This window comes from Mytilus trossulus, chromosome 2 (assembly GCF_036588685.1).
Source record: "Mytilus trossulus isolate FHL-02 chromosome 2, PNRI_Mtr1.1.1.hap1, whole genome shotgun sequence".
NCBI lineage: Eukaryota > Metazoa > Mollusca > Bivalvia > Mytilida > Mytilidae > Mytilus > Mytilus trossulus.
The window spans coordinates 28,160,555-28,304,733 of record NC_086374.1 but is presented as its reverse complement, the minus strand read 5'-3'; the positions used below and the strand labels follow the sequence as shown (position 1 = coordinate 28,304,733).

The 144,179-nt window shown below is 32.1% G+C and overlaps 7 protein-coding genes across 9 annotated transcripts in view; 2 read left to right on the top strand and 5 right to left on the bottom strand.

Moving 5' to 3' along the window:
* The window catches only part of LOC134706921 (inhibin beta B chain-like), an 18,221-nt gene extending 8,410 nt beyond the window's left edge, over positions 1-9,811 (bottom strand). Inside the window, exon 1 of one of the 2 annotated variants that reach the window (XM_063566288.1) lies at positions 9,670-9,811. The gene's annotated coding sequence lies outside the window, so the exon portion shown is untranslated. Of the gene's footprint in view, positions 1-1,170; positions 1,488-9,669 lie in introns of those variants that run through there. The other variant, XM_063566289.1, reaches the window with a different exon arrangement.
* A 7,105-nt stretch (positions 9,812-16,916) lies between these two features.
* Positions 16,917-17,705, bottom strand: LOC134705694 (uncharacterized). Its single transcript, XM_063564415.1, has one exon. It carries the CDS (start codon positions 17,703-17,705, stop codon positions 16,917-16,919), a length of 789 nt encoding a protein of 262 aa, XP_063420485.1.
* A 55,512-nt stretch (positions 17,706-73,217) lies between these two features.
* On the bottom strand, positions 73,218-79,348 carry LOC134706919 (uncharacterized). Its single transcript, XM_063566286.1, has 5 exons — positions 79,204-79,348; positions 78,227-78,310; positions 76,291-76,948; positions 75,696-75,888; positions 73,218-74,816 (listed from the first exon to the last, which is right to left on the bottom strand). Exons 1-5 carry the CDS (start codon positions 79,294-79,296, stop codon positions 73,931-73,933), a joined length of 1,914 nt encoding a protein of 637 aa, XP_063422356.1. The 5' UTR covers positions 79,297-79,348; the 3' UTR covers positions 73,218-73,930.
* A 37-nt stretch (positions 79,349-79,385) lies between these two features.
* LOC134706920 (cytosolic Fe-S cluster assembly factor Nubp2 homolog) lies at positions 79,386-91,854 on the top strand. Its single transcript, XM_063566287.1, has 9 exons — positions 79,386-79,459; positions 80,643-80,706; positions 86,523-86,606; positions 87,197-87,362; positions 87,690-87,781; positions 88,461-88,520; positions 88,779-88,984; positions 89,352-89,441; positions 90,981-91,854. Exons 1-9 carry the CDS (start codon positions 79,427-79,429, stop codon positions 91,095-91,097), a joined length of 912 nt encoding a protein of 303 aa, XP_063422357.1. The 5' UTR covers positions 79,386-79,426; the 3' UTR covers positions 91,098-91,854.
* A 4,074-nt stretch (positions 91,855-95,928) lies between these two features.
* On the bottom strand, positions 95,929-105,615 carry LOC134706916 (hydroxyacylglutathione hydrolase, mitochondrial-like). Its single transcript, XM_063566284.1, has 9 exons — positions 105,511-105,615; positions 103,519-103,673; positions 102,891-102,955; positions 101,884-102,013; positions 101,405-101,510; positions 100,303-100,406; positions 99,500-99,601; positions 96,628-96,707; positions 95,929-96,103 (listed from the first exon to the last, which is right to left on the bottom strand). The coding sequence occupies exons 1-9, from the start codon at positions 105,563-105,565 to the stop codon at positions 96,013-96,015; spliced, it is 888 nt and encodes a 295-aa protein (XP_063422354.1). The 5' UTR covers positions 105,566-105,615; the 3' UTR covers positions 95,929-96,012.
* Positions 105,532-113,355, top strand: LOC134706917 (leucine-rich repeat-containing protein 46-like). Its single transcript, XM_063566285.1, has 7 exons — positions 105,532-105,690; positions 107,245-107,332; positions 108,592-108,703; positions 109,310-109,472; positions 110,114-110,183; positions 112,035-112,201; positions 113,041-113,355. Exons 1-7 carry the CDS (start codon positions 105,636-105,638, stop codon positions 113,193-113,195), a joined length of 810 nt encoding a protein of 269 aa, XP_063422355.1. The 5' UTR covers positions 105,532-105,635; the 3' UTR covers positions 113,196-113,355.
* Positions 113,356-119,436: 6,081 nt separating this feature from the next.
* Positions 119,437-143,024, bottom strand: LOC134706915 (protein FAM117B-like). 2 transcript variants are annotated; one of them, XM_063566282.1, is made up of 8 exons: positions 142,448-143,024; positions 135,173-135,318; positions 133,981-134,097; positions 129,002-129,217; positions 125,787-125,873; positions 124,913-125,198; positions 124,231-124,357; positions 119,437-123,677 (listed from the first exon to the last, which is right to left on the bottom strand). In XM_063566282.1, exons 1-8 carry the CDS (start codon positions 142,650-142,652, stop codon positions 123,497-123,499), a joined length of 1,365 nt encoding a protein of 454 aa, XP_063422352.1. In that variant the 5' UTR covers positions 142,653-143,024; the 3' UTR covers positions 119,437-123,496. The 2 variants fall into 2 exon arrangements, with proteins under 2 accessions (XP_063422352.1, XP_063422353.1); XM_063566283.1 differs by having other exon boundaries at positions 125,826-125,873; positions 142,448-143,023.
* Between the last annotated feature and the right edge of the window lie 1,155 nt (positions 143,025-144,179).

Genomic DNA, 144,179 nt, shown 5'->3' with positions numbered 1-144,179 from the left:
ACATCCACCACTAAACAAAACACACACAAAAAAGTAAATTAAAGCGCTTTTAACTACTTGACATTTAAAAGACATGTCGCGTCAAACAGCAAGTAGAACACCAAGACACATGAAATTGTGTCATGTAGTGTCACAGCCAGATGAAGATTGGTGCCAAATATCAAGAAGCTATGACATTTTGTTGCTGTGAAATAATTAATGCAGCAGAAATCTGCTTCAGAGTGGCTCAACTATAATACTGAGTCTGTAATGTATGGTACTCAACAATAACATACACAGGCTTTAGATATATATGGTACACAATATGACATGGATTTAAGGTATACGTTTGGGAATAACTAAGCATCAGTAAAATTTTGTCGTACAAAATTTGACTTTGATCTATATCGAAATATTGAGCTGAAAAAAGTGCTGACAGGTGATTTTCTTTGTATGACCTTTAGCAGGTAAACATAAGGCCAACAATTAATTGAATGGCACAAGGTAAATAAAAATAGATATGATGTGGTATGAGTGCCAATGAGACAACTTTCCCTCCAAGTCAAAATTTGTAAAATTAAACCATTATACTAGGTCAAAGTATGGTCTTCAACACGAAACCTTGACTCACCCCGAACAGCAAGCTGTAAATGGCCGAGTTATTTGGTTTCAATGTTTCAGTGACCCATTAATTATCCATGGCCGAATTAATTGGCATTAATATTTAAGCAACCCAATAGTCAGCCTTGACCTTGTCATGGGACACCGTTTTCCAGGTTTTGATAAGAACATTTTGGGGCGTCAGACAAAAATAGTATATATCAGTCGAAATATACTTGCTAGAATTCCCTTTCTATTATTTCTCTTTTACTAATTTATATGTTTACTGATAAGTGCCAACTTACTGATTGCCCTTGGAGAAAGTCCCTTCCTCCTGCAGATGTCAGTATAATTGTAATATCCTAGTTATAGCAGTAGCATTATTAAAAATTTAGGGAAAAAAGAAGAAAAAACATAATTAGAAAGGGATATGTAGCAAGTCTACAGTCGGAACTATCTGAGCTCACTTTGTCTGAGTTTTAAAACGGAATCATTTGCAAGATTACTGACTTTTAAATTGACAATCTAAACCTCCTTGCGTACAAATGTATGGATCATGCTGTTTTAATAATAAAAACTGAAAGAACGTACCTGTTAGCAGATTGCATGTATAGAAGTCCTCAGGTAAATTTAAACTATCTTTTTGTCACAATTGCCTGCTGTTGTATTGTTTAAAGCATCTAATTAAGACAGTCTTGTCGGAACTAATTCTGTTGGTGCTGTTGTATAGTTACGTCAGATTTAAGTTCTGTGTGAACGTGTTATATCTATTTAAAGGCATTAAGTGATGATAAAATTTCAAAACTGCCACTTAAGTATAACATTGGCAATAATCTGCATTTTTGAAATGCCCGTGGTGAAATTAAAGCTTTCTGGCAGTCTCCAGATGCAAAGTTACTAATTATTACACTTGTTTATATTCTTTCTCTCTTAGTAAGTGATTATGACTTGTTAATACTGTGATTCATTATCCACACCGATTGGTTAACAGCGTTTTGTCATAAATGTTCTGTTGGGGATTGTAAAACTTTTTAATATGCTTTTTTGCTGTTTAAGTTAGTATTTTTCACTTATTCATACCGTACTCCTGTAAAACTTAAGCACGAAGTACAAAAAAGTCATGTACTGAATCACATTATAACATTCATATAATTATAAAACAATTACAACATTGTTGATTCAAAGATTTGAACTGCTATGAAGATAAGAAAGTTGGAAGACCTATCTTGTGACTGGCAAGCATATAGGCAATTACACTGGATTTTACCTTTTCATTTTGAATAATGATGGTAAACTCTGAAAGATTTTAATTTTGATACGAATAAAAATCGGAAATAGTTAATCTACCATAAGACGATATAGGTAATTAGATATAGGAAGATGTGGTGTGAGTGCCAATGAGACAACTCTCCAATTGTCTAGTTAAGTTGTAAAAACGTTGCCACGGAAGCGCTTTATTTTAAAACTGAGGACAGGTTCAATGCTTGTTCACCAATATAAAATTTGGAAAACCCTTAACTTGGTCCTAGCTAAGTTAATTGTCACTAAAACATGGAAACCCATTAACTCGGTCATAGCTCAGTAATGGGTCACTGAACCATATTAACCAATTAACACGGGCATAGCTAAGTAATGGGTCACTAAACACATGCACATCCATAAACAGGATAATAGCTGAGTAATGGGTCACTGAAACATGGACATCCATTTATATGGCAATAGATAAGTAAATGGGTTACTGATCATGAACCATGGAAACCAAGTAACTTGGTCGTAATGGGTTGCCAAAACATAAACATATGTTACTCAGGTACTGTTACGCAGTTGTAATTATTAGTACACTTATTCAATAACGCGTTAAAACATAACCCTCCGAAGCAAAGTAAGAGTCTTTGCCGTTTTTTTGAAAACCCACTAAAGAGATACAGGAAGATGTGGTGTCAAAATAGGCCAATGCACGGCTTTCAATACGGAGCCTTGGCTCACCCGAACACCAATTAAAGTCATGTCTTCAGTGCTTGCTAAGTAATAACACGAAAATCTCTTACCAAGATACTAGATAAGTAATGGGCCACTAGCGAATGCAAAATCATTGCATCGATGGTTAAAAAGGTAACGGGTCAATTAAAAATGGAAAAGCCCGAACTTGGTCATATCTTAATAAAGCCGTAAGTTTTCTCGTATGACTTGTTTTACATGGTCATTTCGGTGCATTTAATAGATGACTTTGTGCGGTATGGGATTTGCTCATTGTTGAAGGCCGAACGGTGACCTATAGTTATTAATTTTTGTGTCATTTTGGTCTCTTGTGGAGAGTTGTCTCATTGGCAATCATACCACATCATCTTCTTTTATAAGTAATAGATCAGATCTAACCTCATTATTCACGAGAAGATGGATACTTTTAACTCAATCATAGTCAAGTACCATGAAAACCCCTAACTTAGGTTAAAAAATTAGTAGTGAGTCGGTAAAATACTAAAAACCATTACATCGGCGTAAGAAAAATGTCACCAAAACTTGTGACGTGGTCAAATTCCAAAATCAGCTCTTCGCGAAGAAATACGATGGGTCGGAAACGACTTCTCCGGGCGATAGAACGTGATTATTAGACTCTGAATTAAGGCGATTTCTGGAATACACTTTTGTAATTACTTAGCTGTGACCTTTTGTTACATAGATTGCTGATTGGTTCAAGAATTGAACTTCAACATTTTATATCTTTTACTCTCCTTAGTGAAAGATGAAAGGTTTATTTAAAACAATAAGATTATGCATGCAGATATGAATTCCAAGAATCTTTTTGAAATCTCAGTAAAAGTTTCCAGAAGTGCATTTTTGTACGTAATGCAATGTATTTATGGGAAATAGATATAAACGATGCTGAATAAACAATTCTTTAAAACCTAATCAATGACATGGACAGCGTTCCAACGTTTATTGCACTTGACTATTATATCACATGCAGTTTTAAATTGTTTAAAGAGAGTACTTAAAATTACTCTAACGCATTAGTGAGTGCTTGCTTCAAATTGAGTGTTTGTCCTATTTGGCATATTCTATAGACATGCAGTTTATACATATATTGTAAGTTGGAATTCGTTCCAGACACTTATTACAGCATGTGTATTTGATGAATGCGTAGAGAAGGTGTTAATAGCTGGCAGGCTAATGCTTGTTACTTGTCAAACATCTTTGTCATGACAAACCGATTAAATAACTACCGGAAGTCATGATCGCTACATTATATTTTGATATAGGTACCAGTCTTGTATTACAACTCCAGTTTCCGGTGCAAAACATGGAGGGTAACAAAATAGTTCTTTTTTCAGAATTTTTTTCTGAACTAAATTTTTTCGGTTTGATTATAGGTTTATGCTGAATTGAAATATATATATATAGACTTTTAAAAAATCTTGAAGAAAAAATGTTTTGACTTTCTATTCTCCGTGGCATGACCCACTTTTTTTTTCGATTAAATCACAATTTCGCATTAGTACATACATGATATGAACATGATTTTTTTTCTATGTAGCTTTTTTTATTTATTTTTTTTATTTTCAAAGATCAGCTGTTTTGCATGTAAGCCTATGTCAGTCAATTACAAGACTGCAACCTATAATTCAATTCTATTCGCTTAGAAAAATACATTCTCTCACGATCTACTGCATGTCAAAACCAATTCAAATTAATATAATTATTATTATTTTTATGTGCGTTCTTCGTTTCATAATTGTCTCGCTAGTACAACCTCGATTGTTCCATTTGTATCTTCCGCCTTTTGTTTTACGTGCACACAAAGACACATGCAGTAAGACACAAATATTTGAATGTACAATTTAGTGTTCGTTAATAGTAGTAACATTTTTTATTATTTAGTTCTGTTGGTAGAGTTTTTGTAAACGTTTTCCCCAATGAATTATTAATAAAACACCCAGGTGCGGATCCAGCCATTTTTAGAACAGGGTTCCCAACGCAGGATAAAGGGGGGTTACAACTATTTGTCCCCATTCAAATGCATTGATCGTCCAAAAAGTGAGACCAATCCCCGGCCCCCCTCTGGATCCGCCACTGTGCACCCCAGCTGCAAACGATTTCTAGTGATAGCAATCGTTTAAATGTTAGAGATCCCTGTAGTGAAATCGATTTACTCCATATAAGTTCCAACGGAACATCACCTCCAAAAAATAAACAATGAGCAATAATAAAGTAAAGTCTTCATCGTATTTGTGATCTTCGTAAAATTACTTTTTATAAGTTTATCAACATAATTCCCGCTTTTTAAAGAAAGATTATTTTTTTAGCACCCGTCTGCACCGAGCTTTGCATTTAGAACAAAAAAGGGCATTCATCCCAGTTAACTAAAAGTCTTTTAGTTAGAATGTGTGCGATCCTTTGTTCTATTTGATAGAATATGCTATTTTATGCATAGCCACTTGGGCGATATGAAGCAGTAGCAGTATGCAGAATGTTCGAAAAATAATTCTTGCTATAATAACAGGGGAAATATTTATTTTTTTTAATATAAAAACCCGAGTCTATAATTTAGTTTTAAGATTATTGAACTATCTATAAATAGTTTAGATATAACCTACATCACATGTGAGGAGATAAAGCCTCACATATTATGTCTGATAACAAATAATAATATTATTGTTCTTACGTATTTTATCAGAAAATAGTTTTTCAGATATAGAAAATAAATATAAAGTGAGTTTATTGACGTTCAAATATCTCATTAGTCTGTTATAAACACGAGAGGGAAAATAAACTGAGTGAGGTCTGGTGGTCCACAGAGAATGCATACATATCATGAAAAACGATCTTAATATAAAATATTATAGTATATGACTCAGAAACATTAAAATAAAAACCACAAAATAGTTCATTTTGACACAGGGAATAGATTATTTTCAATTGCTGAACTTGGAACGACGCACACGACTTTTACTTGAAATTAGAAATTGGAATGCTTTTCTAAAGTGCTGTATGGCCTTGCTGGTTGTCTATTGCACTACTATGGATTCATTGAAAATACATCATTTTGTTTAGAGCAGTTTAATTAGAGCATTCTTTATCACTTTTACATAACTTGACCTTTTAACGGCCACTTAAACAGAAGAGCATAATTTATTCTACTCGCGAAACAAAAGTACAACCTTGAATTTCATTATTTCTGTCTTCTAGAAATAGAATGAAGTGAAATGTTCGTTGTAGAGAAACCATTCATTATTTTATTTTAGAAAAAAACTCTTTTGGTTGATGGTTATAGGTGAATTGATGTTGGTTTTGATATGTACAAACACATAAGATGTTTGAATCTAAAAAGAGTTGCTTTTGACAGTTGATTACAACGTTAAACTGTCTGATTAGAAAGCTCAGAAAGATATTCCAAAGATAATAAATCCGTAATTCAAGATTACATACCTAAAATTACAGTTCCAACATTAGTTTCTGAATTTGACATTTATTATTCATTCGTAATTCAATGTATCTAAAAGTATCAGTTAAAAGACACAAGGTCGTTTTTTTTTTTCTTTCTTTCACTGTTTATGACTTTTTAAACACTAAAACCATTGAATGTTGGATGTGCACTGATTGATAATTTAGTCTAAGATACATGATTTTTCATTACTTGTTATTTGTTTTGAGCTAGCTGTCAGTAAATTCGAGAACTCTTAGATCTGTTCTTATTGTCTTATTGTTGTTTGGGATGTAAAAGTACCCAGCCACGTCTACTCTGTGTCTTTATTTGATGTATTTCTTTTTATATCCATCTGATGATCGCAAGTTAAGCCTTTTTCAACTAATTTCTAATGTTGTACTGTTACACCAATATCCTAGGTGATGAGGAGGGTTGGGATACCGCTAACATGTTTAACCCCGCCCCATTCTGTATGTACGTGTCTGTCCCAAGTCAGGAGCCTGTAGTTCGTTGGTTGTCGTTTGTTGTTCTGTTACATACAATTATTTGTTTTTGTTAATTTTTTATGACATAAATTATGCCGTTAGTTTTTCTCGTTTGAATTGTTTTATATTTTGAAGAAAAAAAAATATATTTGTGATTTCAGGCCCTTTTATTGCTGTGTTATTGACTTTGGTCATTGTTGAAGGTCGTACGGTGACCTACAATTATTAATTTCTGTGTCATTTATTCTCTAGTGACGAGTTCTCTGATTGACAATTATTTCACATCTTCTTTATTACGGGATAATTAAGTATATCTTTTGTAAGCAGCAACCCTTTACAGCCGATTGCATTGAGTGTGTAGGCAAAGGTTATATCTGACCGAGGCTAAAGAACTACGGGTACGGTCAAGGAAAAAGTTTGGAGATGCATTTAGTGGGCCTTTCAAGACTGGGATGAAGAGTTGTCTCATTGCCAAATATTCCTATATCTATTCACCTGTAATTACCTGTAATTTACCTGTAAAAAAAATCGGCGCAAATGCAAAACGCCGCTTAAGTTACTGGTACGACATGTTAAAATGACAGATTTTGATTGGTTAATGCAAGTGAGTTATTTTACTCTAACCCATGACTAACATTCTATAAATTACCCATTACGGATACGCTTCATCAAGATTGTACTTATTAAATACTTATATACTTATAGTTGTTATGCACAAGAGACCATAGTTTATTAGGCATGTTACGAAAAGGTATATTCACGACGCTGATGTTGACAAATTACATTTTAAATGTGGGGTTGTGTCAAAACACAAAAGAGATTACCTGTGTATACATTGAAGTATAATTTAAAAACCTGCATTGATCCTTTTGGTGGGACATTCCGTATGGAACGAATATTCAATAACATTTTTACCATAAGACATATGAGAAATAGATAGCAATGCAAAAAATGAGAGAGAGGGAGGGGGGGGGGGGCGTTCATGTAAATGCAGTAGATGTGCGGGGCAACTGAGACACGGGGTACATACGTGTGTGAATTCTTCGGCGAGCCCTTAACAGGTCTTTCAAATAATCTGATATTATAATCTAGTTTATACCTACCCATAAGTTTCTCACGGTAATTTTTATAAAGTTATGAAAATCAAACAAAGGAGTGTATGCATTCCGATCCATTTGTTTACCACCTATTTTTTTTTATTTAACGGGGTCTATTTTAAAACACCTTAAACAGGATTTTGTTTTACAATTTCAACTTGAAATATGTTGCATTATAGTTTTAGGAAATTTACTCGCGATCATATAGCTTCGAATACATGTATTTTTCCCCTCTATTTCCTTACAACCTTGTCTTAATTTGAACAGTCACAGCTCAATTTGTATTTTCTTTATAAGGGGTTTGTGATTTATTGATTTTTGGTTGCTTAACATCCAGTGGCAAATATTTCATGCATGTTCAGAACGGTAAGAGTTTTGTGTAATACAGGCCCCACTACTCACAGGTTGAACATCCCTGCAGCGTTTCAAATGCATAATAGCATAATGAGTTTGCATTTACACCTTAACACCACTTTATGCAGATATTTTGTATTTTATAAATTCCTGAAACGTTTTGTGGAAATTCGCCAACCGTTTCATTAAAAAATGACGATAGTAAAATTAACACCGATGACCGATGTGTCTTTTCTCTACTTAAGATAACAATGCTAGGGGTTCTCTAAAATTTTTTATGGCGTTTTTATATCAAATCTGTTGGATGTGTACCTATTACTACTTTACGGAGGTACCTTTTTCAGGGAGGGGGAGGGGACAAGGATTCAATTTGAAAAAAGGCAGGACAGGAGTTTCGAGATTAAAAAATGGCAGAATGAGCAACTCAAAATAAGCAGGATGACAATTTATGTCAAACTAGGCTGAATAAACTAATAAAAAGTCCGGATAGAATCGGGCGATAAAACAAAAATGTTAAAGCCCGCAATACTTTCATTAGCCTGTCCTAAGTCAGGGGCCTGTAGTTCAAGGGTGGTCGTTAGATACTGTCTGTCATATGTGTTCTTCGAAAATGTTTACCCCTACAGACGCCACCAACTTGGAAGCTTAACCGCTAGTAGAAAGAAGAAAATGTAAAAAAAAAAGAATTTTCTATATCAGAGTGTCAGATATATGTCGAACGCGCTATAAACACTTAAAAACTTTCAGTCATTGGACGCTTATGAAGACACCCGAGAGAGAAAAATCAACCAGACTATAGAGCTCTGTGTATGATTAGTGGAGCGACAGAATGAACTTTTTTCAGGAACTGTTATACAACAATACACTAATATCTATTTAGCTTAATATGTATATATTATCAATCTATAATCGAATGAACTTGTATAACTCTCAGCCCCCCTTTATCTAGCCCACCCACTCCTGCACGAATACACATTTCATGTCTTATGATAGCAAGAAATGATATCACAAAAGCAATTAGCATCATATGATGTTACATTATGATGTTCTAGATAAATGTGATTTGAATTTACCAAGACGCACAAGATTTAAAGTTTACCTGTTTAAATTATAATCAATGTTTTGACACCGTCCCTTAATTTAAAGTCTAATTTGTCAACCTCAGCGTCGAGAATATACCTTTTCGTAACATGTCTATTATATTGTATCTGAATTTAAAAGCCAGTAACGACAGGACAGTAAAGCTAATAGCATGACAATATTTTATGGGGTAAACATAACAATCATATCTCGGTGCGGCATGCGGTTACTAATGCGAGACAAGAATCAAAAAGTTCTAAATCACCCCGCGTCTAAAACAGACACTCGCATGAATATTATACTAAAACACAACTCCAAAATAAAGAAACTAGGTGTCAATGGCAGTCAATAATCTAGCGCTCGACATGTATACCAGTAAACTTTTATTTATTATATACAATCGGAAAGTATCAATGGATTCTTTTAAAAAATCGCGTTTTATCTCCTTCAAGTGAAATAATACCGCAACCTAAAATAATATATATTTTAACATTTGAATACACATTTCTAATGCCAATAATATTACCAATGCAATATTTATAGCATTGCATTGGATAATAATACTAACTGATGTTCCTGTGTTTTCCTTGGTATTGTATTATGAACATCAAACTAAGACAAATATTGTATAAACACAAACAATACTCACTTTCTTGAGACTATAATACTATACTATTCCATAAGTCTGCACCTTCAGCACTTAGGATGGAGTAAAGTGCTTCGTTGCTGATTCCTCTACTAAAAAGAACGCGGCAGTGTAAGTTGAGTGTTTTCTATCTTGACGAGGTATTACGTATTCTAGTAGATAATGTTTTGCAGTAGCAAGTCAATGATTTATAATGATAGCTCCCGAAATTTTTATTGGAACAATAAATTTATTTATATTTTTTTTAAAGTCTAGACTGTTTATTGCTTATACACGATATTTTTTCCAAACATTTCAATTATTTCAATTTATTCCTTCTTCTTTGTGCATTTATGAGTGCAGAAAGATCCAAAGCACTGAATTCTCACTTGTAACGATATACAAATTCGAGATGTAGCAATTTTTAGAGCGAATAAAATGCTTATTAAAAATAAATAAGACTATTTTTTTTATTAATTGAATGGCGACAATTGATCTTCAAATATAAACCATGATCTACATGTCCATTATATGAATGAAATAAATAAATGAACTATTAAAAAAATCTAGTGTATGCCCCACCTACGATAGTACAGGGGCATTATGTTTTCTGGTCTGTGCGTCCGTTCGTCCCGCTTCAGGTTAAAGCTTTTGGTCAAGGTAGTTTTTGATGAAGTTGAAGTCCAATCAACTTGAAACTCAGTACACATGTGCCCAATAATATGATATTTCTAATTTAAATGCCAAATTAGTGTTTTGACCCCAATTTCACGCTCTACTGAAAATAGAAAATGATAGTGCAAATTTCAGGAAAAAGTTTTTGATCAAGGTAGTTTTTGATGAAGTTGAAGTCCAATCAACTTGAAACTTAGTATATATGTTCCCTGTGATATGATCTTTCTGTATATATGTTCCCTGTGATATGATCTTTCTGTATATATGTTCCCTGTGATATGATCTTTCTAATCTAAATGTCAAATAAGAGTTTTTACCCCAAGTTCACGGTCCGCTAAACACAGAAATTGATAGTGCGAGTGGGCAACCGTGTACTATGGACACATTCTTTTTTAAATAAAGCTACGTATTACAGTACAAGGAGAATTAGGTTTGAGTGATGTAATCTCAACAAGACAGGACGGGACAACAGAAACTAATTCCTTCATGTAATATTGATCCGATACAAATAAATAAGAAACGTTATAATTGAAGACTCCAGTTCAGTAATTAAAAAGCAGTGACTCAAAGTTGGTACAGTGTACCTTTAGGTGTGCTTTCTATGTTCTTCCGAAACCTTTTATGAAATCTTCTCTAAAGCTACGGACCTAGCAACGATACAAATAGACAGAGTGATGATGTAAGGGTGGTTTACAAAATTACAAATTGTCTTCTTTTTCATGAAATCAACCTATTGCTACTATTGATTTTTTTCGATTTTTCCCACTGAAACAAAAATGTCAACAAAATGTTATAAATGATGATTGTAAGACCCTTTAAGAAGATTTGTTAGTTCCGGTTGGCAATGCTGCCACATACCATGCTATAAATGTTAATTGTAAGACCATTTGAGAAGATTTGATATTTTCGGGTGGCAATGATGCCACATATTAGTAGGTATTTGAAATCGTATTTGTCTCAGAAATTACATAGTTGGTCTGAAACAAAATACTGTAGCATTTAGAATTTACAATAGTTTTAAATAAAATTATTTCATTTTGTTAAAATCTACACAGGGGTTCTCAAACTATAAGCCGTACCATTTCCCCAAACTTCTTGAAGTGAATGAAAATTGGTTTAAACCACGAAACTTGTAGAACCCTGATAAAGTAAGCATCTCTTTCCAAATCACCAACTGAATACTTTTGTTGCCATCCATTTCGAAGACTTGGTATATTGAAAACATTGATATTCTGGTTAATTAGGTTTTGAACCTTTTTTCCGTTAATGATTTGGAAAGGCTGCGCAAAATGTGGAAAAATAAATGCTTTCAAACAATACCCTTTTTATAATTTTATCTATATTTTGTATATAGGTACAATTATTTTTTAGTTCTAATGCCGGTCGGCGAAGAAAAAAATCCATTTTCTACACATATAGCACCAGGAAGACGGTAAATATCTGTAATATTTCACATTTTATTCATTACAAATAAACAATTATATATATAGATGTTCAAAAGTACTTAACATACCGATAAGACGAAGGTCATCTGATAGTGAAGAATTTCCCATAGGTTACTCTGTATACTTATTTAAATTTTCTAGATTATAAACAGACTACAAAAAGCAAAGGAAAATGAAGATGCATAGGGGAGCAATCAAAAGTCAAAACTTGAAAAAAGACAGACACTGAAAAATAGAAATATGATGTAACGACAAAAAAAATCGTCATTAAACACTACTATTAAAACTGAAGATTGACATATACCATCACAGCTGGGATTGAATGAAAGTGCTCGTGAATGGTTAGCAATGTCTATTTCAGTTGAAGCACGCGTCTTGTAATATATGACAATTTTCGGGTTAAGTCACGTTTGGTTACAATCATGATCGAAGGAAAGATGGCGTGATTGTAGCAATAACAAACGGCATTCAATCATGGTCATCTCTCATCTAGATATTTCAAATAATCAACAAAATCATGATGAAGTCCGTTAAAGTTTCAAAGGAACTCATGCATATCATTTCAAAACTTGTCAAAAAAGTACAGTCATGAAATGCAAGCCCTAGAATACTATTCTAATAATATAGTTTTTTGGGATATATGTATACACTGCATAAGCTGGTACTTAATGGGTGAAATAAGTTCCTATGTTGACGATTCGTTTGTATAAAACAAACTTGGTCTTATTCTTTCAATTCTGTCTATTAGTTTAGAATTAAGAATACTGCTGGTCTTTTGTTTTCTTTGTACGAGAAGAGGGACTTACAAAAATGTATTGCATATATACTCTAATAGATTTTTAGAAATTCCAATATATCATTCCTGTTGCCCCTAGAGTCGACAGTTTCATAGAATTGGTAACTATGAAGCTCGGTTTTAATTGCCAATGGAATAAATGTTAGTATTTAAAATACACATAGGTCGAATGGAACAATTTATATAGAAGAGTAAGCTATAACACTGTTTGTAAGAAGACTTCTGTAATTTGAGTATCAAGTAGAGTGAAAGAAAATCATGCTTCATTTTCGGTTTATAGATTTTATTTGCACACAAAAACAATACTGTTTGAAGATTTGTCTTTAACATCATTTTGAATATGGAATTTTTAATGAACGTTTACACATATTGTTACAGATGTTGAATTTCATACACAAAAGGGATATATTCCATTGTCAATATCAATATTTTGAAGAGTATAAGTACCTATTTCAAGCCTTACGTACATTTTGCCAGTTTCGTGCACCTACATACTTACATAGAAAATACTTATAAGTAATGTTTCACCATAGATATAAGAGGATGTGGTATAAGTGCCAATGAGAAAACTCTCCATACAACTCACAATTTGTAAACTTAAGGAATGAATGAATGAATGATCTTTATTCTCATAAACCAAATACATAGTTACAGAGAAGATATTACAATAATATATATTACATATATAAGATATAGCATGTGTGAAATACAAATTAATAAGATATTTACACAAATAACAAATAAACACATAGTTGTATTAACCAGGAGGATAGACTTTCACAGAAATAGATTTAATAAATCTACAAAGTTTCTCAAGTTCAACAATATTTTGGGTTGAACATACTTGTTTGAATTTGATAACATTTATATTATTATTACAATAATGTGGTAAGTATTTGCATCTTTCATCTTTGAAATAATTACATGACATGATATAATGGTATTCATCACCAATGTCAGCTGAGGCGCAAAGGTGACACAATCTTTCAGATCTTGGTATGTTGCGCCACCTTCCCGTCTCAATGGGCAAACGGTTATTCCCACATCTAAATTTACATAAGGTTATTAATAAATTAAATGGTAGTACTGATAAATAGTGTTCAAATTTAAAAACATTTTTGTACAATCTATAACACAGCCCCTTGGGCGAATTGTTCATTTCTGTTGACCATTCTTGGATGAACTGATCTCTTAATCTTTGCTGAACACTCAATACAACCCAACGTTTCTCAAATAAGTTGTGACTTTGCCATATATTTGACATTCCACAGTCATCAAAAATTTTCTTTATATATAATATCCATTTACTATCATAGCCATAGTTATTGAGATTTACATATAACAGCTTATATAATAAACATGATAGTTTGCTCTCTTTCCCTTCTTGTAAACGACACCAGAAACTAATCATACGTGACTTGACGGTAACTGAAATCGGGTATCTTCCCAATTCCCCATAGACCATAAAATTGGGGGTTGAATTTTTTAACCTCAATATATGTTTGCAAAAACGCAAATGAACTCTCTCAAGAATATCTAAATTTTCAAATCCCCATATCTCACACCCATACGTTAGTATAGGAACAATAGCCTTATCAAACATATCGAGTTGGCACTCGATCGACAAGTTATTTAATCTGGATTTTTTTATTACAGCATACATTGCTTTAATCGCCTGGTCACGTAGATATTTTCTGGTGGAAAGAAATGAGCCACTTCTAGAAAAAATAATACCAAGATATTTATAGCTACTGACTATCTCAATTTCATTTCCATCTATATTAAATAACAAATTTCTAGGTATTCTACCTTTTGAAAATATCATAATTTTCGTTTTATTTATATTTATTTTCAGTTTCCATTGTTTACAATATTCTGAAAATTTGTCCAACATACATTGTAAGTCATGGTTAGATTCAGCAAGTAGTATTGTATCATCAGCATACAATAACAGAAAAAATTTAAAATATACAAAAAGTTCATTTTCAATGTCTTTTGTTACAGACTGAATTCCTTCAATATTAGAATTTTCTAAAAATTCTTGTAAATCATTTAGATACAAGGAGAAAAGTAAAGGGGAAAGGTTTTCCCCTTGTCTAACTCCTGTTTCACAGGCAAAGACATCAGAAACTTCTGAATTATGAACAATTCTAGATTTGACATCATCATACATATTTTTAATAATTCTTAGAAATTTTCCGTTCACATGGTTTAGTATCAGTTTGAAAAATAATGAGTTTCGATGAATAAAATCAAAAGCTTTTTCGAAGTCGACAAATACACAAAATAATTTCTTCTTTTTCACCCGTAATAATTCAAATAAAGTATATAATGAAAAAACATGATCCGTTGTGGAATAACCTTGCCGGAAACCTGCTTGGTTTTCATTTAATATCTATAACTATATATACATATATATAAGGTGTTATAATTTTCAACAAAATCCCCAAGTCTGTCGTTAAGAATTGACGTAAAACTTTCCCTAGACATGACAAAAGTGTAATCGGCCTATAATTTTTTGCGTCTAATTTACTCCCCTTGTTTTTGAAAATAGGTATTACATTTCCAATAAGCCAAGCCTCAGGCAGGATTCCCGTATCAAATACAATATTAAATAAATGTACATAAATATCAACCATACAATCAAGAGAAGAAGCAATATATTCATTAATAACTTGGTCTTCACCCGGAGATTTATTATTTTTAGTTTTTTTTACAGCTTTCAAAATTTCATCCCGGGTTATTTGACAATTCAAATTGTCATTTACTGTATCAGAATTTACATCGTTTTCTATCAAAAACTCATTTTCGAACTTATTTTTGTTTAAGTCCTTGAAAAAATCAAATAAGTTTTGCAGTGAAATATTGCTTTTCTCTCTTTTTCTACCTCTATTAAACAATTTCCAAAATTCTTTTGGATTTTTTGTTTTTATTTCCTTCATCTTTTTACTCATTTCTGTATTATGATTCTTAATATTTACATCCATAACTTTTTTATAATATAATTCACTTTGTCTAAGTCGTTCTTTAAAAATATTCGACCCATAATGTTTGTATAACCTCTTAGATTTTCTAAATTCTCGTTGCGCTTTTTTACAATCTTTATTGTACCAGTCTTTACTAAACTGGTTCTTTGAGCACTTAAACATAGTTTTATTAAATGTAGAAGTTCCGAATGTTGCCTTGGCAGATTCGGTTAAAGTATCACAAATATCAGTAACAATGTTATTCATATCATATTTAGTAACATTATTTACATCATTTACATATGCAGACAATCTATTACATATATCATCAACTTTATTTCTATCTATATTGTTCTTATACTCATTACATTTTTCATTTTTCCATTTATTTACTCTTTCGTCACCACAACAAAATGTTTCTGTTAACAATTTGTCTTTTATTTCATTATTTGTATACAATTGAAGAGACAAAGGAGAGTGTACATCTGAAAATAGTTTACAAAAATTTAACACTTCAAGTTTACAAATGTTGTATAGAAAATGAGTAGAACTCAACGCATAGTCAATAACGCTAGAATTTCTACTAGTTGGACTACCTGTTTTGTTTTCTTCCAATCTACCGTTAAGAATAAACATTCTGTTATTTTTACAAAAATCAATAAATTTTCTTCCATACCCATTTACTACAGTATCTATACTATTTCTCAGCCTTGGTATACCAAGTTCATCTAAAACATCAACATCACTTAATTCATTATAATCTGTGAAATTATTTTCAAAAGAACTATCTTTATCAATGTTATAAAAATCAGACAAATTTCCCGTGCGACTATTAAAATCGCCAAGCATAGTAATATAGTTTGTTTTACTACAAAAATTTTGTAATTCAAATTCAATTTCAGTAAATGCATCTTCTGATGTATATGAAGTATTTATCGGTGGGATATATATAATTTCAAAAATAGCATCATTTGGTAAATCTAAAACTTTTTTGTCTATAATAAACCAAAGAACAAATTGGCAGTCTGACTGAATATATCTAATATACTTGTCTAAATATTTTTTAAAACCTAAAGCAATACCACCAGATTTGTGATTTGCTAGCTTCTTTCTGTTTTTATAATGAAAAATAAAATTATCACAATCTATTTCGTCTACATCATCTAGTTTCGTTTCTGTTAAACATACAATGTCATGGTTATCTAATAATGACTTAAATTCCGGATACAAAAGTTTCGTTTTAATACCACATACATTTAATGAAAGGATTTCAATAGTTTTATTGTGAACATCAATATCTTTATTTACAGGTAATGAACAAGAGTGAAGGTCGCTAGTTTGTTTACACTGGTCATTTCTAACGGTACTGTTTAATCCTCCACGGTATTCCTAGTTCTGTCCTTTTCGGGGTCCTCTACGGGGTTGTGGATTTTTCGGCTGGGTGAATTCTTTGGGTCGAGCACCTTGGTCTTTTGGTGGATGGCGTGAACGCGTCTGTCTTTCGTCTGTATCCATAACGTGTGTGTTGTTTTTCGGTAAAAACTCATTCCCGTCAATGAATAGTCGGTCTCTCTTAAAGAAAGCCTTTTTCTTTTGTCGGCGTGCTTCTTGAAAGTGGGGCCACAGAGCCTTCCTGCGCTCGTTTATTTCCTTTGGGAACTGTTCGTTTATGCCGTATTTCGTATCTTTAAGTTCACGAGCGGCTTTTCGTACTAGTTCTCTCTGTTTGTAATTCACAAATCTACACACTATAGGTTTAGTAATAAACTTAATTGACCCGTCAGGATGTTTTTCGGTGTACTCCTTTCCAAAACGATGAGCCCTATGAAACTCTGGTAAGGTTGACATTTTCAATTCAGTTGTCATAAAATTTTGAATGATTTTTTCAGTGTCATCTGACAGTTCATTTTTGTCGTGCATTGGGATACCTGTAAAGACTAAATTTTCCCGCATCGCCCTAGTTTGTAGATCTAGTTGCTTTTCGTTGAGGTCGTCGAAATCTTTTTGAAGTTTAGCAATAGTTTCGATTGCTTCTTCGTTTTCAGAGCGTATCGCAGTCAGGTTTTTTTTTACTTCTCGGACATCCTTTTTGTTATTTTCAAATTCTGAATTAATAAAGTTCAAACCTTTTTCAACCTCGTCGACTCGCTTATTGATACTCTCGACACTTTTGACCATACTGTTTACCGTTTTATCAAATTTATTTAGTTTTTCGGTTAATTTGTCAATATTTGATATTTTCTCACATATCATGTCTACTTTTTGGGTTAGCATATCAAGTTTCCCTCCGTTATCTACAAAAGTTGGATTCATAGTCGAGTGCATCATTGGCTGCATGTAAGTATTGTGAGGGGTACCAGGAAAAAAGCCTAGGGTTGATGATGTTGGTGAGGCTTGTAAGAAGTTTGGATTCTGTATGTTAGTGAATTGCTGATATTGTCTATTTTGTTCAACCATTGGAGATTCGCAAACAGGAGTACTTGGTATTGACATGTTTGAGACAGATTTAATTTGATTGTCAGTAGATTTAAGACTCTTACTTTTGTTTTTGTTTACACTTTTGGTTACACTATTACTATCAGTGTGAGTACTGTTCGATTTCCGTTTATTTGGTTTCTCACCACTTGTGTTCTGTCCATTTGATTTCTGCCTTTTCCTTTTTGGTTTATCACTTTTCTTTGGATTCATAAAGACTGTCTATTAAATTTCCAACAGAATAAACTTAAAAGTTTTGTCAAAACCACACATAAACACATCATAATCCATTTTGAAATTCAAATTTTGAAGAGCGAAAAAATAGTCGACATTTTATTTCACACATGCGCAATTCTTGGTAAAAAAGGTAAAACATTAAAGGTCAAAGTACGGCCATCAACGCAGAGCCTTGGCTCACACCAAACAGCAAGCTGTAAAAGACCACACAACTGACTTGTTTAAAACCATTCAATGTTTGCAAATACCATTACTTATATAAAACATTGCACAAAAATGTGACTGTTTATGAACACACGAAAGTTTGTAGCAACATTCAACTAAAATGCTAAAACCATTATTTTTCGATTTGACAATAAAGAAAGTTATAGCAGTATTGGGATTATCTTTGTCCGTTTAGTGCAGTTGAGGTTTGAAATGGTTTTCATGTATGATTTAAGAACTTGAAATAAGTACGTTCGGTCTTCAGAAATCACGAAGAAATAAAATATTGATGTGGTAAATGGCAAACTCGTGATTCATGTGGTATTGTCTCTATTGTATTTGTTATTAATACTACGGATACATAATTTATTACATGTATCAACTTACAAATGATATAGAATTATCCAACTTAAAGGGATTTCTAAATGGCAATTATATATAGCACAGGTTCAAAGTAAGACGACTAAAAATGTAAGACAAGCCAATGTATAACTATTTTTGAGCAAAATAACACCAAAAGGACTTAAACACAACACTAAACCCGGCGATCAAACTTAGTTTACATGTTTTTAAATTCTTCATACAGTACAAAATATATTGACCGTGCTGGTCCCTTGTGGGTAGTCACGGTGGTTTAACACCCCGCAGTAGTAGTCTTGTTTCATGTTTTGTTATCAGTGCAGTAGAGTTTCCGAAATGCCAATAAGTCATCAAACTGTTAAAACAATAACAAAAATACCGAACCAAATCCTGGAATATTCAGAACAGAAAGTCCCTAATGAAATAGCAAATTCAAAAGCTTATCAAACACATGAAACGAATTTGTATAATATCGTTTAATGTTGATTTATCTGAATAAATATTGTTTAAACCAAACGAAAAGATAATAACTGTCATATTTCCGACTTAGTACAGAATTTCTTTTGTACAAAATGGAGTATTAAACCTGAATTTATAGACCGTGTTGAAGACCTTATTTTGACCTATATGGTTCTATTACAAATTGGGATTTGGATGCAGAGTTGTCTCATTGGCACTCTGTAAATACCAAATCTTATTAAATCTACTCAGACTGTCTCATAACTGTAGGATAGTCATAAAAAGCCAGTTAAAAGTCGTTCAATTTTGGTCAATATATATCAAAGGCCCATAATAAAGGTAGATAGGTTTAGCCAATTAGTTTGTGCGCTAAATTCAAGTATGAAAATATGAAATATTGAGAAAAACTGACACATTGCCGAGAAAGGGGAAACCTACAAAGGTTAGAAAGTACTTTGTGTATACACAGACATATGACCTTGCCATTCAGACAGGTTATTGTACGAATATAATTAGACTAATGTAAGCACATGCATGAATTTAGCAGTAGACAATATTGACACAACTGCAAACAACATATGAACATGTTATTAATATAATAATTAACTGAATAAATCAACTGGTGTGCATCAAGGACAAATATTTTACTGATAACTCTCTGACCTAGGACAGAGAATCAGCTCTCATTCTAAGCGAAGCATTAGTTTTCATTTCTAAAGTGTGCTTTTATATTGGTCAACTAAACATAAATCTTTCCATATAAAACATAAACGGTTATCATGTCATTGGTCTTGCTAACACTGTTTTCAAAATAGAATACAGTCACTCTTGTGATGTTTTAGTGATTTATTTTTCTGAACTTTGTTTCTTGTACCATATCTAACATATTCTATTTTTGTTATTTAAAAAAAATTGCTCTCAAAGGGGTCTACTTCATTATTAAAATAAATAACTTCATTATGCAACATCCTTGAAATATTTTGACGTGCAAATTTACACGTGATTATTTTAGAGACCAACTGTGTTTCATATTCGCATTAACCTGGATTTTGGGACATTAGTTTAATCTAATTAATTATGTTTAGAAATCTTTAGGAATATGGGGCAAAACAGATAAAAAGATGTTTAGAGTCAACGACTTTTAGTCCGCTGATCTACAAAGGTTACTCTTCGCTTAACTATGATGCATGGAGATAAGATAGGGTTTTTTTATTGAAAAAATATATGTGAAATGTCAGATTTCAAATAAAAGTCTCTAGTATCATTAGCAAGTTAGAATTATTGTCAGATGCATTTGTAGTCATTAGCAGAAAATGCTCGATGTTAAGGAAATTTACTACATACAAAAAGTATTCGGTATAGTTATCTAAATACCGGTCTATACAATGTAACAAAACCTCATGATAGGTAAGTCGTCGTAACGATGTACATGTTTGGTATTGGCTAGTGCGTCATCAATATTTTAAGTTGAAACATGTAATAAATTGACTTGTGCCGTTCAATGGAAAATGTATACCTGTCTAGTATGTCTATAATACAACGTTCAATATATTCTTGGCTATGATCTGTATAAAGGAGGGGTGAAAGAAACCAAAGGGATAGTCAAACTCATAGATCGAAAATAAACTGACAACGCCATGGCTTAAAAAGAAAAAAACAATCAGACAAATAATAGTACACAAGTCACAACATAAAAAACTAAAGACTAAGCAAAACGAACTCCACTAAAAACTTGAGGTGATCTCAGGTGCTCCAGAAGGGTAAGTAGATCCTGCTCCACACGTGGCACCCGTCGTGTTGCTTATGTTATTACAAATCCGGTTAATAGTCTAATTCGGTAGGTCACATTCGTGAAACGGGAATGGGGATTGTAGTTCCGACATAAGGAACATTTTAACATAAAGTATAATTATACAAATGTAAATCTGGCTAATTATTTGTTAATACAATGTGAGAAGAAAAATCATGATACTGCTCAACTCCGTGGTAAATTCAAAACGGAAAGTCCCCAATCAAATGTCAAAATCAAAAGCTCAAACACATTACACAACTCATATTCCTGACCAAGTACATGCATTTTATTATGTAGAAAATAGTTGATTAAAAGATTATAGCTAGCCAAACCTCTCTCTTGTATGACAGTCGCATCAATTTCCACTATCTTAACAACGATGTCTGAACAAAACAAACAGTCATATATAGGAAAAATGTCAACATTGTGTTATAATCTTGATCACTAAAAAAAACAAATATGTAACAAAGAATCACAGAAAGGCATTTTATAGTCAAAGCACATTAGAAAGTATGAAAGACAACAATACAAAAATTTTCAATACATGTAGCACTAAAATGGGTTGTATAAGAACAGAGCAACGTCATTTGTAACAAAGAAACATAATTAGGCACACGGACAATGCACACTAGCAAAAATAAAAGACAAGAGCACAACACTTATCATAGAACCAAAATATATTGACGGGATGTATAAGTACAAAGCCCCGTCATCAAAGAAACACAAAAAGCCATATAGACAAAGCACATTAGCAAAATTGAAAGTTATAAAACAATAACACAATAACGGGATGTATAGGTGCAGAGTCACGTCAAACGGGTATCTCCAAAAACAGACTGAGCAGTAACAGCAATATGCATAAAGACACTTACGAATACTTTAACACGTTATTAACGTCAGTACACAGAATCCATACTTCAAGATGTGAAGTTGATACGGATTATTTATCAATGATGCCTTGGTACCTTCCGATGAACTTTTTTTTAGAAAACGGACGAGACGTTTTTTGACATGATCTGGCCAATCAACTTTTTGGTGACGTTTTATAAAGTCTGACTAGGAGCTGCAAACTCTTGAATACCGAGTTTGGTAATGTAGGGATAGGGAAAATTAATAATTACACATTTAAAATCGTCTCGAATCGTCATAGATTCTGGTTCTGGGATGACTGTGGATGTCAAAGTCGTCGAGGTATAAGTCTATAAATGGAGGAAGCCGTGCCTGTTTCCTTAGTTTCTAGTTATGGGGGTATATTAATGGAACCCAATCAGAACAGTTCGGAATGTTAATGGAAAGAACATACTCAATATATCTGAATGTGAAATTAAAGAACCTAGCTTTAATACAATATGTATTATGCAAATTTGTTTGCAAGTCGCCAAAACAATGAGAAAAATGTAAACTAATATACAACTTTTAGTTACATATTATTAATTTTCCTTTTTGAATGATGATGTTCCTTTGGTACCACATTACGGTGTTTATATTTTTATAACTCGTTCGCTATGTCCGTGTACGTTGTGACGTTTTTGATTTTAACGAACGTAATCCAGATATTTTAAATGGTAAATTATCAAATCAGGGATTTCATTACCACAGATTACCTAAAACCTTATATAATTTCTTCCAAAGATATAAAGATTTAGTTTTGAAGTTGGATTGTAAAAATTGCTTAAAACAGGGTAGAAACTTGTTTCCCAATCCACTATAAATAAATATGTTTAAACTAAATTAAACAGGATAGAACATGTTCATCTCCACATGGTTACGTTTTACCGTGCCTGGAAATTTAGAAACGATCCTGTCGATAGCCGTATCTTGGAACTGCACAATGTCACGTATTTTCTCTGTTTATAACGTCTTTATACTAAACCAATTGGATGTTGGATGTGCACTGATTGATAATTTAATCTTAGATGCATGATTTTTTTTCTAAAGTTGCTATTAGCATTGAACTAATTGCGAGTACTCTCAGATCTGTGCGTAATGTCTTTTTAGTGTTGCTATGTACAAGTACCTAGCCGTAAATGTAGTAGTTCTATTTATCCATCTGACGACATACGCCTCTTTCAACTGATTTTTATTTGTCGTTCTTATGTTGTTCTGTTACACCACTGTCCCATGTTAAGAAAGGGTTTGGATTCCGCTAACATGGTTTACTCCGCCGGAGTCTGTACGTATGTTCCTGTCCCAAGTCAGGAGCATGTAAATAATTAGTTGTCGTTTGGTACATATTTGTTTTTTTTACCTAGATCAAACCGTTAGTTTTCTCGTTTGAATAGTTTGACATTTGTGTTTTCTGTCCTTTCTACAGCTGACTATACGGTATGGGCTTTAGTCGCTAATGCAATGAAAAATAACGTCACCAGTGTCTGAGCAGAAGGTTGATGAACCAGGGGTATGTCAAAGAACATTGATTTTTTTTTAAAGTTTATCGGAAGGTACCAAGACCTTATTGATAAATCTTCCGATCAGTTCACAAATACTATTATACACGACGATTTTGAAGTATAGATTCATGGTACTGACGTTGTTTATCATCTTAGTAAAGTGTTAAACTATTCTTTAGTGTGTCTTTACTTATATTTATTTTACTGTTTAGTCTGTTTTTATTGATATCCTATTGACGTGGCTCGGTACTTGTACTTCCTATCATTGTGTTATTATACTATGGTCAATTTGTGTATACTTGTCTTTAATTTTTGCTAATATTCGTGGTCTATATGCAATTTTGTGCTTCTTCGTTACATATTTGTTTTGTTTTTATAGTGATTAAGATAAAAATATAATGTTGATGGCTGTATCCCCCTTTTTTTTTTACATTTTTACCTATTATGTCTGTTTGTTTTGTTCACACATTGTTGTCAATATACTGGAATTCGATACGACTGTGGCAAAAGTGAGAGATTTAGCGCTTCATGACCAGGTTCAATCCACCATTTTCTACATAAGAAAATTCCTGTTCCAAGTAAGGAAAATGACAATTATTATCCATTCGTTTAATGTGTTAAGGTTTTTATTTAGCCATTTCAGTAGTCTTTCCGTAATGAATTTCCCTCGGAGGTCAGTATCTTTATAATTTGTAATAGCAATGTTTACAAGAGCTCGAATGCCATCGAAACAATAACAAATGTATACCTTATGGCGTACGGAAAGGGTCAAAAGTAAATTATTTCGCATATGCTACAGTTAATATAGCATATGCTATATAAATTACAGCTTAAGCTATAATTTATGTACCCTATGCTGTAATTAATGTCGCTTAGGCTATACTATATAGCATATGCTGTAATTAATACAGCATATGCTATAATTAATATAGCATATGCTATATTAAATGCAGCCTATGCTATATTAAATGCAGCCTATGCTGTAATAAACAGCATATGCAGCTTAAGCGTCCAATTGACGTACCATTAGGTTCAAAAGGAAATACAGATTACGCTATAATTATTGAAACATGTACAATATTTACATTTAAGTAATAACAGTCCCGAAAGGGTCAAAAGTAAATGTAGCATAAGCTGTATTGTGCCATATGGATATAAGGTGGGGTTACTGTCAATCACAAATGATTCTATTATATATTTACTGTCAATCACTCTTCAACTTTGACGACTTTTCACAAATTAGGATAACGCCAACAGAACCACATTTTGTTAAGGGTGTGTGAAAGTTGAAGAGCATTATGATTTAATCAATTGATAGTCGAGTTCAGAGAGTTAATGATAAATTCGGAATATTTACATGAAATTTAAGGTAGCACAATACAAAGGCAACTACATTTTATCATAATTTAATTTTCGTCAGTTTTTGTTACTTCTGTGAACAATTAATATTGCTGAGGTTTATACTAGAACTTCTTTGAGGATACTGTAACAGATATTAATCCTTATTAAAAGAATTAAACATTCATTTTCAAACTGCAAAAATAGAAATAAAAATATACTTGGAGTAAAACCCCATATTGTCATTGTACTATACAATTATAGTTCTAGAAATCCCCCATGAAGGTCATCTAAACTGACCAACTGATCATTTTTAATGTACACATGCATAATTGTTATTTTATGTACTAAAAGGTATAACATCCATATTGAAAATACAATGTGTAATTAAACTTTTGATATTTGAGGTTTGTGAGAGAATGAAATGCAATAGGGAAAATCTGAGACATCGAAGGTCAAACTGTGTTGTACAAGAATCTTTAAAATATTTTGAGATTGATTGAAAATAAGAAACTTATTTCATTCAAGTGTGGACATCACAATACACGACTAATTACCTTTTTTGTCATAATGAAATTCTCATCATTTTAAATACACAGAATTTTGAAATGGTTTTTGGCAATCGATTCCTAAATTTATTTGAAGAAGTAAGACCATAAAAAATAGTTCGACATTAAGATTGATATGGCACTTTAATCTTTCTTCTTTTTTTTTTTTGGTACCCCATAATATTTAAAGCTGGATAAAGGATATTAAATTTCAGGCAAACAACCAAGATGAAGATACGGGTACGAATAACAATGCATTTGAACGTCTTAAAGTTGCTGTGAGACTTTACAAAATTAATAAAATTCACACCATACAGCAAGCACTAGTTATAAATTGTCTATTGTATGATGAAAGATTGATGTACTGTTCATTTTATACTGAATTCAATCATCAGAAATATGTTTACATGTCTGTATTATAGCACAGATCAGCGAAATGTGTGTTCATTATAAGGTTTAGTATAGTAGGCGATTATTCAGTTCGAGTACATGTATATAAGAATTTTCAAGAAACGATGAAATATTAAACTGTTCGAAGTCATTTATTACTAGATATAAATAAAAGTAGTTGAAACAAAAAAAAAACAAGTTTTATGAACACATTCACTTTGTATCCTTACAATATAAACAAATAATAAAAGGAACACGACGCAATTTCCGTAATTTGAGCTACGTGTTTTCTTATTTCGCTAAAATGGGATGTATATTGCCCATTTTTTTCGCAAAATTATGTTACCGATTTGCTAATATGTCCCAAAAAAAGTTTTGCCAGTCTTTATTTCAGACTCGATATACATTATACAGCCCGGCCGGGGAGGAAGTGAATAATCAAATCTAGTTCTAACATTGTTAGGGTGAAATTCAATAGGGACTTTTAATTTTTTTCAAAACTAATCATAAGAAATCCGAAGAAAAGGTATTGTTCTCACTTTATGGGCAGACACCAAGGATGCATAATTTTGAAAGTTCAATATAAATAATTATGCAAATACTCAGCTAGATTCAATGTCAAATTGTATCGAAAAAATATGGCATTACAAAAGAACAATACGTTTTATAAAAATATGTACAAATTTGGTATTTTTAATAGTATATAACGAAAAGGAGACATATATTTTTTGTAATTGCCAAAGAATTCGTGATCGATATTTAATGTTAGTATATGTCAGCATTTTCGAAGAATTTATGGTGACAAATTCACCTGTAAAGAATAGACATTATCTTCCGATGTTCAGACAGTTTTAAATCGATACAAATTGACCATGATAATTGGTAAACTGATTTTCAACATTCCTCAGTTCTCTCTTAGCTGTTGTAAAGGAGGAAAGAATTGTGAATTAGAACAACAAGATGGTAGCACAGTGGTAACATCGATTCATCAAACTGAATGTAGCTGTATATTGTCACTGCCATAAAAATGTTATGCCATAGTAAGACATGTTTACGGTGACCCATAGTTGTTAATTTCTGTGTCATTGTGGTCTATTTTGGAGAGTTGTCTAACTGGCAATCATACCACAATTTTTTATAATTATATTGTCAAATTGATTATCAACAAAAAATGTATACATGCATCAGGGCCAAGCAGTCAGAAAAGATGCAGATTACCGACATCGGACTACTCTATTAAATGTATGTCCCCACTTTTCCGTTTGTCTATTGTACCTGTTCAAGTTTCCCTTTATTTTCGTCTTATGACCCTGTAATTAAGGCAACTGGTAATCTTAAATAGTGTTTTGTGTGCAAATGAGATAACTCTCCATCCAAGTCACAATTTGTAAATTTAATTTTGACATATTTAATATATGTCAAAGTACGGCCTTCAATACGTAGCCTTGGCTCACACCAAACAGCAAACTCATTCAAACCGTGAGGAAAACTAACGGTCTTACCCATATAAAAAAGGAAACTAGAAACACCTCATCAACAAGCGAAAACCACTGAAAATAAGGTTCCTGACTGTGCCATTATTTTGGTGTAATGCAAACACTTAGTCTAGTTGGTTACAATATTGATACTTCAAAAATCTTTGAATAAAAATTAAGACAATGAAAGAAAGTTGGAAAATGTAATCATTTTGAAACTTAAGGCGATTATGATCATTTTGATTCATGATGAAATTGTGCGACTATTCTCAACTATATTCCTAATCACTTAGAAGTAACTCTTTCTTCTGATGCAAAAAAGGATCGAACAAGTTGAAAATATTACAAATATATATCGAATCACTTGGCCAGATTTATTGGGAAAGTAGAAGTTTAAAATGCATACAGGGGCGGATCCAGGATTTTGGAAAGGGGGGGCGAAGTTTTTTAAAGTTCGCCGAACGGAGCGAGGCGAACAAATTTTGAGACCTTTTTTGGGGATAAAAACATAAAACATGTGTAATATTCACCTTTTTAACGGTTCCTGGAGTGGGGCGTGTTTACTTTGTAGTTGCTGTAAAGTGTAAGGGTTGGACATTTTCGATGATGTTTTCTCCCTATTAATTGCCTATCTTAAAATGATAGTATGGATCCAAAGCTATGTACTGATAACTTTTGATGTGGAACTTGTCAGTAAAAAATAGACATTGAAAATTCTCGCAGGTTTTGTTATAAGTTAACTTATCATAACCTCACAGATTTCTTGTTGTAAACAAGACATACGCCGGGCTATTCAATAAAACTTACAATACGACCGACACCAGTTAAAAAAGAAAAATTGGCAATTTTTATCCAAATTTAAGAGAAGTGAGGGTTTCCTAATCAACCAAAAGCTACGAATGCGTCTGAAATGACAACGAATTTATGAATGACGGTCGATAAATTGGGACATAAAAGCCACACACAGCAGACAGTTTGCAGTCTGGTCTTGAAACAAGTATTTTAAAAATATATCAGTTCGGTGAAACAGACAGTCCGGTCACACATCATCGCGGCAAACCCCTGCCACAAAAAATTGTGCCCGTTTTTATTCATCGTGTTCATTTACTGCTTAATAATTCTGTTGGAAATTTTAAAGCAAAAATCAGAGTCATTTTTTTCTCTAAAATATCTCAGATTGTCTCATCATCAAATTAAATGGTTCGTATACCTTAGACTTAAAATATATCTAGAGCTTATACTGACTGTAGATCATTATTCAGCTATGCTATTTTAAAATAGGCTGGGGCGTTTAGGGTTAAACATGTTTTCGTAGTTAAATAAATTTGCCGTGGAGCTTTTTTCATGATAGCTAGTCTATAGAGTATTACTTTCTGTTTGGTGGAATAGTGAAATAGATGTCAATACGTTCTTGCTCAATCCTATGTCGCTTTGAATGTGTCATAATTGTCATCCTCAGCCTAAGCAATTATTGTAAAGATATGAATATCAAAATGACTGAGCGACGTTTTTTCGACGCACTGGTCAACTCCACCATAGCGAATCACATGAATTGATAATCAGAAAATTCAAGCGAAAAAGAATTTTTATAAGTAAAGAATTTTCGCGTAAAAATTAAATACTAGAGTACACGGGAAACGCGGCAAAGTTCACGAAGTCTAGTATGATTAATCCGAGCAAAAAGGGGGGGGGTACGCCCTCTACGCCCCCTCTGGATCCGCCACTGGTATATACAAAATCTTGAAATAATTGATAAACTTGCTTAGGTGTCTCAAGGAAGTACCGTCGGACCTTAATAGTTGAAGAAAACTGCAACATTTAAAAAATGTCTATAATTATATTTATCAAAGGGTCTAAAAGATATCTTATTGTCTTACTTTGAACATTACTATACTATGCTGTATAAATCATCATACTCAGTGACGGTATCCATATACTTCATTCACGATTTTCGTCTATTTTTGTAGCTTTTTCTTCATCATGTGTACTCTTTTTTCTAGTTTTGCTTTAAATCTATCTCCTCGAAATTATTTTTTATACAACATAAGTGCATATATATATTTTACATGTAAATATAGGTTCTTACATTGATACCAGTGGATTATCGGATTTATCCAATCGAGATAGTTAAATTTTCAATTTTTATAATTTTATAATTTAACTATCGAGATTGGATAAATCCGATAATCCACGAGTAACTATGTAAGAATCTGTTTCTCTAATGATTAAAAAGACATTTTCTTTTTTTGTTAACCGAAAATTCCCTTCGAGTGCCTTTCATATTGCACGAAGTTGTCAATTGCATTAACACCTGTTATCATATTTTGATTCATCCAGTTAGCTAAAAAGGTCATGACCCTTAAAAACATCCAATGATCTTTTGAGATCACCAGCAACCACACGTTGATTATTTTTTTTTATTCAATGGGTTCGGAAAGGGATAAAATTCCATAGAATTAGAGAAATATAGATTCTTACATTGATACCAGTGGATTATCGGATTTATCCAATCGAGATAGTTAAATTATCAATTTTAAAGTCCGAGACGCCTCAGCGAGGACTTTAAAATTTATAATTTAACTATCGACATGGATAAATCAGATAATCCACGAGTAACTATGCAAGAATCTGTTTCTCTAATGATTAAACATATATCTTCTTTTTTTGTTAACCGAAAACCCTCTTCGAGTGCCTTTCACATTGCACGAAGTTGTCAATTTCATTAACACCTGTTAGCATATTTTGATTCATCCAGTTAGCTAAAAAGGTCATGACCCTTAAAATCATCCAATGATCTTTTGAGATCACCAGCAACCACACGTTGATTAATTTTTTTTATACAATGGGTTCGGAAAAGGATAAATTTTCATAAAATTAGAGAAACTGTAGTATTGTTTCAAGGAGAAGCCTTCCTAAGTTCGACAAACGTGCTACGTCTTTGAACAAATAAAATAATATTATAAACTATAAATTCCAACAAAATGTACTTGGAAGATACTTGATTTCATATAATTGACAGCATATTGTTGAATTTGGGGTCTGTGTAACTGTTTGAACAAACAATGGTACAACTTGGACACCGCCTTCAGTCGATTTGTTCTTTTATTCGTGTGAAGCACACTTCAGCCAAGCCCTCTAGGGTTTTGTTATTCCAAAAGTGAAATAATTCGGGGACTATTACAGAAAATGATAAGAAAATGTTATAGTTTCAGCTTTCGTTACATAGATATTGCATTGTACATGTGAACTTTCAACATAACAAATATGTCAATTTACAAAAAAATATACTGACATTTTTACAAATATAGTACAGAGCCATTTTTGTCGAGCCTTCGACTTTAGTCGAAAAGGCGAGACTAAGCGATCCTACATTCCGTCGTCGTCGGTGTCGTCGGCGGCGTCCACAAATATTCACCCTGTGGTTAAAGTTTTTGAAAATTTAATAACTTTCTTAAACTATATATTGGATTTTTACCAAACTTGGACAGAAGCTTGTTTATGATCATTATATAGTATCCAGAAGTAAATTTTGTAAAATAAAATTCTATTTGTTCTGTATTTTACTTATAAATGGACTTAGTTTTTCTGCCAGGAAACATTACATTCACTCTGTGGTTAAAGTTTTTAAAATTTGAATATCTTTCTTAAACTATACTGGATTTCTACCAAACTTGGACAGACGCTTGTTTATGATCAAAAGGTAGTATCCAGAAGTAAAGTTTGCAAAAATAAAATTCCATCTTTTTTTTTTTACTTATAAATGGACTTAGCTTTTCTGCGGAGAAACATTACATTCACTCTGTGGTTAGAGTTTTTAAAATTTTAATAACTTTCTTTAACTATCCTGGGTTTGTACCAAACTTGGACAGAAGCTTATTTATGATCATAAGATAGTATCCAGAAGTAAATTTTGTAAAACAATAAATCCATTTTTTCCGTATTATACTTTTAAATGGACTTACGTTTTCTGCCAGGAAACAACACATTCACTCTGTGGTTATTTTTTTTTTAAATCTAATAACTTTCTTTTACTATTTTAAATTTGTACCAAACTTGGACAGAAGCTTGTTTATGATCAAAAGCTAGTATCTAGAAAGGAAATTTTGTTAATATTTGGTACCTGTGTATCTGTATTGTACTTATAAATGGACTTAGTGTTTCTTCCAGTTAACATTACATACAGTCTGCAGTTAAAGTTTTTTAAACATTTATTCGATTCATAAACTATTCTGAAATTTTTACCAAACTTGGACAGAAGCTTTTTACAATCAAAAGATACATTGTAGTATCAAAAGGAATATTTTTTATTGATTGTTATCTTCATTTTTGTTGAGCCTGGGAGTTACAGCAAAAGTAGGCGAGACATTAGGTTCCGCAGAATCCTTACAAATTTTGTTTACACTTCCTGTGCTTGCATCATCAACCGGGGATCACACATCACCCTTTTTTTACAGAAAAGTTTGAAGTTCATGCATTTTAATTTGGTTCTGTCCATCCTTTTATACCGTCCAATCGCTATACTGACGTCATTAATTTTGTCAGCTATGAGGTTTCAAATCTGAATATCTCATATTATACCAGTACTTTATGGTAACTGAAGGAATTTTATAACTTTTTTTTTGTTTTTTTTGGCAGAAAAAACTAAAATTGCAACGTGAATTGTTTTGGCGATACGTATTAAAATTTTCCTTGGCTTATAATGAACCCAAACGAAAACTGTTTGGCATTTGAACGCAAACAAGAATTGCCAGTAAAGAATAGTTAAATAAAAAATAAAGAAAACAACGATGACAAACCCGTGCATAGACAGAAAGACAGTAATTAAAAGATATTGTTTTTTGTTTGTATTTATATGAAATTATGCCTTTTTCCATCTTGAAAACAAGAAAATTGAAAACGGAAATGTGGAATGTGTCAAAGAGACAACCATTCAAAAGGAACAGAAAACAGCCCAAGGATACTAATGAGTCTTCAACAAAAGGAGAAATTCTCGCACCCGGAGGCGGACTGTAGCTGGCCCCTAAAAAATGTTTGCAATTTTCAAACCGGTGTTGCACAACACACAGTCAATTTGAAAGATCGGGTGCACACAAATAAGTCAGCACGAAGACTGACTTTGTCATTTACGGACACTTACGATGTGAAAAAAAATATATCAAGACGATAAAAAAATTAAGACCAAATTAGTTGTTCATCTTGCAATCATTACCTGAAAAAAAATACTCACCAAGAAAAACGTTGCATACATTTCATTGTGAAAAATCATATTAATTAAATGAAAGTAAAAGACGCCTCTTCTCTTGGGTTTGGAGTTCGGTGAAAACAAAGGGTGGTGTGGTGAAGGGTGTTGGTATGGATAATACATCAAGTAATTTTCAGGTCAAAAGAATGCATGTAGCTGTTAGAAAATTGATGATTTGGACAATCAGACAAAACAACGCAGGTTGGTAGACATATATACCGATTTGTATAGCCATGTCGACAGACTGTTGGATATGAAGACACAGCTTGGTAGACATATACAGACCGAATGATAGCCATATCGACAGACTGTTGGACATGTAGACATAGTTTGGTAGACATACAGACCAATTGGTAGCCATGTCGACAGATTGTTGAACATGTAGACATAGTTTGGTAGACAAACAGACCAATTAGTAGCCATGTCGACAGATTGTTGGACATGAAGACACAGCTTGGTAGACATATAGACCGATTGATATCCATATCGACAGACTATTGAACATGAAGGCAGACTGGTGGACACATACACAGAATGGTAAATAGACTATAGTAAACACAGAGATAGACTATTGGACATGTAGACAGAATAGAAGACACAAAGAAGGACAGGTTAATGTGTAGTCACACTTTTGAACATGTAGACACAAACTAGTCGAGTGCTCACATAGACAGAATGGTGAAAATGTAGACGGACTAGTGGACATAGCCAGAGTTGTAAACATGTAGATAAACAGGTGAATATGACGACAGACTTGTTGACACATAGACGGACCGATCAGAATGTAGACAGACTTGTGTAAATGTAAATAGGCAAACAATTTGTCAACATAAAAACCTATGTCTAACACTGATTTTAATTTTTAAACATACAGTTAAACTTATATTAGGCCAAAAACTGTGTTAAAAGACTACCGATTTTAGATCCCTCTGTATAGTACATTTCATAAATATCGAACCTTTATTAAAAGACCACCTGTCTTAATAGACCACTTTTTTTGGCTATCTCATACGTGGTCTCTTAAAACAAGTTTGACTGTATATGGAAAATCTATAATGTGAGGGAAAGATTAGCATGGGGAAAAAGTAACTATATGTATACGTTTTGCCAATTTTTCACTGAGTGGAGAATGGCATTGATACATGATTTTCTCCGGGGGTAAAATTGCCTCGTGCTTGTTTTCCCCCTAGCTGGGGTAAACTGCCATTGGGAAGAATGGGCATATAACACCGGTAGTTCAGTGGTTGTCGTTGGTTTATGCCTGTCATATTTGTTTTTAGGAATTGTTTTGTTATAAATAAGACCGTTTGTTTGCTGGATTGAATTCTTTACATAATTTTTTACATGTCGTTGCCTTTCAAAGCCGACTTTACGGAATGCACTTTTCTTATTGTTGAAGGCCGTATGATTGTCTATAATTGCTTACATCAACTTTATTTGAACTCTATTGCATAATTGTCCCATTTGCAATCATACCAAATCTCCTTAGTTTTATATAACCTGTATAAACATCGGTCATTTGAGTAAAGTTATGACGTCCTTGGGCTTGCAGCAAGTCAATAGAGCGTACGTCGATCAGAGAAGCTTAAAAGTGGACGTCGGTTTGAGAACAATAAAAAAGACGTCGATTAGTGGGGTACAACATTGACCGTCGATATGGCATGTTATTTTAATGTCGTCGGATTTCGACGTCGATTTTAGCAACGACCGTCGATTAGAGACCGATGAGTCTTTCATATATATATTCAAATAATTTATATGACAATACCATTTTTTTTAATTTTTTTTAAATATTGCTTTAATTATCAAAAGAATTATTTTGTATGATGCTACGTTTCGATATTTGGTGTCATGATATATAGTGCGACTGCAGCTTTTCTAATATTTGTTAAAAATCTTACGACAATTATATCGTTTGCGCGAAGAAATCGTATAAATACTCTTGCGCGAATTTACCTGAGTTTTTATTGAATAACCTGATTTTACGGATTTTATGAGGTATTTTTTTGTGTTTTGTTTTTAGGAAAATGAGATTGTTGGTTGGTAGTTATCTATCATATTTGTTAAGAACATAGTTTGCAATCAAACCACATTTTAATTCTTATATTTAAGAGATAATTTGTGGCAGCCGTATAGATTTGTTTTCATTTTGCAATGGGTTAGGCATTTATATTGGATTATTTCCGAGCGATGTCGATGGGTATAATACATGTGGTAATAGCTGTAAAAAGACTCTGGACCATTGTTGGTACGATTTGTTACTTCATTAGACACTGTACGTCGTCCACACTGTAATTTCAGCTCAACAGTTACGTATATCTTCATTTGTAGTCGGCAAATTTATTTTAACAGGAACATCTTACATTACATCGTCAGCAAAACTGTCCTCAACTTCCTCCGCTGGAAGAAATGGCAATCAGAAAATCTGCGTTAACCACTTTACTATTTCATTTGACCTTATATATTAGCTAAACCTAAATTTTGTATTTTGTCCAAGATGCAAACGACAACCTTTGACTGTTATGTAGTGTTTGGATCAATTTTAACAAAAAGTTCAAATTAAATCTTTTTTTGTGAATTATAAGTAAATTTTCTGAACTTTCAGAATTTCTTTAACTCGACCATTCATGACTCATTAATGTCTCCATCAAGACTCCTACCCGACCACTAATTGAACACATATTCGAATCCCAACTATTCACATCCTCAAGACGATCTTTACTCAACTATAGCTAGACCAAATCAACTATAATCGATCTCAGCCAGATTCTGACCAGACCAGGTCGACCTGGTCGTATAGGGGTCGTATGGATAGTCGGGAATTGGTCGGGTATGTACAATGTCAGTATATAACAAACGTCTGAACTTATTAAGCCCCGACACAGCGGAGGGATCATTAAGTGTTATCCTTGTTATCCTTGTCCGTCCGTACGTACGTCCAATCAGTTTCCCTTCTCTCTATTTTTCCCCAACCAAATGTTATGACACGTATACACAATGCTTATTACCATAATACACAGATCATGTGCGAATATGAATGGCGTCACTTTTATCGATTTTGAATAATAACTCTTTATAATGCTATATATATGCAAGCGGGGCATTATTTGCGTCCCATAGACACACTCTTTTTTTAATTCATTTAGTTAGATTCAGTAGGTTACAGAAGGTCACATTTAAGATATCTACATATTCTTTCTTGCACAACTCAATTTGAATAAACAGCTGCGCCATGAGCGCATGATACGCCCGACGTCTTATGTGGAAGTTATATGCAATAATCATAAATAGTTTCTGAGAAATTTTTAAGCAATAACCGTATATAGTTTTTGAGACACGGCGGTAAATCCCCCACCCTGGTTTTTTTTTACAAAACCAAAAAGTATGCAGATCTTTAGATTAATATAACAAAGAAGTGTGTAAAGTTTTAAGCAATAATCATAAATTATTTTTGAGATACGGCGCGACATGTAAAAAAAAATCCCCTGTTTAACAAATACTCAATAACTCAAAAATAAAATTTTGAATCATCACCAAAAAGTATACAGATCTTTAGATCCATATAACAAAGAAGTGTGTAAAGCTTTAAGCAATAATCATAAATTGTTTTAGAGATACGGCACAACATGTAAATAAAACCTCCCCCTTTTTTACAAAATACTCAATCACTCAAAAAAGAAATTTTGAATCATCATCAAAAAGTATACAGATCTTAAGAATAATATAACAAAGACATGTGTAAAGTTTGTAGCAATAATCATAAATCGGTTTTGAGATATGGCGCGACATGTAAAAAAAACCTCCCCCTTTTTTTTACAAAATACTCAATAACTCAAAAATGAAATTTTGAATCATCACCAAAAAGTATACAGATATTAAGATTAATATAACTAAGAAGTGTTCAAAGTTTTAAGCCATAATCAAGAATCGTTTTGAGATACAGTGCGACATGTGAAAAAAAAACACCCCCCTGTTTTGATTACAAAGTGCCGTAAATCAAAACGTTTCACCAAAAAGTATACAGATCATTTGACCATCATAAAAAACAACTATATTAAAAAGAGCGTAGAAGACGAACAACAAGTCGACAGCAACGTGCGCTAATGAATCTAGGTGGCGAGATAGAGGTTGACACGACGACAGCTGTATGGGCAAAATGAAAGACTTGCAGGAGTTCAACAAAGAAGACCCAAAATGTTTATTAAAAGAGTTTATTAAGAAGAGTAGGAAGGTGATATGTTATGGTAGTTTTCGTTACTCTTTTCTTGAATTAGATTTGTCCCTAGATTGGTACTTGTTAGGAAAAAAATACGTATCATTTTACCAGCTCCTATTAAGCCTACTGTTTGTGTCATATATTTGTATATGTGTGCAATCAGTATTTTGTAAAGATTTGATATCCAGAAGTTGAAAGCTATAATGTATTTTTGACGTCTTCATGGCATCAACCTACATGTTTTTTAAAAGTGGTGTAAAGGTGTCACACATTTCCGCAAAATTTGATCAAAAGTTGAAATTTCAATCCCTTGGAGTGATACCTTTTCTCAACCTGTTAACATTATATCCATCAAGAGATCAAATAAAAATCATTTGACTTTTTGATCCTGAGAAAGAAATTGTTTGTTTCCCCATCAGCTGCCACTATATGTAATGCTAAAATTGAAAGAAAAATACTGTTTTCGACTTGTCGCCAAAAAAAATAGATTGTCCAGAATCCATAGCTTCCCCCCCCCCCCCGCGAAAATCAAATGGTTGCTGTCTAAGAGGATAGATGTAGCCCGCCACAGGGTGCGAATTTTTCTCCCTGTGTTAAAACATTGACAACTTGTCCTACAAATAATTCTGGACCTAATGAAAATACGCACTCTCAAAAAGAAATAACCCATAAAACGAATTAAAAATGATTGTGATTGCACAATTACTTTCATATTTTAAAAAAAAATCCTTCGTGGCCAAAATGCAGGATCTCAATTCTTTCAGGTGGATCTGAGATCATTCCAGTTTTCGTGTTACTGAGTTTATTGTTTTGTATGCTGTTATATGTTGGCTGCTAAGCTGTTTGTCTTCTCATCGGTTTTTGTTTTTCGCCATATATATATAGCTTTATCGGTTTGTTTTCGACCATGGAATTTGATTGTTCCTTTGGTACCTTTTGCCTCTCTTTTAAAATGATCTTAAATGTTAACCCTCCTTGTAGAAGTACAGACAAGTACTGTATTTGGAGTAATTTTTGCGTAGTTAATCATTTGTTTTGTTAACATTTTTTCAGTAGCAAAGTTATGAAAGTTAATCAGATCTGCATATCTAAATGAAATTATATATTCGTTTCACCTATGAAATCTTAATTGATAAAATGTTGTTCTTAGATGTTGATGTAATAAAAGGTCAACTATTTACAACACATGGCATGCTTGACCTTGAAATACATTTAAAGAAACCAATTTTTATCTGTTTCTGCACAGATATAGCTGTCACTCACAGCATGTATTCAGAGAATTTATTAAAGGTGAAGCAATACGTCAAATTAGAAACACAAGTGACCATAACAAATTAAATAAACAATCTAACTAATTTCAAAGTGAAATTATTAGATAGGGGTTTATGATAACGTGGAAATAAATGATAGTATTACTAATATTTTATCAATTGGTCGTACTGAATTACTACAACAAAAGAAAAAGAAAAATATTCCATTAGTTTCAATAACTAAATATAATCCATATATACGTAAAATAAAGAAACGTATTATGAAACAAGGGCATTTATTACAGTTTGACGAAGATTTTGTACAAATATTCAACACAGCAGTGTTTGAGATATGCTTAGTAGATTAAGTTAAAGACTTTACTGACATGAAATTGACAGTTGGACCCCTGAGGATGGCAGATCTGTCATAACAACTAGATTTATTGAAGAAGAAATAAAAAATAAATGTATCAATATATACATGAATAACTTTCATATTTGATTATGTTCAAATACTTCATCTTAAAATGACCATCCCAAGCTCAACTGTCGAAACACTAAAGTAGTGTCGGCTTTGGAGAATCCAGAAATTTTCATAAGTGGGGGCCCACTGACAGCCTAAGAGAGGGCCCGCTCCAATCACGCCTAAGTGATTCCCTATATAAGCAACCATGTTTCCCCAAAAGCCCCCCCCCCCCCCCCCCCCGATGCGATATGAGATGCGTGGTTGCATGGGTGTTTTATTATAACAAAACATACACGAACTTTTTCACTTATGAGATGCATTATTTTTTCCCAATGTTTCTAGATTCTGTCCGACTAAAAACTTCAAAATTGTGTAATATAGAATCATGACTCTTTCTCTCGCTCTAAAGCTGATATTCTGTTTTATTGCTTGTGCCGATTTTCAAGGAAATAGTTCTCTCTGTTCTGTTTTTTTTGTGTGTGTTCTTTGTTTGTCTATGGATGTTACAGAGAGCTCTGAATATTTCCAAGAACTATAGAATTATGTATGATAGAACGTAGATTTTGGTATCATTTCAACATAGAAATTAAGTTTGCTAGCTGGTTACATTTTTTTCTAGAATTAAGGAATATCCCCGTTAAATTTTTTTTTTTTATATTTCTTGTTCAAATTAAGAACTCGGCTTCGGCAGCTGAAGACTAGTCACCAAAATATTCTTATTAATACCGGTAGCTTATTAAGAGCAGTAATATAGCCAGTGAATATCTGTAAAAACTATAAAAAAAATCATTCATAAAATTATGAACTCAGTCCCACTTTAAAGCTTTAGCCAAAAGTTTGAAAGGATTATTTGGACAATGTCTTAATAATTTTATTATCAGGTTTTGAAAATTTTATTCAAGAATTGAATGTTTCTTTCTGTAAAGAAGCGTGGTCAACGCTAATACATGTGCAACTCGAGGCTATGAAATTATTTACAAGAAGCATTCAGTACTATACTTAGACTTATTAATCTGAACATTTACCAAGTGATACTGAAGGTACGTAATTGCCACGGCAGGGACGTTCATGTCAATTTTTGTTAGTGAGAAGGCTCTGCTGGGTACATAATTAATACATCACCTGAGATAGAGATGATATAAGAAAATTATTGTTCATGTGTACCAAATTTCCAATCACCTTGTTTTAAAATTACCCGAAGCCAGTTTTATAAAATCCACTAATATAGGCAAAAAAATATGTAGTATATATAAAATGTAATAATATATAAAAAGAAGATTTTTTTGTTCAATGAACTCCGACTTGATCATTAAAAAAGTTGTGTTTTTGTTTTCAAATGAACGTATTATACATTCCATTTCTAGAAGTATTGATAAAAAAGGGCGGAGACTTAAGTGATGACAATTTACTAGATTCTTTAAACACGCCTTCCAACAGTGAGACATATACAGTCCGATCAAAATAAATTATATAGCCTATGCTACTTTCGAGTTTTGACCCTTTATTGATGTGTTTGAAATAGTACAGCATATGCTACAATTTAAAAATATAGCATAGTCAGTGTTTGTAATATAGCATATGCGATTAAAATGCAGCATAACCACACAAATATATATTGACCCTTTTGGTACGTCAAATATAGCTTATGCTACAAAGCAGCATAAGCTATAAAATATAGCTTATGCTACAAAATATAGCTTATGCTACAAAGCAGCATAAGCTATAATATATAGCTTATGCTGCTCTTTTTACTTTTGACCCTTTCCGTACGCCATATTACCTTGCTAGTTTGTCGTCTATACTGTTTAAAATGTTAAATGGATGGTTATTTGTCGATACAATGACGTTTTAGTTGAAAATGAAGACCTTTACCGCCTATACACTGCATGTTATGAATCAGGAATGCTTAGTCATAATGTCAGATTAAAGACTGTTAATTGTATTCAATGAGGTGTATTCTGTATGAATATTGCAGCATGATCATTTCCGATATAACTTGCGACTGACTATCAAAGTACTGATTTGTAATGTGTACTTTTGAAATAAAGGCAATGGATGGGATGAACCAGGTGTTTTATGCACCAAATATCCTACTGGTCTCATAATGTTATGCTCTGAAGGTTCTTTTCCGTTTCATCATTATAATGCTTGATTTAAAATAAATGCATATGAATATGATAATGAATAAATAGAGTGTGCACGATTGCATGATATACAGATGGTACATTAACAGTGTAAACAGCATCTAGTTAAACAAGATTGATCTGTTTATTGTCATACTTGCGTTTTTCATGATATTAAAATAGAATTTACGTCAAGGAACTGCTTAGCTAAAGAACACTTTTATTTATGAAATTTATAATGCTGAAATAATTTTAAAATCTATCAATCAAATTACCCATTATTTTATTGTAAATAGATATAAGAAGATGTGGTATGAGTTATAATGATACAACACTTCATTTAAGTTACAATTTGCAAAAGTAAACTATTATAGATAAAAGTACGGACTTCAACACGGAGCCTTGATTCATACCGAACAGCAAGCTTTAAGGGGTCCCCAAAATGACTAGTGTAAAACCATTTAAACAGCAAAACCAATTGTCTAATCCATATGAAAAACCAAAAAGCAGTTCCTTGATGTAAATCTTATGAACAACATCAGGCTCCTGACTTAGGACAGGTGTAAACATATTTAATACTTGACACTGTAGTCTCGAGCTGGTAAGATAATAATGAAGACTGTAATTTAGTTGAGAGAAAACAAAAAGTTTATTTTGAAGTCTGTTCATGATCTTTTTGTATTGCTTGCATGTATGTTGGCAGTACATTCTGTTCAGTGATTTAGGGAAACATGAGAATGCCAATACATTTCAATATACCTGACAGTAATAAATAATCGTGTTAATGATTTCTAGCAAACAACGTAGACGTTATCATCATTTGTCAAACTTTTCTGAAATTGTCCGTTTATAAATTTTGAATTTATTAAGAAACTAAGGTTTCAACTCCCTCAGGCAAAGTTGGCTTTAGATGAATTTGACTATCAATTTTATGTATTTTTGTCATATAGCTCTTCAACGGGTTCAGTACTTATACATCTTCGAATTTCAAATGTTTTGCTTTGAGCGTTCCTGATGAAGGTAAATCCAGAAAAGCGCTTCGGAAATTATTGAAGAGTAGATTACCTTAGCCGTATTTGGCACAACTTTTGGGAATTTTGGGTCCTCATTGCTTTTCAACTTTGTATTTGTTTGGCTTTTTAACTTTTTTGATCTGAGCGTCACTGATGAGTCTAATGTAGACGAACCGCGCGTCTGGCGTTTAAAATTATAATCCTGATACTATTGATAACTATTTACACCACTGGGTCGATGCCACTTGCTGGTGGACGTTTCGTCCCCGATGGTATAACCAGCCCAGTAGTCAGCACTTCGGTGTTGACATAAATATCAATTATATGGTCATTTTTATATTTTTTCTGTTTACAAAAATTTGAATTTTTCGAAAAACTAAGGATTTTCCTACCCCAGGAGTAGATTACATTAGCCGTATTTGGCACAACTTTTGGCAATTCTGGGTCCTCAATGCTCTTCAACTTTGTATTTGTTTGGCTTTTTAACTATTTTGATCTGAACGTCACTGATGAGTCTTATGTAGACGAAACGCGCGTCTGGCGTTTAAAATTATAATACTGGTACTATTGATAACTATTAACGTTTTGTTTTCAATTTTTTGTCACGATATAATATCTGATTAAATATTATTATTTTAAACAAAAGACATTAACGCCTTATTATTTTACCAAAAGTGAAACATATTACTTTTGCCTGTGTATTGAAAATTGGCGCCTATTAAACCATGTCTACACCAGTCATTTTGGGGTCCTTTATAGATTGCTGTTCCTTGTGAGCCAAGGTTCCGTATTGAAGGTCGTGCTTGTCTCATTTGCAAATCTTTTTATAGATTTAAGAATAGGTTGAGATAACCCTTTATCATAGTCACAATTTATAAAGTAAACCATTATAGGTCAAAGTGCGGTTTTCAACACGAAGCCTTGGCTTACACCGAACAGCAAGCTATAAGAGCTCTAAAACCATTCAACAAACGACATTTACTGAACATCAGATTCCTGACTTAGGTCAGGTGCACACAATTCGACGGGTTTACACGTTTTAATGGTACCAAGCCTTAAAACCCTTACATGAAACAATAGTGTAACATCACAACACAGAAAGACCCACTAAGAGAAAAAGGGGTGAAAATTAAATGTTTAAAGAATAACAGATCCCCATCCAGACCCTCTAATGTGATTCTCAGTTCTAATTCATATATGGTAGAAATTATATTTTTGTATATCTTTATACGATCACAAGTTATACTAATAGGAAAGTTCAAAAGTGGACCTATAAGACGACAGAACTGGATTTAACAACAACATTCTTATACACAATTTAACTGAGTGTACACATGCATATTGATAATTTCTAAAAGCTTTCATTGACATTGATTGCAAACAACTTCCATAGAAATGTAGGGTTCTATCTCCAGCGTCTTTGAAATACGACTGATGTTGCTTATATAAGTCTAGCAATTCATCCATGTTTTCCTGGCAGAAGAAACACGACTGTTTGCAATACAAAAAGAGGATAAATTAGAATTATATTCATTTGCCTGCTTTCTAAAAAGTAACAATGTACAATGAAACAATTATATATACACAAATATGATTATCAAACAGCCTGTTCTAATGGGACAATCTGTCTTACTTCAGACAGTGCGGGTTGGGAAAAAACATGTCCTCTGAGTTGTATAGACTGTCACTACCAGACAGTTTGAATTATTGCAGTATGTCTTCCGAGTGAGACAGTCTGCTCTGTCAACACTCTATGTTTGACCAACATGTACTCTGTAAAAGTTATCGTCGACTTTGTAAACAATCTCCTCATAGATACCAGAATTAGAATTTTAAATTTGCGCCAGACACGCGTTTCGATTACAAAAGACTCATCAGTGACGCTCAAAACAAACAAAATTTAAAGACCAAATAAAGTACGAAGTTGCAGAGCATTTGATGACAAATATTCCTAAAGGTTTTGTCAAATACATCCAAGGTAATATATATTTCAGGGAACGAAAAGCCTTAGTATTTTAAACATTCTAATTTTTTTTCAACAGTAAATTAATAATATGACCATATCAATGATAACTCAAGTTAAGACAGAATAGCTTACATAACTTATAGCTATGTAACGTACTTAATTTTGTTCACTGAACAATATTGTATATCTCATCCGATTAAATCCTCCAGGGTGAATACAATACTTCTTAAATTGGGATGTTTTCTTAACATTTTCATTTCTATAAACATAAGAATTCCTCACAATCATCCATACCCTTCGACTCAAACACTGACTTTCCCGCCAAACGTCGTAATTCACACAACACATTAAACAAGTATTGGTACAATAAGATTATTCTAATTATTTGTAATCACAATGACCAATGAATATAACATTAGCCACACCTAATTTTACATGCGTCCATCATAATTAAATAATTATGATATACTAGTAATATAATAAATAAAAGTTTATTTAATCAATAAAGACAACAGTAGTATACTGCTATTCGAAAGTCATGAATCGATTTGAGAGAAAACTAATCAATATCTTTTGTTTAGGATATATTTCCACTAAATGTCTGAAAAGCTTTAGATTGCTTATTAACTATAACTATACAGCAGCATTACGGATCTTCTTTGAACCTTCTCGATAGGTTGTTTCAGTCTTTACAGTATCGTATCCAACAATGGCTCTGTTTGAACTCCACATTAAACTAGCATCATTTTCCTCTTCTTTCATGTTAAACAGAGTAAATACTATCCTTCATATAGACTTTATATTCCCCTTTTTTTCTCTTTGGTTTGTCAGCATGTATTCCCTTTCAATCAGTATACTTTCTGCCATTTAAAATAATCTCTGAACCCAGTCATCCAGCAATAGTACTTATCACTCCTTGCAGCAGGTTTGCAGTCTTTTTTTCTAATAATTTCACGGAATTATGTGTTGCAAACAACTTTTCGTTCATCTGGTCTAGATGACACCATTTAGTCCCCTTTCTTGCTCCCAGTCTCTTTTAATCCTGTATTCTTCTCCAAAGATTTCTCCTGGATGTGTCTCAATACGTTCTTTTACTTTTCTATATGGTAGATACAGCCGTCTTCCGTACAAAACGATGTTTATCTCTTTCATCTTTACATTCAAATGAAGTGGGACAAATCCACGTTGCTACTGTTTTTTTATTCTTATTGTAATTTTAGTTTTTGCCACCTCGGTACTTGGTTTAATCCAAATAAGTTACTCTCTTTAAATAAAGCTATTATTAGTATTATTATTATTATTATTATTACTGCAAATATAAGACAAAAATATTTTTTTCTTTCACAACGACCTCTTTCTTCTACACTCATTATGTCATCCTGATCTATGACATCCAATATTTCAATTTCACGTGATTCTGTAACTTGGGGTTTATTAATGTCTTCATACGTTTCCCCTCTCAACACCTGCTTGTGTTTTATCCTATCCACATGAATGATCGGAGGGATCCCTCAGACACCACAATCAACTTCACATATCCTCTCCAAAAACTTTTGAGATTTTGAAGTTTTCCTTACAAGGAAGTAACAATGTACTTGATCTCTCGATCTTAACCTTTCATTTGATGATTTGTGATCATGCTACTTTGGTCTATCAAAAGAATGTACATCCTATTATCGTTCTTACAGTTCCAAAGCCCACTTATGCCGTTGAATACCTTTAATAGATGGTTGCATATCATACAATATATTCAACGATGTTGTCCTTTCCCTACCAAACGTGAGAGGTTTTGGAGTTTGTCCATTTCGCATGTTCGGCCGCCAGTTTCGCAATCATAATAAAGGGAATATAATGATTCTTATCTCATTGGTGTTCTTGGACATATGTACTAAGCATTGTAACCACTCTTTGGTGTTTATTGGACACATGCATTAAGCATTGTAACCCTGTATTTTGAATATTTCTACCATATCATCCTATTGAGGATGATAGGATGTATTCCTGGTTTTCTTGATATCTATATAGTACTTTACAAAACTTTTTAAACAACATACTTAAGGAATAACAGCACTGTAGTTGAAGAGTTGCCACCGTCAATTGTAGATTTGACGGTCGCAAATGCAGTTTTACTGGCGACGCGTAGCGGAGACCGTAAAACGGAGATTTGCGACCGTCAAATCAAAATTGACGGTGGCAACTCTTCAACTACAGTACTGTTATTCCGATTCTAATGCATTACAAAAAGATAAAATACGATAAAACTTGAAAAAATGTCTAAATTTGTCCAAAAAAAAAAAATCCGCGAAACTTTATGAATAATTTTGGCTCAAAGACGTCATGGCTAAACGTGACGTCATACAAACGAAAACTTACAAACTGGAGGTTATTTCGTTATCTGTACGCTTCAAATTTGGATAAAATTACATTAAAACGGCAAATTCGAGGTAGGTGTTGTTTTATTTTTGATTATATAGTAGTAATCGAACATTTGTTGATTCATCAATTCAAAATGGCTGGTCTCTCCTTAGTTACGCCTGGTCAACTGTGGATTTGACGGCAACTGTTAGCCAAGGAAAAAAAATGTTACATCCAAAATGCATTACAATTTCATATTGTCGACCCTGGTGAAAGTTAATCCAAGTCGGAACTCCGGATCGAGCTATTACTTCCTCTAAAATTAATTTGACAACAGTAATTTGCGTCCACATTGGGTATAGGGAAAGAATCTGTCGAATTTGTATAGAAGTGTAAAGCAACTAATTAAACCGATTGCCATTTTCAGTTTCCGGAAGTTCCCAAGACTTTCAATTGCTAACCTTTACATATGACTTCTTGTCTCCACTATGGTCATTGGAGCACGTTTCTCCTCCGTCGGGGTTTTCCTCGTAGCACACTTATCGCAACAAGCGACATATGCCCGAATGTCAGTTTACAAACCAGGCAAAAAGTAAGACTGACGTATTTTCTCTAGTGTCTTACGCATACCATGTGGCCTACTTGGCATTGGTCCAGTAGATTATGCGGTATGGGCTTTGCTCATTTTTGATAGCTGTATGGTGAGGTATAGTTGTTAATTTCTGTGTCATTCTGTCTCTTGTGGAGAATTGTTTCATTGGCAATCATACCACATCTTCTTCTTTTTTTATATATAAACCCCCTTTTTCGGTCAATGGAATTACAGCTTCCGTTTTTGTTGTCGTAAAGTGTCTGAATACATAATGTTGGAATTTTAAACTATTATACTGAATCCATAATGAATCAATAAAATAAAACCTTAACCCGATACCGCATTGTATTGTGGCTTTTGACCATCTGTCAGCCATTGCTTTCTTTTTTCAACTTTGGAATTAAATCTGTCAAACAGTGTTGACTGGCTAGTGAAACAGTAGTTAGACTACTCCTTTTTGCTTTAAACTAAGTACGCACATATGACTTTTACAGTATTATTTTGTTTCAAAGTAACCGTTATTTATGTTTAACAAAACTACTGTTAACATATAGTGATTATGCTTACATAAATATTACAGTTATATACTAATCATAAGCAATATTGCGCATGGGTTTTTTACTGAAAATTATATCATTTACACAGAAAATCATCGAAACATTCCAAATGTCAAAATAACGACATTAATATCAGAATAAATACCTATTCATATCAGAAATGATGAATATCAACGGTTTACAAGCAGGTATCTTGGCTAAAAATGTGAGCATTCGAAAACAGTGGTGGTCTGATGAATAAGGTGCAAGATATGCGATATTAATAATACAGGTCCATCAATTAAATATAAAGTACTTTTCTAGTGCGAGGGGTTCGCCGCTTAATAAACAATAAGAAACTGTTGGGTATTTTTTTCGTTTTATAAAAATAAAAGATGTGCTATGTTTGTAAACGAGATATTATTCACTAGGGACAAAATAACAGGAATTTTACCATTTGTAGGTCTCTGCACTGAATTCAGTAATGAGCAAAACCATTACCTTTTTACTTTGAGAAGTTTCAAAAAACCACCATTTGTATTGCTAATCTCGAACATTGTTCAATTTTTGTTTGCGCCACAATCCATATTACTTTTGCGCTTAGGTATTGCATTTTGTTTGCACCAATAAAACATGTAAAAGGTATTAAAATACTGGATTACAATGGATCCAAACTGATCAGTAAAATTCTTGTCATTTTTTATTGATAGGCGCAAATGCAATGTATCCTGGAACAATTTACACAAAAATATATTTTAAATATTTGACATAAAGAAACAACAGTAAGGATTTAATGTGTTAAATTGGGGAAAAAAGAAAAGAACTTACGGGACTACAATTTGATGACAGGCGAGACTTCTTAAGTGGGTTATTAAAACATTTATTTCCCCTAAAATAGTTTCTTTAAAATACTTTCTTTTTGTTTGCTTGATGGTAAAACATTAGCTCTTCCTCAAAGGTTGTCTAAAATTACAGATATGTAGATTCTGTAGTATCACCTTTTTCATTTGCACCAACAAAAACAATGACAAGGTTCGCGTCTAGTCAGTGTTGGAATGACAAATATGTTGCAGGTGTCACTTATGTAGGTGTTATAATTGTTCTGATAATGTAGCATTGATACTCATCTGACGGATCTAACGTTTGCTTGTCTCATTTCAAGACAACTACAAGTATTAAATATTTAACACACGCTATTGGAATGGTAGGATTGCTAAACGCCTTGTTGATTGGTACAAAATACGTTATTTGTTCTTCTATAACAATGACATGTATATTTCATTGAGAAATGTTACAAATCTTGTTCATGAAAATATATATTAATTCAACTAGGAAGTTCATTGAATGCAATTCCTTATCTATAATATCTTTGGAACATAGCAATCGATTCCGTTCCAAGAGAAATCACATATACTCGAAATCAAGGTATACAGAAACACCAAGACATATTTGATACTATTACAAGACATATGATACATTTGATAGTAGCAAAATATTTTATCTTAGAGAAGAAAAGAATGCATAGGTTTCAAAACTTACTTTTTATTTTTTGTTTTTAAATGATTTTAAGAGAGAAAATGTTTCAACAATCATGCAAATAGTGGAAAGGTATCAAGTTCTGTGCTATGTTGCATACACTTTCCATTTGATTAGGTACTTTATGATAGAATTTTCCTTGGGGTTCAGTATATATGTGATTTTATTTTTTTCAATAAATTTCTAAATTACATTTCAAGTTTACAAAGTTTTGTTAGATTTGGTTGTTTTATATCATATTGAATTGTTTTATATTGTATTTAGTTGTTTCAGATTCCAACTCTTTACAGAAATTAAGTCAACCTTTTTCTCTATCAGATTTGTAATTCTTGATTTGACAATCTGATTCTTGCTTATGAAATAAATGGTAAAGATGTACAATAACCGACAAAGAAATGGCAGTTTTAGTCATCAGTCGATTGTTTACAGGTTCGTGTTGTTGGAAAATACTCCGAAAACTTGATAAAAAATGATAGATGTCATTACAATTGTAAATACCTCTACAAAATCGAGCAAGACGGACCAGGATATCGCCGCAACTTACTTTCCTGAGATAATCCCGTCTCAAAAATACCAAAGGGAAAGTCAAACTCATAAATCGAAAATAAACTGACAACGCCATGGCTAAAAATAAAAAAGACAAACAAAAGTACACATGACACAACATAGAAAACTAAAGAATAAGCAAGTGTTCACTAAAACATGATGACCATATTAACGACAATGATTTACCCAATTTTTAACCAAGCGCAACTTGCCGGCCTATTCAAAATGCGTAACGTAAGAGTACTCTGAAAATTGAAGGGACAAATTTTGACAGACAATAACAATGTAAAAAACATTTTTTAAGGTTTAATAGTCTGGTAGTTGGTCAATCTTTTCTATCTAAGTTGACAATTATAGGTCACCACAAAGCCTTCAACAATGAACAGAACACATACCACATAGTCAGCTATAAAAGGCCCCGAAATGACAAATGTAAAACAATCCAAACGAGAAAACTGATACGAACCGAACGATACAGCTGTATGGAGTGTTCGCCTAAAGTGTAGTAGCTTTAGACATGAGGAGCCATGAATTTGCTGCTATTATTGTTGTTGTTTAAAATTCATATATTTCATAGTAAAGTTTGTTAAAAAAAAAAGAAGAAGAAGAAAATATTCATACACTTTATAACCTTGCGCTATTTGACAGCCGTTCATTGTACAAAAGTTGATGTTTGATTCCATGTTTAACCACCAGTATTTCCGGATATTTACCCTTGTAATTTAAAATAAAGAATGATATACAGTAAGAAAGTTAACTCGAGTTGTTATTACTTTTATCAGTGAAGGCATTAATTTTATGAAGTTTGACTTTATTCCATCGTTACATATAAATGGAGAGATGTGGAATAGTCTTTGGAACAGCAATCAAACGAAGAAAAAAAATCCATAGATTTTTCCATGCCTACGTTCTTTCACATAAGACAACTGTTATACAATTCCGAAACTTGAGAAGTATAAATTTTCGATAGACGAGTTCAAAGCTGACACCAAAACCTATTTCTTTTGTCCTTTGTGTAGACGATTTCATTCAGAAATGTCATAATAAGTACATAAAGACAGAATTTTGTGCCATGCTTCGCGTAATCTCAATGCAGAAAAACAGAAGTAATAATATTATTCTTGGTTCAAACTATTAATTAGCAAATAGATGCTCATCCCCATATAGTACCAGACGAACCGATTTATTTCGATCAACAACAGTATTACCTCTATGAATATGAACATTATGTCAATAAGATCTACATCAGTTTTTTTATAATTTGAAAATTAATGAATTGTATTACCATAAAAAGCGGTCTGAGTGATATTATTTAACTAGAAACATCGGAACAACACCATCAATGAAATTAAAATTCAAATTTTATCATGAAGATATAAAAAGACCCTGTCAATATTGTTGTTCACGATAACACATCATTAAAGAAAACATGGATAAATTTGACCGGTTTCACTGACATTCTATACATGTTTAGACTTTTTACACAAATTTGTAATTGACTGTCTTCTAAAAGTATAGATGTTATTCATTTATCATTTACCATCTTCCACATTCAGTTTTGTACAGGAACTTCTTAATGGATACAAAATGTATTCAAAATCTAACATATCGCTCAATTACGCATACTTTGCCTGGTTACAACAACTGTTCTTTAGAAGAAATGTTAAACTTGTAAATACGTTCGTGAATTTTGTAATTATAATTTGAGGAATTCAGTATAGTAATTAGTCAAACCACAACAACATTGTTGGTGGTTTTTCTTCAAAACCAAACACAAAAATAATATTGCTTATATGTGAAATAAAGACATTGGTTTTCATGTATTTTCGAGTTCAAATTCGAAAGTATAGACGAAAGAACCAATATAATTAATTTTCACGGGAAGAATTTTAAAGACAAATTAATTAATAAATTTAAGAAAATCAATACAAAGAAAAACAATAAAGATTAATATGCATGTACTCGTTAATCCAAAATCGTTGAATTTCTTTTTAACGTTTGATTTGCGTAGTACCTTTCGTAGCTATCTAGTAAATGAACATTAGTCTGAAACGGTATTATTTATTTGTACAGGGTCGGAAAAGTCTGATCAGAGCATACATTATTCACCCATGTTCACCTTTATATGCTTATTATCGCGGTAAATACAGTGCGTTTCAGACAGATCGCTTGTAGTCAAATCAGTACTGTTTAGTATAAAAGAGGGACGAAAGACACCAAAGGGACAGTCAAACTCGTAAATCTAAAACAAACTGAAAACGCCATGGTTAAAAATGAAAAAGACAAACAGAAAAACAATAGTTCACATGACACAACATAGAAAACTAAAGAATAAACTATAATGTTGATGTGAACAGATAAATAAACTCATCGTAGATACCAGGACTAAATTTAGTATATACGCCAGACGCAAGATATCAAGTAACATAATGAAAATCATAAACGCGCCTTGTACACCATCACTGCAGGTACACGTATATAGGGAAACCAACTTTTTCTTCATTATTCTGATTTTTTTTATGTATCGTCTGAGTTGTTGTCACATGAATGTTTACTCCATATTCATTTTGTTTTCTATATTTTATATTTTTCCGCATTTGTTGCTTTCCCAACATCCTTCCTTTTGTTTATATTGTTATGATATTCTCCTGGGAAGAGCTCTTTTTGAATAAAAGGGATCAACGAACCCATTACCTTACCTTTAAGATAGATCAGTAAACATGGGCATACTTATGGGTGATTATTCAGACTAGTGCACACATTTTACAGTTCAAACAAGGCAATGCCGAGCGTGGCACCCCCCTCGTATGTAACATATTGGGGACAAATATGGACACTATATTTGTATATGACACATGCAGAAAATGGTAAATTGAATATATAGATATAGGAAGATGTGGTGTGAGTGCGAATGAGACAACTCTCCATCCAAGTAACAATTTAAAAAGTAAACCATTATAGGTTAAAGTACGGCCTTCAATGCATATTTGGTACATAAACTATTTTTTGGGGAAATCAACCAAAACATTCAGTAACTGGAAATACTTTAATTTATAGGAGAAGCTAGAAATAGCATCGTAAGCTGTACACGACGTCTTTTAGACATCGTATGGCCATCGCGCCATCATCCTAATCCATCGTGTAGCCTTCGTAATCCATCGTGTAGACTTCGTGATCCATCATGTAGGCTTCGGCTGAGATATGAAGCTTAAATACCCGTCTTCGTTTAACCTTCGTTTGTCCATCTTTTGCTGTCGTATATAATTTCGGCACCATCGTATAGACTTCGCTATTCATCGTATTCGCTTCGGTCACTTTTTGGTATTTTAAAGAGATCGGGACCAACTTCGTACGAACTTACAATTTTCGCATTCGGATGTCCATCGTATATAAAAATCGGGACAGTGTGACGCGGGCATAACCAATTAATTTTCAAGTTTTAACAAAGTATTCCTAAACTATGAAACTCATTCAAAATAAATTTTATCAATAACAAATATTTCTAAGATGATGAAAAATGAAAGAAATCATGATTTTTATAAATCACGTGATTATTGAGATTCCCGCCTAAACTTCACTGTCATAAGACCACGTATATATACGTATCTTTACCTATCATACGATTCATTGGAGTTGTCTTTCATGGTTTTGACAATGACTTTGATTTTCAGATATAAATGGAAAATTTAATGAACCTATTATTTAATATTTGTATTGATTTTGTTTGTCGTTATCAGATAGATTCTTCTTTTCGATTTTTAATGTTTTATAATATTTAATTTCCGTGGGTATTAATTTATATAGATTTTGTCCTAATTTTAGAAAAAAATGAACTCAAAATGTTAATCAGAACGTGTCTCAGTTAAAGTTGAAAACTGGGATTGCATCATACTTTATTAATAAAAGTATCATTTCAAACGTTCTCTTCTTCTGCACTCAGTGGCGGATCCAGGAATTTTCACAAGTGGGGGCCCACTGACTGACCTAATAGGGGACCCGCTCCGATCACGCTTCAGTGATTCCCTATATAAGCAACCTGGGCCCCCCTAAATCCGCCTCTGGCACTTAATCTCCTCAATTTACAATCTTCCAAAAACAAATTTAACAGGGAAAACGTACGTCAACGGGAAGTGAATATTTAAAAAAAACATTAAAGGTCACGTACTTCTTTAAATTTTAGTAGTTGACATTTACTTTTCTTTCAAATGAAAGTCAACGAACATTAAAAAAAGAAAATTGTAGTTGATAAAATTGGTGTAAATAAATGTGTACATCAATTCGTTATATAGATTGTAATCTAGAAGGTGTACTTGATTATCAATTGATAACTTATAACCTGCATTGACCACTGTGGTAAGTAAACTATCAACTTATTACTTATTATAGTAATTGGCTAAAAAATATCCTGTCCCCAAGTAATTCTAATTAAAAGTGGATGAGAATGTCAATTTACATAGTTGTTACATTTTTTGAGACAACTTTAATGTCACTTTAGTCTTGACGGGAATTTTCTTTTACTCGTATTTATTCAAATAGAAGTAGATTCTAAAGCTATCGCATATATTGATTGAGTTAGCGAGAATTTTAAGTTTCAACTTTTGTCTCGCTTTGGAGGTATATATATAAAAAAAAAAAAGTGACAACTATGCGACAGATCCAATGACAGGATCACCAGTGAAGGTGTTACACGACTGAAAAACACCATTTTATATTCATAATTATATACTTGTATAGGGGATTGACTGGTAGCAGGCTAGCCTCGAATACAAATTCAATTATTCTGTTGGACCACCTGATCGAATGACTTTAAGACTGTATTTTTCGGCTTCTCCACTAAGCATGATGCATACGCGAGCAAGAGCATGTATTGGTTTACTCGTAGAAAGACAAGTGTTTCTTTATATTGGTTACGCTCTCTTGTTAGCTAGCATATGAAAATGCGACTCCTAATTGTCGGGCATGTTCAAAAAGATATATGTATTTATCATTATAATTAATTTTCATCATCCTCAATATATATGTTATATTTGTCGCTGGATAAAAGACATACATCAGTATCATCATCATCATAAGTGCTATAGCTTAAGGCTAAATCTTCATCGTAAGTACATGTATCATATATAGCTTGAGGCTTCTTCGTCGTAAGTATAACGTGAGGTTTAATTCTTATTTTATATTTTAGACAGTTTATGTCGAGAACTTATTTTACGCATGCATATCTATGATACATAGTTTTTATAAATATCCAAGTTTTAGCCAATGGAGATCATAGAAGTATGTTTATCAAATGATCATGATCACAATTAAAATAGATAGAAAGGGGTTGACTCGTGAGACTGAAACGAAGCATACAAACAGCTAGCCATTTCTAGTATTTCCAAATAAGCTCCATGTACCGAAACGATAGTTCCAACAGCTGCTGAACACTATCTTTAAAACAACTACAACTAATAAATAAAGAATAATTATCCCGTTTATATAATATTGATTTCGTACTGTTACATCATTGTCCAAGAACGGATGCGACTGTCCCAAGTCAGAAGCTTTTAATTCAGTGCTTATCGTTTGTTGTTGAGTTTTCGTTGATTTTTTTAACATTAATTTCGCTGTTAGTTTTTGTTGTTTTACATTTGTCATTTTGGAGCCTCTTATAGCTGACGATGCTGTATGGGCTTTGCTCATTGTTGAAACCCCTTCGTTGGACTATACTAGTAGTCGTTAAAATTTCTGTGTCATTTGTTCTGTTGTGAGGAGTTGTCGCATTGAAAATCATACTGCACCTTGATATTTGTATATATCACAAATTAAGAATAAAATAATCATAGACAGTGTAGAAAAGCGAGACCTTTTGTCATGAAAAAAAAGTACAGAGTATCTGTAGGACCATTAGTGGTCATAATTGTATGCAGATTTTATGTAGTGCCCATGTGTTCATTAGATTACACGTCAGTATCACATTTCTATATTCAGTGAGCTACTAAATCACGGGTGAAAATCTAATTCAGTGTGTAGTCTTAAACGTTTAAATCACATGTGAGATGCCTAATGTTCAGACATTGTTGCTTAAAAAAAAATATTTATCAAAGTCAAGCGACAATCATTTCGTGCAATACAGTTCGTGATTATGGCCGGATCCAAGATATTTGAATGAGGGTGTAGTTTCGATGATTGAATTTATACTGACGAGCGAAGCGCTGCAAAAAAACAATTTGGACAATTATACGCTAAAAATGATATTGTGGAAAACATGAGATCTTTAAACTTATTTAGCGATCGAAAAGGGGGAGTACGCCCTTTACCCCTGTATCCTAGGACGCAAGTTTATGTATACTTAAACAAAAACCTCGCCCCATAACTTGGTATAGGTAAAGACGAGAAAGAACTTTTGAAAAATATATCATTGATATGAATTTCTGCCCACATCAAATTATCTTCAATTAAATTATAGAAAAATATTATTTTGTTTTAAAAGTGGAGTACACCTTTTACATTCGGGTGTGTTGGAATTTTCTTTAAAAGTTAAATCTTTTTAAAACAATAAAAAGGCAACAGTTTCGCTTCGGAATTCGTTATTTTAATATTTGTATGCTAAATGTCGTCTTGGTAGTTTTTAAAATTCATCATGTGAGAAGAACTAAAATATGGATCAAGTGAAATGACAAGAAATAATGAGTGTGTTTGATTACAAGTTGCTAATTTACTTGTTCCTTTATAGTATTTATGTCAATAAAATCATTCAACGTTTAATGACAAAATATTTAAAGAGTAAAAAAATAGTTGGGGTTTATTTTTACCGAAGGCATATTCCAGCAACAATGCGTGTTCAAAGAGCAAAACTTGCATACAGTGTATGCTCCGCTCCGTCATGCTTCAATGCAGTAGGACGAAATACGTTGAGTTAGGTCGGTTATGTCGAGTAAAGTCATTTTATTGGAAATCTCTAGTAACAGCTTATCCTATCATTAGTTGTATTTAACAGCTAATGAATGACAAACACTTCTATTCTCTTGAGCTTATAATTGAACGTTCAAATCTTCCTGTGCATATTCTCGATTGATTAAATAGAAAAAATAGATCGTTGTTATGAATAATGTCCTAGTTTCAGCTGAGAAAATGGAAAATTCGTCTATAATTCCTAACAATACTACTGCTAAAATTGCCTTAATACCTAAGAGGAGTAGTAGTGGTTCCGGCACAACAGATGATACATTATATCTATCAGTGTTCCTGATTTACAAACCTGGAATTGTCACGAATTTCATTTCCATCATCCTACTGCTAGCGGAAGACAAAAATGACAACAAACGTTTTGCTGCTTGCCCTTTGTACCACAGATTTGTAGCGGTGTGTCTGTCATGCTTTAGGCACATAAGCAATCGTATGGGATTGTCAATGACTTACGATTTATGTGCAGTCAAGTCGTTTCTACATCCTACAATAAAACTTTTGACCGGATCCATTAGTCTGTTGATGGCTGTTGACAGATTTTTAGTTTTTTGTAAGCCGTTCTTCTATCGTTCGAATGTCTTGGTGATCTCATTTCTATCCGTTGTTTGTGCTCAACCACATCTTGGTTTGGGTTCACTGTGGACCCCACGTTACAGACGAGACAAGCTGTCGTACACCTGCAGCGTCTTTACTTACCAAGAGAATTTAACAAAAAAGAGTTTCCACATCAGCTACACCATTCTAGGTTTTCTAATATTTTAGGGCATAATTTCATTTAACCGCGTTGCAGTAGCCATTCTTCGGCTCAGTCATCGTACTATAGAAGCACAGAAAGGTCGTCCCCACCAACAGGTTAATAGATCAACGGAGATAAAGTTTGCAGCGATTGTTGGTTTACTAGCATGTGTGTTTGTAGTCTGTTGGTTGCCATATAACGTAAGTTTTTTTTCAAACTCAATAATTCAAACATATTTATAAGATATTTTTAAAATAACATCATTTATTTTGTAGATAGGTTTACACAAAACATGGAACTTTTCCTAATCAGGTTCAAATATATACCCTAAAAAGGTTTTGGTAGATTCTGTGAAGGTGAAAATACCTTCTTTGAGACACAAAAAATTAACTAACCAATAAGAAAGGCGTATATTCTCTTGATGTTTATGTAAGCGTTTTTTTTTTTGCCTTTTTGTCGTTATTCTTTTCTTGTGCTGGCTTCGTCAGTTTGTTTTCAACAAATGAATTTGACTATCCCTTTTATGTCTTTCGCATCTCCTTAGCTAACACATCCTTTACAGTAGACCAGTGTCAGCGACACTCTGAAACCCATTGTGGATGGATGAGTGTCACATGCTGCCCAGACGTGCGAGGGCTCTTGTAACGTAGTTTTGCAATTGTAAACTGTACAATTGCAGTCATCTACTACAGAGTCAATAATACATCTACCAACAACACATTGTCATGGTAAGCGTGCTGCCCAGCTGACCAACCTGGCCATGAAAATAGCCGTTGTGGAGTATCGACTGTAAAGAAACATCAAAATGGTAAACAAACCAAAAACTACTCAGCAAAACCAAGATGGCGACCTTCCAAAATGGCGTCTTCAACCTGTTCCTGACCCACTGCAGAAAATATTTAAATGCCCACCAAACGCCTTCGGGCACCGAGCCGACCGTGCGAGGGCTGTATAGCCAGTCAATGTCATTAAACATTTCCAGTTAGTTAGCTAACATTGAAAGGCTTAAAATCACTTAATTTTTTGTATAACATCAGCAAAAACATAAGATGCAGACTAGGGTCTAGTCGAAGAAACGAACAGTAGTTTTCGGTACTTAAAGTTTTGTTTGTCATTGTCAATGCAAATTAAGGCCGAATAGTGGTCCCCTTTTAAGAATGATTTACATCAAATGGTCGCTAATTAAAATTATTTTCTGTCATTTGCATGTTTTTGTCAGATTCAAAGAATCTTTATTTCTTATGAAATCAATTTGATGGTAGACAGTAAGATATTATACATTAAAAAAAACAGATTGTAAAATAGATCATAAAAAGATGAAGTACAAATGACCAACCTTGAGAACAAACGAATGTATGATGATACAAATTAATGAATAATTATTATTAATTCACACAAACTTTTAAATGCAAGAATATTGTTTAAAATAATTTCAAAATAGCAACCAACAATCAGTTTTCTCAACCTGTATAAATTTGTAAATATTGATGCTAATGATTCTCAATATATAGTTTTGTATATTGTTGAATTTTAAAAAAGTTAATTATTCTACATAATGTTTCATTTAAAGCTCGTAACGTTACACGCAATTTACAATTGTATCTTTAAATAAGAAGTAAGAGTAAATAACCTATGTTAAAATATCATAAATTCATTTGGAATATACTAATAAAGTTATAATTTTCATATCCAAAACAAATAGGAATGCTGTTTATAAATTTTACGAAACATATAAGATTTTCGTACATTGTATTACTTTGCGTTATTAAACACGAGTTTACTTCATATGCGTTTCATTTGTTACCTCCCTATTTCTTTTGGTTCGTGTGAATAAACAGGACTTCTTAGCTTTGTGCAGTACTATGTTCTAGTTTATGGTGTATGTCGTATATTCTAGTCTATTACCAGCTGTATGTTTTTGTCTATGTTGTATGTTCTAGTCCATGTTGTATGTTCTAGTCTATGTCGTATGTTTTAGTTTGTGTTGTTTACTGTAGTCCATGTTGTAAGTTCTTTCTGCAAGTCTATATTGTATGTTCTAATCCATGTTGTATGTTTCATTTTTTTTTATAAATAAGGTTTTTCGTTTGAATTGTTTTACATTGTCCTATCGGGGCCTTTTATAGCTGACTATGCGGTATGGGTTTTGCTCATTGTTGAAAGCCGTATGGTGACCTATAGTTGTTAATGTCTGTGTCATTTTGGTCTCTTGTGGACAGTTGTCTCATTGGCAATCATACCACATCTTCTTTTTTTATATTTATGTTCTAGTCTTTGTTTTAAATTCTATGTTCTAGTTTGTGTTGTATGTTGAGGTCTATTTTGTATCCTGTATGGTGTAGTATAAATGGTATGTAATATGTTCTATCCATGTTTTAAGTTGTATGTTTTTGTCACTTAATATATACGTTGTCTACCTAATAAAACTTTGTGATTACAAGAAATGGTTCTTTTTCAAAGCAAATGTCTATGCTGATGTGAATTTTAGTTTGCTCACCACCATTCAATGTATGTGTAAATAAATATTTAACATATCACTGATATATATTTTTTTTATAAAGGAAACTGCTGAATGCCGTTTAAAGTCGGATGTTTTTTTGGGGGTATTTTATCAATACTTATAAACTTGTAATCGACAGTGAGGGTCGTAGAAGACTTAACTTTATAAAAGAAAAGAAAGGACTTTTTCCAATTCTGAACTGTCAACTTTTAGTTAACAATTTCAACAACCGTGCATACTGTAGCAGATGCTACAATATCTATATGATGATATTTTTTGTTGATTTTTTGTTGCTCACAGGGAATACACTCTAGCAATGATAAATAATTGAAATTATCAGGACTTGGCTAACTGTGACCGAATATCAATAACATTCAACTGATCATGAGTATTTTCGTTTTACCTCATTTGTGACATTTACCCAAATTTCAACTTGATATCAGCAACACGAAATGCGCTAATTGCAGTAGATCTATCTCTAATTCATAACATTTGAGTTCCCCTACTCTTGTTATTTTTCGGATTCATGTTTATCCTTTATGATATTTAGTTGGTAAAGATATTTGAGTATTGTCTTGAGGTGGTTTTATTTTGCTATTGAACTGGTGACTTTTGATTTGTATTTCCCCTAAGATGTCTTCATCATTTCTACAGCATTTTAAATCTTTCTGTACATCCACTTCAGTAAAAAAATCGTATACAATATTTATTCGTCATATGATTCAATTTCAATTCTACAAAGTGTTACTGTGAAATGTTACTTGGCAAACGCCCTACTATATTCATATATTTACCAAATATTCTTCGAATTAACACATTGAGTTTATTATTTACAATCGGTCGGTCGATGCCACTACTGGTGGAGTTTTGCAGTGGGTATAATCTTTTAGGAAAACGGACGCCATACTAAACACAACAAATAAACGAACTAAAACAATACACACATGACTAACAAAGGCTAGAGGTTCTTGACGAGGGCCAATCGCTAAAATGTAGCGGGGTTAAGCATGTTTTATTAGATCTAAACCCTACACTATACATATATATGATTTAGATGTGATGTGGTCATAAACTGTTTACATGAAATACTAATCCTAATACTTTTCAAATTTGTTCTTTATTAAACTGGATAAGGTTGATTCATCTACTGGTTGACTGTCAAAAGCCCAGTACCTCAGTACTTCGATAACAGCATTAACGTTGATAAATTTGATGTTAAAAAACTTGTTAGTTTTTATTAACATTTCTCAGCTGTCAAGTAAAGACCTTTGTATACATAATATGAGATGAGTTCAGTTATTTTGTGATGTTGCTTTTTTTAAATATAATTACAAGCTTTCATTGGTATAGAAAAAGCAAAATTAAGACTTGTAACGACAATTTGCTAGTTTTCTAATCATAAACAAAAACGAAACACATTTCTCGATCTGCATTGCTCATTATTAAAGACTTGGAATACCATATCCAAGTGTTTTAAAACAGCATTAATGATTTCGATATCAAATAATGATACGTCACTGCAATGATTCAGTACGAATCAAAAGCAAAACCTGTTGATTTATACTTATTTACTTTCATCTTGAATGTAATTCAGTACGTTCGTAAAACGTTTTTCTCAGTTCATTGAATCCATCTTTGGTTAAATTAAATCATTAAACGAATTATCTTCGAAATGCAAATTACATTGTACTGAGAATATCATTTAAGGTCACGGAACAGTAAATGGACTATGTCGCAGATTTTGCTAAAAAATTGCATACAACCTTGGCTCGTTGAACTACAACTGAAAATCGAAAAAATAATACATTTATCTCTTTTATTATCTGAAAAAATACGGATTGATTTCTGTTAATATGGGTGAATATTTGTATAGAAAGCACATAAAATCGGTGAAAAACCATCTAAAATTTGTCTTTAAATCGCCAAGTCTCTAATTCTACTCCATAGACTTTTCTTAAAAAACTATATATCGTTGTCACATAAATTTCTGTTTTAATGATATAAAATAATCATAGGGTCACCGACTCCGTTTTTTGTCTAACAATCAATTTGTTACCTTGTTGGTAGTGAAAAACTTCAAAAATCAACGTTTTACGGCCTGCAACGCGATAACGTTACGATTATTTCGACGTTTTGTTGGATTTTTTCACAAAGAACGCAACTTTAAATGATGAATACCGTAAAAACGAAGTCGGTGACCCCATCTTTATTTTGCATCATTATAACGGAAATTTATGTATCAACAACATATAGTTTTTTAAGAAAAATCTATGGAGTAGAATTAGAGATTTGGCTATTTTAAGACAAATTTTAGAAGGGTTTTCGCCGATTTTATGTGCTTTCTATACAAATGTTCACCCATTTTGTAAGAATTCAATCAGTAATATTTCAAATGATAATTGAGATAAACATAATAATATTTTTTCGATTTTTAGTTGAAGTTCATCGAGCCAGAGTTGTATGCCAAATTTTACTGAAATCTGTGACATAGCCCATTTACTGTAACTTGACCTTAAATCACAATTACACAATTGGCATAGATGAATATAGAGACTCACGTTGGTTTTGAATGTCAGACAAATAAGTATGAGCTATCTTCAGTACCGCTGTTATGTTTGGTTTGAATCAAGATGACGACTTTGAACGAAATCAACTTGCAGATTACCAATCTAGTATGTAATTTGAATTGTGTGTTCAATCTGAGAAATAATAAATATCATTGCATACCACCTATAAATGCATTACTCGAGGGCATGTTGAGCATTTAACTAAAACAACAAACCTATGTAAGCACGCACGAACTAACAGTAATCTCGTTTAAAATATTTTTAACTAGAAATAAGAAGATGTGGTATGAGTACCAATGAGACAACTCTCTGTCCAAGTCAAAATGTGTAAAAAGTATACAATTATACGTTAAAGTATGGCCATCAACACGGGGCGTTTAATCTTGTTTAGACAAAAATAAAAAAGGTGTTCAGATGATAAAATTTTACTTGTGTTCTTGTGTGTATGTTGGTTTTTGTTTGGTTATCAAGAATTTATGCTGACGGTAGATTTTTTTGTTTTGTTTTCAGGAGTTTATGCTGGTTGGAGATCTTTGATACACTTTTTTTTTGCTATTTGCAACACTTTAATATTTGTGAAACGTTATATGGATTAAAGACTGTCTTCTTCCAGATCGAATGAAAAACAAAATAGATTGATACCATAGCAGCAATAAAAATTCTACGATAAATTTACTTCATGATAAGATGAAAAAAACCTAATGATACCCAAGTAGAAATCAAAAGTCTACGATAAATCGACAACAGCAGCACGGTTTCTCAAGGTTGTAATCAAGGTCATTTATTATATTTTATTGATATCAAGGATTTACCACTTCATGTTAAACTAGCAAAAATGGATTTTTCTGCCGCTGATTCAGCATCGCATTTTCCTGATAATAAACTTGAAGAAAATTGCAGCATACATAAGCAGGTTTAATCCAACATTTTCTACATAAGGAAATGTTTGTATCAGGTCAGGAATATGAGATAAACTCATCATAGATACCAGGATCACAATCTTATATTTACGCCAGAAGCGCGTTTCGTCTACATAAGACTCATCAATGACGCTAGAATAAAAAAAATGTTTACAAGGCCAAATAAAGTACGAAGTTGAAAAGCATTAAGGACCACAAATTCCAAAAAGTTTTACCAAATACAGCTAAGGTAATCTATTCCTGAGGTAGAAAAAACTTAGTTTTTAAAAAATTCAAAGTTTTGTAAACAGTTTATTTATAGTTATGAACATCTCAATGATAACTCAAGTCAACACAGAAGTACTGACTACCGGGCTGGTGATATAGTTATTTTTCATTTGTTTATTTGTGTTTGAGCTTTTGATATTGCCATTTTATATTGAACTTTCTGTTTTGAATTTTCCTTTGAATTTGGTGATATTATACTTTTTTCTGTACTTTTTTGTATGACAAATAAGACGATTCCCGATTGTTTACCTTCCATTTTTGAACGTTGGTGTTTCTTTCGGCACTTGTCGATACTGTTTACTTATGTTTTTGCATTGCGGGGTCATGCGTTTCTCAGAATATTTATGGCATCTTTTCACTAATAAGTGTTGATTGATACTTTAGTCTTGGAAAACATGATTTATCCATGAGTTGTAATAGGCTTTAAACCACCTTTCAGTAACTGCGACTACACTTATTTCGGTGGTTAGTGGTTTTTTTTATGTTAGTGCTCTTTGTCCCCAAAACCAATCTTTTGAGTTAATCAAATTGAAACTGTTCTTCTGTTATGTTGTTATACACCTGTCCCCGATTAGGGTAGGATCGATCGCTAATTTGAGGTAGACTTCGTTAAACGGACTGTTCCAGTGGAATGCTTTGAGCTAGCAATATCATTGAATTATACCTCCCGTATATATAGATGATCGCCTGTCACTGAACTGGTGGCTTTTGGAATCGCACCTGTCACATTGAAAATAAATATGGGACTCCACAGACAAAGTAATGTCTTCTTATTGTGATTTACTATTAAAACTGTGAGTGTTTTTTTTTCAATTTTCCTATTAATTAGTATGAACTCGCCTTTCTTATACAGTATCCTAGAGATGGATTTGCATTCCTCGTAATTGGTAACATTCGCGTCTTTTGTTCTGAAATGGATAGTTTTCAAACTGACACTTATACCAGATTTCCATATTATCAGTATATATATAAATCTATAATGACCTATTAGCAAGGGAAAAGTTTGCGACTTAAGTGGTCGCATTCATTCAACATTGCAAGATTCGTAAATTGCAGAGCATTTAATTCCTGAAATATTTTCTTCGTTTTCTTAATAACAACCTTCTGTTGTAAGCGCTGTCAAATCTGTAAAAATAGTAAAAAGTAAAAATTGAGAACTCCGAGGAAAATTCATTAAAGAAAGTCCATAATCCAATGGCAAAATCAAAAACACAAAACACAACAAACGAATGGATTACAACTGTCATATTCCTTGGTACAGGCATTTTCTTATGTAGAAAATGGTTCATTATACTTGATTTTAAAGAGTCCTAAACCTCTCACATGTATGACAACCGCATAACATTCCATTATTTTGGCATCAAGATGTGAATAAAACAAACAGACATAGTAGGTAAATATATTAATAAGGGGTACAACAGTCAACATTATGTATGAGGTTTGAAGGGGGTGCATAATTTTCAATCATAATCCTTAGATAATACTTGATATAGTATAATACTTGACATAGTATCAGTCTTTATTTTTCTGGGTCGACTTTTGAGTCCTTTGACCCTTTTCACCTTTCTTTTGTTATAACCTGGATACAATATATTATGCGGCAGATATAACACTATTGCATTAAATTCAGGTTGATAATCTTCTTTTTTTTTCTTTTGATAAAATGAGCTACATTTACTTGTAAACATTTGTAAAATGTAAGTATACTATTTTTCTAATTCCTCTTAAGGTTGTTGATTTTTTATTTAAAAAAATAATTGCCGCTGAAGATGAATAGTTGCAAGATGACATAGGGTAAAAAGTCAAATAGCAAAAATACCGAATTCCAAGGAAATTTCAGAAACGGAAATTCCTTAATTAACCAAAGGAACTTATAATTAAACAGTTCATTAGGCATTGAAAGGAGATTTTTTGGAATCGGTTCAACTATAGATATGTACAAAGGAAGATAACTTCATTTTTTATATTACTTTAACAATGCCATCAATTTTCTATATAATAGATATAGACGATGTGGTATGAGTGCCAACGAGACAAATCTCCATCCAAGTCACAATTTAAAAAAAAGTAAACCATTATAAGTCAAGGTACGGTCTTCAACACGGTTTCTTGGCTCACATCGAACAGCAAGCTATAGAGGGCCACCGAAAAAATACTAGTGCAAAATCATTCAAACAAGAAACCCAACGATCTAATCTATATAAGACGAGAAACGAGAAACACTTATGATGAATCACATAAACAAACGACAACTACTGAACATCAAATTCCTAACTTATGACAGGTGCAAACAATTGCAGCGGGATTAAACGTTATAATGGTACCAAAACTTGTCCATTATCTGAAACAAAAGTGAAACATCACAACATAAAAATACAAACTATAAAATATCAATTGGAATGGCTTAACTTATCTAAAATAATAGTGTAACATCACAACATAGAAAGACACACTATAAAATATCAGTTGAAATGGCTTAAAAGTATTCTTTGAATACATATTGATTAATTCCTTATGACATGTGTATGGATAGCATGCATCATATATTTTAATCTCAAAATTTGTGATTATTTAATTCGAGAATATTGATAACTATCTAGCCGCTCACATATGTGTATTGATGAACTTGAACAATTCATACTACAAAAACTAACCGCCTGATTTAAAATAAATTATTTCAGAAAAAATAAATATGTCAAACATTGAACCAACGACAACCACTGAGTTGTAGGCTACTAACTGAGAACTTTCCTTTTTTTTTTTTAGCTTAGAGCTTGCACACAAAAAAATAAGTGGAGGGGTTAAAACAGAGTATAAACGCTCAGCATCTCTGTAACCAGTGATGAAACACCACTACACAAGAACAATTGTAAAACTCCGTTGCCAATGGGTACCTCTGATAAATATTTACACCACTGGGTCGATGCCTCTGTTGGTGGACGTTTCGTCTCCGAGGTATCACCAGTCTAGTAGTCAGCACTTCGGGCTTGACATGAATATCAATTATATGGTATTTTTTTTTATAAATTTCCTGTTACAAAACTTTGAATTATTCATAAAACTAAATTGTATTATCCCAGGAGTAAATTACCTTAGCCGTATTTGGCACACCTTTTTGGAATTATTGGTCATCAATGCTCTTCAACTTTGTACTTGTTTTGCTTTACAACTATTTTGATCTAAACGTCACTGATGAGTCTTTTGTAACAAAGCGCGTCTGGCCTATTAAATTATAATCCTGGTACCGTTGATTACTATTCACACCACTTGGTCGATGCCTCTGCTGGTGGACGTTTCGTCCCCGAGGTATCACCAGTCTAGTAGTCAGCACTTCGGGCTTGACATGAATATCAATTACATGGTATTTTTTTTTATAAATTTCCTGTTACAAAACTTTGAATTATTCATAAAACTAAATTGTATTATCCCAGGAGTAAATTACCTTAGCCGTATTTGGCACACCTTTTTGGAATTATTGGTCATCAATGCTCTTCAACTTTGTACTTGTTTTGCTTTACAACTATTTTGATCTAAACGTCACTGATGAGTCTTTTGTAACAAAGCGCGTCTGGCCTATTAAATTATAATCCTGGTACCGTTGATTACTATTCACACCACTTGGTCGATGCCTCTGCTGGTGGAAGTTTCGTACCCCGAGGATACCACCAGCCCGGAAGGCAGCACTTCGGTGTTGACAAGAATATCAATTATATGGCAACTCTTTTATAAATTTCCTGTTACAAAACTTTGAATTTTTTAAAAAACTAAATTTTATTATCCCAGGAGTAGATTACCTTAGTCGTGTTTGGCACAATTTTTTGGAATTTTGGGTCATCATTGCTCTTCAACTTTGTACTTGTTTGGCTTTATAACTATTTTGGTCTGAGCGTCACTGATGAGTCTTATGTAGACGAAATGCGCGTATGGTGTATTAAATAATAATCCTGGTATCTTTGCTAACTATCACTGGTGGTAAGCGGATGGTCGTAACAAAAAGTTACGACCATCCGGAGATGGGAGACAACTCTAGGGATAAGTTTTTCTTTTCCGATTTTCGTGCACTAAAAGGTTCATTTGAACCAACCCGCTTGTCTCGTACATTCTATTCGTCAGTCCGGTGATATTAAACCCAAATTTGATGCATTAAAACATTCCAATTTTCGTAAAATAGTCATTCAAAAATTCAAGCATGATGGTCGTAACTTTAAATGTGTGATGGTCGTAACTTCAATTATAGTATTTTGGATGATGGTCGTAACCGACACAAGATGGTCGTAACTTTGAAAGATGACCGTAACTCGAGTATTTAGACAAACTTTTATGTATTTTAATTGTAAAGGTAATAAGACTCAGATGTACTATATGATTTGCTACAAACAATAAAATTTGTTACTCTGGTAATGATATGCAGAAATTGAGCTAGAGAATTATTAAACATACACATTTCTGATGGATTTCAAACGCTCATCATTTAGGAGCAACAGTGAAAACTAATCAACTCGCATTAAGGGCATACGATACAGTTACAGGGGAGGTAATGACGTTGCTAACGTAAAATGTTATTTTCGCGACGTCAAACTGTGGAATACCGGGAAAAGATGCATTTTTCGACTGATTTTTATCATTCAAACTGATTTAATTTGAAAACGAGTTCATGGACCCCTTTTTTTCAAAACAGCAATTTGTTTCATTTTGCAGGGAGATTATGTGACCCAAATTTTATAAAACTGTAAATAGAGGATTTTTTTTAATTTTGATAAACATGCAGCAAAAAATGACGTATTTTCCTCAATTCATGAACATTTGATAAATATGAGCTATTTCTGAATAACAAATGCATATTTTTTTAGGTTACTTATAAAATACAGAAATTACCGATTATTTAACAAAAAACAATTTGTGTTTATCTTTTATAACAAAAAAGTTATGTCTTTCTTTCGAAAAAGAAAATTACGGCCACAAATCTGAATTTTAAGCAAATATACAAAATTTCGGCCTCATTTTACTCAAAAAGTAGCACATGAAGGTATATTTTTGATTACATATTTGAGTTAATCAGGTAAAAAATAGCCTATATGCAAATTTTCACGAACTTGTAAATACAGGATCAAAACTGTATCGTATGCCCTTAATTAAGCCAATCATGTCGGCAGATGAAATTATTAAACGTACAATTCTGAACAATCATCTTTAAATCATTTATTGCAGTTCTTTTAAGTCTTTGAGTCTTTGAGTCTTTGATTACTCCTTGACTTTAAATTGTTATTGTCTTATAAACTATTGGCCTTCAAATATTAGTCTTTTGGTCGTTCATGAGGAAATAGAATGCACAAATGCACTTCTGAGTCAGGGTTGAGTTCAATATCGTAGCTGCTACGTAGATTTTGACGATTGAACATGTAGCTATAGACAAGTTGTTACATAGATATTGATAGCAGCTACGTAGCTGCTACGATATTGAACTCAACCCAGGATTTTATTACGTGTTGTCGTTATTTTTTATCGATTACATAACGATTACATATTGCTGTATAGCATTGATATTAGTTCTAAGTAGTGGTACGGAATGAAAACTGAATCCATGGTGTCGAATGAACATTGTGTTAATCTCGAAAGTAGGAATATTGTTGATATATATTTTACACTGCTACATGCACTGAATTTAAGAGTAAAATAAAATACTAGTTTGTAGCCAGGCTTAAGCTTGTAGCCAGGATAATGTTACAAGGCCTCAGGTCAAACTAAATGTACTGCGGCAACTATTACATACAAATCCCGGTATGCAGGTTGAAAATCATGTGTAAGTTATATGTTTACATTGTATGAATAGCTACAAGCTACTCATGGACTTTGTCATTGGACATTACTGTACACCTGATTATCAGCTTGATTTCAACAAACAACAATATGACGTATAAGCATCCAGAACAATAAAGCGTATGTTCTTTAACTCAGGTACGGACCTGCGAATTCGCGGGTATGCTCTAGTCACGATATCGACCTTCATGACCTATCAATATTTTAAGCTTATTTTGACTCCTTATTAATGCTCTTTCGACTTAATGTATCTTTCTTAAATTGAAGATTTTAAAAAAATCAACTAGTAGGTACATACTCAAAACGTTTATGTTTTCAATAGATGCGAATTCCAAACGGAAAAAAATCAAGATACTGTTATTTCATGTGATGTCCAATTTGTTAAAAAAAAATGCTTTTTCTTATAAACTCTTTTATTTTGTAACTAAAAAAATTATTTGATACATTTTGTGCTTTTTATTTCTAACTAAGAATTACCATAACCAGAGCTGTGTTTCTTGTTTTAAAATGAATTCTCCACTTTTGAGAAATTTACATTGTTAATGAATTTAACCGCTTACATTAATTCAACTATTTGCCTCTTTGTTAATTTTATACATTATATTTTCAGAATATATGACTGTTCATTTCATTTTGTATTGTTTCGTTCGATTCGTTCCAATTTTCTTCTTTACAGGTATCCCTCTCTCCATTTAGTTTTTATTATTTGGTGAAAACAACTTCACAATTTATATAATATGATATGATATCAAAAGACACGTTTAGAACTCACGACTGGTTTGGTTCAAGTCATTTGAAAAAATTTGGAATTTTAAATTGAACTTTAATCAAAATTCCCCAAAACTTATATTTGAAAACTTTGAATTTTTTTGAATTGATAAGTGTTACACGCTTTGAAATTGCTTTATTTTACATTGTATGTAAAAAAAAAATGAAAAAAAATCTTCAGAAATACATCATATAAAATACTATATATACTAAATGCATATAATAAAAGACACGTTTAAAACTCTTGACTTGCCCTATTCGGTCTTATTTAAAACAGAGTTACGACCATCCTCAATATTTTTGTTTTTTTTTTTAGTTAGGGGACGACCATTTGATATTCTGGGGGGGGGGGGGGGGGGGGCCAGGAGGATTTTGAAAATAAATAACTCAGCCTTGATAATCACAAAAATAAATGGTTTGTTCTGTGGTAGTTTGAAAATAAATTACCTGACTTGCAGTGGATTGAAAATAAATAACTCAGCAGGTCTATAGCTTATTGGGCCTTCAGCGGTTCCAAAACTCTTCAAAAAAAAATTTGCCTCGCTCCACTCGGCAAAATATCCAAGACAATACTTTTGAAAGAGGCTAGGTAAAACCAAACTAAATTAGCTTTCATACTATGCATGCATGCAATATGTGTATATTGCTTGGGAATAAAAATGATTCAGTTCGTTAAGAAAATTATAAAATACTTACTCTAATTATACCAATTGTATTTTTATAATATACTTTTTACTATGTATTTGTGTTTCATTTGTCCTTTCTCGCTATGTATTATCTTAAAATGTTTGTATATATTGTCCTCTTGTACACAAGTATGTGTCTCAGAGGTTATGAATGAAATCTTGAATCTTAAAATTTCTGAAGGGGATAATAAACTACTAGTATTCTGATTAAATGGTACACAATGACTTGACTGTACATGTATTAATGAATGGTTTACCTTTTTTAAAATGGTTATTTGGATGGAGAGTCGCTCATTGGCACTCACGCCACATCTTCCTATATCTAATTATTCATAATTAACAAATATTTAAAAAATTGTATGTTTTCGAATATCATTAATTTAGTGGTAAAAAATGAAAAATCAGTCCTTTGCTTTAATGAAAATGAAAAATCTTGCTTCAATAGTGCAGAAAATGAATAATCTGTCCTCTCAGTTTACAAAAATAAATAACCGATCAAAAACAAATCCTCCTGCCCCCCCCCCCTCCCCCAGAATATCAAATGGTCGTCCCCTTACGACCATCATGCTTGAATTTTTGAATGTCATTGACTATTTTATGAAAATTGGAATGTTTTAATGCCACCGGACTGCCAAATAGTATGTACTAGAAAAGCGGTTTGGTTCATATGAACCTTTTAGTGCACGAAAATCGGAAGAGAAAAACTTATCCCTAGAGTTGTCTCCCATCTCCGGATGGTCGTAACTTTTAGTTACGACCATCCGCTTACCACCAGTGACTATTGACAAGATTTATCGGGGCGACTCTTAAAAAATATTAAATCAATAAACGCAAAGCATCGATATAAGAGTAATCGCAGTTACTGAAAGGACAGTTTAGCGACACCAAAGAAACATTCAGACATGTTCCTCTTGTAATTTTCAATATCTTGACCCTAAACAAAAACTGATATGGTTAATGAATAATGAAGATGAGAATTTATTATCAGAATTATGCATGTTCATTAAGAAATATGAAAAGTTTTAATGGGATTTATTTCCCTCTACTACTTGTAATTTGAACTTTATATTTTCTCCATAGTGAGTTATAGAGCACCGTCCCTTGATGAATATTGTCCAGTAGCAATGTTAACCCTTGCTGTTGTGCTTTAGTCATGAGGAGAATCACTATTGGAGTAATATCATGTATTTGTAGCTAGTTCTGAAGGGTCCCCCCTTGATGACCTTTGCATTGTTGTGATGAAGTCCCTCACTACTGTGCACTGGTCATGAGGAGAACTACTGCAGATTGAGATACTATATTCCCGGTTCTATTTTTGCTATTTTTTAGTTTCCGTATTTTAAAATAAACTTAATATCATATCCTTTTAACATTAAATCGGCCTCATGCATTGCACTCAATGTCTCTTACTATAATTATATCCTACATTGCTGATAATATCAATTTATTATTTGTGTATTACTTATTGTAGATATAGGAAGATGTGGTGTGAGTGCCAATGAGACAACTCTCCATCCAAATAACAATTTAAAAATTAAACCATTATAGGTTAAAGTACGGCCTTCAACACGGAGCCTAAGCTCACACCGAACAACAAGCTATAAAGGGCCCCAAAATTACTAGTGTAAAACCATTCAAACGGGAAAACCAACGGTCTAATCTATATAAACAAAACGAGAAACGAGAAACACGTATATATTACATAAACAAACGACAACTACTGTACATCAGATTCCTGACTTAGGACAGGTGCAATTATTGTGTATTCACTTATGTTTATATAATCATTGTATTATGATGTTTTTGTATCTTGCCTGACAAGGGCCCATGATTGGAAAAAATAAAATAATAATGTCTAATGTAAGTAAATACCCAGTGATCAGTCTTATTGAGGGGGAGGACAGGGGTAAGGGAGACAGGGAGAAAGGGGGTAGGAGAAAGGAGGTAGGAGAAAGGAGAAAAAGTTGGAGAAAGGAGAAAAAATAAAATATCTCTCCTTTTAAAAAATGATCTAATATTTCAAGAAAAAATATCTCAAAAGGAGATGTTTTATTCTAATGAGAGAAAGGAGAACGGGGGTAGGAGAAAGGAGAAGAGGGTGGGAGAAGGGAGAAGGGTACCCCCTGTCCTCCCCCTCCTTATTCGTTCAGTCATATTTGTGAAAAGAATGACGCGGGATCGGGTTATGACGATTGAAACATATTCGTAGACATATTTGAAGCAGATAAATGTTAACCAACTTTTTGTTTGCATCAGTAAAATTTTCGAACACATGATATCAACTCCACTTCTTGCACTGTGCACAAGTTATTATCCTGAAACTAGAAAATGTATTTTTGGGCCCCATTGGCAGATCCAGGGGGAGGTCCGGGGGTTGGAGCCCCCTTTTTTTGACAATCAATGCATTTGAATGGGGACATATAGATGGAACACCCCCCCCCCCTTTTTTGTCCTTGGTTGGGAACCCCTCCTTTTTAAAATGGCTGGATCCGCCTCAGTGACCCTAATTCCTAAATGGAACAATCATCCCCAAAATCGATCCCAACCTTCCTTTTATGGTATTGAACCTTCTGAAAAAAATCATAAAGATATATTAACTTCAACTAAAGTTATTATCCGGAAACCAATGTGTCTTCGGACGACGCAGACGACGACGATGACGACATCATACCATTATAAGATCCCAAAAAATGTTTGGAGTCGTATAAAAATATGAAGAAATATCAGTTGATGGATGACAGACAATAACCCATAGGCCATAGCTGATTTTACACCCTTGTGAGATTAAACCAGATTTTGACATGCATATTACTATGGCATAGTTTTCAAGGTTCAGACTCCAAAGAGTCTGTCTACAGTTATATGACACAAAAGTCATCTTAAATATTTTCAGTGTCATCAAATTATGTATAATGACAATGGCTTGCATCTTTATCAATGGAGAGGATTGCAATATTGGCATAAGCAATACACAAGATTTTCAGATTTATTAGTTGTATTTTCTTTACATATGTTTGCAATAACATTCTGAATAGGATAACAATTTTAGTCAAATATATCTGTTCTCCAATTGTTGACATTGATGGTAGTAAATGTAATAGGCATGATAAGTGGTTCACTAGATTTTTAAGACATTTTCATAGACTTTTTTCTTAATATTTTGAGTATTAGTGAACATCATGTTTATTGACAATCACATTAAGGACATTAACTGTAAATAATTCTCGATAGAATCATAAAAATATCAATTCTCCAAGGTTGGATTTCCCTTCATTTTTGCAAACTTTTTAATGTATAGTACAGGCAGCAATGTTTTCTGTGAATGGGTTGTTTGGCACATCTTTGTAAGAAGACTTTACTTGAATAAATCAAGACAAATTTTAACTGGACCATGTGTTGTAGAAAAAAGCTTTTATTTTTCAAAGTCAGATATTGATTTGATGAATGAAGGACACTTTATTAAAGTAGCTAAAAACGTCTTTTTTTTTCTTTTTATAATATCCAGAGAATAATAAGAAGTCAATACCTCATATACCAAAAAGACTTTTTATATGACATGACATGACAACTGTTGAACATGTAAATGTATATTTTAAAAAGAAGAAAAACTACAACCAAACTTTGCCTATTTAATGTTTCTTTTTGAATTGTAAATTGAAAATATGTTTTCTTTATTTCATTTTTCTTATTTATAATTAGTTTCAAATAATTCTTCAGTTTTCCTTATATTTGCCAACAAAGGCTTTGGATTATATGGAAATAAATCAGAGTCCCATAATTTACTAACTTTCATTCTTACTCTTACAATACAAGACATCAATAAATCTAACATCTCACCACTACCAGAAACTTTGTCTGTTTTCATGACATTACAAATACATTTTACATCTAAGCCAGAATCTGAAGTATTTTGTTGATCAACAATTTTACATCTTTTACATATTGAATGAGAGAATTGTAAATCGTTCACTTTCTTACTATTCACAGAACTATTCAAAGAAATTACTGTTTCAAGAAAATTGGTTGTGGCAAGATTACCCTCATAAGAGACAAGTTTATCATTATTCTCTTGAAGACAGTCCACTGTTTCACAACTGCTGTAATTTGAATTGATACCAGACAATTCATTAATGCAATCATTGCTTGTTCCCGTTTGATCACAAGGGGAGATAACTTCCTCACTACTATCGGAATCATATAGTCCAACCAATGTTAAACCACATGATTTGACACAAATGTCATGTTCTACAGCATCCTGCTTTCTTACTTCATGATCAGAGGTCATACTACACAGTTTATTTGATTGATTATTACCTTTTGCAAACTTATCTGAATTCAAATCATTTTCTTCCTGCTCCAAAGTCATTTGCTTAACTGTTGATATTAACCAACTCCATTCCTTACACATAAATTTAAGATAACGATTAAAATAAAGAAGAAAACAAGTTTCAGGTGATGTTAGTAAATCAATTACAACTGATTCATCAAAATCTGTAGCTTTTATGAATAACAGGAACTGTCGATGTGGGTTAATCATAATCTGTAGTGCTGTTGGGAGTGAATCAATCTCTCTGAAAATATTCATAAAATTATAAGATATATACTTTCTGTTAAAGAAGATAATAATGCAGATGTCATTACAAGAGATGGCTTAACATTAAATTTAATGGTTGAAATCACCCATCATAGACTACATGTACCTGACATACATTGTAGTTAATGCAAACTAATATTTTCAAAATCTTTTAACATTTTGATATTTATGGATTGGTTTCTCTTTTGCAATCATACCACATCTGCTCTTAAACTTACAGGTCATATATATACATGTTTTGATTTCAAGTTGTGAAACAATTTTTTTTTATCCAAATTCACTCTTATGAACATTTAAGCTATTAACCTTTTCTAAGTACAAATGTATCCATTACAATATTTTAAGATAACAGTAAAATAGTTACATTTGTGGGGAAAAAAAGTCATTTTAATAAGGGCTGTTAAATTTTAGGTCAATTTACGACTTTTAAAGTCATTTGACATTTGTGTAAATATTTTACTGCTGACATGTTGTACTGTTGAATTTTTCTTTCTAAATCAAACCTCTTATAGTTTCTAAATAAATATACAAACAATACCAAAACTGTTAATAAATTATCATTAAAGGGTAAAAATTCCAATGAGGAGATGTCTGATTATTTTGGTAAACATATATGCAAATGTATACAGTAGGTGTCAGAACTTATATAATGCAATAATATTTTCTCAAAATGAAAAAATTAAGTTATGTTTGATATTCCTTATCAATTTCAATATCTTAACTTACTTATAAAAGGGCCCAGTCACAAGGTTTTCCCTTGTAATTTCTTTTTTAAGATCAGAGCATTTGTTTTCATTTTTCACAAAAAATAATTTGTTATTGGTATAAAAAAAATGTTGGTTGAATAAAATACTACCTGAACAGAACAACTTGATTATATATATCTAGTAATGCCACAAGTGATTCAATCCATAGGTCATCCTGGTCTTCAAACATCTCACAAACCCAATCATGTGTCGGTTTCTTTTCACTTGGACTTTTAAATATCTTTACAAACAAGTCTAACTTAAAAAGACACTTCAAACAAACATCAGCTGAAATAATATTGCCTGAAAAATAAGTGACCACAAGTTAATGCCAAGATTTTATTGTTCCATTTACTTTGCTTTATCTGTTGAGCTATAGTGACCTGTATTGGCTTGCAACCACATCATTTGGTCTCTGATGGGGTAGTTAACCCATTGTCTTTCTTACCATATCTTCTTACTTTTATACATATAATTCAGGGAAAAGAGTATATGAATAGATTAAATGATTTAATAAATTTGAAAATAAATGGGGAATGTGTCAGACGATGCTCCCACTTGCATGACATATAATGTTATAAACAGATATTAATGAAGAACTTCAAACGTGAGGCTACCCAAAGTTGTACTTGTTCTGTGGTAATAAAGTATTATTATAAGTTTCATAACACATTTGGTTGAGTAAAACTAAAGTAATTATATTACCTGCTACTGCAGAGTGTTTCCATGACAGAATAATGGCTATGCTTTTTAAAGTCAATAATATCACTAATTGTAGTTCTGTTGAATTTTCTCTCCCAGAAATTCCTGTGAAGCCACAACCATGTCCTAGTGGAATGACATTAAATCCATGTTGATAAAAAAAAGTGATTATGCTCTCAGCAGTCTCTTTAATCACCACATTTATATCCAACGACAAGGAAGACAAATCTCCATATGGAAATAAACTATTTAATAATTTTAAAACACTTTTTGTAAATACTGGCACTTTACATTTCAACATTAGATTCCATAGATTTGAAAAATTAACAATCTCTTTTAAACTATAATTTTTTTCCAGTTTCTTGCTTTTTAAAATCAGCTTTACAACTTTTTTTGAAAGCCTTATAAATTCATATAAACACAATTCTTTTTGTCCAAGTTTGCCATTTCTTAGTTCTAAATCAAAATTAGTTATACATGTCATAATACAATTCCATTTTTCTGTTATATGATCCAACAGAATGTTGTTTTGGCCAATCTCTACAAATGTTTTACTTGACAATGCCCCATTCAGACATGTGAGGATTCTAAGTTTCATCCAGGATGGTTGATCAGCTGTTAGTTTCACCACTAGTTGTAAAGAGAAAGATTTCATTGTGGCCTGAAATGCAGGTAATATTTTTTTTCAAATATATTAAAAATCAAATAAAAGAAATATAAGTTAAAGATAAAATGCTATTAATAAAATACTTTCTGTGAATTAAAACCACATCTTATTTTTATTTATTCTATAGAACCAAATATGCAAAAAGTAAAACATTAACAATGCTGGTTCTGAAAAGTTTGATCAGATCATGATGCTGGGTTAATAATCTCTTTTAAGGAAAGATGCATGCTGCTGTACTCTCAATAGATATACATGTATATATCATTGAAAAGATTTTTTTAAAGAGCATCAGATCTCATGTAGGGTACAAATATACATGTATATAGCATTGTTTGTTTGTTTACACATACTACATGTAGGTTAATTAACTTAATTGAGGAATATTACATTGTTCTGTTTTCATTTTCTGAATTCTGATTGATAATTCTAAACTCCTGTTGACTTCATAAACTTTGTCATTGAACATAATATCCATCAACCAGCTTTTACAATTGTTATTAAATTAATACAAGAAAGACAATAGATTGACCATTTTCCCTTGTATTACCTTTTATATTATTACTGAAGTATCTAGTAACACATCAAACAGAAAATGTAAATCCTACTAATTGTCTCCCATAGACCTAGGACTTTAAAATTATGTAATTTCTCCAGGATACAGTGGCTTCCAAAATAACTATGTTTTTCAATAACATAGTTTATAATCATGTTACTTTGTGTGAATGTGTATCCATGTTTTTTTAGTTTAAATGTACATTAATCATTCGTATTATTCTAATCATTTACTGTGGTTTATTTTGTAATTCCTTTGATTGTATAGCCCTAATTTTGGGCACCATGATTGGTTAATATATTGTCTGTGGTGTAAAGGTCAATATTAAATAAAATAACCCAACATCAAAGACAACTTTAAGGAGTTAAGAGATCAACACAGTTACATGTATCATGTCAGTAGTCTATAATAGATTATAGACAGTTGTCTGTATATATACATTGTACAAGATGTCAAGATACATGTAGCCTGAAAATTTCTTGAATAAATTTAACATAGATTATCAAAAGTCTGCAAGTACATGTAGCAACAAAATCTCAAATTAACAAATAAAAAAAAGAAGCAACAAAAAAGATGCAAGAAATTGACATAAGACAACCACATGAAAGTTTCCCGTGTGGGAATGTTATAACATTTTTCTTTAAACACAACATGATACCACATCTCCGTTTCTTTTGGTATATAAATTGTATTCATTGAAAAAATAAGTGATATCCTACCTCTTCTTTACAGTTGGTCATAAAGACTTTGAGGGCTCCTGCTATTCCATAATTTACAAATGGGTCTTCTATGTTCATCTCAAGCTGTAATAAAAAAGTTACACTTTTAAGTTAGTCTTATTCTGATAGATGTACAATGTATCATAGGGAAACAAAATACTAGAAAAGAAAAATTTAATTTAAACCTATTTTATTCAGAAAATAGATAGAGAAGGATTGAATGAAAACAATATCCTATTTATAAACTTCTTTTCAATATAAAAAAAAAGATGTGGTATGATTGCCAATGAGACAACTATCCACAAAAGACCAAAATGACACAGACATTAACAACTATAGGTCACCGTAAGGCCTTCAACAATGAGCAAAGCCCATACTGCATAGTCAGCTGTAAAAGGCCCTGATAAGTCAATGTAAAACAATTCAAACGAGAAAACTAACAGCCTTATTTATGTAAAAAAATGCTACAAGCAAAATGTTATTTGTATACAGATGCACTAGGCTTACATTTTACATACTCAGTGAAATAAATAGGAACATATTTTGTTACAGCGATACAAATATTCTGCATAATTTTCCACATACTGTAACATACATGTAAATGTACAAGTACTCAATGTAGATGTTCAAATAATGAACCTGATATTGCAACTACAATTTAGACAACAATGTCAATAATAAAAAAAAACCAGGGCAAATGGACACTGGGCGAACAGGTACTAGGGCGAACATGAATCAGTGCAAATGGACCTGGATTCCATTCTGGTTATGATATTTAATATCTGTACTTTAATACATTCTAGTCCCAAGATAATTTGCTCTGACGTCTAACAGTGGTTTGCCAGACAAGCTAGTGCCTTGGGGCTAAAAACTTAAATCTTTGCAACATGTCTCTGGTTTCAGCCAATACCAACACCCCCTCCCCCACACCAAATAAAAAAATATCACTAATTCAGAGCAACTTTAAAACAGAGTACCAGTTCCAATGCTGAGAATAAACTAGAACTAGTGGTCCTTTCCATTAAAAATGCTGTTTGACAACAGTTAACATGTTGTAAAGCTTCCTGCATTCTAAAACGAAATTCTGATAGTTTTTTTCGCTTTGTTTGTTTACATTATTCCGGAAGCACGTGTGAAAGCAAGAAAATTGAACGGAACGGATAGGATCTCTGCTCCGGAGATTGCCAAACGGTGTGAGCTATGGAACAGTTAACAGAATGCCCTGCGGAATCGGTAAAACTAACAGCCATGAGAGACGAACAAGCATATATAGCCTTTCTTCTATTATTACATAAGTTATTCGGGTTTCAATTGTTGCGTTTGAAATACATTTAGGGTTCCTAGAAAGAGGTTTTTTTTATTGATGATAGTGTCGAATACCTGCAAAATCATAGGACAATTAGAACAAACAATAACGTACCTTTTAAAAAATATCTTCATATCGATTATTCAATTCTGCGATCTTCAAGTCTGATAAAATCAATCTTCTAAATCATAAAAATCACCTGCTGTTAAGTTCCGAACAGTTGTAAACAACAAATGTGATAACATTGTAGATAAAATACAATTAAGTTTTTCCACATATATATATATTATATATATTTTTAAATGACTGATGTCATGTGAACCTTGTTTAAACATGTGTAGATGTGTACCTTTAGAAGTGCTTTTCATGCATTAAAATGACTTGCTTATTGTGTATTTATGCGTAATATAGCATGTATATGTTGTGTAGATATCAATGTTGAAAAACACACGAACTTTAATGACACTAATGTGACTTTACGTTGAAGTCATTATGGAACTTTTTTCTCATGTCATTCTTTTATGTAGTTATTGCTCTATACCTCAATATCGCAAATGTAAAATAATATACATCTGAAACTTTTGTTTCCTTCACAGCATTATGATCCTGGTCACGGCACCATAATATTATGAAGGAAACAAAGTTGTTGTTCAAATAAGTTTGCTAGCATCAAAATCTATCTCTTACCCAGGACAGTGGTATAACAGTGCAGCATGAAAACAAACTATAAAAATTAGTAAAAAAGGGTTAACTCATCAGATTGATACAAACAAGAAAAACATCTAACATGTCTTACAAAAACAAACTGGGTATTTAGACATCCTTTCAACAAAAAGATACTCAAGAACAGTTCTGACAGTACTTGCAGTTACTGATAGCTAGTTCAAAGCCAATAACAACTAGTTCCATGACATGTGTGAATCATAAGCTAATATATGTCCATATCCATGTGGTATGGATAATGATGTTGCTAATAATATAAAAGTCATGTATAAATAAACTTCCAAGACATTTCTCATTTCTGATCAGGTGAGACATTTCATTTTCTCCACTCTTGTTGTTTAAAGAGTTTGTCATTGTATTGACCTTTTATGATTTGTATATTTCTAGGATTTGGCAGGAAGAGCAAGCATCTGTGAAGGATGCCCTGGACAAGCTTTGTGCCAGTCGCAAGGTATAATTTTTGCTTAATAAAACACACCTAGATTAAGGAATATATGTATTCATGTGTAAGATACATGTTCACACAGAATAAACAAATTAAGGTAATTTGTTTTTTGATTTTCTGTGACCTAAGAATGTGTATTGCAGTCGTATATTCAAAAGAGGTATTGTGTGTTCTTATGTAAACCATTAATAAATTTAAGTTCTGTCTAACAGTTTCAAGCATTTATTTGGAACAATTTCAAATATTAAACTCTGACATTTTCTGCTAAGTTTTTCTCAGTTTTTGTTATATTGCATGGTAAAACATAGTCCTATACTGGTTAAAAATTCGTTGTTTGAAACAAAATGAAAATTTGATCTATACCTTTTCATGGTGTATATGTATCAGTTTATTTCTTCCTCTGTGATATTTGATCCTGAGGATATTTTTTCACAGTAATTTATTTCCAGACATGGTATTTCACAGGTAGATTTTTTCCAGAGGATTAAAAATCTGTCTGTGTTATTTGGCTATTATGTAGGGTATATATTTGCCGTACTATATTTCACAGAACCTTGTGAAATAGAGTCCCATCAGCTAATATGTAAGTTACTCGCAATAAATATGCAAGAAATATATACCGGACTATAATTATAAAATGTTTCACAGAGGTAGAACAAATTTGCATCATTTATTAAAGGAAGGTAATCATGAGCAATTTATATTTTAAAGATATCAATATAACATATTCCTGAATTTATTTCATAGTGAAGTTTTACCTTGAATCTTATTTTAAGCGCACCTGGCCCGAAGGGCCAAGTGAGCTTTTCTCATCACTTGGCGTCCGGCGTCCGGTGTCGTCCGGCGTCATCCGTCGTCGTTAACTTTTACAAAAATCTTCTCCTCTGAAACTGCTGGGCCAAATTAATCCAAACTTGGCCATAATCATCATTTGGGTATCTAGTTTAAAAATTGTGTGGCGTGACCCCGCCAACCAACCAAGATGGCCGCCACGGCTAAAAATAGAACATAGGGGTAAAATGCAGTTTTTGGCTTATAACTCAAAAACCAAAGCATTTAGAGCAAATCTGACAAGGGGTAAAAATGTTCATCAGGTCAAGATCTATCTGCCCTGAAATTTTCAGATGAATCAGACAACCTGTTGTTGGGTTGCTGTCCCTGAATTGGTAATTTTAGGGAAATTTTGCTGTTTTTGGTTATTATCTTGAATATTATTATAGATAGAGATAAACTGTTACAACAATAATGTTCAGCAAAGTAAGATCTACAAATAAGTCAACATAATCAAAGTGGTCAGTTGACCCCTTTTTGAGTTATTGCCCTATATAGTCAATTTTTAACCATTTTTCGTAAATCTTAGTAATCTTTTACAAAAATCTTCTTCTCTGAAACTACCGGGCCAAATTTAAACAAACTTGGCGGCAATCATCATTGGGGTATCTAGTTTAAAAAATGTGTGGGGTGACCCGGCCAACCAACCAAGATGGCCGCCATGGCTAAAAATAGAACATAGGGGTAAAATGCAGTTTTTGGCTTATAACTCATAAACCAAAGCATTTAGAGCAAATCTAACAGGGAGTAAAATTGTTTATCAGGTCAAGATCTATCTGCCATGAAATTTTCAGATGGATCGGACAAACCGCTGTTTGGTTGATGGCCCTGAATTAGTCATTTTAAGGAAATTTCGCCGGTTTTTTTTATTATCTTGAATATTATTATAGATAGAGATAAACTGTAAAGAGCAACAATGTACAGCAAGGTAAGACTTAAAAATAAGTCAACATGACCTAAATGGTCAATTGACCCCATAAGGAATTATTGCCCTTTAAAGTCAATTTTTAACAATTTTCATAAAATTTGTAAATTTTAATTAACATTTTCGACTGAAACTCTTAGGCCAAGTTCAATATAGATAGAATGTTTGTAAGCAGCAAGAATGTTCAGTAAAGTAAGATGTACAAACACATCACCATCACCAAAACACAATTTTGTCATGAATTCAAATGCGTCCTTTGTTTAATATTCACATAGACCAAGGTGAGCGACACAGGCTCTTTGGAGCCTCTAGTTTATATATTCATTTATATAAAAAGATGACTTACAATATGATTTAATAAGACAGATAACATTTCACAGATAAATACTATCCAGCTGTTCAAATTGCTTTTGTTCCAATATATTGTTATGCTATGATATATCTGATTTCCATATAATCAACAACTACATCTTCGTCCCCAGACAAAACTATTTATATAGTTAAAAATATCATCATAATCAAATTCTTCCATTACTTTTAACAGAAGTAACTGCAACTATATTTCAATCTTTACTTTTTAATTTATATTTGTACTGAGATCTGAAAACAACTGACTTGTAAATGTATTTCACTTACATTATTTAATCATGATATTATTTCACAATTACGATCTTTGAAATTACTTCTGGTTTTCTTTCTTAGGTTTCATGAAAATTTAATTTTTAAAAGAATGACATTTACTTGAATATTTCAGAAACTTTTTTCAATGCTAATTTGTGAAATTATTTCCCATTATAATACATTTTTTTTTTTAACAATTTAGCTTTAATTCAAATACACTATTATCATGATTATTATTTCATAGTATTTGTTAAGGATAAGTTTTTTCTTATAACTATTCAATAAGTTAACTACCAAGATAGAAATTCATGGCAAAAGAAAAAATATCCCAAGGAAATATTTTCCTCCCGATAAAAAAATAACAACAACTACGTGACATTATCGAGGATCAAATGTCACCCGGATATAATTTTGCTTTACATAAACTATGAAAGAAATATCAAATCATTATCATTAAATGTGAAGGGAAAAAGTGTGAAAAATTGGTTATTGGTGAAAAAATTCTAAGGTTGAGGATCATAAGCAAGCTTTCATAAGAAATAATCATCCAAACAGATTGAAATTTGAACTTGAGCTGTAACTTGTTATGGTAAAAATATATACCAAATATCAAATTCAATATCTTAAAGCATAATTGCTTTAAGATATTGAATTTGATATTTGGTATATATTTTCACCAATAACCAATTTTTCACACTTTTTCCCTTCACATTTAATGATAATGATTTGATATTTCTTTCATAGTTTATGTAAAGCAAAATTATATCCGGGTGACATTTGATCCTCGATAATGTCACGTAGTTGTTGTTATTTTTTTATCGGGAGGAAAATATTTCCTTGGGATATTTTTTCTTTTGCCATGAATTTCTATCTTGGTAGTTAACTTATTGAATAGTTATAAGAAAAAACTTATCCTTAACAAATACTATGAAATAATAATCATGATAATAGTGTATTTGAATTAAAGCTAATTGTTAAAAAAAAAAATGTATTATAATGGGAAACAATTTCACAAATTAGCATTGAAAAAAGTTTCTGAAATATTCAAGTAAATGTCATTCTTTTAAAAATTAAATTTTCATGAAACCTAAGAAAGAAAACCAGAAGTAATTTCAAAGATCGTAATTGTGAAATAATATCATGATTAAATAATGTAAGTGAAATACATTTACAAGTCAGTTGTTTTCAGATCTCAGTACAAATATAAATTAAAAAGTAAAGATTGAAATATAGTTGCAGTTACTTCTGTTAAAAGTAATGGAAGAATTTGATTATGATGATATTTTTAACTATATAAATAGTTTTGTCTGGGGACGAAGATGTAGTTGTTGATTATATGGAAATCAGATATATCATAGCATAACAATATATTGGAACAAAAGCAATTTGAACAGCTGGATAGTATTTATCTGTGAAATGTTATCTGTCTTATTAAATCATATTGTAAGTCATCTTTTTATATAAATGAATATATAAACTAGAGGCTCCAAAGAGCCTGTGTCGCTCACCTTGGTCTATGTGAATATTAAACAAAGGACGCATTTGAATTCATGACAAAATTGTGTTTTGGTGATGGTGATGTGTTTGTACATCTTACTTTACTGAACATTCTTGCTGCTTACAAACATTCTATCTATATTGAACTTGGCCTAAGAGTTTCAGTCGAAAATGTTAATTAAAATTTACAAATTTTATGAAAATTGTTAAAAATTGACTTTAAAGGGCAATAATTCCTTATGGGGTCAATTGACCATTTAGGTCATGTTGACTTATTTTTAAGTCTTACCTTGCTGTACATTGTTGCTCTTTACAGTTTATCTCTATCTATAATAATATTCAAGATAATAAAAAAAACCGGCGAAATTTCCTTAAAATGACTAATTCAGGGGCATCAACCAAACAGCAGTTTGTCCGATCCATCTGAAAATTTCATGGCAGATAGATCTTGACCTGATAAACAATTTTACTCCCTGTTAGATTTGCTCTAAATGCTTTGGTTTTTGAGTTATAAGCCAAAAACTGCATTTTACCCCTATGTTCTATTTTTAGCCATGGCGGCCATCTTGGTTGGTTGGCCGGGTCACGCCACACATTTTTTAAACTAGATACCCCAATGATGATTGCCGCCAAGTTTGTTTAAATTTGGCCTGGTAGTTTCAGAGAAGAAGATTTTTGTAAAAGATTACTAAGATTTACGAAAAATGGTTAAAAATTGACTATAAAGGGCAATAACTCAAAAAGGGGTCAACTGACCACTTTGATTATGTTGACTTATTTGTAGATCTTACTTTGCTGAACATTATTGTTGTAACAGTTTATCTCTATCTATAATAATATTCAAGATAATAACCAAAAACAGCAAAATTTCCCTAAAATTACCAATTCAGGGGCAGCAACCCAACAACAGGTTGTCTGATTCATCTGAAAATTTCAGGGCAGATAGATCTTGACCTGATGAACATTTTTACCCCATGTCAGATTTGCTCTAAATGCTTTGGTTTTTGAGTTATAAGCCAAAAACTGCATTTTACCCCTATGTTCTATTTTTAGCCGTGGCGGCCATCTTGGTTGGTTGGCGGGGTCACGCCACACAATTTTTAAACTAGATACCCAAATGATGATTATGGCCAAGTTTGGATTAATTTGGCCCAGCAGTTTCAGAGGAGAAGATTTTTGTAAAAGTTAACGACGACGGACGCAGGACGACGGACGACGACGGACGACGACGGACGACGCCGGACGCCAAGTGATGAGAAAAGCTCACTTGGCCCTTCGGGCCAGGTGAGCTTAAAATAAGATTCAAGGTAAAACTTCACTATGAAATAAATTCAGGAATATGTTATATTGATATCTTTAAAATATAAATTGCTCATAATTACCTTCCTTTCATAAATGATGCAAATTTGTTCTACCTCTGTGAAACATTTTATAATTATAGTCCGGTATATATTTCTTGCATATTTATTGCGAGTAACTTACATATTAGCTGATGGGACTCTATTTCACAAGGTTCTGTGAAATATAGTACGGCAAATATATACCCTACATAATAGCCAAATAACACAGACAGATTTTTAATCCTCTGGAAAAAATCTACCTGTGAAATACCATGTCTGGAAATAAATTACTGTGAAAAAATATCCTCAGGATCAAATATCACAGAGGAAGAAATAAACTGTTACATATACACCATGAAAAGGTATAGATCAAATTTTCATTTTGTTTCAAACAACGAATTTTTAACCAGTATAGGACTATGTTTTACCATGCAATTCTCTCAGAATGCTTGTTTCAATTAATTTGTACACAGGTCAGTATATAATGAGTGATTTAATTAGTATTATTTTTTGTTTATTCTCAAAAATCTTGTCAGGTCTTCTCTAAACTTTGACAGAAGTTACAGACTAACTGACTTATAACCTTATATTTTCACCTTAATTTTCAGGAAGAGTTGACCCAGACCAAGAAATGATTGACATAAGGATGAATCCAATTAAACACAAAATACTGGTTATGTCAGGAAAGGGAGGTAATTCAAAAGAGTTTGTTTGCATGCAAATAACCAAATAGCTAGAAACAGCATTCACTTACCAATTGTTGCAGTTTTTATGGTTTAAAACAATAAACCTATTTTTATTCCACCCTGCTGATGCAGTGTTATTACTTTTTATAGTAATTTAATCTAGTAAGCAAAAAAATATCCAAATTTGACAATGGAAACAATGTTATATATTGTACAGGAATATTTAGATAATTACTCTGAAGCTAACTAAACTTTGGCATAAAACAAACTTTTAATTAATATGAAAAGTCTTAAGCTATCATGACAATGCATTAAGATCTCATAAGAAGACAAAGGGACAGCTTAACCTTCATCGCTACCTTGTATAACTCATACGTACAATATTGCTTATTAAAGTAATTATTTGTTTTAAATTAAAAATATAGTAATTTCAACTTGACTGAAACTAATCTAGGACTGATACTGTCATACTGTCAAAGTTAGGGGTCTCTGACCAATCTGCATAGGTCATTTATGATATGCCTTAAAACTGTTTTGAAATTAAATTTATTTTAACTCATTGAATTCAGAAGTGTTCTCCTATGATATTTTTTCAGGAGTAGGTAAATCAACAGTTGCATGTATGTTAGCTCAAGTATTAGCCTCTCAATCTTGCAAAGTAGGTGTAGTAGACTTGGATATCTGTGGACCAAGTATACCTAAACTACTCTCAGTAGAGGAACAGGTTGTAGTCAACACAGAATATGGATGGAAAACTCTATTGTATGTATTTATTGCATTCCAATTTTGCATGCAAAGTTTAACTATAAGTTGGCATATTAATCTATGAAAAACTTTTTGCTTTGTGGTCTTTAAAACTGCAAATAGACACAACAAATTCATACAAAGAAAAACACTCACAAACGTCAACGATCACCAAAACATAACGGATATTTATAGCTTTAAAAAGATGAATAAAAGACATAGTTGGTGTTATTCAATGGTGGATCAAATGTTTCAGGAGGGATGCAATTGTCCCTAAAGGGAATCTAGTGCCATAAATGTGTCAGGACAATTTAGTTCTAGAGAATATATATTTTTACATTCCAGATCACCACATAATGGTATAAAAGTGATGTCAGTTGGTGCTATGTTAAAATCTGACAGGGATTCTGTTGTGTTTAGAGGACCAAGAAAAACAGGTGTGTTTGCATGTGTCCAAAATGTATTCTGGTTAATGGTGAGTTAACTTTCATGCATATAACTGGGTAGAGATGTTATTTGTTTATTTGATAAATACATAACAGCTCAAATTATACTGACAGAATGTTTTAGAAGATACTCTTTAAAAAAAGGAACAGGATGGTTTAAACTGAAATTAATTTAGGAGATTGGGATCAAAATATTTATGGGCATGTTTCAATCTTTTATTATTTATAAAAGTCTTTGAGCAGTGGTGTTGACTTTAGAAGGTATAGATCATCATTGGCTACATATGAGTAAAACTTATCCTATGTTTTGCAATTTATCTTAGTGTACAGTTAATCAGTATTTATATTTAGCTAAAAGAAGAAGAGAATACCGAAAAACATGAGAAAATTTTGTGTGGAAACAAATAGAATATGTATTAATAAATATGATGTAATCCAATGTTTTTTTCGACCATTGGATTTTAATTATAGACCATTAATTACCTTACACTTTTGGTGGTTTGAAATCTATATGTTAATTATTCAAATAAGTATCTTCTTATCTGTACTAGGTATTAGCCTGAAAAGTAAAAAAATAATAGGTTTCCATAAATATCAAAGATTTGAAAATGCTGTTTCTTTTAAATGAGTTTACAAAATGTTTTTATATATTTTTTTTTCATATCTTCAGTTTTAATAAAGAGATTTTTCAAGGACACATTCTGGGGAAAACTTGATTATTTAATATGTGGTGAGTTTTAATTTTGATTTTGTTCATCAAAGTTTAGCTTAACAAAACTTTGTTAGGATTTGTTCTCAAAGCTTGAAAAGAATGAAAATAAGATTTATTTCAAACTCTGACACACTTGAAAAGATAAAAACCTAAATGTGTATTTATATTTTTCTTTTTCCTCAATAATATTTTAAAATTTAAATTCTTTTTAACATAGTACTCTCACTAAGTCTAAAAGTTTATGAAAATACATTTGTAGTTTTAAAACTTTTTCAGATACTCCTCCAGGTACAAGTGATGAACATCTTACAGCTATCAAAGTTTTGAAAAATGTGAAGCCTGATGGAGCCATCATAGTTACAACATCTCAGGGTGTATCTATAGCAACAGTTAGGAGAGAGGTTAACTTCTGTAGGAAGATGGGTGTGAAGATATTGGGATTGGTTGTTAATATGAGCACATTTATGTGTCCTTGTTGTGATGTAAGCTAATTGTTGTCAAGAAGTTTAAACTAAGTCCCATCACTTGTTTTCATAGTTCGTCTATAAAATTTTACAAGATGTTAGTCATTAGTCATAATAATGCTTAGGGTGTCTCGCTTCATATTTGTTCCCTGTTTTTCAAATAATTTATAAACAAAATTGTTGGTCAAACGACAGTTTTTAAGTTATTTTCATTGCATTTGATCAATGTAACATTTATATCTAACTGAAAGTTTATCTCCAACTCACTGCTTTGACACACTGTATAAGGTGTTTTATACAGTATATTTTTTAAAGAATATAAAATAACAATAAAACAAAATAGTTGTAATAATATAAGAAATCATTCACATCTTGGTTCTTGCAGGAAGTGACAAACCTATTCCCAGAGGATGAGATAGAGAAACTTGCTGAGGAACAAAAGATACCTATATTAGCCAGGATACCTGTAGACACGGTATATTATATACATATTTTGTTGTCATAGCCATGTTAATACAGTTATGGATAATGTTAATCAATTTTCCTTTTATTAGACTATTTATATGAAATATCCATTATTCCTTTACTAATACATAACTATTGTGTAGTTATTATATGCAGATTTTGAATGTAACACATGCAAAGAAAGCATTGATTGTTACAAATTTTAAGAGTAACTTCAACATTGATTCGCCCCAAAAAAATAGACTCTTATTATTAAAATAAAATTTATTTGAATACACTAATCAATGTTTGATACAAAATTGTTTACCTGTCACCTGAACAGATACAGCTGTCGGACAACTCATAAGCCTTGAATAAAATGAGAAGGTATTATAGTAGGGGTTGTTTTGATATTACTTAATCATTATGTCACTTTTATGACGTGAAATGTCTGGCTGTTGGCAAAAGGTCGGGTTAAAAAATCGCATCAACTTTCAATTTTTAGTGAATTATGTTAAAATAACCGTCCCTTAAGTAAAAAAGCCTTAAAAACAAAAAGTAGATGTCCGTTTCATGCCTTTCCCAGACGGACCAATGTCGGACAATTTAAAAGGTCTGGAATATATGACTGTTTTGGAAGCCGTGCTCTTATACTTATAGAGAGAACACACATAATGTTTGTGGTGAACCCATTTTTCGGATAGAGGAAACACCAATTTCAAATATTATTTTTAAAGGGGCAAATGTTGAAAACCTGAATAAAGTTTTCTAAAAAATGATAATTGTACTAACATGAAAAGAATTAATGAATACACTGTAAAGTTTATTGGAGTTATATAAATCTTCATAATTTTTTTGATTGATGAACACAGGTGGAAAATTATTTTATATCCAATATATTCTCATTATTAAAGAAACTTGGACAATGGCTTCTAGAATTTTAACCACTTGAAAAAAATAGTTGCTCATTTAATCTCTTTTAGAAAAAAATATTTCCTAAGTCAACTTATGCAAATATATGGTGGCACAGTTATTGACCACAAAAGCCATTGTATTGCCTCTAGTAGTACATTTCATTCAAATACAATAGTGTTTGAATATTTCACAGGTGAATATTCACAGAAAAATAAGTAATGTAACGGAAAAATTTTGTTCTTAATCTTTAATTTTTAAAGATTTACACAAGTCAAAGGAGCTATTGATAAAACAGGAATTATTAATAACATGATTTTGTATAGTTTCATTATTTGGGTTGATTTTCCCTCTTTCTAATTCACTTGATCTGAGAAAGTCAATATGTTATGACTATTAAGTCTAAATTGGATATACTAGGATAACTTATTAATATTTCACATTGAACAACAATCTGGATATATATATCGTGCAACTCAAACATGTTTTGATGTTCTTTTTTTATTGATTTCCAAAAGAATATGTTAGGCATATTTTCTGTCGTGCTAACCAACCCTTATGATAGCTTTATATTATAGTATGTATATTAACTAAAATGCTTGCTAAGACAATGTACTCTTCTTGAACTTTAACATTCTGTTTTCTTTTGATATTTCAGAGAGTGACATCATGTTGTGAAGTGGGAAGAAATCCAGTGATAGAACATCCAGACTCACAAGCTATAAAGTGCATGGAACAAGTTGTCAAATCTTTATCTAATGTTATAGATAGATAATGGTTGCTTAGCTGACACCATCTACTGTTACCAGACTCACAAACTAAAAAGTGCATAGAACAACTCGTCAAATCTTTATCTAATGTTATAGATAGATAATGGTTGCTTCGCTGACACCATCTACTGTTACCAGACTCACAAACTAAAAAGTGCATGGGTTCCTTGCAAAGTCTACATATCCACCAGATAGAGTTCATCTGTCCTTGGCATAATTTCAGCAGAATTGAATATTACAGGCAATAGGTCAGCTTTTTTGGGTGAACAGAATGATTAAATGTGTACATGTCTGTCTGAAATGTTTCATTTTACCATGACTTCATTTTCATGGTTAATTTGACCATACCTCCTTTCATGGTTTATTGGTCAAAAATAAGTTTTCTAGGTAATAAGTCTTTCTTATTCCATAATTATATAAGCAATTGGTTAAGTATTGCTAATGAGTACACAATATGTTTGACAAATGTTCACAAATTTACTGTTTATATTCACATTATTTTCATTGTTGATTATTAAATATATATATTTTAGCAGGTTACATAAACTTTAATTATATATTGTTTATATAAAAACTTATATTTACCCTGCTTTTAGTATTTGAACTTATTGAATATGAAAATGCAATGTAAAGCTTCAATGGGAAGGAATTGAGAACAGCCAAACACTTTTAAGGAATTTGTGTAAGATCTGAACTATAAAAATACTGTATTTGTCCGATTAGAATTGAAATAATTCCTTCATGTCATGCTCTATGCTCATTTTAACATGGGTAGGCATTATATTTGACCATATTTTACACCTCACTAACAATCAGTGTAAAATATCTACAAATATAATGCCTACCCATGTTAAAATGAGCATAGAGCATGACATGAAGGAATTATTTCTTCAAGTTTTAAGACTTTAAACATTAAATCAATTATGGTCTGTAAAGAAAGTGAGACATTTGAGCTTGTGCACTTTTGTTATATCTCAGTGAGACAGCTTTGATTAATGGTTCAGACTTCCCTTTCATCAGATAATGTACTATGCACAGTGGAGTGTTATCATTTAAATGTATGGAAAATTAAATTACCCTATTTCAGGTATAGCCCTCAGTGTTTACATGTATAGTGTTTTCTTAATTGAAAAAGAAGCACTTACTAAGAGTAATATGTAGAATTTGCAGATGGTTATTGAAATAATGGTTAATTACATTTTACATTTCACTCACTGTAATAAACTAGTTGTACAATTGTACAAATTATAAACCTTTGGTAAGTTGGATGTTGTCTAAAATATTTTCTACTGGGTATTTGCAATAACAGTTTGTATCTTAATTTAAATTGATTCCTGTTGTGATAAAGTACGGGTAGATGTAAACAAAATTGTAATATTGAAATCAGGGAAAATTGAAAAGAAACTCATATAACTGCTTGTTAAGAGAAATTAGAATTGTTATGTACACTTTTATTTTCTATATATCTTATTGTTAAAACAATTATGTTGATCATTTATATAAAAGTTATATTGGTGCTAGACTTATATTGAGTATTTATTCAAATATATGTTGGTGGTTTTTTTTCAAATTAAAGAAATGTAATAAGAAATTGTTGTTATTTTCCCAGTTTGTTATCTGTATGAGCTTTTGCTATCACTTTGCATGGACTATTCATAAACTCATTCAAATAAAGGACTGACCAAGATGAAATCAAACTTCTTATGGTATATAGATTATAGTTTGTTAAATTCGAGCCTCTCCATCTACAAACTTGGTCACATGATTAAAAATAGAACATATGGTAAAAAATTGGTTTACTCATATCTTGAAAGACATAAAAGATTCAGAAAATCTAATAGGTCAAAAATCTTCAGGATGTTAAAATCAACCTTCTTTTATATGTAGCAATTTTATCATACAATGCCTGAAAGGAGAGTTTTATTGCCTTGAAATGAATGTTTGCCAATTTTAGTATTTTGCATATAAACTTGAAAACTATAATAGATAGATCGAAATACAACATACAGAAAGACGCCAATATATCAGCAAAACAAGATAAAGAATTTTAGACAACAAAATGTAGGCAAAACAAGATACAACAAATTTTTAGACAATAAAACTAGAGGCTCTAAAGAGCCTGTGTCGCTCACCTTGGCATATGCGAATTAAACAAAGGAAGCAGACAGTTCATGACAAAATTGTGTTTAGGTGATTGTGATGTGTTTGTACATCTTCCTTTACTGAACATTCTTGCTGCTCACAATTATCTCTATCTATAATGAACTTGTCCGAGTACTTTTAGTGGAAAATGTTAGTAAAAATTTACAAATTTTATGAAAATTGTTAAAAATTGATTATAAAGGACAATAACTTCTTACGGGGTCAATTGACCATTTTGGGCATTTTTGACTTATTTTTGAGTCTTAAATTGCTGTTTATTATTGCTGTTTACAGTTTATCTCTATCTATAATAATATTCAAGATAATAACCCAAAACAGCAAAATTTCCTTAAAATTTCCAATTTAGGGGCAGCAACCTAACAACGAGTTGTCCGATTCATCTAAAGATTTCAGGGCAGATAGATCTTGACCAGATAAACAATTTTACCCCTAGTCAGATTGCTCTATATGCTTTGGTTTTTGAGTTATAAGCCAAAAACTGCATTTTACCCCTATGTTCTATTTTTAGCCGTAGCGGCCATCTTGGTTGGTTTGCCCGGTCACAAAACACAACTTTTAAACTAGATAGCCTAATAATGATTCTGGCTATGTTTGGTAAAATTTGGCTCAGTAGTTTCAGAGGAGAAGATTTTTGTAAAAGTTGACTAAGATTTACGAAAAATGGATAAAAATTGACTATAAAGGGCAATAACTCCTAAAGGGGTCAACTGACCATTTTGGTCCTGTTGACTTATTTGTAAATATTACTTTGCTGAACATTTTTGCTGTTTACAGTTTATCTCTATCCATAATAATATTCAAGATAATATCCAAAAACAGCAAAATTTCCTTAAAATTACCAATTCAGGGGCAGCAACCCAACAACAGGTTGTCTTATTCATCTTAAAATTTCAGGGCAGATAGATCTCGACCAGATAAACAATTTTACCCCTTGTCAGATTTGCTCTAAATGCTTTGGTTTTTGAGAAATAACCAAAAACTGCATTTAACCTCCATGTTCTATTTTTAGCCGTGGCGGCCATCTTGGTTGGTTGGCCGGGTCAAAAAACACAAATTTTTAACTAGATACATCAATGATGATTGTGGCCAAGTTTGGATTAATTTTGGTCGGTAGTTTCAGAGGAGAAGATTTTTGTAAAAGTTAACTAAGATTTAAGAAAAATGAATAAAAATTGACTATAAAGGGCAATAACTCCTAAAGGGGTCAACTGACCATTTTGGTCATGTTGACTTATTTGTAAATCTTACTTTATTGAACATTATTGCTGTTTACAGTTTATCTCCATCTATAATAATATTCAAGATAACAACCAAAAACAGTAAAATTTCCTTAAAATTACCAATTAAGCGGCAGCAACCCAACAATGGGTTGTCTGATTCATCTGAAAATTTCACGGCAGATAGATCTTGACCTGATTAACAATTTTACCCCATGTCAGATTTGCTCTAAATGCTTTGGTTTTTGAGTTATAAGCCAAAAACTGCATTTTACCCCTATGTTCTATTTTTAGCCATGGCGGCCATCTTGCTTGGTTTGCCCGGTCAAAAAACACAAATTTTAAACTAGATACATCAATGATGATTGTGGCCAAGTTTGGTTAAATATGGCCCAGTAGTTTCAGAGGAGAAGACAAAACAAGATACAAAATTGTAGACAACAAAATGATCAACATACAAAACCTACAAAAATGGAAATTTGAATAAAATCATAGACTTGTTCCCTATAGGAGTTAAAAGAACTTCAAAGGTGAAATATACACCAAATGGACACTCCCACCCACCAATTGAAATTTAACTGACAACACTATGGCAAAATGATTAAAAAAATACACCAAAAGACTAACAACAGTTTACAAAACAAAACAAAGAAAGCAAAAAACTGAGCAACACAAACCCCACCAAAGACCAGGGGTGATTTCCAGTTTCTTAGAAGATATAGATTCTGCTCCACATGTGGCACCCATCTTGTTGTTCATGTTTGTACAAACCTGGTGTCGAGTAATTCTATAGGCCACATTCTGGGGAAATTATGATTCTTTTAGCCTTTTGCTTAACATCATGGAAACATTAATAGATCGACATAAACTATACAGTTTCAGTTGATACATCTAATGATTCAATTTGATTTTTGTATGATTTCAAAATATTTGTGTTTGTATGATGTTGTAGTGTTGTAAGAAGCATCTTCATTGTCATCTGAATACATCTGGTTTCCAGACAATAACTTGGATCTCTATAAAATTGCACAACAAGGTTCTGTACCACAAAAGTAAAGTTGTGGTTGATTTTTGATGTTATTGTCCTAACTGGGTAGGAATTAGGGGCCAAAAAAACATTTTCGTGTTTTCGGACAATGACCTGTGTATAAGTATATGGATCTATATGAAATTGTCCACAAAGTTCCATTATTTAAAAAAAGAAAGGTTTGGATTGATATTTGGGGTTATAGGGTTTAGGAATTATGGGTCAAAAAGGGGCCAAAAAACTTTAAGATTTTCTGGTTTCAGGACAATTACTCGAGTACAAGCCATTTAAGATTGGAGTAAAACACACCTACCAAATGCAGAATTTGTACTTAGAACTTCAGTGTATACTGGCTATGGATACAGAAGTTCAATTACTTTGACCATTCAGCCTAAAGGCCCCACCTCATTAGTAAGAACATAAACATAATGCTATTAAAAAGTTTATATTCATTTAATGTACAGTTGTTACTCATAATAAATGTTTCTAATTATGTATTGCACGATGTCGACATCACCCTTTGAAGTTATCTTTTTCTGCCCTCAATGCTCCCATTGTTTCCACTGGATCTTTTTTACCAACATGAGATTGCACATTACTCTCTCTGAAGCAAAGTAAAAATAGTATATAATAATATTTTCTTATACTTATAGTGACAAATGATTTACTTTGCACAAGTTTTTTTTAACAGTGTCACATTTTTTTTAGTTGTAACAAAAATTATTTCTATTACAAACATATGATATTTTATAAAAGATTTTTTATGGAGAAATCAGATATAACTAGTTTATTTATATAACTCACAAAGTTTCCTTAGAACAATTCTTTACAGACTTCACAAAGTCCAATTGAATTCCTATAGTCACTGGATGGTTAGCTATATTTCAACCTTTTTTCTATGGATGTTTTCTAATAACACGTTATATGGTAAAGTGAGGTGAACATACTTTAGATCCCATCAATACCACAGTATCTCAAGCTATTTATTCATGATGTTTACTAAGATATTCAAACTATAAATGAGGAATGTTTGTGTATTTCTATAATAAGCAAGAAAACTATTTAAAATTATTAAAAAGAACACCATCACAGAATTACCAGTAAAAACTTATTCTCTGAAGTACTTACTTGACTCTCATGAATGGATTGAACTTTAATTCATCCTCAATAGTGGAGGGAATTGTTGTAAGACCTTTTGATCTTTGTGCCTGAAATTAATATGTTTATTTGTTTTCATTATCTTTTGTCACTTAAATATTTTGCTGTCAAATTCTGTTTTGACTTTAAACAATAAATCACATGTTAAAATCTTCACCACAATTTTTGAAAATTTAGGGACAACAGATGTCAAATATTATTACAATAGAGTAACACAAAATAAGTGAATTATACTTTTATAATAACATGTGAATCTAGAATATAGGATGATATGTTTTCTTAACAGTGAATACAGTATATTGATCAAGCTTACTTTTTGTAACTGTGAATAAAATCTTTGATACTGTATTGTTTATCATTGTTTTCAGAAGCACTTTTGTTTTCTATTTTACTTGTTTTACAGAGTTGCATTGTAACTGCCTTTTCTAATTCACCATTTTCTACATACAAAAATGCCTGTACCAAGTCATCGTTTTTGATTTGATTTGTTTGAACTTTTGATTTTGCCATTTGACTACAGACTTTTTGTTTTGACTTTTCTTTGGAGTGCAGTATTTTTTTAATTTTACTTTATTCTATGTGACTTTTATTATATTTTCATTTACAGACCATTATGCCCGCGTCACACTGTCCCGATTTTTTATATACGACGGACAACCGAATGCAAAAATTGTTAGTTTGTACGAAGTTAGTCCAGATCTAGTTAAAATACCAAAAAGTAACCGAAGCAAGTACGATGAATAACGAAGTATGTACGATGGTGCCGAAATTATCTAAGATAGCAAAAGATGGACATACGAAGGTTAACCGAAGAAGGGTATTTAAGCTTCATATCTCAGCCGAAGCCTACACGATGGATCACGAAGGCTACACGATGGATTACGATGATGGTGCGATGGCCATACGATGTCTAAAAGACGTCGTGTACAGCTCAGGATGCATTTAAATTATATGCCGAAGGCATCACACGTTTTAAATTGATTATCTTAAGCGCTATTGATTTTAAAGTTCAAAGGTCAAGGTCACAGTAGCAGTTGTAATACGAGGCAATATCACCCTTGTGAACATTCTAAAACCAATATGCTTCAAAAACACATTTGGTATATTGTTCCTCCTTGTAATGATCTGACATTTTTTACGTTCAAGGCCAAATGTCAAGGTCATGCAGATGGACTTGTTTTTTCTCCATGAAATAGAATAATACACAGGAAATTGGTTGCTCATTTTTTTACCTGGTGGTTCTAAAGACAATATTAAAGGACTTTCCATTACTGAATGTTTTGGTTGATTTCTAAAAAAAATAGTTTATGTATCAAATATGCATATTCAATTTACCATTTTTTGCACGTGTCATATACAAATATAGTGTCCATATATGTCCCAATATGTTACATACAAGGGGATGCCACGCTCGGCATTGCCTTGTTTGAACTGTAAAATGTGTGCACTAGTCTGAATAATCACCTATAATTATGCCCATGTTTACTGATCTATCTTAAAGGTAAGGTAATGGGTTCGTAACGTTGATCCTTTTTATTCAAAAAGAGCTCTTTCCGACTTCTGAGGCCTGCTACTAATGATCCCGACAACAATGATAGTCGTGTCATATACCATTGTGTAGATAAGTCAATTTAGATTTACGGCATATTAAGTTTAAGTAGGTTTGACAACCGAGAAATAAAAAAATAACGTGAATTTGGGACTGGGTGTCATTATTAAAAAAATTAGTTAAGTACCTTGTGTTATATTAAGGTATATAGGGAAAAAAAATTTGAGACAAGTGCCTGTGAGAATATCATAATAATATATTCAAAATGAAGGATGTGGGGAAAGCAACAAATGCGGCAAAACATGACATATAGAAAACAAAATGGTTATGGAGTAAACATTCATGTGACAACAACTCCGACGATACATAAAAAATCAGAATAATGAAGAAAAAGTTGGTTTCCCTATATATGTGTTCATGCAGTTTTGGTGTACGAGGCATGTTTATGATTTTCATTATGACACTTGATATGAAAAATTGACAAAAAATAATATTTTACTTGTAAAAGTAAATCCTGAGCCTGTAATAGCTGCTCTTCTTGTTCCATTTGAATTAATAGAAACAATGCCTTCCTTGTTCTCATAGAATCATATGATATGAGCTCCATGTTTTGTGAACGTCTTTCTTAACTGTCGTATTAGACTGGCCAGCGCATATTGCGCATGGCACTTTAAATGTATTTTAGCGCGAAAATTAACTTACATTTAGCTGGATTTATTGCCGTCGTAGTTCCATCTTGTCGCCTTCGTACTTTTATTCGATGGCAACACGACGGGATAACGCGGACTTCACGAAGTCGTGTTGCCCTCGTAAGACCTTCGTGTAGCTTCGAGATTCATTCGTGTAGACATCGTAATGTCAAAACTGCCCGATGGAAACGATAGAAACACGAATGCAATAGGATGTTCAAAGATGCATTCCCGGTGATATTACGATGGTGAGGATGGTGATACGAACTCAATACGAACCCTCAACATCGGACGCACCATTGGGGATTTTTTAACATGTTAAAAAATTTAGAACCCTTCCCGAAGTTGTCCCCGAAGGCTAGAAAAAGTGGCCGATGGTTCTACAATGGTCAAAGATGGCACTACGAATAGCCTGATCTGGATACGATCAGTCCCGATTTTGAAAATTTCCATAATCATGTTGCCATCAGCGTAAAAATCGGGACAGTGTGACACGGGCATTAGGCATTCCTCTTAATAAAGTCTAAGAATATAAACTGTATAAAATTTATAAAACTTAATCTAGTACAATGCATCGACATAAAATGTAAGCAGATAAACTTACAGTTGCCCATGCTAATTTCCTCTTTACTTCATCACTAGAAGGCTCTACATGTGCAGCAAACTTCAGATTGTTTACTGTGTACTCATGACCACAAAATACTCTCTGTAATGAATGTTGGTTATTGTTTATAATTCAGACATCTTTGTGATGTTTTTATTTTCAAGAACACTGCAACAGGATAGGTGTTGCAAAAATAAAGATAGATATTGAAAGCATTATTGTATGCATGCAGCCTTGTTTAAAAATATATCTTGTATATTTAACAATCACAATAACAAATGAACAAGAATATTGCTGTATTAAGAAGCAACATCTGGTATAAGTAGCTATGCAAGTTAGTGAAAGCAAAAAATACATTCCAATTCCTTGCAGCAAAACTCATCATGTCAAATTGCTTTGTGATATTTAAAAATAATATCCATGAAGAAATGCACAACTGCTTATAAATAGAAGATCATGTATGAATAAAAAGAAATGTGGGTATATGTAAATAAGACAGAATCCAAGAAAGACAAATTACCAACTTCTATTTATCAATGCTTCAAGAACATGAAGAAGGGTTCAACAATTGAGGAAATGTTATAGTATACAAGATGTTGACCTTAATACAGCAAAATATTCATTCTTTTCTTAGCCACAACTATACTGTATAGTAACTAGACTTGTGTGTAATTTATAAATTATAATGAAATAGATGCAAAGTAAGTTAAAGGGGTTGTTGCATAGATATGAATGACAAGCTAATTAAACATACTGTAAGTATGAAATTATTCTGTGTATTTATTTTCCCTTATTTAACATACTGTGTTCAGTGGTAACTTTGCCAGAATTTCTACCAAAGCTTTGTACATTTGAGCTGGACTTCCTTCAAAGAATTTGCCACATCCAGCCATGAATAATGTGTCACCTACAATATTTGCAAAAAAAGAATTCATAACTTGGTAAGGAGTATATCTTTCTTCATAGAAAATAAAATTACAATAAACAAAAATTATTAACTGGAATCATTCTGGTAAAAGTAGTAGTGAACTAATTGTTGTGTGTCATTTTATTATCTGTTTCAATGGGAGATAATCTGATAACTTCAGATTATCTCCCCCTTTTAATATAAAACTGATTTAATACGAACCAGAGATTGTGTTGTCTTACACTCTTTGAAACGTCATGAAAACTCATCTTAGTAGAAAGTATATTATACTGAGAATTTTCCATTTAAATAAGGAAAGAACCAAAAGATTAAAGTTTAAATTTTAAGATGAATTAAAAAACTACCAACTACCCTTCCTTTCATATAAATTCAAATTTAATCTATATATAAATTTATCTATTCCATTTATTACAAACATTGATGAATGTGATCTATCATCTTCTTTAGTAGTTTAGTAAAATTTGTGACCAGTTGTACATTTGATGTGATGAAATAAATAATTTGCAAATGTGTCAGAATTTTTAAAGAATTTTAATATGTGAAAATAACCAGTGACAGTCAAGTCACAAGTTAAAATTATGAACTATAGCTAAGACCAGGAAGACATAGGTGATGAGAAACCCCATAAAAGTGTTTTTGGCAGTTTCTTAATTTGCATAGAAGCAAGAAATTCATATTTCCATTTCATTCTCTACAAATATATATAAGAGTTTGTTAAGCTTGAAAACTACTGTGGAGTAATATACACTTCATAAGAATAAAATTGAGAATTGAAATGGGGAATGTGTCAAACAGAAGTTTATTCTATTCTAATTGACAAAAAAAATGTTGATTGTAGATAAAAACTGAAGAGTTTGCATTTTGAAAGAGCATAGATAGAGAAATCCTACTTTTTATTCTGTCTTAGCCATTTAAAGCCATGTGATCTCAATTCATATTATTGGTTCAAAGCTTTTAACAATATAAGACTTTCTAACCAGTAAATACTGCAGGCTGGTCTCCCTTTGAACTGGTTACATAGTAACAAATATGGCCTGATGTATGACATGGTGTAAATAGACACTCAATGTCTAAACTGCCTATCTGAAAATAAAGTATATACTTTTTGTATAATTAGGTATAAATTAGCAATAAATAATTGTACCAGCAAAGTACCCACACAACTAGTGTCTAAAACATTTATTAAAGTTATTTTTAAAAAGGGTTCTACCTTCTAATATTGCGACTGCCAGTATACAAGTGAAATATATTAGTTGTTTTTTTTAAATCTGTCCTCCAAGTTTGTAACTTTGAATTAAGGTTAAACAAAGTTATCAATGTCTCAAAAATTTATGGAAAAAGAAACAAAATAGAGTATCACACTTTGTTGATTTTCATTGCAGGAAGGGCAACAATTTTGTTTTTTTAGATTTTCCCTTTCTAACGTAATTTGTACTTATTGTTCACTTATTAATACCTTGAATTTGTCTCCATGTTTAACTTTATTAGAAAGGGCACCTATCCTGTCATCTCCACCAAACACTTTCACATTCAGTCCTCTTTTCTTCATCAAATCTATAAACTTTTCATTTCCACCTGCATGATCCCTATTAATAAGTAAATGAGCATATCTCAAATTTCTCATAATGTTTCACACAGGTAAAATTCTTTTGATATACTCCATAGAGACTAGAATAAGGCAAGAAGATATACAACTGCCTATACCAAGCAACATTTCTAGCACTTTAAGAGTCATCATTGCCCTGTCAATCTTTGAAAGAAAAATGCAGCATGGAGTCAAAAAAATAATTTCATATTGAATTTAACTAATTACTGGAAGTCCAAAAAAAATTATTACATGTACAATTTCATTTTTTTTTTACCAAACACAGGGAAAACATTCATATCAGCCTAATTTAGTTTGAAGTCATCTGTATAGATAGAGTGATGATTGATAGACGACTATTATTAGAATTCAAATTAAAAAAGTCCTTTAAGGGGGTACAGAATACCTAAGGGAGTTTATAATCTCTTAAAAGTCAGCTGATTGTTTTAATCAAATGCTATTAATGTGGAGACATCTAGCTTTTCAACTGATATAGAGCCAACAAAATTACTCCTGTTAGTTGGACAGTTCAAATTTCTAGAAATTTTCATATTTTTGTAAACATGTCAAAGAAAATATATATATTTTATCAAAACATTATGAAAATTAAACGAGCCAGATCTATTTTAGTCAAAGTGTTGGGTAAACCCCTTAAGTGTTATTCAGTCTGTGATTGAGGATGGCAGACTTATTCTGAGATAAAACAATGTTTTTACTCTCATTTCATTAGGACACATCAACTGTAATTACTATCGGTAAAAACTGGCTAATAATTGACAACACACTCCTACCAAAAACAAACCAACAACAAAAATATGCAATAACTACTAAAAGTAATCTGCTTCTCAGTTAAAAAACATAAACAAACTAAATCTTACCAATGATGATGTGTTGTAAGCACACTGGTAAGAGTAACACCAGCATCCTCCACTGCCTTTAGTACCTGCAATATCATACATTATTTGTATACATTTTAGAGAAGTATATTATTTCAAAATGAAATGTAGCTACCTTAATTTATATGTGTTTTGAAACTAAGGTAAAAGAAAACATGTTTGAATTATCAAATTTTCACCAAGTTTCCTGTAATACTTAATGTCTGTCTTACATCAGAAGCCAGTGAGTCACAGGGGGATGTCTTTTGGGATTATTTTTTTTATGAATTAAGAATGTGTTAGTACCCTGTGCTATGGTATATAAAGGAGACTATCACATTTGTCTCACTAGTGAAAATTCTAAAGTTCTAATCCTTTAAAATGCATGTGTTGAATATGAATTTAAATTAATGCAAAAACAAAGTACTGGTAAAATTAAAACAATTGTATGCCTCTGTGGTGCTTTCTTGGATTCACCTTCATCAGCAACCCTTAAATCTGAGTATTTTGATATTTTGAAAGCCGTGGATATATGAAAACGGAAACAGTCGAGGAGCTTTATGACCAAAAAAGGACCTATAAATAACAGCTAAATCCATCTAAATTTAAATTCTGTTGATTCAAAGTTTACCTTTTCTGGTTCTACCGGATCAACAGCAGCACATTGTTTTGTTTCTTCGTCAATAAGTAGATACATGTAGTTATCCTCAAGGGCAGGAAGTAACTGAATCTTCATGTCGGTAAACTGGGTAAGCTGTGGTCTACTGTGACAAAATCTTACAGATTCTGAATAATTACATGTTAAACATAATATATATTATATAAGTATACAAATGATGGAAATTTGTTCCAAACAGAATAAACAGTTAGAAATGTGAGCAAGTGCTTACTAATGATACCCCTGCTTCAAAATATATTCGTTTTTAAAGGAAGTTAAATCTTTATTTTTTCTGTAAAACCAATCAACCACTAAATCATGTTCAGATAAACATGATAAAGCCTGACTTTACAAATTTCAGGAAGGTGTTATTTGTAGTTCCCTAGAAATATATGATAAAAATTTCATACATGCATGGCTATAATTTTAAGAATGAAAAGGTGTTTGGTAAAAATAAGATGATGAGCAATGAATACAAAACCAAGTCACATGATAAAGCATGCTGACATGAAGCCATCTACCAAATTGTAGGAAGCTGTGATTTGTTATCCCTAGAAAAATGTGACAAAATTTAAATAGGAAGCTAAGTAATATGAGGAATGAATCTTAAACCATGGCACATGGTATAGCATGTTGACATGAAGGCGCCATAAAACAAATTTCTATTAAGTATTATGTTTAGAATATTTGGTAGACAGAATATTAATGAGTAATGAATCTGAAATGGTGTCATACAGTATAACACCATGCACAGGAAGCAGTGATGGGGGTTACCTGCATGACAAATAACAGTTAAATCTTGCCAATTGACATAAATAGAAATTTTTGGTGCATGACGCTTAAATATACATTTTCTTTATAACTATAAAAAATCAACTGACTAAGAGGAATAAAAAAAAAATTCTTTCCAAAATTTGAAAGAAACAGATGATTATTTGAGACTCTGACCATTCACAATAAGTACATTTTGATAAATCACTTAAAATTTTATCCAATTTGAAACTAATGTTAGTCGAAAAAGGACTGTTTGACGCCAGACAGTAAAAGGGCATTCGTTTATACAAATTATTGGCATGTTCCAGAGAGGTATACCATAGATCTATGTTATATTACATCTATGGTTATACACGCAGTTATGAAAATAATTTAAGGTACTTTAGGACTTTATTTGTGCAGCAACATTTCAGGCCCATTTAATATAAATATCCTACAGTTATAAAAGTAATTTGAGGTAGCTAACTTGTTATTTCGACTTAGCTAATCTAACTCGTTATAACAACTTAGCTAACTTGTTGTAACGACTTAGTTGTTTAATTAAACCAGTTAACTAAGTTGGTTTAACTAGGTGACTTAGTTGCTTAAACCAGTTAGTTAATTTGTTATTTAAATTGTTATAAGGAGTTAGATTAGCTAAGTCATTATAACAAGTTAGATAAGTTGTTTAAACAAGTTACCTAAGTTGTTTACATGAGTTAGCTAAGTTGTTAAAACAAGTTCACTGTGATGTTTTGATGAGAAAGTTAAGCTAAGTTGTTATAACAAGTTATCTTAGTCGTTATAACAAATTATCTTAGTCGTCATAACAAGTTATCTTAGTCGTCATAACAAGTTATCTTAGTCGTCATAACAAGTTATCTTAGTCGTCATAACAAGTTAGCTAAGTCATTATAACAACTGAAAAATAAAACTCCACCTTAACACTTACCAGCTTTTGCAGGAAGTTATAATTTGACATTAAATTCACAATATAGTTTGATACCATGTAAAATGATCCAAGAATATACTAAACACTTGAACCAGGCATGTGTACTAGATACATTTGTATCTCTTGTAAATATTTATACCAGACCATCATGACCATACTAGTGTGTTTTGTGTTTTTTTAACTGTTTTACATGTATGATAAGCATAAATGTTTAATGTAAAATTCAATGTATAATGGTTAATTAATGACTTGTTATTTACCAGTATTGACAGCCTGTAAAACTCTCTTGATCACCGTAAGTCGTCGGGCAAACATTCGTATTATCGTCCTGAATTATGACCAGTCAGTGTCTGTCCGGAACCGGTTCGTAAATTAGAAAATAAAAATGAATGAAAACGAAATCGACGATTTTAGGACTGAAGACACAGAAGTTAAATTAGGTTTAAAGATTTTACTTATATTATCTTTTAAGTATACAGACTTATAGTAAACTTTTCAATATTCAGAATCGTCGAAAAATACACAAGGAATACATATAATTTGAAAAGAAAAACTCAGAAATTATGCACCTGACAACAATGTAAACAACAAATTATTAAAGTTTATCTGTGTATCCGCATTTCTTCTTTTTCTATTGTGTATTGTTCTTTCAGTTAGAAACATCAAGTAAAAAGCTGCCTTTTCACTTACATAATAAAATTTTGGTTCATTTATACAGCAGATGATATAATATATAAGACTGGATATTTTGTCGGCTCTGCCTCTGGTTAAAATATCTAAGCGCTAACAACATGTACAAGGATCAGAATAATCAGCATTTTTTTCATACAAATGATTACAAGTGATTCGTGGTCTACATAGTGTCGTGGTCTAGTGGTTAAGACCGATGGCTACAGTGCTGAAGGTCCCGAGTTCGATTCGCACTCAGGGTGCTAAAATTATCAGTACATCAGAAGGGCGTTTTTCACACACTCACACACATATCTGGTACCCAGACTGGAGTTTAAACTAGAATGGGTACTATGGGGGCCTCGGGTGGTCAAATTTGGCTTCAGCTTCCTCCACCATAATAACAGACTGCCCAGTGTCCTAACACTCCCTGGTGTTGGGTGGGGATTGTCCTTGTAAATATTGAACATTGTAAATACGTTCAGTGACACATCTTCATTAATCCCGATAGGGAGTGTACACAGATTCCACTGTACCCTTGTAGCTCTCAAGGGGTGCCCCATAAACGGAGGGATCTACGTACATACATACATGTACGATTAAATATGATTAAGACACAATGTTATAGAATATATTTATTGAGACAATTCAAAGAATACAACAAGCACAGCCATGATAGTAGTTAAGTCTTTGGTAATAACATAACTAGGTAAAGAAAGGGATGGACTCAGGGTCACTGGGCAGTACTACAACTACATGTATTTACCATTTAAGGAAACTTTCCTATGAGAGGATAAATTTTCCAATAATTCTCTTCTTCTTCTTCTTCTTCTGATATACAGTTACAGCTTCATTAATATTGAAGATTACGATTTGTTGCATGCACGGAGTACATTTGTATATGATTAAAAAATATGAACAAAAATTTATCTTTAAATTTGTAGAATACATACTTGGTGATATTTACATGAAAGAAAACAACAAGTGATTCTTGTTTCTGGGGCCCTGGGTGTATGAAAATATCTTCAGAAGACTTAAGCCAAAAAGATTGTGATTTGATATTGAAAACTACTAAAAAAATCAAACCTTAGTTTTATTTCATTTGAAAAGTTAAAACGAATATTGGAAAGTTTATGGCACTGAAAAAGAATATGAATTTGACCCTCAAGTCCTCAACCTCAGATCAATGATGTATATTAGTTGTTAGTTGTACGTCCTTGATTTGATTAATCTACACAGTATTTTATTATTTTAGATAACTAATTATTTGAATGTATACCATTATAAAGTTATTATTTGTTAAAAAAACAGTTATTATATTTTAGAGGAACCAAAGCCAGTCAGATTAACATTCCATTTGATAGCTAAGAGAAACTTACCATTGGGGTATGATGAAAATGATCATGATCAAGTGTAAGTTTGATGCTGTAGAAATAATGTAATTTATGAGTAACAGCATGAGCATGATAAGTGATGGTGAAACTTGCACAAATTTAAGTCCATGACTTGGTAAGAGGTGGTTTTGACTTTCATTAGAATTCAGTTGAAACTAAAATTGATATTATATTTATTTATCTCTTATTTTCCTTACAAAAAGGGCAGAGTTGAAAACTGGAAAAAGAAACGTTAATTGAAGAAAAAACACAATCTTAAAAAGAAAGGGAATTTAATATATACATTTATTAATCAAATTGTATTTGTATAATGTATTTAGAAAAATTGCAGTAATATGGGGACGAAGTCCCCAATAACAGTAGAAAATTCAATAAAAAAAAAAATCGGGAAAATATCCCGAATTTTTCATTGTACTAATGAACTCAAAATCGTTCAATTTTTTATGTCATGTTTTGAAATCCCGGACCTGCGCAGAAATCTACAATGTACTTCCTTTTTCCTGTTTTGTTTGTATGAATCTTTGAGTAAAATATTTATTTATAAGTCTAGTATAAATAGGAAGGAATGCAATACCAATTTCATTTTTTATAATTCCTTGATTTGACAAAACGTTACCTGATGGAAGCGTTTCTTTGTTTACATTGCATACGACGTCATAGTTAAATAACGTCACAACCAAAATCCCTAACAACAGAACCAAAATCGGAACCGTTACGGTATTTTCGTTAATTTGTTTTAACAAATATTTTCAAGTTACAAAAAAATAATTCATAGAGACTTCGTCCCCATTTACAGGTTATGCCTGCCTCATATTATCCAGCTAAATTAAAATTGTATCTCCCCTAACTTGAACATAGTTTTTTAGAAGTTGTCTCCCATGACAACATTTCTTTTGTTCATTGATTAGTCCAAAAGACTTGTGGTTTATTTCTTTAAAAAAAAAACGGTTAAAAATTTCAAGTGCTTATTTCTAAGAAAATAATAGTAAACTGAATGTTTGTAAATTTGGAAACTTATTATTACAATTTGCCAAAAAAAAATCCTTGCAGAAATCTAGGATGTTGTTGTCTTTGTGTATCATCATTTTCCCGAGGTTTTAAGACAACCACAGCATACTTCCAGGTGTTAAGCTAAAGTGAACACAACAGAAGCTTACATTTGACAAATAATAAATTATTATGATGTGTTAAAATATTTTCAGTGTAGTATAGATTATAATGTTTGTTTTCTATTCAGTTTTCCAGGTAAATAATTGTGCTATTTATTGTATATTATAGATTGCAAGAACTGAATGCAATATCACGCATTAGATTAGACAGAGCAAACATTGGTAAAATTGATAGCTTTGAACTCTTGGGACCAAAAGTCACCAACCTCTATCTGCAAGTGGTAAATAGTACTGCATTTTGACTTAACTTGTGGTAACATTCAGTGACCTTTGTTTGGAAAATTGTTGATTTCATTATTAGTTGTCTTGATGACCATAACATTTTCTGTTTCTTTCATGTAATATATAACTATATTTTGATTTGGCATTACATTGACCCGAATCTGTACAGACTTATTATTACAGGTTAAAGGATAGTCTGACTCACAGGCCAGAAAACATTATAACCCTGCACTTCTATCATAGACTTGAAATACTTCAGTTATAATTAATATTTATTTCAAGGAAGACTTTAAGGTGGCATTCAAATTTAAACACAATTCAAAAACAAAGTTGTGAAAAAATAATGAAATGGAAAACTTTAACGTATCTCTTAATATATTTTTTTTAGAAAGGAAGCATAAATTCAATCATTTCAAAAGTCAAGCTGATATAAATGTTCCTGGGAAAGAGAATGAGAAAATTGGGGTAAATTTTGGTTTACTGGTCAATAGCCTTTAAGCCCCTCTGGTTTGCTGAGCCTTTTTTTATGAAAAAATCCTAAATTAAAAAAAATATTGATGCAAAATGAAAATATGAAGTTCAGAAATCTCATTGTTTTCTTACAGAACCTGATAGAAAAGATAGAGAATCTCGAATGTCTGAAGAATCTGACTTTTTTGACACTTGCTGATAACAGAATTAGGAGGGTTGAAAATCTCAACTGTTTACCAAAACTACATTTCTTGGATTTGTCTCATAACTGTGTCTCACAGCAGAATTTTGACATAGGTATTTTTAAGCTTCAATATCAGGTTATCTATATTTTGGATTTTTGCCTTAATACCTCAAAATACTTAATTCTGTACCAGTCAGTCAAAACTGTTTATATTTTGTCCATCGACATACATTTTGAAATATGTGTAATGTCTTTGCTCAAAAGCTGATACAAGTACTATTTATTTTAATATTTGTTTTGAGTATTTTCATGATATAAAAGGTGGTTATTTGATGATTTTGAAAAGATTGTTGAGATAATGTGATGGTCAAATTTGAAACTGTCACATAAAAAGTTTAGGGTGCAATTGATTAATCCACATTTAACTTTATATCATTGTGAATGATCATGGTTTTACCGTGCATGGTACATATATTTGCCAAAGGCTTTAGGCACAAAAAGCCCTAATGTTACTTTGATGACAAAAGTTTTTTGTCATATGGATTTATATGATTGTTTTATATGTGTTTGTCTATTTTCACACTATCATCTAACAATAAAATGGTTGTATAGAATGTTTGTTACCAGTATCAGGCTATCAAAGCCTCTTTCAAAACCTTGACTAAAAAGAAATAAAAAAAATATAAAATATGTGGCATATCAGTGTTCTGAATGTATTGAATACATTGTATATCATCTGTTTTATTTTCTACAGATGAATTTCCACAGAGTCTGATTATTCTGAATTTAAAAGGGAATCCATGTTGCAATCATCCTGATCACAGGTAAAATTTATACTTTGTTGAACAATTTAAACTTGTTGGTTTCAAAATGCACGAAAATTGGTACCCCATGAATAATAATGAATCCAAAGTACATCAAATACACATACAGAACAATTTACAGGATTTGGCAGCAAGCTATTAAAGCTTTGATTCTATGTAGCTCTGTTCATAAGAAGCATCAATGGTTATCATAAGTTATACCATCTTCGCTAGCCAAGGGTTATGATCCACTCCCGCTCTCTTCACCCTTGGCGGATTGAGATAAAATTTCCGAGACACAAGGTAAGGATTTTTATTGGTTGCAGTCAAAACTCGCTGCATCCAATCAAAATGCGCCTATAACATGATCACGTGTAAATCTAGAAAGTGTTTGTAAACAATTGCCACATGTTTTTTGTGCAACAAGCCTTTACATCCCTAAACATACGACTATATTTAGTGAAAACTTGAATGTGTTCAATCAAAAAATAGAAGTTCATGTGTATGTTTCATGCACAAATGCATGAATGTTGACGAATGCTTTCATATCCGACTTAACCAAGTGTGTAGAATCTAGACGCTACCGTGTTTTTACCTCCAGATTGAAGAGTTCAAGTGCTACCATTGGTCAAGACTAATGTATTCGGAATTGGCGTGATTTTTATCTAACGATAGATGGCGCAACATTGTTATCACAAATGTTGGCTCCATCCGCCAAGGGTGAAGAGAGCGGGAGTGGATCGTAAACCCTTGGCTAGCGAAGATGAAGTTATACAAACTTACAAGTTACATTAATTGTAAGACTTTTTTTGTGAAAATGTCAAATATTTTTAAAATACAATAGCTATATTTTCACTAGGGAATTTGGAATGCTAAGTAGAACAGATAAAGGAATTTATAAAAAAAACTAAGCGAAGTAATTAGTTTGTCATTTGATCCTTCTTTGAAATTTATCATAAAGAAATAAATTAATAATACATTGTACCATTCAAGGTAATTACAAGCAAGACTAAGGTGTGCTGTTTTTGACAGCAGCAGCAATAGTGTATTGTGATTAGGTTAGTTTACTTAGGAGATCAATTGGTGGTAGGTTGATGATACTTGGTATGCAGATGTGTTAATTAGCATTGACACAGTTTATTTCCATAAAATTTGTTTACTTGATTTGGTATGGGGGTCCAGATTTGCAAATGTCATTTTCTTGCAGGATTATTCAGTTTACTGTCAAGTTGACAGCCTCTTGTTGGGGTGTTAAAGGGTTGACTGAAGAGCATTTCGTAGGAAGCACAGATTCATTATTAAAATGATTGCATGATCAACGCTTTTACTTCCCTATAGAATTACAATAAGAAGCTTTCAATTCTTATATTTTCATCTCATGTTATAATCGCTAAATTTTAATGCTTATAGTTTTATACAGAAGTATAATTAGATATTGAAACATCACAATGTTGTTATTTACAGATTACTGTGGATTACTTGAAAAAATAAAATCAATTATGACAATTAGTTACAATTACAGATTGCAATTACCGACCGCCATCCCTATTGGTAAGGGGCTATCTGTACCAGCCTCTGGGGATTTTCTTGCTGTTGGATTGAAGACCCATTGGTGGCTTGTGCTATTTTCTGCTTTTCTGTTGGGTTGTCTCTTAGACACATTCCTTGCTTCTATTCTTTATTCTACTAATAGATTATTTGTTATCATATTGTTCTAAAGAATAGAATTAACCACTTACAAGATAGAATGGTGTTTGCAATGAAAGAACAACTTGTAAATGTTTTCTATATCCTCAGGAAGTAATATCTTGAAGTTTTATATACATGATTTATAACTTTACATTTCAACAACTTTTAAAAACTTTGTTTTAGAGGAAGAATGATCCAAGAACTTGTTAATCTGAGACAACTTGATGAAGTGGAAATTTCAGCTAAAGAGAAAAGAGATGTAGGATTAGAGGCCAGTAGTGATGAGGAGGAAGAAGAAGAAACAGAGGAAGAAGAATTAGTTTCATCTCATAAAAAGCCTCAAGAGAAAGGTATATATTCTCAAAATGTATACCTGTGTATTGAAAAGAAATGATTATAACATGCATATATGGTTGATTTATATGATATGATATTAAAGGGCTTATGGTTCCATTCATAATTTTTCACCAGAGGTAGCAGCATGTTGACTGTATGTATAAAGCTTTATATAAGTCCACAATAACAGTGATGTTAATGTGATATTTAGTATTCAGAGACAGAATGACACAGAAGTTGGCATTTATAGGTCACTGTCTGGCCTTTAACAATGAGCTAAACCATTACAGCATAGCTAGCTATAAAAATTCTCAGAAAAGACAAATGTAAAACAATACAAACAAGAGAACACAAGTCCTGATTTATTTTACAAAACAAATAAGATATAACACAACAAATGTCAATGTGAACAGGCTCCTCACCTACAGAATGTGGTAGGTTAAATTGGTAAGCAAGTGTCCCTCACCTTTACCTACAGTGCAACAGCATATCAGGCCAAATAAAAGTAAGAAAAAAGTAGCTTGATTTATGTGATCAATACAAACTACGAAAATAATACAAACTTCATCCACTTACACAGGTTGCACCTGTTTCATATTATTTCAGTAGGTAAAACTGTATATTTATACTATATTTGACATATGGATATGGAATGATTGTTAAGGTGTTCCTGTTCATCTCACAGATTTTTCTGACTTTGACCTCATTTTCATTGTTCATTAGTCAAAGTAATCAAAACAACAAAAGTGATCAATAATTTTCATTACAGCTTAATGTGGTAGGGTAACACTACACGCTATTTATATTTATCAAATATTTGTATCAGAACTAAAAGCTTGCTTGTTAACTTTAGAGTCTCTACAATCATTTTCAACTGAGATTTTGATAAGGTCACAGAGACGTATGGAACAAGGCTTAAAGGACCACCATAATCATACTGCTGAACTGGAACAGATACGAGAAAGAACTCATTTACCTCTGTCAAGTCGCAGACCACAAAAGTCTTGATCAATGGAAAGTGTTATAACTAATGCATTATGTGTCTTCAATACAAGCAATGATATCAGGCAATCAACTGATGTTACACATCACATGGGACAGTGAAAAAAACTCTTCAAAAGAGCAAACTTAACAAAACAAAAGTAATGTGATATAAATTAATAGAGACCAATGTCAAAGAGTACTGTAGATAACTTTTACCGGTGTTTGCTACCCAAAAGGATCAAAATATCTCAAAAGTCAGACATATATTATAATTTAGTGATTAATTATGTTAGTTTATTGTTCAATGTTGTATTTTGCATTCCAAAAATCTGAACCCACCTGTTATATATGTGATTTGTTGTATATTTATATTTTTTTTACTTTTATTGATATTTAGTTTTATATTGCAACAACAAAATTATTAAATTTATATTGATATGAATGATAAAATAAATTTATAGTTTCAAGATATGTTTTTTTTTAAAACCAGTGTGCACACACTATGTTTCACAATCTTTCATATCATTGATATTATGTTGATAGTCCGAAATATAAAGATTTACTTCAACTATCCACAGGCACTTGTCTCAGAAAAAAAAATCCTATATACCTTATTATAACACAAGGTACTTAACTTGCATTTTAGAAAATTGTTGGGTGGTGACGAAGTTCCGTTATATGCCGCTTTATAGGCTGTTAATCCCACTAAAGCTTGTTTTATCGTAAATCTAAATTGATTTATCTTTACAATGGTGTATAACATGCCTACATTTATTGTCGGAATCATCCGTAGCAATCCTACCAAAGTATGTCAATTGCGCCTTGTATATCTCGGTTTCCGATTGGTCAATTCTATGGGAAAGTCTAAATATTTCTCGGAGTTATCTGATCTTGTTTCATTTCATACGTAAAGTCAAGAGAGAGTCTGAAAGACATTGACGTCATGGGAAAATTTGTAACTTATTAGACATACCACAAACAACACTTGTTAGATTTTTTCACGGTATATCATACAATTTTACTAACTGTATGATAAGTTCTATTCATACGAAAACTAACAGATTTTTTTAAAACGATTTTTATAATAAATCATTTACTGCGGCCGTTTATTGCCAATTCTTCAGCGGTTTGCAAAATTATTACGATTGACATACTTTGGTAGGATTGCTACGGATGATTCCGACAACAAATGTAGGCATGTTATACACCATTGTATAGATAAATCAATTTAGATTTACGATATAACAAGCTTTAGTGGGGTTGACAGCCTATAAAGCGGCATATAACGGAACTTCGTCACCACCTAACATTTTTCTAAAATGCAAGTTAAGTACCTTGTGTTATAATAAGGTATATAGGATTTTTTTTTCTGAGACAAGTGCCTGTGCAACTATCACATAAACTTAATATGATCCAAGAAAATGAGATCCAGTCATATAAACCAAAAAAGAAATACATGTTCACCTTGCAATCATTCAATACACTAAATATAGTTGACTTATTCCTTATAGTTTCTAAGAAACAGACTAAACCAAGAAAACTTACCATTAACCAATGAACCATGAAAATGAGGTCACAGTCAGATGAACTATGCCAGGCAGACATGAGCAGCTTATAATTCTTCCATACAACAAATATGGTTGACCTATTGCTTATAGTTTAAATAAAAAAGGTCAAAACACAATAACTTAACACTGAGCAATGAACCATGAAAAACTAAAAATCTTCACTTTGACCACTGAACCATTAAAAATAAGGTCACGGTCAGTTGACACCTGCCTGCTAGACATGTACACCTTACAATCATTCCATATACCAAATATAGTAGACCTATTGCATATAGTATTAAAAAAAAACCAGATCAACACCCAAAAAAAATATAGCTTAAAAGGCTGCTCCAGATCACTATCTGTATGTCAAGCTTTCTGCTACCAAAAGTTGCAGGCCTCGACAAAAATATCATTTTATTGGTATTTTTTTTCATTGCTGAAAACATACAGAGTGTTTGTTACATACAACTAGAGGCCCTTAAGAGCCTGTGTCGCTCACCTTGGTCTATGTGCATACATGCAAAGGAAACAGATGGATTCATGACAAAATTGTGTTTTGGTGATGGTGATGTGTTTGTACATCTTTCTTTACTGAACATTCTTGCAACTTAAATTTTTCTCTATCTATAATAAATAAAGGCAACATTAGTATACCGCTGTTCAAAACTCATAAATCCATGGACAAAAAACAAAATCAGGGTAACAAACCAAAACCGAGTGAAACGCATTAAATATAAGAGGAGAACAACGACACAACACCGAAACGCAACACACACAAAAATGGACCAAGCATCAGACAAAACACCACGAGAATAACAAATATAACATGAAAACCAAATACATGAATATGGGATAGACAAGTACCGTGCCACGTCTTATCTCAATATCTCAAAAATAAGAGAAAACACAAACGACTCAACGTTAAAATGCAACACACAGAGAAACGAACAATAATATAACAATGACCATCTTCCTGACTTGGTACAGGACACTTTTAAAGGGGAATAAAAGTGGTGGGTTGAACCTGGTTTTATGGCATGCCAAACCTCGCACTTTAATGGCAAAGTTAAACTTGGCCCTTTAGTTACATAGAAAAATATTTTGTAAAAATTTACAATTTACCAAAGTATTGAATATTGTTAAACATTGACTGTAAAGGGCAATAACTCCTTAAGGGGTCAACTGAACATTTATTTCATGTTGACTTATTTGTAGATCTTACTTTGCTGAACATTATTCCTGTTCACAGTTTATCTCTATCTAGCCATGGCGACCATCTTGATTGGTTGGCTGGGTCACCGCACACATTTTTAAACAAGATACATACCCTAATAATGATTGTGGCTAGGTTTTTTTTAAATTAGGCCCAGTAGTTTCAGAGGAGTTGATTTTTGTAATTTACGAAAAATTGGTAAAAATGACTATAAAGGGCAATAAATCCTTAAAGGGTCCACTGACCATTTTGGTCTTTTTGACTTATTTGTAGATCTTACTTTGCTGAACATTATTGCTGTTTACAGTTTATCTCTATCTATAATAGTATTCAAGATAATAACCAACCAGATGCTCCGCAGGGCGTAGCTTTATACGACCGCAGAGGTTGAACCCTGAACGGTTGGGGCAAGTATGGACACAACATTCAAGCTGGATTCCGCTCTAAATTTGGATTGTGATTAAATAGTTGACACAGCATAGGTTTCTGACACAGAATGAATGTATTCAAATGAACTTAAAATTTTTGTTTTCTCTTAGAGCAATTCACTATGCTGTTGAATATTAATCCTCTCAAAATAATGTTTGAAGAAATTTTCTTTTTATTTATGAAATTTCAAATGAGAAAAATTGAACCCAATTTTTTAATCACATCCCCCTTTCCCTTATTCCAAAACTAATTTCAATTAAAATATTCTGATGGAGTTTGCAACAATTACTACTCATTTAAATACATTATAAAATATTAAGATGTAAAAAAACTGCTTGTTATCACTGAATGGTAAAGATTATTTAAATTTATCAGTTGGTAGTAAAAAGTGAATATACATTGTATATTGTATATAACAAAGATTTAAGTTGATTCTGGACAAAGAAAGATAACTCCAATTAAAAAAAATTCTTGCAGATATTTCTTGCTTACTATACTGGACAAAGAAAGATAACTCTTAATTAAAAAAAAATTTGCAATTTCACAATATTGTGAAATTTGATATTTCTTGCCATTGCACAATACTGTGCAATTGAAAAGACTTGCTATTGCACAATACTTAATATAATAATTTTAGATCCTGATTTGGACCAACTTGAAAACTGGGCCCATAATCAAAAATCTAAGTACATGTTTAGATTCAGCATATCAAAGAGGCCCAAGAATTTAATTTTTGTTAAAATCAAACTTAGTTTAATTTTGGACCCTTTGCACTTTAATTTAGACCAATTTTAAAACTGGACCAAAAATTAAGAATCTACATACACAGTTAGATTTGGCATATCAAAGAACCCCAATTATTCAATTTTTGATGAAATCAAACAATGTTTAATTTTGGACCTCGATTTGGGCCAACTTGAAAACTGGGCCAATAATCAAAAATCTAAGTACATTTTTAGATTCAGCATATCAAAGAACCCCAAGGTTTCAATTTTTGTTAAAATCAAACTAAGTTTAATTTTGGACCCTTTGGACCTTAATGTAGACCAATTTGAAAACGGGACCAAAAATTAAGAACCTACATACACAGTTAGATTCGGCATATTAAAGAACCCCAATTATTCAATTTTGATGAAATCAAACAAAGTTTAATTTTGGACCCTTTGGGCCCCTTTTTCCTTAACTGTTGGGACCAAAACTCCCAAAATCAATACCAACCTTCCTTTTGTGGTCATAAACATTGTGTTTAAATTTCATTGATTTCTATTTACTTTAACTAAAGTTATTGTGCAAAAACCAAGAATAATGCTTATTTGGGCCCTTTTTTGGCCCCTAATTCCTAAACTGTTGAAACCAAAACTCCCAAAATCAATCCCAACCTTTCTTTTGTGGTCATAAACCTTGTGTCAAAATTTCATAGATTTCTATTAACTTAAACTAAAGTTATAGTGCGAAAACCAAGAAAATGCTTATTTGGGCCCTTTTTGGCCCCTAATTCCTAAAATGTTGGGACCAAAACTCCCAAAATCAATACCAGCCTTCCTTTTGTGGTCATAAACCTTGTGTTAAAATTTCATAGATTTCTATTCACTTTTACTAAAGTTAGAGTGCGAAAACTAAAAGTATTCGGACGACGACGACGACAACGTGATAGCAATATACGACGAAATTTTTTTCAAAATTTGCGGTCGTATAAAAACTGGCAAATTTCCTTAAAATTAAGAATTCAGGGGCAGCAATCCAACAACATGTTGTTCAATTCATCTGAAAATTTAAGGGCAGATAGATCTTTACTTGATAAACATTTTACCCACATCAGATTTGCTCTAAAAGCTTTGATTTAAGCCAAAATCTACATTTTACCACTATGCTCTATTTTTAGCCATGGTGGTCATCTTGGTTGGTTGCCCAGGTTACTAACACATTTTTTTAAACTAGATATTCTAATGACGATTGTGGCCACGTTTGGTTAAATATTGGCCCAGTAGTTTCAGAGAAGATTTTGGTATAAGTTAATGACAGGGAGGGATGAGAAAAGCTCACTTGGCCCTTTGGGCCAGGTCAGCTAAAAAGGCATTTAATAGTTGGAATTTAAAGATTTACATTATCTAAACACTGATAGATGAACTATTTTGGGGTGCACAGAATATCTATAAATAAGCTTTATAGATGTTTAAAAAAAACTTTATTGAGCTGAACATATGTTTATAAACCAGTTTAACCCTGCCACATTCTATATTTGCCTGTAATTGAGTGGTTGTTGTTTGTTGCTCTTTACCAATATGTTTCTTGTTTATTTTTGTAAAGTGTACTCTTGTTTTGTGTTGTTGCACCACTATCCTAAATTCGAGAGTGTTTGGGGCCATCTAATTAGTTTACCCCACCACATTCAGTATTTCCTGTCCAAAGTAAGGAGCCTTTAATTCAGGGGTTGAAGTTTGTAGCAGTATATCAATGTTTCAGAGGAAAAAATATTTCACCCAAATAAGAAACAAAGATAACTTGTCTGCATTGTACTTATAAAATACAAAGATACCTCATTGAATGAAGTACCCATCTCTCTCAAACCAAATACAGATTATATGTGCAGAAGCTTCCATATTTCAATCTTGCAATGTTTGGTGTAATTTGACATTCTAATTAAGCCGAGAAATTATGTAGTCTTGTTTGCGCCTTGCCTGGTCAATATAAAATTTAATTTATTTTTCAATGGTTTTCCTAGATGATTAAAGCCATCCACAAAAACAATGAAAATTTGTACCCTGAGGCTAAAAGCACTTTCACAGTAAGTGGTATAAACTAGAAAACTGACCTGTCAAAAAGAGTTCTTGCACATTTTTCTTTGGGAAACAGAAATGCAATGCATGTTCATGCATTACCAGTTTTTGGTAAACAGGTATGAATTTAGAATATGTTCTACAAGTTTCATTAAAATCTAAGAATTTATTTTTTTGCCAGACACATTGCATGAAGGACTGGTGGCAACTATGCAAATGTCTACATAAGAACATGGGTTTTTTTTAAACAATATTCCACCACAATCCTAAACAGTTTATAAAATAAACAAGTCTGATTTAGAAAAGATAACAATTTATTCTTTTTCAAACAAAATATACAACATAACTATGTACAGTATCAGTCTTAACAAATCTTTAACAAATAAATAGACACAAACTATCTTTAAAGTTTATCGTACATGCTTAATGTCCTTCTCCAGGGATAATGTTATTTAAAAAAAATCCTAACCTGAAAGAAAAGAGCAATTACAATATTTTATTTAAGTGACATTGTACAATAAGCATTAATGGTAAACATCTTACAATAAGCATTTATGATAAACTATCAATTTCCAATTGAATTATCTAGTAACACAAAATCACTCTTGTCTTACAACCTTTGGTATTCCATTAAACAGATGTTTGCTTAGCACACAAATAAATGGTCAGGAATACATACTTTCTGTGTTACTGGAAAATTCAACATGAAAAGTCTATATATAAATAGAAAGGCAGCTTCACATAGCACTACCAAATATCATGCCATTTTGTTATAAATAAATAGATAAATTAATCACTAAACAGAAGAAACACATAAAAATCACCAAAGTAAAGGGATTCTTGCAACTTATTACATTAAAATTACAATAGAACATACAGGGACAAGTTTGTAGTACTTAATATATAGAGAATAATAATACAAGGCAAAAATGTACCATATACTATATACATTTGGATTGCCTGAGGACTAATATTAATGGCCTGTAACAAGGATAAAGAAGGTTATCCAGGTATCACCATGGATTTTATTTATATAGATGTTTAAAACAAAATCCAAACTTTAATTGATGATTTTTTTTTGTTAGTTTAAATATCTTAAGGATTATTAAATATTTGCATGTTTACTGATTTAGAATACAGTAACTTCTTTGCTATAAAGAAAACTTTTCAATCTATTGGACAATTTTGCCTACTTTGGCAAATTACTGTATCTTTTTGAAGTATAAGGTTAATATACTATTTTATAATTGGCTATGCTGTAATGAAAGCTGTAGCTGCAGCATGGATTCTTGCAATAACACAATGGAACCTTCTTCTGTGGTTAACTCTGCAAATTATAGGGATTTAGTATTCCTGTTAAAAAAAATTCCCAATGATTTTAAACATGGATGAGTCCTACTGAGTAATTAAAAAAATTCAGACAAGCTAATTTTCTATAGTCACTTTGAAACTATTATTAACTAGTATTTATGCAATATAAAGTATCTTTGTATCTTTAAACAATAACATACAAGGTTGACAATACATGGTAAAAAATATTTGAAACAGGAAAACATGTATGTAGCAACTTGAATGACTCAAATCTCAGATAAATTTAAACAGATCCCTTTCCAGTTATCCAAGGTTTTTACTGTTATTTCAACAAAACAAATTTATTTAGTAAATTAAAGCAAAAACTGCAAACTTTTGTTAAAATAGAATTTTCTCACTAAATCACAATATATTGCAAGTACTAAATATATTACATTAGATACATGTAATAGCAAGGTGGGAATTTTAAATGAAATGAAAAAGAGATGAATACAAAATGTAAAAATATGCTTCAAAATGCCATAGAATTTCCTGCAAGTGAGTTCCTTTTTTTTCTAATTCTGTCTTTTTAATTAAGACCTTCAGTTTTTGTGCATCATCATATACAAATACTCAAATATTAATAACCAACATCTACTACAACAGAGATATGTCATCACTGTTATGGCACAAGGGGATATAAGAAAAAATAGTTACACATTGTTCATAAAAATATACAAAATGGGCGTCAGAAAAAAATATTGGATGGAAAACAGAGAGACTAGTGCAATGTACAATACTGAACTGAACACAACTAAATTGGATGAAGAAGACAAAGTCAAAACTGATGTAAGCATTGATAGTTTTTCTTTTGTGTACTATCTTTCATTGTAAAGTTTTAATAATGATTTAACAAAACTGATGTAAGCATTGATAGTTTTTCTTTTGTGTACTATCTTTCATTGTAAAGTTTTAATAATGATTTAACAAAACTGATGTAAGCATTGATAGTTTTTCTTTTGTGTACTATCTTTCATTGTAAAGTTTTAATAATGATTTAACAAAACTGTTCTGTATAACTGTGTTACTTAATTGTAAAGTGAGTCAAAATTTGAAAATTATTACTTATGGGCCTTCATGTTCATTAAAACAATTTGATAGACAAATGATTCACTTTTGATTCTATAGGCTCAATTAGTTCTCCCAAAATAAACTTATCAGGTAAAGAAAACTTGCCAAATATGCTTGTATCACTCAAACTTTGTTCTGATTAGAATCCATCTTAATGCCTTACTTATCATTTCATGTCCATTTATAAAGAATCAAAAATCAGATGTCCCCTAAAACACTATAGTAATTATCTGCAATGACAATGTCTTTTTCATCTATGAGATTCTACAGCCCTACTTGATACATGAACAAGCATGATCCCTGAAGAAACAATTATATTCATTTGATAAATGGCAGGAATGGAAATAAAGTAACAATCTTTTAAAACAATACTGTTCTAAAATACATTCACCTTTAACATTATTTATGCTTGTCAAGATATTTGAAGACATGGCTATACAATTATAATTCCTTTTCGTTGAAATCCATTTAGAATAAGTGTATTATTAGTTTTTCTTAATACTTGATTTCATTCTAAAAAAAAAAAAACACAATTTTGAAAACAGCCATCTTTTTGGTACAACTCATATTTATTTAAATCATTGAAGTTTGATCTTTTATATTTGAATTCTGTGAAAAGCACAAGTGTTTTCAGGAATGCATATTGTAAACAATAGTATCTCAATATTAAACTATTACAGCTTGTTTATGCACCCACCATAAATGATAAAAAGATTGGTATAAGATTGGGAAGAGATATTGTCATGGCTATCTAAACTTGATAGCTGCCTGTAAGAAATATTTCACTTAAATCAAAATCATACATTTAAATTGTTAGGATAAGCCTTAAATAAGACAGCTGAACTGTTAGAATAGGTAAAATTATAAAGTTCACTAACAGATCAATTTTTTGTTAGTTGTATCTATGACTGTGAAGTATGAAAAATAAATAAAACCTATTTTAAGCAAACAAAATTTCCAGCTTAATGAACTAAAGCATTATCCATTCAGAGATGTCAGCAATACAAATAGATTATGAGTTTCTAATGTAGAAAATACACTTATTTATAATAAAGAACAAATATTTGACATGTACATTTCTGTTTGTGTTTTGACTAACAGCATAGATTAAACATATCACTAGTATAAAGAGATGTATATAAAATATTTAACATAAGTGGACGGTTACAACGAGACACATTTGACTGACCTATTTAATAACTTGTATGTCAAAATATTAATGATTTACAGCCATGATTCATTATGTGTACACTAAAATGTCAAATAATAACAAATATTCACATTTTTATTCATATTTCAATTATATTATTTGATGGCAAAAATCTATATATTCTTCAATAACATAAGGAAAAACATTTATTTTATCAAAGCAGATGTGTAAAAATATTATTGCAATAAATAATGTTTTATAAAGAAATAATGGAAGCTTTCTTTACTACCGTGAACATTCTAAAAATGATCTAGTGTAATTAAATAAACTATAATACAATTGAAACCTTCTTCTTATTTCTTTAAACTTATCTTTATTACTTACTAACAAAAAAACTAGTCCTTTTTACACATGTATATGTACTTAAAATAATTTCTTATAAGTGAACAAATGGAAAATTTATGATAAAATGCAATTAATTAGCACTATCTATGCTACTATTTATAATTCTATTTCAAAGAAGAAAAAAGTTATAATAAACTCCATCTTTAGATTCTTATCAAAATACACCTGAGGTTTAACAAAAGCACTTGATGGAAAATTTTGTCACATGTATTCAACTTAAATTCGTAAGGAAGTTTATAACAAAACAAATCCTCCTAATTGATTTTCTTTGGTGAAACAAAAATCACATTGATACAATTCCTACATATGATTTATAATAAATTCATTATTTTGTTTTTAAATGAAGAATTGAAAGTTGAAACAGGAATTGAGCACTGATTTCATTGGCTAACAGAGGTAGACGTCTGGGTGCTCTGTGTTCCCTGAGATTTAATTGTAACTTCTGGTGTGTACATCTTGCGTAATGGACAAAATGCTGAATCAACACTTGGCTTTAAAATAAATTGTGATGGCTTGATTGGACAATACAACAATGGTTCTTTAATGGTTGGATGACTTTTCCTGAAAATAAAGAAGATATTTTTGTATTAGCAGAAGATTTATATACATTTAGAAGTTGTCAATACTTCTGTTTTGGCATTGTACAGGGTCATGCTTTCCTTAGAGTGTATATAGTCTAAACAATTCTTTCAGATATGTACTAATGGACATTTTAGTCTAATTTGCTGTAACTGTCTTTGAACTGGAGTACTCTTAGATCGCTTCTTGGTGTATTTTGTCTTCTGTGTTTGATGCCAATCTTATGAGTCAAGGACTTTCCAACTGATTTTCAGTTTGTTCTTATGGTGTGTCATTCCATCAATGCTCCAGTTAGGGATATGCACTTTGCAAAAAAGTTTCACACCCCAAGTCTACTGATTCTGACCTAAGTCTTGTATCTTGCTCTTGGAATTTTGCATTTTTGTGAAGACATGCTTCTTGAAAATGTTTTTTTTTAACAAACAATACAATAAAATCCATTAAATTAACTTAAATGTAAAAAGTTGAATATATATAGTTTTGCCAATTCTTTACAATATCTGAGAATAAAACACTGTAAATGCTTGGTACTCACGTATCTTCATCAATAACTTTGACCTTTTCACAGCCATCTGGTGGCTCTCTTACAAACAAGTAGGAATTATTTGGTCCTGGACTAGATATTTTCTTTTGTAAACTATCAGGAGATTCACATCCTTCCACTGTAGAAACAATTATAGAAAGCTGACAATCAAATGTGTTATATATAGATGACTGCTATTCAGCAGTATATCAAAACATACATGTATATTCAGAGGATGCTGTGTTACTAAACATACAAATAAGTGAAAAAAATATAAATAATCAAGGTCTTATAAGACTGATTAGAAAAATATTATTGAACAATATAATGGCAAGAGTTGCAAGTTCTTCCTGAAAATGAGATATTACAATGCTTATAAAGTCGAAGTTCAAATACCACTTATAAATACTACTTCTTGATAAATATATGATATATAAATTATACACATCATAGACATTGTAAAATTTCAGTCACTGAAGTATTCTAATTTCCTTGCACTTGATCAGCTCTTTTCCTTCATGCAGTTTTTAAATGAATGTAAGCAAATGCAAATGGTAACCAAAAATAACTAGTTATCAACATCATGTATTTTTGATGAAATGGACTTGAATTGATGATGAAAACAACAATATCTTGCCTCTTTGGAAACCAAGATAATCAATTAATATATAAAAAAACTTTTTGCAATAATTACCCTTTTCCATTTCTCTTGGTGAATATTCACTGGATGGGCGTCGAGGTGAAGAATCACTAGATGGACGCCTTGGTGAAGATTCACTAGATGGACGGGATGAATCCATATGACCTGGAATTATTGGAATGGCCGGACTAACTGAATGAGATCTACTACCAGAACTGTTGTCGCTGAGATTTCCCGTGCCTGGTGTCTGGGTATCTATACTTCTGGTACTACTACCTCTGTTTACAAGTTCAGGACAGGGAGCTTTATGTCCATCAGGAATGTCATATGCATACTGTGACTGTATAAATTACAAAAAGAAATATTTAATTATACATTCTTTGTCATTGTACAAAGTAAAATCTGCTGTCAGTATAAGTATTATGTTTTTAATCATATTTGTTTTGAAAAAGTGTTTAACAATTATCACTGCAACTTATTTAAAGATGTAAAAAGAAAAATTGAAATCGCAGATCAAAAAAAAAATATATTAAAAAAACATATGCAGAGATAATTCTCAATGAAATACTTGAAATGACCTTCAGATTAAGGTATTTATAAATACATGAAATATGGTTACATGTGTACTAGTTCAAACTATCTCACTTTCAACTAAATTTCAACTAAAATTGTTGCCAACAACAAATGAGTGTAAAATGATATGAAAATAATGTATGTGAGTAAAACATGTGCATGTGAAAATCAAACAAACCTTCACCACATTTCTGCTAATGAATGAAATATTTGTGTTTACAGCTTTTTTAATGGGCATGAAATCAATGAAGAAATGACCAAGTTAGGAAATATTTGTAAAATCAATATTGTATACTGCTGTAAACACATTTGGTGGATTGATGATGCAGATGATTCGTGATGATGATTTGCCTACCAGTATAGATATCAAATTCAATGTATCAGGGGAGCATACCCTGTCCAATTCTTCTTCTCTGCTGTGTAGTACTAGCTTCTCTATCTCCTGTAATACATTTAATAATGGTTTAAATTACCCCTGCTAATTCATTTTTAATTTGCTTATTTATTTATTGCAAAGTCCATGTTTTGGTAAGAAATCCCTCTTTATAATTCAGATTAACCGTGAAAGAAAAGTAAAAGGGTAATGAGTGCATACATTTTGAAGTGGAAAGTTAAAATCAAACATTTCATTGCATTAATCATTGGCAGCCATTTAGAGATATCTTGCTTTGTTCATAGTTGTATTTCGTTCAGGCCTAAAAAAAAAAAAAGACATGTGTTTCCGATAACATCATTTTGAAAAATAGGGTCGGTAGGTCGGATTTTTTTTTTTTTTTTTTTTTTTTGACATCGTAAATAAAATCCGGAAAATTATCATGGTTTTTCCAAGTCCGGATCCGTAATTAGTTTCAACTAGAGGCTCTAAAGAGCCTGTGTCGCTCACCTTGGTCTATGTGAATATTAAACAAAGGAAGCAGATTGAAAATTGACTACAAAGGTCAATAACTCCTACAGGGGTCAATTGACCATTTCGTTCATGTTGACTTATTTGTAGATCTTACTTTGCTGAACATTATCGCTGTTTACAGTTTACCTATATCTATAATAATATTCAATATAAAACATCGAAATTTCCTTAAAATTACCAATTCAGGGGCCGCAACCCAAAAACAGGTTGTCCAATTCATCTGAAAATTTCAGGGCAGATAGATCTTGACCTGATTAACAATTTTACTTCATGTCAGATTTTCTCTAAATTATTTGGTTTTTGAGTTATAAGCCAAAAACTGCATTTTACCCCTATGTTCTATTTTTAGCCGTGGCGGCCATCTTGGTTTGATGGCCAGGTCACCGGACACATTTTTTAAACAAGAAACCCCAAAGATGATTGTGGCCAAGTTTGGATCAATTTGGCACAGCAGTTTCAGAGAAGAAGATTTTAGTAAAAGATATATAAAATTTACGAAAAATGGTTAAAAATTGACTTTAAAGGGCAATAACTCCTAAAGAGGTCAACTGACCATTTTGGTCATGTTGACTTATTTGTAAATCTGACCTTGCTGAACATTATTGCTGTTTACAGTTTACCTATATCTATAATAACATTCAATATAATAACCAAAAACGGCAAAAATTTCCTTAAAATTACCAATTCAGGGGCTGCAACCCAAAAACAGGTTGTCCAATTCATCTGAAAATTTCAGGGCAGATAGATCTTCACCTGATTAACAATTTTACCCAATGTCAGATTTGCTCTAAATGCTTTGGTTTTTGAGTTATAAGCCAAAAACTGCATTTTACCCCTATGTTCTATTTATAGCCATGGCAGCCATCTTGGTTAGTTGGCGGGGTCACCGGACACAATTTTTAAACTAGATACCCCAATGATGATTGTGGCCAAGTTTCAAATAATTTGGCCCAGCAGTTTCAGAGGAGAAGATTTTTCTAAAAGATTACTAAGATTTACGAAAAATGGTTAAAAATTGACTATAAAGGGCAATAACTCCTAAAGTGGTCAACTGATCATTTTGGTCATGTTGACTTATTTGTAGATCTTACTTTGCTGAACATTATTGCTTTTTACAGTTTATCTCTATCTGAAATAATATTCAAGATAATAACCAAAAACAACAAAATTTCCTTAAAATTACCAATTCAGGGGCAGCAACCTAACAACGGAATGTCAGATTCATCTGAAAATTTCAGGGCAGATAGATCTTAACCTGATTAACAATATTACCCAATGTCAGATTTGCCCTAAATGCTTTGGTTTTTGAGTTATAAGCCAAAAACTGCATTTTACCCCTATGTTCTATTTATAGCCATGGCAGCCATCTTGGTTAGTTGGCGGGGTCACCGGACACAATTTTTAAACTAGATACCCCAATGATGATTGTGGCCAAGTTTCAAATAATTTGGCCCAGCAGTTTCAGAGGAGAAGATTTTTCTAAAAGATTACTAAGATTTACGAAAAATGGTTAAAAATTGACTATAAAGGGCAATAACTCCTAAAGTGGTCAACTGATCATTTTGGTCATGTTGACTTATTTGTAGATCTTACTTTGCTGAACATTATTGCTTTTTACAGTTTATCTCTATCTGAAATAATATTCAAGATAATAACCAAAAACAACAAAATTTCCTTAAAATTACCAATTCAGGGGCAGCAACCTAACAACGGAATGTCAGATTCATCTGAAAATTTCAGGGCAGATAGATCTTAACCTGATTAACAATATTACCCCATGTCAGATTTGCCCTAAATGCTTTGGTTTTTGAGTTATAAGCCAAAAACTGCATTTTACCCCTATGTTCTATTTATAGCCATGGCGGCCATCTTGGTTAGTTGGCGGGGTCACCGGACACAATTTTTAAACTAGATACACCAATGATGATTGTGGCCAAGTTTGGTTAAATTTGGCCCAGTAGTTTCAGAGGAGAAGATTTTTGTAAAAGTTAACGCAGGACGACGACGGACGACGACGACGGACGACGACAGACGCCGGACGCCAAGTGATGAGAAAAGCTCACTTGGCCCTTCGGGCCAGGTGAGCTAAAAACCAGAAGTGTGCCATTTGCAATGTTTTTGAAGCACCTGTTGTGCAAATTTCTTGGATTTTAACCTATTTGGAATACCTTTTGACATTAATAAAATGTTTTACTGGCTTTCTATGCAAGAAGAAGCAAGAGAGAAAAAATATTATGTCATCTATCAGAAGCCTGTGTCAAAAACAGGGTCGGTTGATAAAAAAGTTAGGGTCGGGGCTAAAAAACAGGGTCGGTCGGGTTACCGGAAACACGGGTCTTTTTTTCTTGGCCTCATAGGAATATTCATTTATACCCCCAACTTTAAATTACCGATCAGTACACATCCAATGGATTTAGTGTACAGTCGTCCTAAATAGTATAGGAAAATATGACATTGTGCACTGCCAAAACATAAGTATTGACAGGAGGAAGAACATAGCATTTCAGAGTTCTGATTGCATGCATTATATGTTGCCTCCTATTTATGAATCTATGCCATGTTTACTTTAATTGAATTCAGTACATGTAGTCAAGTGTTATGTTTTGTTTAGCTTGATATCATAATCAATGAGGTATTTTTTCCATGTTTACGTCAAAACTCACTGTATTCAATCCTTCTACACTGTTACGTTGATATCTAGACAGATTACTAGACTTAGGAATGTGATTAGGAATGCCCTGTGGTTTAGATGCCCTCTGTAAGCCCTGCAAGGCTGCTGGAGCTGTTGATGATAATGCCTGATGATTTCCTGGGACTGGACTTTGTTTTCCATTTTGTCTACTTCCTTCTTTAGTCTTCTGTAACCTATGCTTAATATACTGTAAAGAAATTAGAATACATAAATGTAGACAATATTAATAGTACTATACGCTTTTTTACAAACAAACAAAAAAAAATTAATCAGTTAGAAACTTTCTCTGATGTGATATTTTTGGTTTCATATAATGAGTGAAAATTGGATATTGCTTGATATCAATTTGAGTTGACTAGAATTTTATAGAAAAATAATTATTGAACATGTTTTTTACTCAGGGGTTGCAATCTTTATGGGTTTGAAGAAGAAGTAACATAAGAAGATGGCACCAGATGCTCCGCAGGGCGTAGCTTTATACGACCGCAGAGGTTGAACCCTGAACGGTTGGGGCAAGTATGGACACAACATTCAAGCTGGATTCCGCTCTAAATTTGGATTGTGATTAAATAGTTGACACAGCATAGGTTTCTGACACAGAATGAATGTATTCAAATGAACTTAAAATTTTTGTTTTCTCTTAGAGCAATTCACTATGCTGTTGAATATTAATCCTCTCAAAAAAATGTTTGAAGAAATTTTCTTTTTATTTATGAAATTTCAAATGAGAAAAATTGAACCCAATTTTTTATTCACATCCCCCTTTCCCTTATTCCAAAACTAATTTCAATTAAAATATTCTAATGGAGTTTGCAACAATTACTACTCATTTAAATACATCATAAAATATTAAGATGTAAAAAAACTGCTTGTTATCACTGAATGGTAAAGATTATTTAAATTTATCAGTTGGTAGTAAAAAGTGAATATACATTGTATATTGTATATAACAAAGATTTAAGTTGATTCTGGACAAAGAAAGATAACTCCAATTAAAAAAAATTTTGCTATTTCACAATATTGTGAAATTAGATATTTCTTGCCATTGCACAATACTGTGCAATTGAAAAGACTTGCTATTGCACAATACTTAATATAATAATTTTAGATCCTGATTTGGACCAACTTGAAAACTGGGCCCATAATCAAAAATCTAAGTACATGTTTAGATTCAGCATATCAAAGAGGCCCAAGAATTTAATTTTTGTTAAAATCAAACTTAGTTTAGTTTTGGACCCTTTGCACTTTTATTTAGACCAATTTTAAAACTGGACCAAAAATTAAGAATCTACATACACAGTTAGATTTGGCATATCAAAGAACCCCAATTATTCAATTTTTGATGAAATCAAACAATGTTTAATTTTGGACCTCGATTTGGGCCAACTTGAAAACTGGGCCAATAATCAAAAATCTAAGTACATTTTTAGATTCAGCATATCAAAGAACCCCAAGGTTTCAATTTTTGTTAAAATCAAACTAAGATTAATTTTGGACCCTTTGGACCTTAATATAGACCAATTTGAAAACGGGACCAAAAATTAAGAATCTACATACACAGTTAGATTCGGCATATTAAAGAACCCCAATTTTTCAATTTTGATGAAATCAAACAAAGTTTAATTTTGGACCCTTTGGGCCCCTTTTTCCTTAACTGTTGGGACCAAAACTCCAAAAATCAATACCAACCTTCCTTTTATAGTCATAAACCTTGTGTTTAAATTTCATAGATTTCTATTAACTTAAACTAAAGTTATTGTGCGAAAACCAAGAATAATGCTTATTTGGGCCCTTTTTTGGCCCTTAATTCCTAAACTGTTGAAACCAAAACTCCCAAAATCAATCCCAACCTTTCTTTTGTGGTCATAAACCTTGTGTCAAAATTTCATAGATTTCTATTAACTTAAACTAAAGTTATAGTGCGAAAACCAAGAAAATGCTTATTTGGGCCCTTTTTGGCCCCTTATTCCTAAAATGTTGGGACCAAAACTCCCAAAATCAATACCAGCCTTCCTTTTATGGTCATAAACCTTGTGTTAAAATTTCATAGATTTCTATTCACTTTTACTAAAGTTAGAGTGCGAAAACTAAAAGTATTCGGACGACGACGACGACGCCAACGTGATAGCAATATATACGACGAAAATTTTTTCAAAATTTGCGGTCGTATAAAAAATCAGCAAGATTTGTATCAATATTGATATATGTGGTTATAATTTCTTCAACCTCAGTATCATAACTAAAAAGAAAATCATAGAAGTCCATTTTCACTCCAAAGTGCATCATCAACAAAAGACAGGTAAAGATCAAAAGATATAAACCAAAACTGAAATTTTCCCTCATTTCAGAATTCAAAAAATTGGCAAATAGTCTTGTTTTCAAAAAGGGTTAAATGGTTTAAAAAGGGGAAACAAAGAGTTAAATAAATTAATGCTTGATGAAAAAGGCTAAAACAAAATTGTGTCCCCAGTACATGCAGGGATGATTCCACTATATAGTTTAGGGCCGCTCAGCGGCCCTTAAATTGGCCAGCGACCCCAAAAAAATGTAAATGAAAATGAATTCCCAATTCAGGAAAATAAAATAAAAATAGATATTTCTGGAAAAGTTTCTGTCACCGATTAAGGCAACTATAATTTTTCATAGTTTGTTGTCAAAACGTTTTAAAATCCAGATAAGAATGCTGTTTACGAACGCATCTTAGTAACAACGATTTAATTATGTCAACATGTGGGAAACAATTTTAGCAGCCGAATACAATTGATTAATATGTTATGGGAGTATTGGATCTTGTAAAAGCAGATCGCCCAGCAGGTTGATAAAAATAGGTGTCAAAGCAGACCTCGGCAGAGAGCAAATTCAAATTTTTATATACAATTGATGGATAAGGTTTAATGGACGCCGATCTCGTAAAAGCAGATCGCCCAGCAGGACCGGTTATATAATATGATGAAAACTTGTTTTGTAAAAGAAATTATTTCCTCAAAAGACAAAAGTTTGAGCGTTTTTTGAAAATAATGTTGATGATAGACCATTCATGAAATATGATGTCATCATTATTGAACTACAGTCGACTCTCGTTATCTCGAAGTCAGCCGGACCAGAGAAATATTTCGAGATACACATAGTTCGACTCAAACGAAAACCGGAAGTTTGACTGAACAAGGGACACAACTCTTGCTTAGCATGGTAAAGCTAAAATAAATCCGGATGAATATGGGAAGGGGATCGATATTCTGGTATCAGATCGATGTATTTGTATGTCATGGTCTTTCGTTATTATAATAACATTGTATTACTTATTCAATTGTTTCAGTTACAATGTTTCCTATGTCTTTTATCCGAGAGAGTAATTTCGAATCTATAGTCTCGTTATTCAGGTCGTTTAAAGTTGACAAAATTGTTTATTCTCGGATACAAAAGACTTTAGAAAATTTAGATTCCTCTTCATTTTGTTTTATCTCACTCTTTCTTTTAATAAAAGAAAATACAACAAGATTAAAGACGCCGATTGAGTGTTTTTTAGGTGATCATCAACGGAAGTCATAATCCTTTAAATTACTTTATACACACCCAAGCTCATTAGTGTAAATCACAATTAATTGTTTTGTAAACATTTTAAATCCTTTTTATGAACATTAACAATGTATCACTAATTATTTATAAAAATTCTATAAAAGATAATCTTAGGTAAACACTCGTGGAAATAGCATGTCATAAATCAATACAGTGGTCAGTGACTGGAAATTTAATTACATGTGTATTGTCAGATTAACTCTTCAATCCATTTAAATGCCGGAGGTCATGTTTTGAAATATGTGTATCAGTTCGAGATAAGTAATGAATTTTGAATGCTTTTGTTAACCTTGTGATCGTAAATTTAGTTCGACTCAACCGAAATTTCGACACATCCAATTTCGACTCATCAGGAGTCGAATTACATACATTTATATGGAACAAAGTTCGGGACCACGTGAAAACTTCGACTCATCCGAAATTTCGAGTCAACCGAGTTTGAGACAACGAGAGTTAACTGTATTTCAAAAGTTTTGAAGATGATCCAAATAATTTTAAAGAACACTGGTTCAATGCTTTAAATATCTTATCAATCAAGTATATGAACTTTTGTAATTGCTTTTCTGAATTCGACAATTGACCAGTTCAATTGGAAATCCATTTGAATTCAGGTAAATTTATAGAGATGACCTGCTGTTGAAAAAATACCCGATGAATGATTTTTTTCAGTGGTTTATGTTAGCTGAAATATATGTTTTTGTAATAGGCCTAGGTAACTATAGCTAAGATGATAGACTAGTGCATCATTTTCAATGATATTCATGTAATGACAGTAGCCCATCCAGAATTATTCAAAATGTTACAACTTACATGAACATCAGTGTACAGGTTAAACTTAATTTATTCAGTCATTTAACAGGTTAAACTTAATAATATACATTTTCCGTTTTTCAGGAAAATAATGTTCTTTCGTCTTAGATTTTATGCTTAAAAAATTCCCAATTAGAATAATAATTCCCAATTTGATGTTCAAGGGACCCATTTGAAAACACCTGGAATCATCCCTGACATGAATGCCCCACTCGCACTATCATTTTCCATGTTCAGTGGACTGTGACATTGGGGTACAAACTCTAATTTGGCATTAAAATTAGAACGATCATATCATAGGGAACATGCATACCAAGTTTGAAGTCGATTGGACTTCAACTTCATCAAAAACTACCCTGACCAAAAACTTTAATCTGAAGCGGGACAGACGGAAGGACGGATGCACAGACCAGAAAACATAATGCCCCCTACTATCGTAGGTGGGGCATAAAAAAATATCAGGCAGGAGCATATGGTCAAATTAGGATATGCAAGGTTCTGAGAAACACAGGTATATTTTTAGGCCCTATTGAGTTTCTTGTAAACATGTTCTAAAATATTTACATGAATATTTTTAGCATTAGCAACATGATCTCCTTGTCCAAATGATGCAGATCGTCCATGGCTTTTCTTTTTCTTCTTTGTTTTCTGCTGACTGTTTATTTCCCAATCGTCGGGAGTCTGTAAAAAAACAATTATTATCTATCTTAATATTTATATGTTTAAAGTGACAATGAACAAGAAATATTTGTAATAGTGATTTTGTCAAATCCCTGAAATTTCAAGTTTTTTAAACCAAATTAGGGATGTATAATAAATAATCAGTTATGTCAAAATTTGGTGACTATGTGGAACGCATCTATCCCATTGAACTAGAGATAAAGGATACTACAGATACAGTTAAGTCCGCTTCATATCTTGACTTACATCTAGAAATTGACAATGAGGGTCGGTTGAAAACAAAACATTACGATAAAAGAGATGATTTCAGCTTTCCGATTGTGAACTTTCCATTTCTAAGTAGCAACATTCCAGCAGTACCTGCATACAGGGTATATATCTCCCAATTGATACGATATTCCTGTGCTTCCATTTCCTATCATGATTTTCTTGATAGAGGGTTGCTGCTCACAAGGAAGCTATTAAACCAAGAGTTTCAAATGGTAAAGTTGAAATCATCCCTTCGTAAATTTTACGGACGCCATCACGAGTTGGTTGACCGTTATGAAATAACCGTTTCACAAATGATATCGGATATGTTCCTTACATAGTAACTACAATCCCCTTCCCTTTCATGAATGTGACCTACCAAATGAGACTATTTATCTGATTTGATATCACATAAGCAACACATGTGGAGCAGGATCTGCTTACCCTTCCGAAGCACCTGAGATCACCCCTAGTTTTTGGTTGGGTTCGTGTTGTTTATTCTTTGGTTTTCTATGTTGTGTCATGTGTACTATTGTTTGTCTGTTTGACTTTTTCATTTTTAGCCATGGCATTGTCAGTTTGTTTTAGATTTATGAGTTTGACTGTCCCTTTGGTATCTTTCGTCCCTCTTTTAAAAATGTGTCACAATAATAGATTCAAAACTTTAATTTTTTGGCTATTTTGAAATGACATGAACAAACTTAATGATGACTTGCAATTGGTACATTATCAAAATCATCAAGAAACATCATCATTAATCATATATTATACAAAAGTAACATCAATAACTTAACTATTACAACAGTTTATTGTGTTTTTTTAGTACCTGGGTAGTCTGATCCACCATAAAATGTGATAAAACTTCTGGAGTTGGCCATTTACCACTTAGATATGAATTGTAAATAGCTTCCAATGATCCAGCTCTTCTTAATGATGGGCTTCCATTACTTCTCACTGCACGGGGTTTCTCTACTACAATTATATGAATGTGAATAGAGTTTAAAATCACAATTTATACTTTTTACAAAATTGACTAATGACTTTGACCTTATTTTCATAAGTCAATGATAATTAGTTTTCAAGGTTTCATCAGTTAATGAAATACTTTAAGCAGTAGCTACAGGTAAACCTTATATTATTGATGAAATGATTGTAAGGTGTATGTACAATGTACCAGTCTTACAGGATTCATCTGACCTTGGCCTCATTTTCATGGTTCATTTGATTTAAGTTTTCTTATCATTTCCATGAAGCAAGAAGGCAACTAAAGGTAAATTAGGTGAATGGAATTATTGTAAGATTATAAAGACTGTCTAGTAGGGGTCATTTGACTTTGACCTTATAATTTTAAAATATTTAGTTGTGATTAATAAATAAGCAGGTGAGACATTTCAGCTTGTTCACTCTTATGGTATATACTGTAACAAGGGGAATTAATTTTTTCCAGTTTAAAAATAATACTAAATATGGAATGTCATAATATGTCCATGCATATCTGACACAGATGATACCCCAACTTGCATATGGACCATAATTTGCTATTGGGCTCGTTTCCTATAACTATAGAAAAGTGATAAAATTGTGAATTACTGTAAGAAAAGTTGTAACTACATCTAAAGATGCCATTATCTTTATCAACATACAAGTGTATGCTACTCTTCCCTAGAAAAAAAATTGAAATATACAAATTTTAAAGATTCTACAACTGTATTTTTGTGTCGTTTCTCGCGTTACTTTTTGTTTCCGAAGAGCATAACGCTGACTGATTTATAGATAATCGTCACCTGCAAATTCGTAACTTTTGCTTTCAAATAACAAAGAACATCGACCAATAAGAATAGTCAGAAGAAAATGCCGAGAACTATAAGTATTTATGTAGCAGATGTAAGAACAGTGGCGTGACTTTTGTGTCCGATTTCGTAACGCAAATTTTAGATGATGTAATCTGCTTTGTTGTAATAGAATTCTTAACCAGATGCTCCGCAGGGCGTAGCTTTATACGACCGCAGAGGTTGAACCCTGAACGGTTGGGGCAAGTATGGACACAACATTCAAGCTGGATTCCGCTCTAAATTTGGATTGTGATTAAATAGTTGACACAGCATAGGTTTCTGACACAGAATGAATGTATTCAAATGAACTTAAAATTTTTGTTTTCTCTTAGAGCAATTCACTATGCTGTTGAATATTAATCCTCTCAAAAAAATGTTTGAAGAAATTTTCTTTTTATTTATGAAATTTCAAATGAGAAAAATTGAACCCAATTTTTTAATCACATCCCCCTTTCCCTTATTCCAAAACTAATTTCAATTAAAATATTCTAATGGAGTTTGCAACAATTACTACTCATTTAAATACATCATAAAATATTAAGATGTAAAAAAACTGCTTGTTATCACTGAATGGTAAAGATTATTTAAATTTATCAGTTGGTAGTAAAAAGTGAATATACATTGTATATTGTATATAACAAAGATTTAAGTTGATTCTGGACAAAGAAAGATAACTCCAATTAAAAAAAATTCTTGCAGATATTTCTTGCTTACTATACTGGACAAAGAAAGATAACTCTTAATTAAAAAAAAATTTGCTATTTCACAATATTGTGAAATTAGATATTTCTTGCCATTGCACAATACTGTGCAATTGAAAAGACTTGCTATTGCACAATACTTAATATAATAATTTAAGATCCTAATTTGGACCAACTTGAAAACTGGGCCCATAATCAAAAATCTAAGTACATGTTTAGATTCAGCATATCAAAGAGGCCCAAGAATTTAATTTTTGTTAAAATCAAACTTAGTTTAATTTTGGACCCTTTGCACTTTAATTTAGACCAATTTTAAAACTGGACCAAAAATTAAGAATCTACATACACAGTTAGATTTGGCATATCCCCAATTATTCAATTTTTGATGAAATCAAACAATGTTTAATTTTGGACCTTGATTTGGGCCAACTTGAAAACTGGGCCAATAATCAAAAATCTAAGTACATTTTTAGATTTAGCATATCAAAGAACCCAAAGGTTTCAATTTTTGTTAAAATCAAACTAAGTTTAATTTTGGACCCTTTGGACCTTAATGTAGACCAATTTGAAAACGGGACCAAAAATTAAGAATCTACATACACAGTTAGATTCGGCATATTAAAGAACCCCAATTATTCAATTTTGATGAAATCAAACAAAATTTAATTTTGGACCCTTTGGGCCCCTTTTTCCTTAACTGTTGGGACCAAAACTCCCAAAATCAATACCAACCTTCCTTTAATAGTCATAAACCTTGTGTTTAAATTTCATTGATTTCTATTTACTTTAACTAAAGTTATTGTGCGAAAACCAAGAATAATGCTTATTTGGGCCCTTTTTTGGCCCCTAATTCCTAAACTGTTGAAACCAAAACTCCCAAAATCAATCCCAACCTTTCTTTTGTGGTCATAAACCTTGTGTCAAAATTTCATAGATTTCTATTAACTTAAACTAAAGTTATAGTGCGAAAACCAAGAAAATGCTTATTTGGGCCCTTTTTGGCCCCTAATTCCTAAAATGTTGGGACCAAAACTCCCAAAATCAATACCAGCCTTCCTTTTATGGTCATAAACCTTGTGTTTAAATTTCATAGATTTCTATTCACTTTTACTAAAGTTAGAGTGCGAAAACTAAAAGTATTCGGACGACGACGACGCAAACATGATAGCAATTTACGACGAAATTTTTTTCAAAATTTGCGGTCGTATAAAAACAATATGCAAATATGAACTCTCACGAGATGTTCAAACAGGTAAATCAGAGATGATTTACATTCTTGTTTTGATCTTCGTAATAATTAAGTAAGAAAATGACGTAATCGTTATGCGTTACATTTCACACGAAACAGAAGTCCAGTTATTTATTAAAATTGTTTTTGTCCTTAAGTTCTAATCATTTCCGGTCATACGTGAAACATGTGACTAACATGTGATCACACCCTTACAGCCGGACATACGATATACTAGTTCTAAACATTGTTTTTGTTTCCAACGGGATGTTAGCAAACATAATCTGTAGACTTGTTTCGACTTGTTAAAAAAAGGAAAATACAATTTTCAAAGAGATTGCGCCGGGGGTCTATTATTTTTCCTATGTGCATAATGTTACATACGATCTTGTGTGAAAATAAATGCCCAATGACTTGACAAAATCGATTTCAAATTTGACCGACGTTTAAACACACTACGTTTCCCAATAACGATGTAAAGGGTCCTTGGAAAATTCAATCGAAATTACGTCTCTTATCATAGTGCCGATGTTCGTTGGATTGATTTTGCTTCAGCAGTAAATATTACTGGATATTTTAGGTGAATAAAGATAATAAAATGAAAAATGCATGTTAATATACCGTTACACTTGGAATGTACAAAGTTAGTAACTTTGTCACAATTTTTAATTATTTTTTTTTATTCATGTTCTGCAAACACTTTTCAGAAGCGCAATAAACTTGTCAAAGGAAAAGGAAACTTTTACCAGGCATGACTTGAAAGGAAGTACTTTATTGATTTTAGCCCACTAAAGTAGGTTGAAATGTGGAAACCATGCAGATAGTGCACAGGTCACAAATATTACATGGTGCCTATTTTAAAGATTTTAATTCCAAGTTAAAAGTTTTTTTCTTTACTGGAATTAACGAATTTTACATTGCCAATGATTTGGAATAAATTATATATACATTGTCAAAACCAAATATAAATATATTTTTTTGGCCAAAACATCAAGATACAACGATTATGGTATCCTGTATCAATGAAGAAAATTTGGAAAATTCTAAATAAATTGTACTAATTGTTTTCAAAACAAGCACATATTTAGGAGTTTTATAATACTGTTACATTTAAGATGGATTTTAAGAAAAAGTATACTGTTCAGATTATTTTAAGCAGATTTTGCAATAAAATAAAACTAAAAAAATGCTTTCGGTTTCTTATGGTTTCCTGTTACGTTTAAAAAAAACTTTAATATAACATTGAAAATAGATTTTAAATATTAACATGAAGCAAGTAACACTAGTAATGGTGTTTATTTATGCCTTTTGAATTATATTGTGCAAAATAAAGAAAATAAAGATTGGTTTCCTGTTTGGTTTCCTGTCACGTAAACGGTGAAACAAAATGTATTAATCTTTTCTCGAAAAACTCAATTGTTCCATTCATACTATTCTAACACCAACACAACCCACAAAATAAAAGTTAAAATTTTAGAACTTATAAAAAAGGATACAAAAAGAAACCAAAGGCTGAATACCAAATTATGGTCCATATACATTGTAACATTATTAAGGGACATAACTCAACTGTAAAAGTGACGCTACCCAAATTTGTACTTGATCTGTGTTTCATGCTAATAAAAAATGTACATTTAAAGCATTATGTACAATTTATATCTTTCATAACATTAAGTTGAGGTAAACTTAATATGATGAAGACATAATCTTTCAATCAGTTTAATTGAGGTCTGAGGCTGACATGACAGTTAACTGCTAGTAGTCTATTGTTATTTATGTATTATTACCATTTTATTTATTTTCTTTTGTTACATCTTTTGACATCGGACTCAAGACTTCTCTTGAACTGAATTTTAATGTACATGTACATATTGTTATGCGTTTACTTTTCTACATTGGCATAGGGGAGGGTTGAGATCTCATAAACATGTTTTACTCCGCTGCAATTTTGCGCCTGTCCCAAACCAGGAGCCTCTAGGCTTTGTTAGTCTTGTATGATTTTTAATTTTAGTTTCTTGTGTATAAATTGGAGTTTAGCAGTCTTCATGCTGAGTGGCAGCCCAGGCTAGTAAAATTGCTCACGGGCTGTAAAAATCATACAGGCCAACAGAATCTAACCACAAAAAGCAGGCCTGTAGATTTAAAAGTTCCTCATGAAGACTGGTTTAGTATGACGTCCATTATCACTGTACTAGTTTACATATTTTTTAGTGGCCAGCTGAAGGACACCTACGGGTGCGGGAATTTTCGCTCAATGAAGACCCATTGTTGGCCTTCAGTTGTTGTCTGCTCTATGGTCGGGTTGTTGTCGCTTTGACACATTCACCATTTCCTGTCTCAATTTTATTTAAGTTAGAGAAATGAAAACTGTAAAAGTGACGTCACCAAAACTTGAAGTTGACCTGTGTTTTGTGGTAAAAAGCCTTGTGTATAACTTTCATAACATTTCATTGAGGCAAACTTGAGAAATGAAAACTTCTGTAATTTTTCTATTTGTTAAGGGGATAACTCTTGCACGCTTATGATGCCACAAAATTCAAAGGTGTTCTGTGTTTTGTAGAAATCATGGAAATATGCGTTTGGTGAGTTAACAACTGAGAAAGGAAATGAAAAACTTATTCAACACAAAATAGAGCCAGTCATTCCAGTGTGGGGCGAAAGAGAATGGGAGCAATTGTGATTTTGGGCACCTAGAACCTCCCCTATATATTTTTGGTAAATTTTTTAAATGAAATATTTTTTTTGTGTTTAAATGATTAGTTTATTTAAGATTACCGTTTATTGATATAAATTTATAAAGTATTTTGGTATTATTGTTATGTGTTGGTGTAAAGTAAAATACAAGCAGTTAGTTTGGTAGCAGTAAAACAATGAAAAGGGGGGGCTGTTATCAGGACTCCAGGATTGGGTGTGTTTAAGCTCAGGATTTCTGGATTGATCCTGTCGGGATATGTGAACTCTTTTTTCCAATTTCCGTATGTTTCTATTTAAATTTCTTAAAATTCAGGACCATGAGATTTCATGTTTTTAAGCCCAGGATTTCAGGACCAGGACCCCTCCGACGCCCTTTCAATGAAGATTTATATTAAAAAAATGGAAGATAAATCATTTAACAGCTTGTGACAAGTTAGATAGCCATTTGCAGTCTTCTGTCTCTTTTACTGTCAATGTATACTGTAAACCAACTTATTTTTTGTGACTTTCGCGAGTAGAAAAATAACGTGAATATTAATCGTCGCAAATATTTAATACTTGAATATTTCCTTATTGAACTTCAGAAAATCAAATGGTATAAAAAAGGTAAAACACGAAATTAAGTCTCCGCGAAAATAAGTTGGTTTACAGTATTTGTTCCGCCCGACAAAAGTTCCACTACAAACGTTATTAAATGTATAAATAATGTCATAATACCTTTTCCTGTTTGAACAAATATTCTATACTATTTATTCCATTAGAAACATATAGTGTAATATTTATTCCTGTGGAAATAATATTCCAGAATATTTATTCCTTTTGGAACTTGTACTATGAAGAAACTTATATTCCGTGACATTACAAGTCTTGACGGAAGCAAATGACTTGGTCTTTGATTATCACAGACATGTCAATAATCATAATTCATTCGTCCAATTTAAAATAATTCACTAAAGCAAAAAATTAGAATGTCACAAAATTTTAAAACAACAAAAAAACTATTTTTTTAATTTTTATAGCAATCATTAACTAAAGCAAAACTAATTCAACACAAAACCTTTATAAATGGGTGCAAATCTGAAAGGGGCTAACTAGAATGGGAGCGCATGGATTCCAATACGCGTTATCGCTATTAGACTACTTGTCCGGACAACCCGGCCCTTGACCTTTTGACGCATACAACAATCACTTTTCCATTGTGACGTCAGATGTTTTGTTTTATGACGTCAAAATTTTAGGGGAACCTGTGTGATATCCAGTAATGGCGGACAAATAGCGATAAGGTGTATTTGTCCGCCATAACTGAAAATCACACAGGTTCCCGTAAAACTTTGACATCATAAAAAAAATATCTGAAGCCACAATGGAAAAGTGATTGTTGTTGACGTCAAAAGTTCAAGCGGCCAGGTCAGATGGGATTAGCGATAAGGTGTATCCCTTCACCCCCCTTTTCTAAACTCAAAGGAATACCAAATGGTTATCCAAGCTCTTACACTGGTAATTCAAATTGTTTGAACTATCTTTTTCAAACAGAAGACTGGTATAATAAATTTTTAAATCTAAAGAATATAGTACAACTATTAATTTTGGCAAGGTGCCAGTTTTCAAGACGCTATAGAACCTCTGCCGGCTTACAATTCCCTCACCTTTAAAACTAGGCGATATAGGCGACTTTCGTTCAGGTGAATTCCGATGACCAATTGCAATCGGTGTTGGCGAACAAACTGGACTTTTTCTTGTAGGACTGCCTTTCAACGTGAACGGCTTCACTGCTTTCATAGGTCTCATCATGGATGGCATCGCAGAGGGTGACAAATTTAGCCGTCCTCTCTGAGAACCTTGTGACGACATTTCTCAATGAAATTCACGCTCAAATATTGTCAAATAAATTGTCTTACAATAACTCAAAATGCACCTTTGCATTAATTGTCAAACAGTAGGAATTTTACATAATTTTACAAGCGTTCGGTTGTGTATTATCGGTGTCCTCAAGAATGTGTGTCGTATCTCACGTGACTTGCTATTAGGCATTTCATTGGATAATTACACCTGAGTGGTCCTGTTAGAATACAATTTATTCATTAGTTCTTTGTATTTGAGAAAATTCTACTGTAGATTTTCATATCTTATGACATTAAAAAGAAGAAAACATAAGCATTCGTTTTCTTAGCTTAAAAAACAATCTGATCACTGGACAAAGGAAATTTGTTTAGTATACGGTTATCTACCCTTTCATGACAACCCTTTTTAACATCCTATTGTAAACATCCGGTCCACGTGTTGTAATGTCAAAACAAAATTTTAACGGTTCGGGCCTTTCTCTTCTCAAGCTTTCTATACGAATCAACCCTCCATATTTTTGTCCCACCGGAGGTATACTATAATCCGAGACATATAAACACTTATGTAGCCCATGGCATCCGTGGGCAAAGGCGACATTTATACCAGAGACATAATTTGTCGAATCACACAGGCACTTGTCATAGAAAAAATCCTCTAAGGCTATATACCGTATATAGCATTGTTTTTCTTTAAGGTATATAGGATTTTGTTTCTTGAGACAGTGCCTGTGTAGAATAACCATTATATATAACGTTATATAATATAAGATCAAACAATGGGCTTATAAGTTATATATCATACGAACAATATCATTATAAACAATAGCATATGCAATGCATAGAATTGAAACATGTGAAATAAAAAATCAAATAGAAAACATAAATCTACTAGCTGTTTATAAATTAAGATATTGGTGAAAATAAATATAGATATGGACCAATTCAAGTACACCTTCTAGGGTGCGCTTGACTTTACTGTAGTGACTCAGCACGAGGTGTTTCGGAATTTTAATGTTGTTTAGGACTTTTCTAAACAATAGAATTAGCCAGGTGCGGATCCAGCCATTTTAAAAAGGGGGATTCCTAACCCAGATCAAAGGAGGGATTCCAATTACATGTCCCCATTCAAATGCATTGATCGTCCCAAAAAAAGGGGGCTTCCAACCCCGGACCCCCCCCCCCCTTCTGGATCCGCGCCTGCTAGCACATCATAGAAAAAACGAGTGAGTTGAAACTGTTACTATAAATAATAATGCTTTGCACGAAGTTTCCTTTGGTATATGTTAAAAAATACCCATCTCTATTATTCATTATCTATTGTTACATTGAGACCTAATTGCCGAATGCAGTGTTGGTTAGGAACTTATTAACTAAACTTGTCATGAAAGTTATAATCCGTTTTTTTCTTCCACTATACAATCTACAATTTTTGTCCCCTTGATGCTAGTTTCGTTTGTGCCTCTATTACTGTACACTGTCTGCTGGAATAATTGTTAAATTACGAGTTTGTATTCTTATCTTTTCCTACGGTTATCGG

Excerpts from the sequence above, each read along its gene's own strand:
- LOC134706920 (XM_063566287.1), top strand. The coding sequence starts at position 79,427 with ATGGAACAGTTAACAGAATGCCCTGCGGAATCG. Across the intron at positions 79,460-80,642 it reads CAGAATGCCCTGCGGAATCG|GATTTGGCAGGAAGAGCAAG; the intron begins GTAAAACTAACA and ends GTATATTTCTAG. Across the intron at positions 86,607-87,196 it reads GGTTATGTCAGGAAAGGGAG|GAGTAGGTAAATCAACAGTT; the intron begins GTAATTCAAAAG and ends ATATTTTTTCAG.
- LOC134706915 (XM_063566282.1), bottom strand. The coding sequence starts at position 142,652 with ATGTCGTCACAAGGTTCTCAGAGAGGACGGCTAAATTTGTCACCCTCT. Across the intron at positions 124,358-124,912 it reads ACCAAGAGAAATGGAAAAGG|TGGAAGGATGTGAATCTCCT; the intron begins GTAATTATTGCA and ends TTGTTTCTACAG. Across the intron at positions 123,678-124,230 it reads AAAGTTATTGATGAAGATAC|GAAAAGTCATCCAACCATTA; the intron begins GTGAGTACCAAG and ends CTTTATTTTCAG.
- LOC134706916 (XM_063566284.1), bottom strand. The coding sequence starts at position 105,565 with ATGTTTGCCCGACGACTTACGGTGATCAAGAGAGTTTTACAGGCTGTC. Across the intron at positions 100,407-101,404 it reads CCAGCCTGCAGTATTTACTG|GTGACACATTATTCATGGCT; the intron begins GTTAGAAAGTCT and ends CAAATATTGTAG. Across the intron at positions 96,104-96,627 it reads AATCCATTCATGAGAGTCAA|AGAGAGTAATGTGCAATCTC; the intron begins GTAAGTACTTCA and ends ACTTTGCTTCAG.
- LOC134705694 (XM_063564415.1), bottom strand. The coding sequence starts at position 17,705 with ATGGTCAAAAGTGTCGAGAGTATCAATAAGCGAGTCGACGAGGTTGAA.
- LOC134706917 (XM_063566285.1), top strand. The coding sequence starts at position 105,636 with ATGAATGAAAACGAAATCGACGATTTTAGGACTGAAGACACAGAAGTT. Across the intron at positions 105,691-107,244 it reads AGACACAGAAGTTAAATTAG|AGGAACCAAAGCCAGTCAGA; the intron begins GTTTAAAGATTT and ends ATTATATTTTAG. Across the intron at positions 112,202-113,040 it reads TAAAAAGCCTCAAGAGAAAG|AGTCTCTACAATCATTTTCA; the intron begins GTATATATTCTC and ends TGTTAACTTTAG.
- LOC134706919 (XM_063566286.1), bottom strand. The coding sequence starts at position 79,296 with ATGCAGGAAGCTTTACAACATGTTAACTGTTGTCAAACAGCATTTTTA. Across the intron at positions 76,949-78,226 it reads TGACCAACTGTAAAGAAGAG|GCCACAATGAAATCTTTCTC; the intron begins GTAGGATATCAC and ends CCTGCATTTCAG. Across the intron at positions 75,889-76,290 it reads GAAACACTCTGCAGTAGCAG|GCAATATTATTTCAGCTGAT; the intron begins GTAATATAATTA and ends CTTATTTTTCAG.